Source organism: Protopterus annectens, chromosome 4.part0, assembly GCF_019279795.1.
Source record: "Protopterus annectens isolate FY-2018-M chromosome 4.part0, PAN1.0, whole genome shotgun sequence".
In the NCBI taxonomy this organism is placed as follows: domain Eukaryota; kingdom Metazoa; phylum Chordata; order Ceratodontiformes; family Protopteridae; genus Protopterus; species Protopterus annectens.
In genome coordinates, this window is record NC_056733.1 from 1,695,788,243 (window position 1) to 1,695,932,421 (window position 144,179).

The window sequence follows — 144,179 nt, forward strand, 5'->3', positions numbered from 1 at the left end:
ATTATATACTCTTATTAAACTCATTAACATAACTAATTAAGGTTTACTTTCATTTAAAAAGACAGGTTCAGATATAATAGTACATTAAACAAAGACCATCTAACGTATTGTCTTACTTTGTAAAAATCAACTATAAAACTTACACGTGAATATTCATTAATTTAACAATATATGTGTACAAAAGTAAAAAATGTATATTGTATTTATATTTTAAAAAACATCAAATAATTGCTAATTCATATAATAATTCATTGTTTTAAAGATATTAAAAATAATAATCTGCTTTTAGTTTTAAACAGCTGCTGAGGGATGCTATTTCATTAAGACCAGGAAAACACATGGCATTAACCCTCAGCTGCCAAAGCAGTTCTTTGTATTCTAAAAATAGGTCCAATGGACCATCCCTTTCATCCATCTCCACCTGTTCCAACACCGCAAACTTAAAATGGTGGTCTGGAAAATTAATAAGGTGTTTGGCCAATGCATTTTTGTTCTTTGCCTTCCCTATATCATAAATGTGATGATATACCCGCATTCTAAATGCGTTCTTGGTTTTCCCTATATGATATCCAGAACACATCTGGCAAACACCAGTATATACTACATTTTTGTACTACAGTTGTTTTTCTGATTATAATTCACCCATCCATAATTTGCAATGTGTACTTGATCCCCCTCTAAAATGTACTTGGAATGAGTGCAGTGTCCACATTTTGTCATCCTGCCCTTGTCAGTTTTATTCTTCTTATCTTTATTTTTCTCTAATATATTTTTCAAACTTGAGTCTTTTTTATACACTACAATTGGGGCATCACCCAATGTGGCACTTGTAAGCTCATCACTTGTTAATATCAATCAATTTTTTTGCCAAAATGTCTCTAATCCATGGGAATTGTGGGTTATATGTCAAAATCAAAGCATTGCTATAGTTGCTACTATTACCAGTTGCCGGTTCATATTACCAAATAGTGTGCCCCTTCTGGATGTATCAAGGCCTAATAATAGAAAGAAGTGCCCCTCAATTCTCTTGCAGGTCACTTCATCCAACAAAGGTCTCACAAAGTGCACTGGATAACCTCTCTTCAACAACATACCCAATAAAACATCCCTTTCTTTATAGAATTCATCCAAATCACTTATCATTCAGGCAAGTCTCACCAAGTCTCACCCCTTGTCCCTTCACTAGGGACATCTTTTGGTGCAAGGGGTGTCCACTTTCAAAATGAAGAAGGTTGTTTGAGTATGTTGGCTTCCTAAAAATAGTAGAGGATTTTTTTTTGTTTCTCATGTCTTTACTGGTCTGTATGTCCAGATAACTAATGCACTCTGTGTATGTGTCCATTGTAAATCTCAGGAAGGTGGTACTAGTATTCAAAAACAATGAAAATTCCGCCTTCTGGTCTGGATTACCATCCCAAAATATTAGGATGTTGCCCAGGTACCGCCCATAAAATCTATAGTGTTTCATCCCCTGTGATATAAAAACCTTTGACAATTCCCACTGAGAAAGTACTATATTTGCAAAAATTGGGGCACAAGCAGCATCCATTGCAATTCCAGAGGTTTGCTTAAACAAATGCCCTTCAAATGTCAAATTGCTATTTTCTACAACTAATTCCATCAACATTCTTAATGTGAGTATCCTAGAGTATGTAAGAAACATTTGTTGACATAGAAAATCATAAAACAGTTCAAAAGTATTTTTTCCCATGTAATACCCTTTTCTTGTCACCCACATTTTCATCACTGTTATATCAACTTATTTTTCAGATGTTTAATCTGATCAAAAAAAAAAACAGAATCACACACAACATACATAGCAGAAAATATCTCATCAAAAAGCCTTCAATTTTTGTCCAAAGCATTAGCGCGGAGGTTGGCATGACTCACCAGTGCTGACTGATGGTGAATAGTGTTTAACTTCACATGACAAAAGATGAAAATTTTAATTTCAGCCACAGTAGTCTGGTTACTTTCGCACATATGTGTTTAAATCTGCTTCTGTATGTTAATACAGAGTAAGGGTACACTAAAGGCACCATTATGACACAGTTACTGTAACATTTCTTAGTCTGCTCTATATAATTAAATAGAAGTTCCTATGTGGTGTATTGAGATAAGTCCCCTGTTTGTAGACTGATGTTTTTGCATACTGTCATGGGTTCTATGATAGCTGTAGGCCCAATTACTTCATGGCATTTTATATTTCTTTCATATGGTGAACTGAAAATGTATGTATTTATCTCCCTTTCCAACATTTCAATAACATGTGATTTGAATAGTAAGGTAAGAAAGCAAAAACATTCCATTCCCAACAGGGGGACTTAGTAAGCCACTCTTATCCTGCTTATGTTTTAATGCTGCTTGCACTCTCCTACCACTTGTTGCTCCCTATAGAAAGCACTTTATTGTACAGTGCATTACAGATTAATAATGAGGAAATAACAAACGTACAGCTGGACCTAGATGTCCCAGAATAAAGTAGTGCTGCTATTGGTCTCTCCATCTATCTCTGTATTTCTTTCTGTTTACCCTTCTGCGTCAGTAATTTGTTAATGCCCTTCAACTATGTGATTTAAAGCATGTGAAGTATGAGTTCTTTTGTGGCATGATGCGATCATCTATAGATATATTTTTGCATACTCTCAAGGGTTCTAATCCAGGCATCAGCTAAGTGATATTGACTGTTTTTGGTATACTGTTTTATGTGTAGCTGTTGCCTACATATTGTTATAAGCCACCGTTATCCTGAGTCTGTCAGAAGCTATTTGGTCTCTGCCTCCTTCTCCCCTATCTATGTATCTTCTCCCTTCTGTGTCATTTGTCTTCCTCCTCTGTATTTGTGCAATGGTTGGTGCCAAACACCAAATGCAACTGAGGAGGTACACAGCTTATGGCAACATCTTTTGAGTTTTTGCCTTCAGACACATTATTCTGTTGCCCTTCAGACTTCCTGTGCTTAGCTATGTGCAGTTAGGCTACTCTGTAGAACAAGCTGAAGAGATGAAGGTACACCATACAGTTGTCATGAGGGTAAAGAAGAGTAATACTTACATTCATTCACCTTTTCTTCAATCTGTTGTTATATTGGAACTCTGTGAAGTAGGAATTCCTATGTGGTGCGTGTTTACATAATACCCAGGCTGTATTTTTTTTGGGGGGATACTGTTAACGTTCAGATACATATTTTGCCAAAGTGTTTTTGAATGAATGTATGATTCCTGTGGTTATAAGTGCTGGCTTCACGTTTTATTAACACACCATTAACCGGCTGCTGTATTAGTGTGTTTGGTCCCTATTATGAAGGCTATCTTATACAGATCTTGCCTCAAAAACTAGGATGATAAAGCAAACATTAACACAACAGACATATGTGCAGAAATAAACCATAGAACAATCTCTTATTATATCAGTATGTGTGTTCTTTTCCCCAGTGGTCCACCTCTTCCAGCCCATTCTGTGTCATTAAATACACATTCTTGATTCAAAACCATTTCCCAATAACGTTTCCACCAACAATTATTTGTTTGATCCCTCATGTATATTCCAATACTCCTGTAGCATATATATTAGTATCGAAGAAATACAGCTATCATGACAAATGTGTAAATCATGACACCTGAAACATGACAGTAAGACTGTTCTGCATTCCAGCAGATTCAGACATGGTTGAATGTGTGTACCGCTTACTGGTGTGAAAGTTGGCACAAAGCACAATAAACTACTTATAATTCCCATTCTTAGTTCACCAACTAAAAATATGATTACACGTATTAAAACGTTGCCATCAACAGCACAGTTGAGCTTGCCAGCACTGTGCTTTAGGCAGACAGCAAAAACATATTCAAAAATTCTTTGTTTATGTTGTACAACATCTGTATGTCTTTACTGAATTTTGAAAACAAGGTTTATGGATTTCAGAGTGATGTTGACTCAGTTAAATCAGTCTGTTAATGTACTGTATGTCTGCACTCCAATGGTTACATTTGCAACTGTGTTACAGTGGTGGGTAACATGTTCACACGTAATCCATCACTGTTATTCTGCTGTGAACTGTCCTATTTATGTATTTGCTGTCTGTATTTTCAATGCCCATTGTGCAAGCTTGAGAAGACAAGTGATAGTGCACTATAAATGTTTACTATTTCCATGCAATCATCCCAGACTGAACTAGCAGAAAAGCTTGATTGATAATCCACTGTTTTACAATTGTTGTTGTCATTGACATTTAATACTGTGAAACAGGTACGTGTACAACATAACTGAATGATGTACATTACATGAGACAAATAGAATGCTGTTACATTGGCTTGTCCACATGCATGTATTTGTCCCAAAACCTGTGATGCACAGCACCAGCTGTTCCAAAGAGTGATGTTTTACTAAGTACAAATGCGCATTTTCTCACTGTTAAAGTCAAACTTTTCCTGTGGTGCTTGCAACTAATACTGTGTTCTGTAGATTGTGCAACTAAACAGTATGTGTAATTCTCACTGAGGTGAACTGTGTGTGTGTGTGGTGAGTGTGTGTCTAGTGATAGCTAGGTAATGCCTCACAGTCAAATGTGCTGTGTCCACTACCACTGAGGAGAATGCATTTATCTTTGGACACCGCTCCCTCTACAATTAATCCCACTTTTAACAGAAACATACGCGTCTATATCACATTATCAAAATCTTACTACATTGAATCACTAAAGGTCGACCTCTAGTGATCGATGTAGTAAAACATCGAATAACACTTAAAAAACAAAAAGCAAACAAAAAACTAACTAGCGTAGGCAGGGGAGCAAGCCCCCTGCACCCCCCACACCCCCCTACTTAAATATTCCAACTCAAGACCACACTACATTGAGGTAAACAGAAATCTCTCCCTGTGGAGATTTCCGTTTACCTGCACGATGTTCTGCGCTTTCAATGTTGTGGTGCCGACAATACCAGCTTTCATATTGTCGGCTTTTGACATCGTGAAGTAGACCCAAACATCATCTCTACAGCACTCTGATGAGGTCATTATGTCAAAAGTGCACTCTCTCCCCTTAAGAACCAGAATTCTCCTGTGGTGTTTGAACTACTATTGTGTTTTGTAGAGAGTGTAACTAGATAGGTAAGATGTTCTAATTTCACATTGGGGTATTTGCATGAGTTGCTGCAATATCAGGTACGTATAGCTTCCTGAAATGACATGTTGTATCAAGTTACAGTCAGGGTAAATATTAACCTGAGTGGGTATCCAACCATCCCCTTATTGTAGTTTTATCACAAACATTTTCTCTGTGACACACTGATAAGATCATCATGTCAAAAGTGCACTTTCTCTCCCCATAATAGTCTGACCTCTTCTGTGGTACTTGCAGCTAATACTGTGTTCTCTAGATTGCATAACTGATTAGGTGAATGTTTTAAATATGACAGTGATGAACTAAAGCTTCAACAACAGATTTGCGGTTTCCACTTCCACTCAGGAGAAAACTTGAACTTTGGACACAGCCCTCTCCCTGCTGTTTATCCCACTTTTTAACACAAACTACTTTTCTGCAACAGACTGATGAGATCATTCTGTCAAAAGTGCACACTCCCCCTTAAGAGTTATACTTGCCTTGTGGCATTTGTGACTAATATTGCATTCTCTAGACTATATAACTAGATAGGTAGGAGGTTCAAAACTCATAGATGGGAACTTGTGTGTAATGCCTCCAACCCCCTATCTCACTTTTACTAGAAACATCTTCTCTGCATTACACTGAAGAGGTCAGCATGTCTAAAGTTTTCATTGTACACTTACATCTCAGACTTCTCCTGTGATGCCTGTGGCTAATTCTGCATTCTATAAATTATGCAAATAAATAGGCAGAGGTTTGAATCCAACATCAGTTAAGTAATATGACTGTGAGTATTGTCATGTACAACTGTGTCCATTTCAACAGCCCTTATGTAAACCTCCATTTATGAGACATATTTTCACTGGCAGAAGATTACCCTATAGATTTGTTTTTGGAAATACAATGCTTACATTATGCTATCAAAAAAATTAACCACATCAGAGTGGTTGTATGAATTATCTTATAGCGGAGGCTTTTGATACTGTGCTTTCTAGGCTACATAAGTACAGAGAGAGGAGACTTGGACCCAGTAGTGACTGACTACTGTCCATATGTGTCTGTCTGTTGTAGTGTGTACAGAAGGCTTCTAATGCATATCATATGTGCAGCTGTGTAATATTACTGTGGACTTCATTCACGCTCATACCTTTTTACAAGAACATCAACATATGAAAGAATGGTGAGGTTATCCATTTAAATGTGCACTGTCACAGTTGTAAAACAACATCTTATGTGGCCCATGCAATTCAGGTAGTGTTATGTACCTTGTGATCATAGGTAGTCTGTTGAAATCCAGCCATTACTCATTAGAACCACTTGTGTCAGTATGGCTGTGAATGTGTACATAGGTAACAGAATGCTGTCAGCCATCTATCTGTGTGCACATGTATGGCTGAGTATTTCTATTACAACAATTTTTGCTCATTTTTTTCACAGAAATGTTTTCTTGAATAACGAGTATGCACAAGATGACATTTGACTTTCCCATGAAAACTACTAATGCTCTTCCTGTGGTGTAGGACATGAGACATCATTCTGTCTGCTGTTGCCTCAGTAAGGCATGTGTTTGAATCTATGATTATTCATATATTGTCCCTATTTGCCATTCTCCCATCATGGTGACAACTACATTATGCATCACGTGTGTTTGGGTATACCTAACAGCAGGCAATATTGTGTGAGAAAGACCCATATAGCGAGAGTCCTTTAAAGAAATGACAGCCACACATATAACTTGCAGTGACAGCATGATGTCACCTCTTCAGAGATGGAAATATCTCACAACTCTAGCACCAGTGTTATGACAGCACATTCATTTTTCCCGATATCATGTAGCTTCTGTTGTCAAGTAGTCAAGTGTTCAAAACTCACATTGCCTGACTGTAAGCATTGTGTGCCCTAATGTTGTTATGCACGAATAACATCTACAAGTGCTATAATGTGTACAACTACAGCTGGAGACACCTCCTAGATCCTTTTTATTTCATTTAAATTGCAACACAATCATATGTTGTAATGACCTCATATAGGTGGTCTCACAGCTTTGTTAAGACTTCCACTGTGACACGTGATTCATACACATGTTGGCATTTGGTGAACTTACATAACATATTATTCAGTTCCAGCAGAGGGCAACATTCTATAAATGTGCTGACATTATAAAAACAATAATGCATGAAGTTATTATTCTCAATTTTTACTTTGGAGGAAGAAATGTAAATTAACTGTGTAATATCCTGCCAGTAATCTGTGATTGTTCTGTGAATGCCATGGTGTCAATGCTCTTGCTTCACATGCATCTAGTAATGACTTGTATAGCATATCTACACAGATACAGTGTGTTTCACATCTGGGACAATACTGATGTACATAACAACAAGAACAGCTTTCTTGTCTGATAAACACTGATATTGCACTGCTCACAGTTGTGTAAACATAGTGACCGCCTTGTCATCATTCTGACAAAATCATATTGTACACATTCTCCTCAAATGTCCTTTATTACTTCACACATTCATTTCATTTATTTGTGACAAGATTCATTGTTGTGTTGTGTGTCAGAATCAGTCAATGCACAGCTCTGTAGAGTATGTAATATAATAGGCAGGGGTTTGAATCTGGTAACATCTGTCTGTCACATGACTGTGTGAGAGAGAAGTGGATTAGGCAAAACAAGTATTTATTGCACAGTCAGATGGCAATGTTTTTAAGGCACCCCCTTCCATGGTACAGGATCCAAATCAACTACAATAAGGAAGCTCTGGAAGCCATTCAAGTATGTTTGCCATGGCACACACAGTATGTCTATTTTTGAGGCACCACAGGTTGATACACATCTTTATGATATCTGTCCTGGCATGTGTTTGAGTCTGGCTGGATGCAAATGTTAATAATGTCGAGTATGTCATTGATTGTTCACAGGCAATACTATATTTCCAAATAAAAATGCACTTTATTGCATGCCTTCCTCCAAACAGTTATTTATTACTCTAATTGATTTCTTCACACTGTACAGCTTTATAGGATTTGAGTGCTTACATAACATGACTTCTTGTATGGCATGATGACAGATCATCATAAAGTGTGACTGGGCTTGTGTTCAGACACTTTCTTGTGTGTTTGTGTTGTCTACAGGCTGTTATGGTAGTGTTTTTTGTATGTCTTGTGAGCATGCCCAGTATAATCTTGTATTAGATGTGCTCTATTTACAGAGACCTAGAACTGCTGCAATGTCATCGATCTATGCTGTCATTTTTCACTTGTGTATTTTGATTGCTACTATATAACTGTTTATGATGCACATGTATATAAAACACATGTTTGTATAAGATGCGTCAAGGTAATATACCCCCCTATCTATAGTTGTCCAGTGACAACAAATGATAAAACATGTCACTTTCTGTTGTGCATGACACAGCTGCTGCATGGCTCATGCCTTGTTTATAAAGGATAGAGTAGAGGCTACAGCAGTATAGTCCATTATCACACATGCATTCTCTGTATATACAGGTCATATTAATAACTGCTCTGCATACATCCATTGTCCTTGGTAATTGTTACCTCAACTCTGCATGTTATCAGCAGTAATAACACATTTACTCCCCTTTCTCACAGTGTTTCATTGTATCCCTCTCATAATTAGAAACAGGATTATTTCTTATCACTATCAATATGGGCATCTTTCTGTTGAAAATGTTTCTTTGTGACATAATCCATTTAGATGCATTAACTAAATAAATGTTTCCATTTATTCTCCCTTTGTACTTATCTCTGCACTATTAACATTGCATTATGTGTGTATTCACCAAATGTCCTGTCTCGTACATCTATATTCTCAGAATTCACTTGCTCTTATTTCTTATTGTCCTCTTGTACTCACATACTATATCTACAGGCAAGGCATATTGTTTACATTGTCTGTTTATGGCTCCCATCACTGTTTTGTAGCCATGAAACAATGCTTGGAAATGTCTAAGCATGTTGAGCAGTATGCATACTCAATAAGTGCTGTGTTCACTGTATTAATATGCTGTAATCATGTAGGCTACATGTTTGTTAATGAATCCCAGAGAAGGTGTCACAGACACTAACCCCAAAAGCAAGATCATCATAGCTAAGAAGGTCCTACTTTCCAAACCTGAATACTGTGTACCCTTACTAACTCTGCACTCTTCTTTTAATATCCAAAGACTTCAAATTGTAGAAAAGTAGATCTTAAGATTCACTCTGCTTGCAGATCACATACTTATAATTGTCACCTCATAAAGGGTGTTAAATTCCTTTACATAACTGATACGGCCACCTTAGTTCTGAGATGCCTCCTTTTCAAAATACTAAAGCTAGGATACTGCCCATATCTTAGAAACAAACTATTACACAGCAGCCTATAGACTCTAAGAGATAAGCAGGACTGGCACCCTCCTCATCTGCCCTTGATTCAAAAATACAATGGGTGAACAGGCCTTCACATGCTTAGGGTCCACTATTTAGAATTACCTTCCCAGTGAAATCTGCAAAAGAATGAAAAAAAAACACTTAAGAAAGTACTTCACCAATGAAATCAAATGTTTAGGGATAACAGCTAATAATTCATATAACTCTTGACTGAGTACAGCAAGCTCAAAAACACTATGCATACTGTGCATAATATTTATATAATACAATTATTTATCATAAGTTCACAATGTAATTGTTTTGTTGTATGATTCAAGCGACTCATATAATGGTTGAATTTACTTTGTGACAATAATTGCTCTGGATAGTTTGTAATGTCTGTATAATCACTTGTCTCTACTTCTGTATGTTGTCCGCTCAGCGAGCTATGGTCATGACTGAAAATGGTCAGTTTGACCAGTCCAACCACTCAGTAAACAAACCGCAAATAAATAAGTTTACCAAGATCTGCGATGTGACTGGCCACAAGAAGAAAATAATGGGGCGGGACTTATACGACCAGAAAAATAGTCAGAATCATGGCAGCTAACCTCCATACAAAAACATCAAACTATAACCATAAGAAATGAATTGCCAGGGTGCACATTACAAGAGGAATGAGTAGTAAATCCAATAGCGGAAAGGGCTTGATGGTGCCATGGCTGATGACTGAGTGCTGAGGACATAAACGGGGCTGTAAGGAGAGCTTCAGAAGACTAGGACACACAGGAAGGGGAAATCACCAGTAAAAGGCAGGAATTTGTTGCATATCTTAACTCTTAATGAGGGCTCCTTTTAAAGTAGTCTTCATGGTCCTGGAGACCTCATCTCTGCAAGGCTCCTGGGCTTGGTGAAGGCATCTTAGATAATAACAGTACAAATGGTTCAATTTCTCCTTAGACACATGGAATTATAAAACAAGGACAGAAGGGATATGCAAAAATGTGTATACCTGAAAGGGATAAAAGTTACTTGTTGAGCATGCCAACATTTTTCAGAAAATATATGCAAGCATAAAATATGTATATATATATATATATATACATACATATATATGTATGTGTGTATATATATATATATATATATATATATATATATATATATATATATATATATATATATATATATTTATGTCTACTCTGACTCACTGAAATCTCATTTCACTAAGTTTCAAAACGACTAAATCGCTAAAAGCTGAAATCACTGAAAACTCATTTCACTGAATCACATTTTACTGAATGTAAGTAATGTTGAGCAAATAAAATGTATATGCCCTTTTCCCCACTGTAGTGTGATCCTGGAGTTAGTATATATAGTTCACATATGTCTGCAATCTCAGAGGCTACAACCCAACCCACCCTGTAATGGTGGTCAATCACATCACATACACACACACCATAGCTATAGCCAACCTGCTGCAGAGAGGTTTAGGGCAAATATCACCCCCCTGGCTCACCATCAGTGTAGGTGGGTATGCACAGCACCCACACACCTCCCCTCATCATCAGGGAGCAAGTGCATACTGCCTAATCAAAGTCAACAAAAGCAAGCTTCCATGGGAACTGAGAACATTCCTACATGAACTCAGGCATATGCTTCCAGCTACATTACACACCGTAAGCAAGCAAAGCTTGAGCACTATTGACATCCCATCTGCAAGGAAGATGGTCACTGTCATCCCTCTACACAAACGTGAATGATAAATGTTGGTTTATGCAATATACTGGCCCTTATTTTGGGGAACATGACACATCAGGGCCAGGAGTGCAATGCAGGTTCATACTGTGCTGATAGATGACAGGGGTATGATTTGGTTGTAAGTGGTGGCCAATGACAGGCAATATTGATGTGCTGGCTCTGTAAATAACTCTGGACAATGTCAGAGGTCCTGTGATATGTTTCCTTGTTTACATCTTCCAGGTGGCATGCAGCATCAGCCAGCATATACTGCAGAGGAGACTGCAGCTATTATGGAAGCAATAATACAGCACCCTGCTGTGCTGTTCAGATGGAGCCGATAAAATCTGTGGGAGCAGACTGCCTGTAGGATGACCTTGTCCACAGAGTGAACATCTTGGGCCACCATGGCTGCGCATATGGTCAGGTCAGGCATCGGCCAACTGAACTGAACGTGCCTGGCAAAGGGCTGCTGCCATGGCCAGAGCCATACTGCTATGAGTGGGGGACCAGCCACACAGGTCCTACTTATGGCAACAGAGGAGCTCCTTGCAAACCTTGGGGCAGCCCCAACACAACATTCAGCACAGGAAATGCCAGTCATTGAGGTGGGTGTCATCCAGGCAACAAACGAGGAGTGTCCAGGTAAGGCCAGAGTACACATCAATTTATTCATGTATCAGTTATACTGTCTTCAATAGAGTATCTAAATGCATATGTCAGTTCAAACTGCATTTGTGGATGGGGATTAGTAATGCACACAAGTGCACATCTATGGTGGGGGACAGCAAACTGTGTACTATTATAGCTTGGACTGTACCTGTGCAGACACATTGCATTCATCTTGTACCAATGCCAAATGTGAGTCTGCTGACAATACCTCTCCCCCACAACTATATAGGTACCTCTGGTCTGCATGTGGGATAGCAGCCTGAAGCCGGTTAGCATGGGATTTTCCTGTTGTGGCTCACCAGTACCCCAGGCATGTTAAGGTCATGCATGTGACCATGCACACAACTATTACTCTCAGCTGTTTTGAAGTATCTGCATGTTCACTTGTGGTTGGGTTAACTGCATTGCATCACAGTGGTCATCACAGGGGCCTATTTGCAGGAGATGTCACATATCTGTAGCATACCTCACAACCTGTCATTGCAAGAAATCTGGACAAAGACTGACAAAATGGGGGGAGGATGGCCCAAAACTAGGGACATATTTTATAAATTAGTATTATACAGTGCATATAAATGGTGTACAGTACCAAAATCCAGTAGCACCACCAAAGAATGCTCCAATACATAAATCAGAAGAAAACAAAAAAGGAACGTAACACCATAAACATAAAACTGGAACTTCAATACAATAAAAACAAGAACAGGATAAGTGCTTCCGGCATATGCCTTCCTCAGATCCCGAAAACAATTACTACACACAATTATTTAAGAACCAGCTAACCAAGCTAGTTAAAAGGCACTTAAGCAATTAAGCAATTAAAAATGAGGCAATGAAACATAGCAACACTTACTCCCCATTTGCATAGTGCACTTGTAACAAAAACATGTTTTAAAATAACTTAGATCCAAGCTTAGAACAAAACTACATTTTGTTAAAGACAATCAGCATAGAATATTAAAACTTATAGTAAGTAAATAAAACACTGCTGTCATAACCATTACACAGCTTGTAAACCTGTTAAAAACTCAGAGCTCATAATGTTAACATAGCAGGTTCACAACCATAATATTAAAGAAGCAACAGTCACAGCCTGATATACAACAAACAAATAACTATTGTCATCACATGGAAGTCTGGTGAACATTCAGAATTCATATTATGAACAAAATAGACACAAAACTCACACATTAATAGCAGAATACACTATAACTCTGAACTTAAAAGATGTCATGTTCACATCTCTGAAAAAAATTAAAGCATGCATAAACACGTATTCTATAGAAAGTATACAGAAGGAATATTACAGAGCTGACATCTGTAACAAAGATGGATAGAAAGTAAAAAATAATAATAAATGTATAATGAGCTTCCTTAATGGCAAAAAGTCAACCTCCGTTCCTTCAGGAACTGTTTAAGTGGAACAACACCATTAAGCCCTGGGAAACAATCAGCCCTTAAGTCCATTATCCATTTAGATTATTCCATTCCCATTTGATTTGTTACATCCCCTTCTCTTATAGTTGGACAAACCATTGCAAGGACCATAAATCTAAATGTATGGGTGGCATTATATCGAATATGAGCATACAACGCATTCGTAGCAACCTTAATGCATATATCATATTGGTGCTTAAATATTCTTTCTTTTAACATACTATTCATTTTGCCCACGTAGAAATATGGGCAAAAAGTACAGGTAGCAACATATACCACGTTCTTACTATTACAATTGGCATTTCCAAAAAACTGGTATGTCCTTCCAGTAACTGGATGTGTAAAAACATTACTGGTATTGTTAACAGTACAGACTTTACAACTGCCACATTTCCGTGTACCAGAACGTGTATGTTCATTCCTTTTGGCTTTGCAGCTTTTATTGCAAAGCAACCTCTTTATAGATTTTTCTTGTTCTTAAAACTAAAATGAGGTGTGGTCCCTACTATTTCTTTCAGTCTGTTTTCTGATGTTAACACAGGCCAGTATTTTTTGATTATTTCACATATTGTAGAATTATCACTACTGTAAGTAAGGCTGAATCTCATGGTCCCCTGCCCTACATTAGGACGTCTTCTATCGTCTTTCATCACTTCACTTGTCATTCTATTAATATACTGTTGAGAGTAGTAGGGTCTACCCTTATTCATTTTCGGATCTCTTACATGATCTAGTGTTATTCCTTCTCTAGCTGGCCTATAACCAAAATCCTTGAAACCTTGTAACAATTTATTGCTTTCCATGAGAAAAGTATCATCCTGAGTACAAAGTCTGGACACTCAAGTGACTTGGTTGTCAATCACATTGCAGAAAATATGTCTTGGGTGCATACCGGAAGAATGCGCCATATGATTCCTCCACATAGGTTTCTGATACAGCATAGTATTCATCCCTTCAATAGGATCCAATAGGATCTTGACATCCCGAAATTCAATATCTGTTCTGGACATCTTAACATTGAATTTTAGAAACAAAGTAGTCTGTGTTAAAAAATCCACAAAATGTTGGACTTCTTCCTCACTTCCAGCCCATATAATCATAATGTCATCCACAAATCTATTATAGAGGAGCACATTCCCTTTCCATTGGTAGTTTACATTCAGTGCCCATAGATCTTCCCACCAGGCCAACACGAGATTAGCATAGCTATTCGTACAGGGGGTACCCATAGCTAACCCCCACTTCTGCAAATAGTAGCTATCACCATAAACAAATAAATTGTTCTCTAGCACCAGTTCCAATAGGCTGCAGACAACAGAGGAGTCTAATTTCCTTTCTCTATTCAAATCTCTTATGACTTCAACACCATATGAGTTAGGAATCGATGTAAACAAACTATGAACATCCATAGTGACTAATAGCAAATGGGAGAAGTCATAGATGTTAGTAGTGATTTCCTGTAAATGCTGTAGGAACTGTGCCGTATCTTTCACTATGTTCTTGTAATCACTCAATTGCTTTTTCAGCTCATTTTCCATAAAGGCTTAGAGGGGTTCCATTGACCATCCTCGGCCTGCCACTATGGGATGCATGGGTGGTTTAGAGCTGTTTTATGGATTTTGGCAGTCCACTGATGATAGGTATGACAGGATGTTCTACTATGAAAAATTCGTATAGTTCCTTTGTTATACTCCTATTCATAAGCATCTCATAAATTACATCTTCTAGCCTCCTTTTCATCACATCAGCTTCTTTCTTCGTAATTATTAAGTATGTTGCTCAATCACTGAGCATATCCAACACACTTTCATTATAATCATCTGTACTCATCACCAGCACAGCTCCCTCCTTTGTCAGCTGGTCTAATGGTTAAATCCTCTCTAGTTTGTAGTTCTTTTAAAGCATCCAATTCTTCTTTGGTCAAATTCTGATAGTGTTTACCTTTGCCATCTGTTCTAATCTTGGCTAGTTCTTGCTCATATAAGTGCATACAAATTTCAACCGTAGGATGGCTTACTGGAACAAACATGCTAGGCTTCCTAAGTGGTCTTTCAGAGTCATGATCTGATCTGACATTGGACCCAAAAATATGTTTTAATGTCACATTACGTCTAAGACACTTTATATCAGTCACAAACTCATGCAGCGGTGAACATAAAGCTGGTATAAAACTTAATCCTTTCTCAAGCAGAGTAACAAAACTCTTTTTTCAGAATACTATTCGAGATATTAACAACTAAGGAATTCATTACAGAACTTTCCTTCTCTTCATTTCTCTGCTTGCAGGTCTGCCTACATGTGGCTCCTTCACATATATTAATAAAGTAAGTTGCTGTTCAATAGGTAGATGTATCGATCCTTTCTTGGGTACGGCTCCTGCTTGTATAGTGGGCATAGAGGATGATTCATTTGTACAAGTAGGATTAGGAGCATTTGTTGTATTGTTAACTTGCTCCATGGGAACCTCAAGGGTTCCTTCAGTCAAACATTCTATATCATCATTTTGAGCACACACACTCCCATTGATTACATTTATATCAGTATGGGCTCCATTCACTTGATGAACTTCAGCTCTAACTGCCACTTCATGACGCGTTTCATCTCACCTCTTATGCATCTGGTGTTGCAGTGACCTCATTCTCACTCCTCTTGTCACCCTGCCTAGGGGCTCTAGGCCATTCAAAAAGGTGGCCTTCTTTAATATCATTATAATCCCTTAGAAACTTCTGGCTCTTCTGTTCCTTCAGTTTCACTTCATAGGCTGCTAGTCTGTCTTGCAAGTTCTCCAACTATGCAAACTAGCTTCAGACAAATCCGCAGATTCTAGCGCCTTTCATTTACTTTCAATGACTTTATTAATCTCTTCTTCTTGTGGCCTAAAAAGTCAATAAGTAGCTTCATGTAATTGAAGCTAGTATGGATGTTGAATGCCTGCCATTTAACTAACAATTCTGGGTAGGTATTTCCATAGCTAGGCATACATTTAACTCTTAGTCCACGGGGAATCAGCTGGTGATGAAGGCACGCCTCCATGTGGAAGTGTTGCCATTGCAAACACTTTAAGCGATAGGCTGCATTCTCCACTGTTTTGAATATTTCTTCAAAACCTAAGTCATTTGTTGAATCAATGGGTATCAATAACTTCATACTGTCCAAATTAAGCATCAAAAAAGGGTTAACGTTGATTGTAGTTGTATCAGTCACTACCCTCTTAGTGACTGAATCAACAGAATACTGGTTGCTGGATAAATCCATTGTTCAGTCTATGTGCGGTGTTACTGATAAAAACAAGAAAACAGTACCAAACTCCAGTAGCACAACCAAAGAACGCTCCAATACACAAATTAGAAGAAAACAAAAAAGGAGCATAACACCATAGACATAAAACTGGAACTTTAATACAACAAAAACAAGACCAGGATAAGCACTTTCAGCATGTGCCTTCCTCAGATCCTGAAAACAATTCCTACACACAACTATTTAAGAACCAGCTAACCAATCTAGTTAAAAGACAATTAAGCAATTAAAAATTGAGGCAATGAAACATAGCAACACTTACTCTCCATTTGCATAGTGCACTTGTAACAAAAAATATGTTTTAAAATAACTTAGATCCAGGCTTAGAACAAAACTACATTTTGTTAAAGACAATCAGCGTAGAATATTAAAATTTATAGTAAACAAATAAAACACTGCTGTCATAACCATTACACAGCTAGATTGGTTGACATTACATTGACCACAACAGATTCACATGTCAGCACCTGTTGCCCCTTCCATTACTTTACCATGCACTCAGTCCTGATGCAGCCGGTGAAGGCATGCATGGTACTGTGTATGACAGGTTTGTGGTATGTATTCCTGAGTTCAAAGGGTGGAACAGGGAGGCAAAATGGTATATCCTTTGCATACACACAGTAAAGACTGACACACGGGATGTGCATACAGTAACCCAAACACAGTTGTCAAAGGACAGATTAGTAAACATACATATCCACTTCAATGTACTATAGTGCTACATTCACATGACATGCCCTACATAGATTATATGCAGGGGGCATAACCCACTACCTCTTACATGTAATATTGTGAATGCAATAGCAACTGGAGTCATCTATTGCTCCTACAAGCCAGGATATATGATAGGGTAACAGACATTGTATCAGCATGATGCTTTAATCAGGTATGATGTCCGATACTGGCATGTGTGTCAGTACACTAACTATGACCTATTTGGCAACAATATCACATACATGGCCATTCTTAGGGGACACAGACCACATATGGGTTGCAAACATCTAGATATTCCGTAGGCATCTGCACAGATGACTGGAATGGCCTGTACAATGTTTTAACATGCTGCATGTGAGGCAAATGCCATTAACATGCTATATGAAGTAATGCCATTGGGAGGTGGTAAACAGGCGTGGATGTTACACACATCAAAATGGTATAAGCCACACAGGACATGATTCTCAACCCAAATACACACACAGTTGCTAGTATTGAGATTAGACAACCTACCTATCTAGTTATTTCTACTATAGTGTTATGCAGTTATCAGACATGCCATGGAGCTTATATGAATTCACCTTGTCCCATGGTACTTCCAAGGTGAATGACATCATCAGGCCTTGCAAAGTACAGTGATGGGAAGTGTACAGGGCAGTACACACACACACACACACACACACACACACACACACACACACACACACACACACACACACACACACACACACACACACACATAAATACACACTTGAGATTAGAAACCCTTCCTATCTATTGATTTATATACTTTCTTGCCAGTATTGAGATTAGAATCCCTGCCTATCTAATGATTTGTACTATAGTGTTATGCAGTTATTGTATATGCTACAGAGCTTACTGGGCTGACAACTGACCAAAGGTGCTGATAAGGGGAATGACATCAGCAGGACTGATAAAGTAGGACACTCAAAATAGTACTCCTTACATGCACACACACTTATAGAGTCACACACACATTTGCTGGATCTGAGATTAGAACCCCTGCCTATCTAGTGATTTGCACTATAGTGTTATGCAGTTATTGCATGCACTATGGAGATTACTGGGCTAACAATTGGCCAAAGGTGCTGATAAGGGGAATGACATCAGCAGGACTGATAAAGTAGGGCACTCAAAATATTACTTCTTACAAACATACACACACACTTATACACCCACACACACATTTGCCAGATGTGAGAATAGAAGCCCTGCCTATCTAGTGATTTGTTATCGCACACACTACGGAGCTTACTGGGCTGACAACTGGCCAAATGTGCTGCTAAGGGGAATGGCATCTCCAGGACTGATAAAGTGGGGCACTGGAAAGTGTTGTGGGGTGGGAATGGCCTAAAACTGTTTCACCTACAAACAAACACACACCCATTCACTCTCACACACACAACTGTCACACACACACACGCACACACACACACACACACACACACACACACACACACACACACACACACACGCACACACACACAGTCCCCAGTATTAAGATTAGAAGTCCTACCTATCTAGTTATTTGTACTATAGTGTTACACAGTTATTGCACATGCAACAGAGCTTATAGGGGTGATAAGTGTCCAATGATACCTCTGAAGTGAATGACAGCAGCAGATCTTGTGAAGTAGAGCAATGTGAAGTGTACTGAGTGGGAACAGTCTCCTAATACTTAGACCTATGGACACACACACACACACACACACACACACACACACACACACACACACACACACACAATATGATATTATAAATCCAACTTCAGTACTATTACACAATAGGGCTCAGCTTTTATTCTGGCACATGCAACTGTTTACAACTGGTATGCCACTGTCCACAGCAGGACATCACTGTTTGCCATTCAGGGTATCTGTGTATGTGACTCACTCTGTGTGTGTCCTCTTGAGTCTCTCTCTCTCTCTCTCTATATATATATATATATATATATATATATATATCACTGTCTGTCTCTCACTTCTCCACATCTATGTATGTGTATGCTTGACATATGTTATCTGCTGCCTATATATATGTTTGTGTATCATGAAACAGATGCAGATATATCACATATGGGCCACCTACAGCTAACTGAGGGTAATCCTGTCTAGTGTGTGTGTGTGTGGGGGGGTAGTTGAGGTGTACATAGCTGTCTGTATGCACAGACATATATACATAGTGCAGTCATATATTCCGATGTGGCTTCCAACATGTCCTGTGATTCTCTAAGTGTAGGAGCATGCCCAGTGTGACTTTCTATATTTAGAGTGGGACTCCATTCCAGAGATTGGTGTACTTCAGTCCAGGATTTTGTGTGCTACAGCCATGCCTCTGAGGAGTACACATGACTTTCCTCAGGGCACTGGGTTTGTTTAGCAGACATTTTCTGACATTATCTAGTGACAGACATCCTCAGATCATCACAGTGCTTTGCCAGAGAAATACTAGTTATATGATGCATAGACCAATAGTATGAGGGCAGCTATGTATATTCTTGCCCAACAAGGCCATTTGTGAGGTTGGGCTACAGCCAGTTGAGTGATAATGCACTGTGTAAAGAGTCCAACAACCTGGTGAAAAACTAGCTGGAGATCTCCTGCATGTGTGGTATCTTTCTAACCTGAGATGTCATATCCTTGTGTGGGCATACCTCTCACCTGTACATATTTTGGCAGGTTGTCCAGGTGTTTGGATAGAGGTTTAATCTTGTCTATGTAAACTTGTGTTTTTATGGGAAGTTAGTTACATATAATTGAAGAGTGATGTTACAAAATAATGACAGACATTACTGTTTCAGACTACATAACCTTCAGACAATTCCCGCTACTGCAAACCCTTCACCCTACCAACTTTCACAGTATGTAAGAGTGATATTTACCCCACACCCCCTAACTATATATATATATATATATATATATATATATATATATGTACATATACATACATATATATATATATATATATATATATATATATATGTATATCTCTAGTTATATTATGTATACATTTCTCTCTCTCTCTCTCTCTCTCTATATATATATATATATATATATATATATATATATATATATATATATATATATATATATATATAGATATATATACATATATGAATCTCCAGACATGTATATATGTGTATATCCATATATACAAAACCTGACTGATTCTACAGAATCTTTCCCCTACTGTTGAATGACTCTACTGCATATGTTTGCAAAAGCATCAGCACTCCTTACAACTCAAATGGTATAGCTGTACATTGCTATCACTATGGTGTACAGGGCCCTGGGTTCGAGACTTGGCAGGGCTGAGTATTTTGTTGCCAGGCAGAACAGTGGCTGCTGGAAACAGAGTGATTAAAGCAGTTTTATGCAGTTGTAAGTGGGTTTGTGTGGCTTTGCTTGATGCTAAGCGATGCCAACACATGGTTAAACGTACAGATGCTTAATCTATTTTGGCTCCACTTAGCATCACGCAAACTCACTTACTACCAGTTACTCACTCTTACACCCATGCTAATTTCTTTAAAAGAAAAGAAAAAAGGGTGATAAGCCCTTCCAATCCAAAATAATGTGTTCGAAGGCAGTTCCATCCAACACATTGCAGAGCAAAAGTTGTTTGTAAACCAAAAGGTAGGACAGGAAACGCTGTTGGTTTACAATTCAAATTATCAAACATCCATTCTGAATTTTCAGTGGAAAGGCCCCATATAGTTCCAAATACCAAACTTCCCAATGCTCAGTCAAATGAAATGGTTTAGAAAGTTCTGCAATTTCCACTGGTATGTATGGTTTTCGTTCAATTGAAATACCAGAGGTGTGATGGCAATTACATATAGATGTGATTTTTTCACTTTATTATTCTTGATGGGCGTACAATTTGACATCTGGATTTGTTGTCTAAGTTAATTTCGGTAACGCGGACAATGGAACTGGTGCTTACAAATATTCTCAAGGGGCTTCAAGTTTAGCCCATGAATTTCATTTTCTAGATAGTTTTTCTGCATGGGCAGATTAAAAACTTTCTTGGATCATTATAGATGTGTTGGATCTGTTGCTAACAGGAGACTGGTTACATGAGGTAACACGCCAATATGTGACTTTATTTCTTTAGTGGAGATCAAAGGGTTAGCTATTTCAGCAACATTTGGGTAACGTGTTGGATGGAACTGCCTTCGAACACATTCTTTCAGATTGGAAGGGCTGTGTGAGTTACATGATGTTACACGTCGATATGTGACTTTATCTTTTGTGTGGAGATCAAAGGGTTTGCTATTTCAGCCACATATGTGTCGGATGGAACTGTTTTCAAATATTTTTTAGATTAGAAGGGCCATGTGAAGTACTTGGGTTTGGGCCCACGCTGACACATTAAAATTTTTTATGTATTGGTGCATTTGTTCAGATGGAAAACAACACTCACTACATTTCTCAGCTGACATTGAAATACTTCTGAACATTTGGGATTATTCTGTTCATACCCAATAGTAGATGAGATTTATGGACTAACCATTGACTTATAATTTTTGGTTTCTCTTTCTAGCTGTGGCTTTTACAATCATTTGGTAACCTTTTTGCATTATATATAACGATTCTTGAATGTTATTGCAGGTGAAAGATGCACTATGTGTTTAACATTCTAATTATTTGTTTTCATTTTTTGCTGCATGTTATTATTGGATGTTTTGTCCAACTAGAACCCACACATAAGTCTTTTGTGGCCAGTGTGTATTTGTGATTTGAAGTTGACAAAAGGGTCGATATACATTTCGCACATATATACTTTAGGTTCTTGGCTAGCCCTGGTTCCTGTATACTTTTGAAGGGTGTCAACATTGGAGAGTTTGCCTGACTTTATTGCATATCCATCTAGCCTTCATTATAAAAGTGGTTACTTTATTAAAATTGCCCTCGGGGACAGTCAAACCAGGATATATTAAAACTGTTAAGTTTATTGGAGGTTTCTACAAGAAGGTTTGACCTTCTCACGATATAGAATATTTCTGTGAATTTGGCTGACAGTGCCTCCTATATGAATTTACACTCGGACGACCTTGCAACCTATTTGGATGTGAAGCAACATTGCTTGATATAAATAAAAGCTTTTTAAGGCTGGATTTCTGTCCTTAGGGAATGGCTATTATGGTTCCTTGATGTTAGTGGTTTGAACAAGGTGGATTTTGGAACCAGAACACAAGGAACGCAGCAAGACTTATTGAGATACAAGCAAGGGTTGCTCCATTACATTCTTTTGAAAGGTGATTAGAGGATTGTCCCGTAAGTATTCTAAAATTTTGAGCGGTTAATACGTTTTGCACTCTTAAGATTTTTTGGCACGCTAACTAGTATTTACAGCTATATTTCTATATACTTTTTTGTCATATTGACATCAGAAACCTCCACACTTTATGCTGGTTATTGACTGTTCCTGAGTGGTCATTTTTTATCATGGAGTTAACTAAATTGTTAAAGGGGTTATCTGCGGATAAAGATGGCCTGGGTGTCTTTGGTCTGGGTAATGATGAACAACATTGTCAGGGATCCTCCTTAAATGCTGGGGCTCTGGGTTGTGAAAATCATTTCCAACAGTTAACCAAATCTATGTGTACCTTAAGGACCAATGTTTGGCATGCCAAACTTTTTAAGGCTTATAGAGCCAAGAATTTGGTTCCTAGAGGTTTGAGGGTTTATTTACAACCCATGGTAGCCAAAATAGATGCGGTATTAATGGAGGAATGGGCTAAAACCCAACAACAGGCCTCCATGGGTTTTGTTAAGGTTTTACTGGATTGTTATGAAAGGACAATTGAGTCTGAAATGATAGAAGTTGTGAAGTTGTGTGAAACAGCTCAATCATTTCAGGGAGAACCGGTATATCAGACATGTATGGATAAATTATCCAAGGACCTGATGAATCTGGAACAATACCTGAAAGCAAAAAAGGTTAAAAAATACCAAAGGGACATCACAGATTATGAGAGGGGAACCCAGTTTTCTAAGATGTACAAACAGGTTAGGTTCAATGATACCACTAGAATGGGAGGCAAATGTAAGAGACACAGATCCATTTTAAAACGGTCAAGTTCCCTTAGCACCAATAATAAAACATCAGGGGATGAATCATCATCCAACACTGATCTTGATACACAGCACCAGGGGGATTCCCCCCTATCTAAGAGGGCCCAACCTTTAGATCAGTGCAGGTTAGGGGGGTAGAAAACATAAGAAAAACAAGCCAGATGGAGACATTAATGGAACTCATGACCCGGACATAACTATATTGAACAATGTTTTAAATATTTCCAATGTACAGTTGACAGATGTTGAAATAAAGGTACTAAACAAAGGATTACATTTTATCTCTGTTTTTTGTGCTGGAAGATCATTTGCCAGAAAATGTGATAGCATTCTGCAGGTTGCTAAACTTAAAACGTTTCTTTAAGGATTCAGATGGTGATGGTAAGCAGGAATAATTTATGTATCACAAATCCAAGTTCAATCCGCCCATGCATTCTCATGTGCATATGTTTCAGACATCAGTTCTCAAGGACCTGCATTACAACTATAAGGAAACCATACCGAAACCCAATAATCTCTCAAAGATGGAACTAAAGGCTCTTATGGGTTTGGTTAACAGCAAAGATCTGGTTATATTGGCTGCAGACAAGGGTGGAGCAGTGGTGGTAATGAATTGGGAACAATACAATAATGAGGCTCTGAGGCAGTTGGGAGATGTGAGGTATTATATGAAGATGCCTTTGGATCCCTCCCATAAATGTAGGGAAGAAATTAAGTCCTTTCTGATGGAGGCTGTGGAAGAAAGCATTATTTTTGAACAAGAATATAAACATCTTACTATACAAGACCCCTCTAGCCAATACATTTATTTTCTCCCAAAAATTCATAAGAATGCACTGCATCCCCCTGGAAGACCCATTGTTTCAAGAAGGGGATCAATTACTGAACCCCTATCACAATATTTAACTTTAAAGCTTAAACCCCTATTACAATGGATAAGATCTAGACTTCGTGACACCACTGAATTCCTCCAGTTATTGCTGACAACCAATTAGAACCAGGCTGGTTACTACGTACCCTAGATGTATCCACCCTTTATACAAATATACCTCATTGAGCGGGTCTGGAAGCCCTTGATTATTGGCTTAGGAAGTCTGAATTATATAGACCGGGTATGAATACACTTATTATCAGGCTCGCCGAATATATCCTGACTAAGAATGTTTTCTTTTATGGGGACCAGTGTTTCTGGCAAATAAAGGGGATGGTGATGGGGGCATCATTTGCCCCCATCTATGCCAATCTATTCATGGCATATGTGGAGGAATTCATAGGTTCATACTAAGCTATCTGCCCTGGGGCAATTATAAGCCTAGCCCGATTCTGTATGGCTTACGCCACCCCTTGATTTGAGTATACTGTGCCCTTTTTAAGGTTTAGTTTACTGTGCTTCTGTCTAATAGTGACACGGGAGTAATCCCTGGGACAAACCTACGATCCCCCATCCACCTATCAAGATTCTTCTTGAAGATATTCAGTGAGGTGCTCTGCCTCACATGAACTGGAATTCTATTCCAGAGCGAAGGGAGCCTCTGGGTTATGAACCTGTCCCTCCAGCAAGTTCTATTTATTTCTGTGCTGAGGTTCAAGTCCCTCAAGTGTGTGGCTCTAAGGGATTTAGATTTACTAAGGTGGAGCATGTCCATTAATTCTGGATTTGACATAGCTTTGTATGTCAGGCATAGATCGCCTCGAAGTAGGCGGTATGCAACTGAGTAGAGCTGGAGTTTTTTAACCGAGCAGCATATGGCATCTGTTTGAGACCCTTGATCCTCTTGGTGAGATACTTTTGGGGTCTTTCTAATTGCTGCAGGTGTTGGGTAAGGTACATCCCAAAAGGGGCATTGAATTCTATGATGGGCCTGATGAGGGATGAATAAAGGGGCACGATTACCTCTCTTGATCTAGATGTGAAACCCTTCGTGATGAGGTGGGCTATGTAGAAGGTCTTTCTAACCACTTTGGCAATATGGTTTTCAAAGGAGAGATTGCTATCAACTTGGGTCCCCAGGTCCCTAATAACTTTCTCTGTACTTAATGGGTTTCCGCCTATGTGGTAATTTGTGGGCACATTGTTTTTGCCAAGGGGTATGACTGTACATTTTTTGGCATTTAGCTTTAAACCATGGCGCTGGCACCAGTTATCTGTCTCTGTGAGACCTTTTTGAAGGATGTTTGTGTCAGCTGGAGAGTTGATTATGGCGCCCAGTTTGCAGTCGTCTGTGAACTTGGTGAGCCATAGTCCTCCCACGTTTGCTTGTACCTCGGAAAAGTATATACCGAACAAGAGTGGTTCCAGGACAGAACCCTGTGGGATGCCACTTGTGACCGGTTTCGAGTCTGACATGGCTCCAGCAACTCTCACTCTGTGGGTTCTGTCTTTGAGCCAGTTTGTGACCCATCTTGTGACATAGGGGTTTATATTTAAGCTGGATAGCTTATCTATGTTGCCCGAGTGGGGTATTGTGTCAAATGCCTTTGCAAGGTCCAGATAGGCTGTGTGGACTACCTTTCCTTCATCTATGGCTTTGGTGACTGATTCGAAGAAGTCAACCAGGTTCAAAAGGCAGGATCTGCCCTTGACAAAGCCGAACTGGGTAGGATCTAGTGTCTGTAGGTCCCCAATGTCTTTGTTTATGAGCTCCATGATGATTCTCTCCGTAGCCTTGCAGACTAAGCTAGTCAGGCTTATGGGGCGATAGTTTCCAGGGTCCGTAGAGGCTCCACCTTTGTGGAGTGGGACCCCTGTTGCTGTACGCCATTCTGTGGGCAGATATCCTGTAGTGAGGCTGAGCTTGTATAGCTGTTATATATCATTATATATGACCCTCTTCATAACATACACATAAGTGAAATTGATATTTCGAGAAGATTCTTGGACGATTGCTGGATGGTATGGAGAAGTGATGAGTTGTATTTGAAGTGATTTGTCAACTATCTAAATGAAAATAAATGGGGCTTGGAGTTCACAGCTACCTTTTATTCACAGCACATCACTTTTTTGGATGTGCTAGTTAGTAGGAATGCTGACCACACCTTAGCTACCCATGTATATAGGAAATACCCCCAGTACAACTCCCTTCTCCATGCCTCCAGCTTTCATCCTCCACACACATATGCAAGAATATACCTAGGTCCCAATTTTTACTTATGAAGAGGATATGTTCCGAGCCTGGGGATTTTTTACATTACAGGGATGACCTCACCATCAGATTCCACAATAGAAGATATACTATGGGCCATGTCTTAAGTGCAAGCAACTGGGCATCAAAAATGGATAGACAGGATACTCTCAAGTATAAAGTCAAACCAACTAACAGGAATCCCAGCCTTTGGCTCTTGACTACTTATGGCCGTAATACAGACATCTTATTAAATATAGTTCAGAGACATTGGAACATCTTGAGGGCAGATGACTTTTTAGTATCTATATTAAAAGAGAGATGTCAGTTCTCCTTTAGGAGAGGTAGGAATATGAGTTCTCAGTTGTGCCATTATAAATATAGTCATCAGCTAAATAGGGATGGGGCCCAAATTACCATGATTGGGGATCTATTGACTGGATGTGTGCCATGTGGGCATTGCACACATTGTAAGTCAGTCAGTAAAACAAAGGAGTTTACAAGTACTAATACCGAACAGGTTTATGATATAACCTTTTTTGCCAGTTGTGGGTCTGATTGTCTCATATATTTAGCAACCTGCACATGCCATGCCTTTTACATGGGACAGACATCCAGACCCTTGCGTATATGCATTTCAGAACACCTAAGTGGCATTAAGAATAGGAAACCTACATGTGCCCTATATAAACATACCACTAATCATTCCAAAGCTATTTTTAGATTCACTATTATAGATAAAATATTAGGAAATAGGACAAATAAAAGAGGTTGCCATAGTCTTTTGAACTCTAAAGAAAAAAAAAGTGGATTATAAAACTAGGTGCTTTGTTCTCACCTGGATTAAATGAATATTTATAATTGACTATCCAATGACATGGCTTATTGGTATAGCCATCAGGTATTTAAGCACGGAGATTTATGGTCTAAACTAAACACTGAGGAAAGCTGTTAAATTCTGTTAAGCGGTTTGTTTGCCTATGTGCTTTTACAATAAATAATTTTTACAGCTTGTCACAGTCTGCTGGCTCGTCATTTGGATGCAGTGTTCTCTTTACCTAGAAAGAATGTGCAAGATCATAATACCAGTAATGGTGAGGGGTCTAGTAGCTTGGGAAATAAGCAAGATGGTAATGTTAAGAGAACTAATAGAACTGGTGACCTGAGAGAAGGGCCGGCTTGTGAACTGAATATCATACCTATTCTGATGTCAGCACCAGTGATGAGTGCTAGTTCACGAAATATGACCTCCGATGCTGTTATTTCTTCACAGTTAGATGTGCTTCCCAGAGAGACCTTGGTTACTGACAACAACGAAAAGTTTTTTTTTCAAAATTGCCCCTCCCCATTTGAGACAGAAGTAAACAGGAGAGAGGTTGCTCAGTCAATAGGGGGTGGAAACGTCGTATGGAACAGTAAGACACTCTACTAACGCCGTCGCTGAAGAGGATGTGGGCCAAAAGTCACAATGGATTAATTTTTAATTTACCTACTAGGACATTAGACACGGATGAGTATAATGTCCTGCAAAGAGGTTTATCCTTTATTCCAGCAGCGTGTTAATCTTTAGGTGAAGTTTCAATGGACATCTGTTTATTAGCTCAAAATGTTATGCTGAAACCATTATTCCCTATTGAACAAACTTTAAGTACTTTTAAAAAACCAAGTACTTTTAATCCACCATTAAATGCCACATTAGAAGTATTTTGCAACTTATGTGAGCATGACTTGAGTCTAAAATTGAACACTGAACAGTCTGAGAATACAAAACGTTTTTTTTAATTTAACCATCCAAACAGATGCAAGCTTTAAATAGGCTTTGCAATGATAACTCAATCTATATTCGGCCAGCAGATAAAGGAGGTGGATTAGTGATCATGGACTTTGAAAAATATGTGAGTTCAGTGTTACAGTTTTTAAATGATGAAGTGACTTATGCGAAACTTGTTATTTCTGATGTACATGATGTTATTCATAGGGTACATTCTGTATTGAATGACTGCCTACTTTTGAACATTATTGATGTTAATATTTTTAAGTTCTGCTGTGTTGACTCTCCCTTAATACCATGCTTCTATACATTACCTAAAGTACATAAAAAAGCTTATCTAATCTGCCCCAGAGACCAATTGTCTCAGGATGGGGGTGGGCGACTGAAATGATTTCTGTTTACGTGGAATGACATTTAAGACCAATACTAGAGAATTATTTGGTGATTCTTAATGATTCTGGACAATTTCTATCTCAGTTATTTGATTATTGTTCTAAGATGGGTTATTGTGCCAATTTTCTGTTTGTAACATTAGACATATGTTCTTTATTTACAGTGATACCAAATGGTTTGGAATTTGTTAAGAATTTTTTATTAGATGATGGAACATATGACCTAAAACAGATAGATTTAATATGTCTATTTATAGAAACCATCCTGGATAATAATGTCTTCATCTTTGATAACTGTTATTATAGGCAGAAGATCGGAGTGGCCATGGGCACCCCCTGTGCCAACAGCTATGCTAATATGGTGTTGGCACAGTGGGAAAAGACATGTGTCCTGGCCAACAATAGGTTTCTGGATCATATTAGGTTCTACAAACATTTTGTAGATGATGTTTTTATGTTGTGGGAGGGAACTGTAGAAGACGTTATGTGCTCCCTACAGTATTTACATGGTACTACCAGTTTTCTTAAGTTTATCAGTAGCTATTCTATACAATGGATAAATTATTTGGATATACAGCTAGAAAAAGATCCCTTTGGTAATATTATTACTAGTTGCTATAGGGAAGACTGTCATAAAAATCATATGTTCCATAGAAATAGTCTTCACCCTCCACATATTTTTAAAAACATCATTAAGGGTCAAGCAATGAGACATTCTCGCCTAAATAACAGGGAAGACAGATTTATGACAGATTTGGAAGTACTAGGTAATGAATTATCAGCAAGGGGCTATAGGGATGGAGAAACAGAAAAAGGTATTAATGAGGCAGAAGCACTTAGGGGTAGTAGAGCTTCTCCTTATTTTTCAGATCCGAATTATAGGAATGAAGTATCTGGATCAGCTGCCAGCTATAAAGCTCAAAGGGTGAATTTGACATACTCTATTAATATTAAGGTTGTTTGCGATACAATAAAAAAGAACTGGCATGTTCTGACATCAGATAGCACAATTGATGATGCAACAGGAACAGAACCAACTTTCTCATTTAGGAATAAAAAGTCCTTGAAAAGGTTACTATGTTACAAGAGCCCTACAACCAGTAGTGATAGTAATGTACAAGGGACATTTCCTTGTGGTTCTTGTAATTTTTGTCATCTAATTGATACACATAACAGTTTTGTACACCTTGATACTGGTGCTATTTATAATTTTAAAGTTCATGCGACTTTTAGGACAAGAAATTTAGTTTATCTGGCACAGTGTAATGTCTGCAAAAAATTTACATAGGCAAAACAAATAGAATGCTGTTTGAAAGAATGAGGGAGTATCAGAGGGATATCAGGAATTTGAATGTTAACAACTCTCTGGCTAGGCACATTAAAGACACTGACATTACACATAACTTTAATTTTAAAGTTATTGAGATGGTAAATGAAAATGGTAGACTCGGTGATATTATTAATCACACTGAAAGCCGTAAGTTGTTTTGGATATTACATTTGCAAGCTGATAAAGTTTTTGGACTAAATGACAAGAGGCCGGATTCACGAAGGCTTGCACAGAGTGTAAGAGTAGTGTAAGATGGCAGACAGGCAATATGTCTGCCGAGCAATTCAGCAATAGCCAGCAGGGTCGTGCATGAGAGCCTCTAAAGCTACTCTTGCATGGACAGTGTTATGGTATGCAAATTACCTCATTTGCTGCTGAAAGCTATGCATGCAAATAAGGTAAATTTGTGATCCAGGAAACACTAACCTGTCTGTGTAAGAGTAGTGTTATTTGCAGAAATGTACTCCGTTGGTAACGGAGTACCATTTTCCAAATAGCTAAACGGAGCCATGACAGCTACAAATAAAGGATGCATCTAGTTGAGGAAGCATGCCAATGGCCAAATATAAGGCCATTGGCATTTGCAAATGTTGTAAATCCTTAAAATCCATTTTTTTTCCCCTGACCACCGATGTTTAAGCGTAGCGCAGTGGCGCGCAAACGTGCTGCACTTTAAATAAAATGAAAAAAAGGGAAAAATAGCCACAAATGTACATTTTCACTAAAAAGCTTGTTCTGCCATGCAGGTGAATGGCAGGCTGAAAACAACATGGCCACTGAGTAGAGGTTGCTAAGGTGGGTGGGGGGGGAGCTCAGTGTGAGAGATGTAACCAAGCATTAGTAGGCAATCCTATGCAAATGAGGATAAGGATAGTGAATCCCAATTTTCCCCGGCATGTGAGCCATGTCCCCAGAGTGTAAGTGTAGGAGTAGGATAGTAGTAGAGTAGAAAATAGGCGACATCATGAGGAGGTATGTCTAAAAGACTGTAAGGTGATTGGAGCACAGTGGCTTGTGTTTGCCCTGAGTTGCTCAGGATTGCAAGAGGTGTGTTTACAGTGGTACTATCTGAAAACAAGAAACCAAAGGTGTACGCCGTGGATATATCTGAAATCTCTTGCAATCGGGCACACAGCGTGTGCATGCATGTGCACGTGTGTGCACTTGTTTATGCGGTGCTGCCCCTTGTGGAAGCAGAAAGGGAAAAAGGAAGGAAAAGAAGTAGTAGGAAGTTAACCAAGGAGAACTAGCGGAGCTGCCAGGTGAAATATATCAGAATCAGCCAATTACACAGACAGTAGACTAGCCCAGCCCAGTACTTTAAACTCTGCAAATAGCAGTCTACCCTGTTTTTATTCCCAAGAACACTGCAACACTGCAATATACAAAGAGTAAAAACTTAAAAAGCTTAAGTCAGATAAAATGTTAGGGGCTGCTATTGCTATCATAAACCAACATGTGCAAGGTGCTGAGGGTGGTGATGTTGTGGATGCTGCTGAGCAACCCACAGTGAAGAGAAAGAGAAGAGTCTACAGACCCAGGGTAACCTACCAGGGGCTACATGAGCTGGAGATAGTGGGTGCTATAGCGTGGACAGAGACCTCCTGCAGCAAATTGTTGAGCTGTGCTGGCCACGCCTCACACACAGAACCAACAGAGGGGAACCCATCCCAGTGGATACCAAGGTATGTGTTGGCCTATGAATACTAGCTACAGGTACCTTCCAGAGACCAACTGGTGATATGATGGGGGTTTCACAGGCATCAGCATCCAGGGTACTGCACCAGTTCCTGGATGCCATGTCAGCACATGTTGATGAGCACGCATATTTCCCCAATTCCAGTGAGGCATTGGCCAGCAATATGCATCTTTTTCCACCAAATAGCAGAATACCCTGAGGTGGTGGGTGCAATAGACTGCACTCAATATACACATCAAAGCACCACCCGGTGAGTAGTAGTAGTCTACATCATGTAGTGTCTACATCAACCGCAAGGGCTTCCCCTCCATCAACTGCCAGGTCGTGTGCAATGCTCAGGGCATAATAAAGAATGTGTGTGTTGGCTGCCCTGGAAGCTATCACGATTCCCACATCTGGCATCTGATGCAGCTGTACCAGAGATTTGCCAATGGGGACATCCCTGATGGTCACCTAGTGGGGGATGCTGGATACGCAATGGAGCCCTGGCTGATCACACCCATCAGAAATGCACACACACCCGAACAAGAACTCCATAATGAGTCACACGCACAAACAAGAAACATTATTGAGCGTATGTTTGGGATGCTCAAGTCACGGTTCTGGTGCCTGGACACATCTGGTGGAGCCTTGCAGTACTCACCAACTACATCTTCCCAAATTGTCATGGTATGTGCCATGCTACACAATATGATCCTGTGAAAACAGCTGCAGAAGGAACAGCATGGGGCAGGGCCAAACAGCTCCCCACCATTGCCAAGGCCTGCACAGGCACAGCATGACTCAGAGGAGGAACAACCTGAGCCTGCCCCAGTAGGCAGAAGGAGGCATGCCCAGTATGCCCTGGCCTTGGCAAAGAGGCAATGCATAGCACATACACTGACTCAGTAGGAACCCTGGAAATGACACCTCTCTCTGACTCACACATACAATAAAAGGGATGCCTAACTTGACACCACCTGTTTTCAAACATGTATAGGGAGTGTAATATGTGCATCTGACATAGGCAGCCCTGCAGCACCACCTGAGGCATGATTGCCCTATTTTAAGCAATATAAATCAGTGCTAAGCACATTTTACCACTATTTAGCATATTTAAACACAATTGCGCGGAGCTGTTTACCGCGCTAAATAGGGCAACGTCGGGTGACGTTGGGCAATGTTGGGCAACGTTGGGCAAAGTCAGGCAAAGTCGAGCAAAGTCAGGTAAACACGCTCACACCTGCTTTACTGTTCCTTAACCAGACAGGTCTGCCCAGCAGGAAAATAAAAAGCAGTGCCAAGTCTTGAACTCAGGATACTGTGCACTTTAGTCACAGTACTGAACCACTAAGCCATGACAGCATTTCACTGGCACAGACACAGCAGGACAATTGTAGACTAACGCAAACACAAACAAATGCTCTATCATGCCCTCTGAACTACTCCCCAGGCCTATGCAGACAGATAACAGCAGGCCAGGCAGTGTGATGTGGGTTGGGTAGGCTATGAAGTCACAAACTAATATACGTGAAATTGGAAGCTAAGTTCTGTAGTACAGTAGTATGCCTCAAGGCAGTACGATAGGCAACAGTACAGACTGAAATGGAGTACGTGACATAGCAGTGCAGGCCTAGCAAATGTGTATAAGTGTCAGGTGAACCCCTCATCCTATGTACACCCACAGTCACAATCAGGTGTGCCCCCTGGGTAGAAATGTACAAATAATAGATGTCCTCCCTGTATGTAGAAATGTTGATAAGTCTATGCAAAGTGACTCATGGAAGCCCTGCAGGCACAGTGTGCTTCCTGTTGATGTACAACACAAAGATGAGCCCTGAAGTAAAAAACAACTTGATTTTTCACACATGTATAGTATATATGTCCATACTGGGCATGTTCACACACTTCAACAAATTTAGCAAATTTCAGTCAGCAACATACTGAAAAGTCATACTGGGCATGTTCACACACTTAGGCCATGTCTGAGTACAGCAGTGGGCCACACATATCTGGCAGTTGCAGTTCTTACCCCAGAAACTTGTCACTATTCACCAATCCTGCCTTGCGGACACAGTTATATGAAAACAGACCCATATAACATATTGGACTCCTGTCATAATCAAACTATGTACTACTAGTACTTAAGTTGTTCAAAGAAAGTGAAAATTCAAAGAAGATCAATAAATCTCCGATCAGTATCATCAATAAACAATGAGCACTCCTAACATTATCCAATCCATGTTTTGGCAAAAATATTGTCAAAGAGTCCATAGAGAACCATGAAGCTTTCTTTCGCAATGTCATATATATCAATGTAAACTCATACATGTTCTGAGTCAGTGCAAACTGTAAATGAATACATGTACATGACTGACATTGCCAACATCTTGTCAGACAGGTTCATACATATTTACCCCCCTCTCACTGACAAAAGGGCCCATTATCATACCTGGAGATTGGGAAAACCCAGAAATCACATATACAATGGTTAAACAGGACTTTCCAAACCTAAAAACATGGCGTCTATGGGATGACGTGGTTTTCCTAGCTGTGTCATATGTGAACTCCAAAACAAACAGACCCTGCACCTGAACAGTCTTTTGAGACTCACCCTCTGTACAGGATATGAAACTGTTGAATGCGTTACAGCAACATTTGGCACACTCCACAAGTGTTGGTGCACAACAGACCATAGGAACTATCATCTTATAAGCCTATTAATTCTGATCTGCAAGGTCATGGAGTCCATCATGATGGAACTCATAAACAGAGCTATTGTGAGCCTACAAACACCCAACCCTACCAACTCCGTTTTGGTCAGGGGCAGATCATGGTTCCCAAACCTAGCTGTTTTCAAGGCAGTCACTCAGGGCATACATCAATGAAATGAGCTATGCAGGTCCCACATAGACCTTGGAAAGCCCTCTTCCAACATCCTAGACACATGTTGTATCCACAAAATCAACAACCAGTGCATAAATATGTATGTCATCTGATGGATTGCCAACTGGGGCACAGAGAGATCCCACAAGGTAAGAATTGTGGTCTCCTGTTCAAGCTGGTAACAACTGATGTCCCCCATGGCTCAATCCTGGGACCCCTCCTGTCTGATGTATACTTTTCAGAAATACAGTCAAACACACAAGGGCTATGTTTAGCAAAGTTTGTGGATGACTGCAAAAAAGTTGTCATAATCGATGTTTGGGACAACAGAGACATCCTTAAAAAGGGTCTCAGTCATACATATGTGGTGTAAAAATGATGGCCTCGAACTACAGTCATACAATACCACATAGGTGCCAACATCCTAAATATGGAGGTGATAATAAGGGATCTATGGACACATGTGGATAGTCATCTCTACTTCCAGAAACACATTCACAAAGTGGTTAGAAAATCATGCTATGTGTTCCCGCAAACTGCCAAGGTCTTTGCATGTAGGTCAAAGGAGGTTCCCTCTACTCATCAGTCATCAGACCCATCAGAGAGTACCACAACACACTTGTGATGAATCTGACTAGGCAACTTCAGCAGCTGGAAAGACCACTGAAGTACCTCAACAAGAGGATTACTGGCCTCAAACAGTTGCCCCATGCAGCAAGACTGAATTTAACTTAACCTGTACTCTGTTGCATACTGTCTACTCAGGAGATCTCTGCCCAACCGACAGGTCCATGTCCAATGCAGAACTGATGTACATGCACTATCTGAAGTAAACCCAAGCTCACTGTACCACATGCTCTAGGGATATCATCATCACAACATTAAATAGAACATGTTGGAGGGATACATTACTAACTCACAGACTTCCCTTGCTTTGGAACAGGCTCCCAACTGACATTAAGCTGAGACCCTCACTGACACTCTTCCAGAGGAGCCTTGATGAGTGTATGTGAAACTGAACTGTCACACCATTGATCACTTCATCAGCTCTACTACACAGAGGCCTAGGGAACTAACTCCATGGGTGGCGATAGCTGCATACTCTGGTCATACTAATATATGCCTTCAGGCAGATAGCATATTACCTACTTATGTACCTATATATATATATATATATATATATATATATATATATATATATATGTAGGGGGAACACAGTATAATAAGCCAAAGATGGATGGGCAGGGATGTGTGTAAGAGGGTGACCATGACAGGGAGCCATCCAGGACTGTCCTACCAAGCACACATCCCAATGGCATGAAAGACATGAGGTGCACATCTCTCCCACTGTACATAACAGCCACCAGTATCTGTAAGCATTACAGTGTATGTAGTCCATGTGCCTGCTGTACAACATGACTGTACAATGAAGTACACATCTACTATCTGTAGACATGTACCTGTCACATAGGTTCATAGGTATGTACTAGACTATCTCCACAAAGGCATATATCAGCCTACGCAAGTTGTGCAGCTTTCACCACACCATTGGGTAGTCTCCCAAGGCCTAGTTCTAATAGTTAGTACCCTAAGCCCCTTTCTAGTGGGGCTGCTGATGTGATGCCTGGCATTAATTGTCTGTTTCCCATCCACTCATCAAGGTTCCAATTGAAGATTGTCAGCGAGGGGTTCTGTCTGATGTACATTGGGACTCTGTTCCACAGTAAGGCAAGTGTCTGGGATGGTACTCTATCCCATCAGCATGTTGTATTCATCATTCTGATGAGGTTCATATCCCTGGAATGTGTAGGGTGACTCAATGTTGTTATGTGTAGATGGAGCATGTTCAACAGTTATGTGTTGGACATGGCTCTGTATGTTAGGCAGAGTGTGCCTCTGAGTAGGCGGTACGCAACAAAGAACAGATTTAGTTTTACCAGTTGTGTTGCATAACACAACTGTTGAGGCCAGTAATACTCTTGGTGAGGTACCTATGTGGTCTCTACAGCTGCTGGATACGCTAAGTCGAGTACATCCAAAATGGTGTACTGTACTCAATGATGGGTCTGATGATGTAAGAGTAGAGTGCCAACACTACCTCTTTGGATCCTGATGCAAACCCTTTGTTGATTAGGTGGGCCACATAGGATCTCCCAATCACTTTGGCAACATGGTTGTCAAAGGAAAGATGACTATCTACTTGTGTCCCCGGATCCATTATCACCTTGTCATTTTTAAGGGGGTAACACCCACCTGATAGTTTGTGGGTATTTTGTTTTTAACAAAGAAGATCACTATGCATTCCTCCACAGTGAGCTTGAGGCCATGATTCTGACACCACACATCTGTCTCATAGAGTCCCTTCTGGAGAATATGTCTGTATTCCGTGGAATCTGTTATGGCAAACACTTTACAGTTCCCAGCAAACTTAGTCAACCACAACTCTCCTGTGTTGGCATGTACATTTGAGAAGTCTATACCAAACAGGAGGGACCCCAGCACTGAACCCTGGGGGACACCAGTCATTACCGGTGTAGAATCTGACATGTAGCCAGCAACTCGTAATGTGTGGGATCTATCTGTGAGCCAGTTTGCAATCCATCTTGTGATGTATGGATTCATGGCCAGGTTGGTGAGTTCATCTATGATACCTGACTGGGGAATGGTGTCAAAGGCCTTAGTGAGGTATAGGTAGGCTGTGTGGAGCTCATTTCAATCATCTGTAGCCTGGGTAACTGTCAAAGAAATCATCCCAGTTCAGGAGGCGTGGTCTGCATTTGACAAAACCAAACTGGGTGTGCTCAACTGTGTGAAGGTTCCCAATCTCTGTATTGTTGACTTCCATTATGATTGGCTCCATTGCCTTGCAGAACACACTTATCAGGCTCATAGAGCATGAATGCCAAGGGGTTTTTGTGGCCCCACCCCTGTGGAGTGTGAAGAATGTTGCTGTGCAACATTCTATGGGTACATATCCTGTACAGAGCATGTAGAGAGAGGTGTAGATATCCTTGATGAATATGGATACATCTTCACCCTATGTGCTATGATTCAGGTCCTGATGCTGAAAGGTATGGAATGAGTAGTATCCTGGTAGTGCTGGTGTGCTGTCTGGAGCCTTGAACTAGGTTACTGATACTGCACAGATATCAATATTCTCCATAATGAGAAGTGCCTCGAGTGTGTGCATCTGGAGGCTGAGACTTCTGGCAATGGGTTGCATTTAACTCACTTTGTGGTTATTTGTGTTGGTTATGGGGTTTGGTTTGTCCTGCGTGACCGGTGTTCCACACCTGACATCAGCACCTCATTGATCCCATCTGACCATAAGCTAATTACCCTACATATCCACATTCTGGACCCACACCCCCATTAAGGAAACCATGTTAAAAATGTCTCCAAAGCCAACTTCATGCTTCTTAAGACAGAAGTGCTGAACTGCAGGATACCCATGCAGATGGACAATACAGTTACGACTACTGAATCCTTCACAATTGCACTTTATAAGCACTTACATGACTGCATGCATCATGCTATCCCAAACAGAACCAAGATGCTAACCTCCAAGAAAAGGAAGCAAATCTGGTGTTCGCCTGCAATAAACAATATGCACAACAGAAGGAAGAAACTGTTGCAAAAGAGGGTAAAATCCCATGAGGGAGGAGCTCCATGGTCAACATCAGTAAGAGCTGTGATCCCTGATAAAATCCTCCAAAGCTAGTTATGAAAACAAAATCGACACTGATTCTAAAGACAACCACAAAGCATTCTATTGCTACGTCAAGAATCTCAATGGCAACACTCAGATCTACTCTGAGTTACAGCACAATGGCACTAAATATACAGACCCAACTGATATTGCCAACATCCTGGCAGATAGGATCAGTGCTAACGTTACCCCCCTCTCACCCATGAAAGAGCACATCTCTATAACGGAAGACTGCAAAGTTGCTGTCATCACGGCTGCACAGATAAAAAACACTCTCCAAAGCCAGGAACACAGCATCCATGGGGCCAGATAACATCCCAGGCTGTGTTCTACACAAACTACAGAACGAACAGGCACCACACCTACATACCAGGTTCAGTCATAGCCTCACCTCAGGCTTTGTGACTGCTGAATGGCGCACAGTGACGGTTATCCCACTACACAAGGAGGGAGCCACCATGGACCCCAGAAACTAGCACACCATTAGTCTGATGAGCCTGCTCTGCAAGGCCATGGAATGTATCATTATATAACTTATAAAAAAAGATATTGGTAATCTCCAAACTCTGGACCACAACCATGTTGGGTTTGTAAAAGGCAGATCATGTCTCCTAAACCTGATAGACGTCATTGAAGCAGTCACCAGAACTGTAGACAAGGGGTAAGGTGGTTCACACAGCCTATGTAAATCTTGCCACTGCTTTCAACACCATCCAATTATAGATAAACCCACTAAACTAGGTATAAATCGCTATGTCACAAGATGGGTTGCCAACTGGCTAACTGGCAGAATACACACTGTGAAAGTAGCAGACTCCAAGTACGACTTTGGACCAGTGACAAGTGCAGTACCACAGGGTTCAGTCCTGGGTCCTGTCCTGTTTGGTATCCACTTCCCTGAAGTAAACTTTAACATGGAAGGTCTGTGGATAATGAAGTTTCCAGATGACTGCAAACTAGGAGCCATAATTGAAACTACTGAAGATGTGGACATCCTACAAAAGGGCCTCATTGAGACAGATGCCTAGTGTCAAAGCCATGGCCTCAAGCTCAATGCCAAAAAGTGCATTGTCATCCCCTTTGGTAAAAACTCTGTAGCCATGAACTACAACATAGGCGGTAGTATACTTAACACTGAAAGTGTAATAAGAGACCTTGGGTCACAGGTGGACAGTGGACACACCTGTGATAATCACATCCCTGCAGTAGTCAGGAAATCCTTCTACATGGCACACCTCATCACATAGGTGTCTCATGCAGAATAGAAGAGGACATTGTTCCCCTCTACTCATCACTCACTAGATCCATAAAAGAGTACAACGCCCCTTTTGCTATGTACCTCACAAGACATCTACAACAACTGGAAAGCCTGCAGAAATACCACACAAATAGCATTAGTGGCCTGAAATACATGCCATGCACAGACCGTCATAAAATGTTCCAGCTGTACTCTCTCACATATCGCCTACTCAGAGGTGATCTCTGTCTAACATACAAAGCTATGTCAAACACAGAGCTGTTGGGCATGCTCCACGTAAAACAACTCACAATCCCTCTGATCTTTGACCCCAAAACCAGAGTGAAATACAAAAGGAAGGGTTGTATCCATTTACCTTATGGATACCCACACCTTCAAGTTAGTGACACAGCATGAGACCTTGGAGAAAATGCAAGTGCAACTAACATTGGGAAAAGCTGCTTATCAGATTGTAGCCTGCTACAGATCACCTACCTTCTCTCAGGAACCTCACTCAGTATTCCTGAGAACAGTGGAAAATATAAAGGTCCTACCAAACACCATTATATGAGGAGATTACAACTACCAAAACGCTGACTGTGAGAATTACTCGTGTACAATGTCCTTTGCCCATTGCTTCCTAGAGTTTAAAAACTCAAATGCCCTGGAACAGTTGGTCACCACACCCACTAGAGGTGACAACATACTGGACCTGATCATCACCAACATGGGGAACCAGTGTTCCACAACAGAGATAAACCCCTCGCTGGTAATATCAGATCATAAAGTAATCACACTGGACATCCACACACCCCCCCCCCAGTCAAGGAAACCACTGTGAAGAAAGTTTCAAAAGCAAACAGCACACTTCTCAAGACCAAAGTGGAAAGTTCCAAAGCCCCCATGCTATAGGATAATGCTATACAATCTGCAGAATCATTTACAAGTGCATTCTATGACCATCTACAGGGATGCATGGATTGAGACATCCCAAATAAAACCAAGACACACTCCTCCAAATATAAGAAACCACTCTGGTGGTCGTTGCCCATAAATAAGCTATACAACAGAAGGAGGAAATGAACACATGATAGAGCAAACTTCACAAAAGGAAAGGCATCAGTGATCATTATTAGGAAGAAACAATGATCGCTCATAAAATAATACAAGGCCAGTTTCTAAAGACAAATTGCCAAGGAATGTAAGAATAACAACCACAAAGCCTTCGTTAGCTATACCAAACATTTAGGTGGCAACTCTCAAATATGCTGTCAGCTACTGCAAAATGGAAAAAAAAAATGAACCAACTGACATTGCCCACATCCTGGTGGACCAGTTCAGTGCAAACCCCCCCCCCCATCACCCACAAAATGGCCTGTGTCCATCCCAGAAGACTGCAGAGCCCCAGACTTCATGGACATGCAGGTAAAAACAGCCCTCTCCAAAGCTAAGAACACAACATCAGTGGGACTGGATGGTGTCCCAGGCTGCGTCTTACACCAGCTCCAAAAGGAACTACACCCTCACCTACATTCACTGTCTAGACTCAACCTTACCACTGGCTATGTACCCAAAGAATGGCATACAGCAACAGTCATCCAGCTCCACAAAGGTGGTGCCACAACAGAACCTGGAAACTATTGCCCTATAGGCCTACTCAGCCTGGTCTGCAAAGCTATGGAGCAAATTATCATGGAACCCATAAACAGAGACATTGGGAACCTCCAGACACTGGACTCTACCCAGCTTGGCTTTGTTAAAGGCAGATCCTGCCTCCTAAACCTAGTCGACTTCTTTGAAACAGTATCCAAGGACAGAGATGGAGGTGAAAGTAGTCCACACATCCCACCTTTACCTCACTAAGGCCTTTGACACCATTCCCCACTCTGGCATCATGGACAAGCTTACCAGCTTGAACATTAACACCTATGTCACAGGATGGGTGGCCAACTGGCTCACAGATCAAACACACATGTTCAGAGTTGCGGGTGCCATGTCTGACTCTAAACCAGTCACAAATGGCATCCCACAGGTCTTGGTCCTAGGACCCCACCTGTTCAGTAGATACTGCTCAGAGGTACAGGCAAGCACGGGAGTAGTATGGCTGAACAAGTTTGCAGATGACTGCTAACTGTGGTCCATAATTGACTCTACGGCTGACACAGACATCCTCCAGAAGGGTCTTATAGAGACAGATACCTGGTGTCAAAACAATGCCCTCAAGCAGACTGCCAAAAAATGCATAGTCATCCCCTTTGGATAAAACAAAGTGCACACAAATTACCACATAGGTGGTAATCCAGTATGTACGGAGAATGTAATTATGGCCCTGGGGACCCAGGTAGATAATAAACTCTCCTTTGATGATCACATTGCCAAACTGTTTAGAAATTCCTTCCATGTAGCCCACCTAATGTCACCTAATGTAACCCACTTTGTCAAGTCTGATGATGTCACCATCCTACAAATATACCTGTAGAAAGAAGAACTCCTAGTAATGTGTGTAGTGCATCGTGTTAATGTGTACGGCTCTAGTATCATAGAGTAGTTAAGTAGGGGTTTGAATCCTGCATCTGACAATTGTATGCGAGTGTGTATGTGTCGCCTTGGAGAGGAGCAACTTTTTTGGAGACTACTAAAACACCCTAAAAGTGGTATAGTTATCTTTGTCAAGTCTGATGATGTCACCATCCTACAAATATACCTGTGGAAAAGAGAGCTCCTAGTAATGTGTGTAGCACATCATGTTAATGCGTACTGCTCTAGTATCCTTAAGTAGAGGTTTGAATTTTCTACTTGCCAACCGTATGAGAGTGTGTGTGTGTGTGTGTGTGTGTCTCCTTTGAGAGGAGCAACCTATTTGAAGACTACTGAAACACCTTAAATGTGGTATACTCATCTTTGTCAAGTCTGATGATGTCACTATCCTACAAATATACCTGAGGAAAAGAGAACACCCAATAATGTATATAGCACATGGTGTTAATGTGTACTGCGCTAATATCATAAAAAAAATAGGTAGGGGTTTGAATCATGCACTTGGTAATTGCGTGCCAATGTAATGTGGCTTTTGCTTTTAGTACTGTATGACATATCACAATGACAACAGTATGTGCATTAAACGTCAGGTAGCTGTGTGGCAAATACATATACATACATGTGACCTCAATTATTTCATAGGTGGAAAGCCTGCTTTCTACATGAACACATCTGTTATCTTTGCCAGAGTGTGCTGCCGCTTTCCAGACCCTAGGTGACATCTGTATGCTTGTGACAAGCCTAGCCACTGCAGTGATCCCTGGCGTATGTCATCTGTTTCACACTCATTATGGTTTCTATTGAATAGTGTGAGTGAGGGTTTATGCCTGAGGTATATTTGAAACCTGTTCAAAAGCAGCAACGTCTGTCAAAGATGGCTATTTATTATAGCTGTGCAACAACCTTTGTGGATATGCATGCAGACCTGTTATTGCTTATGTGATCCACAGAGGGATTTCCAGAACCCTTTGGAAATGTGATTATCAAAGGAGAGATGACGTAACACATGGCTCTATGTATACATCGGTACCTGTTCAACATTTTTGGGGCTACTACCTATGTGTTACTCTGGGGATACTATGTTTTGTAAGGGTGGATGACTATGCTTTATTTGGCTTATAGCTTTACAGCATGGGTTTGACACCAGGTATCTCTCTGTATGATACCCATTTGGAGGATGTGTGTGTCATCTGGAGAATGCATTGTAGCCCACAGTATGCATTGCCAAACATGGCCAGACATATCCCTACTGTGTTTGCTTGTACCTAAGAAAGCTATATGCCAAACAGGAGTGGTCCCAGGATTGAGTGCAGGTGAATACCACTGGTTACTGGCATAGAATAGTACTTGAAGGCTGCAAATGTTACTGTGTGTCCTATATCTGTGTGTCAGTTGTCAAGACGTCATCTAACAATTGTTTATGGTCAGGCTGTTGAGGTTATGTATACTACCAGAATGCAAACCAATGACAGATAGTAAGAGTATCACACACAGGACAGTGTCAAACTGTGTCATACACACACGTGTACTCAAGTTCCAAAATGTGTGTAGTACAATGCATACTGGCCACCAACAGAAACTATGGAGTGTTAACACTGTCTAATACAGGACATGTCACCCTGCCCATGTGTCGAATATGCACGTACATGCAGAAAGTGCACCTCAACCATGTTCATATATATGTCAACCCTTCACAAACAGTTGCAATATGTCCCTTGCTCTATGCACATATACAGATGTTAATATATATGGCAAATATATATCTCTCCATATGTGTGTGCCATACACACACACACACACACACACACACACACACACACACACACACACAAGGTCCACACTGATGTAAGTCCCTGGACCTCACAGCTGAACTGTTGGGCCTTGCTGCAACATGAACAGGTGTCACGTGTGAAAACACAGTAACATTAGAGGGGGTATATAGCTACAAATGCTAGATTAGCATACTAGCTTGGTACAGCAGTTGCAAATGCTAAACTAAACTTTAATATGACTATCATGCATATGTTACTCTGTCACAACCATGTTTATATGAATGTTTGCGCTAATCCCCCAAACAGCCATTGTCCACACTACTGTACAGAACACAGATAACATGGATCAGATGTTTGACATTTAATGCTGAGCTACATATTTCACAGTTATGTAACACTGCACACAGCTACACACTGAATTTTCCATGGCAGTAGTTAAGCAGGACATCTGTGCATAGATACGTACTGCTGCCACATACGAATGGTTCACATTATGTAGAGTACTCTTCAAAAACATCTACTACATGCCAGTAAATACATATCTGTTACATACCTTTCCTTTGTATGAGTTGGTATTATTTATTTTCCATTTTCTTTTTGCTTTTCACTGTCTCTCTCTCTCTCTGTCTCTCTCTCTCTCTCTCAGTCTCTGCAATAGAGTGATTGAGTTTGTGGGCAGCAATTACAGCCTGCTTTTATAGGCATTTGCACATGTGCATGTGATGGCCTCTGCACCAATTGGTGGCCACCATTTGTTAATTGCATGCAGCCTGCTGTGTGGTAATTGTAGTAATCACTGTCATAGCAACCTAATGCTATAAATTGCTAACTCAGGTAGGCGTAGCCCTTTCAACTTTCTTAAATAGGGATCATGCTTGTTTGCTGTGGACATCTTTGTTTAAGTCAGAAGGTTGGTATAGTTCTTATATCTGAAGCCAGGGGTGTAGCCAGTGATTTGAATGTTGTACTCAGACATGAATGTTGCTGCTTCCAGTACACACTTGTCAGTGTAGAATTGTACTCACCCCTCCAAATGCTAACAGAAGATACATGGGAGTATGTACTTTCTTTTCTAATTATACAATTAACTGCCATACAAAAGTAGTTATTGAGATGTATTCTTTTGGCACATGAACTGTTTGTGAACTGCTATACTGTGAATATTAATGTACTCACTTCTTAACAATTTGTGCTTTTTTAGTGTTGACATTAGCACAGGCTGCTCAAGAAAATTGGACAAATTTCAGTACTGAGTATGCCTACCTACATCCTTGGTAGACCCTGAACACACAGGTATATTGTACATTTGGGTAGGGGTGCAGAAATACAGAGAGCATTATGCATTATTGTGTGAATTTTATCTTGCTAGACTTAAAGGGTTGTTAGTTTATCAAGGCAAGTAGTCTGTCTGCGTAGCTCCCAACTCTGGACCATTCCAGATGGTAGCCAGAAGTTAGCCTGTTATTCTTTGTCTGTGCACCACACCGGTCTTTTCAGCACTGGAACAATGACATTGTCACAGTTGGTTGCTACCAGTACATGGCTACATCCCTTGGTATTTCAGTGTTGTACTCCTACATAAGGGTATGCTGCTGGAACTCCTTCCAAAGCTATTTGCACAGTGTGTAACAGCAGAAAAGCTAATATGCCTGTGTGTGTCTGCCTCTGCCAGGCCTTTCAAACACTCAGGTACATATTTGAACAGACTCAGGGAAAAGTAGGTAAAAATGAGGTACACCTTTAAAATATTAGAGACATTAAGTTGAGACTTTGAGAGAACCAGAGAATATGGATTAATACACCTTTTCTGAAGTACAAGCAGTGTCAAACTCTTACTTATTGCCATTATTCTTAAGTGTAATTCCCCACCTTTCTGCCTAACTCAGTACTTTTCAGAGAGATTCACAGGGACACAGCTAAAACTTGTCTCAAAATCAGGGACATGCCTGAAAATTAGTCACAGTTGGGAAGTACGGCCTCTGCCCTAATCAGATATGCTAGTGTTTGTCCTGCTATGATACTGTGTGGGGGTTGTAAAGTGCTGCTGTAACATTATTCCCTGCTAGAATGGCTGGTTCTCTTTTCACAGTCATGTAATGCAATTCCACAAGAACTGCTGGTAAAGATCCACAGAACAAGATTTGTGTTATGGCATTTCTATTTTTTCTTTACATTCACTCATTCTGATGCATGATATATTTATTTCAGCACCAATTTGTTGTATGGCTTAGTGGTACTTCATGCAGTCTAGTGTGTACAAGGTCCGGGCTTTGAGACTAACAGCGGTGTTTTATTTTGCTGCTGAGCAGAACAAGGGCCCTGGCATACAGAGTGACTAAGGCACGTTTAATCAGTTGTAAGTGGATTTGCGCGGGTTTGCACGATGCTTAGCAAAGCTTAGCTAAGCGCACACAGGTGCACACTTGCGCAAACCAGCTAACTACTGCTTAAAAGTGCTTACTCATGGTAACCCCCGCGCTCATTTATTTGAAAGAAATGAAAATGGGGAGATAGGAACGTGGTGAAAAAGGGGCACAAAGAGGGAAAGACAGTAGGAAAAACAGCTTGGGATGTGTAGAACAGGTGTAGAGAAGGCAGATAGCTGCCCATTTCTTTAACAGCAACAGCTGTGCATATGCAATCAATTTGAAGGGGAATATGAAACCTTCAACCCCTGTGAGAGGGGTGAGGACAACAAAGTATGTTGTACTGGAAATTAAATATCAGTTTATGTGTCCAGTGGACATGTGTGCAAAATGGGCAGCTATGTATGGGGCGTAATTTGTTTTTGGGAGCAGATTGCCCTTTTTTCTTTTTTTTTCAGGTGGGAGTGGAATGTGGGGTAGGGGGAAGTAGGTATATTTGGGGAGGTAGGTTGGGGAGGTAAACAGACAAGACAAACAAGACACATACAGGGGCAGAATATGACACATGTGGTGGGTGAACACCATTGACGGAGAAGGATGTTTGGAAATCGCAAGCCCATGAGCCCACAGATGGCAACAGTGGAACTGAGATACCCACCCATGGGCAGTCACCACTGCACCTTCACAGCCCAGAGGGTGGCTGTACTGGGAGTTGCATAGGAGGGGCAGGCTCACCCGTGAGTCACGCCACTCGTGCCTCAAGCTGGAGTAGAGGATCAGCGACAGAACACTCGATCTCCCTACACACCAGAGCCGGACCGTTTGGAGGGTGATAGGTGGCCCTCCTCTGCCCATGCTTGCATGGGGGGGATGAGCCCCATCCCCTGCAGTGCTTCCACCTGAAGGTGGCACAGGGCCAATGGAGGAGGAGGTCCCAGGCAGGGCACCGGACCTGCTGCTGCCAGGTGCCATCACCAGCTGAGGTGGGACAGGTGGGTCTGCTGGGACCGGCCTTCCCATACGTTCTATGTTTAGGAGGATTTAATGAAAATATGGGTTAGTAACAGTCAACAGCATTCCCAATTAGTTATAACAGCATGCAGAAGTATTCCCATTCACCCAACACACCAGAGTTCCAACAGTTGAACAGCAAGCATGACACATGCATATATAGAACAACAGTGGACATTACAACAGCATGCAGGTTTAATTGATGGCAACAGGCCACCAATATTGTGGTATATGAACATGGCACATGCATCAAAATAAATGCAGATATTTATAAACCAATAGGACATATGCCCCAACAAATGTTTTGAGATTAGACATACCCTTTGAGGTGTGGAATTGCATTTCTTATGCATATACAGTAGGGTGGAAAATGATAGCTCCATTAACAACTTATATATCCTTCTAGTTTACACTACATTCCTATTAACTGCAGTTATATGTCCCTTGCATGTATTGTTACACTACCCAATTGTCCTTAAATCATGAAATGGGTTTTACTAGATCTTTATATACATGGGCTGTATCTGACATACAAACTGTCTGGGATGCAGATGTTACTGCTACATATTTTGTGAGTTGCTCAGACACACTACTGCTGAGATGGTACACTGACAGCTCTACTTTCCTATACTTATCTAGATATGTTTAGGTGAAATTATCAGTTATATGTTAACAGCTCCCTACAGTTCTGCCAGCACAATGACATTTCTGGGGAACACAATACCAAGCTACTCATGTGCCAGATTAATCTGTAAATGTTGGGCATGAACCAACAGTTGAGGACTGTGAATATGCTTAAAAGCTACTGGCAATTCCTTCATCCACTTTATATGGGCCTACACCAACTGTGTGTTAACAGCGCTTAATACAACAGTGCTATTTCTATAATACAAGAGTACAACAACATGTCAAAGAAAATGACACAGACACACTCCAGGAATTATACTTTTATTAAAGACTTAAAACACTTTTCTAGAGGCTCTCTCATTTATTTTATATAACAGTACATGCAGAATAATTATTAGAGAATTATTGTACCTTTATTTATTGTGTTAAAACACTTTTTTCAGGCTCTCTCATTTATTTTACATAACAGTACAAGCAAAATAATTACTAACCTGCCTGGTGGCGCAGCCTTAGCAGCCTATCTGCATAGGCTTGCTGATTCGCAGCACGGACACCTGCAGCTGTGAAGTAAATGAAGTGATATTAAGACATACCTATCCATAGTATACACTAGAATAGCAATTCTTACATACTTAATTCCATGGCTACTTACTTAGCAGTGGGGCATTTTCCATCTCACGGGCCTCCTGGATCCACTGGCCCAGTTGATCTGCCTTGCGTCTCTTCAGGTCTGTGTGGTGGTGTCTGACCTGCTCACCAGTCCAAGGGACACCTGTGGCACTGGTGAGTTCATGAGCTAGACAGTCCCAGGCTTTCGCTTTGTATTGGATGCCCTGGTACTGGCCGCACAGGAGTCTATCCTCATGATTATGGACAAGGAGCCAAACCATTACTTTTGACTCCTCCATGCCCCAATATTGCACTTGAAAATGAGAGCCCTCTACAGCACCGGCCATTGCTGCCTGCAGATCAGAGCTACAACCAGTTATGGCAAGTATTCCTGCCTATGGAGCTTAAATATGCATCATTTCCCGCACTTATTTCTGATTGGCCAGTTTTGAAAAAATGCAGCTGAAGGTACACCTGCTTAGCAACGGGTAAACTTCCATTGATATGTATGTGTGTGTTGAAAGTGCAGTTTTAATGAAAGCTATCATGGCTTATTGGTTCAGTACTGTGATTATGGTGCACAGTATCCCAGGTTCGAGGCCTGCCATTGCTTTTTATTTTACTACTCGCCAGACCAGCTAGGAGGTGTGGTTATGGTTTACTGACTTTGCTCAACTTAGCCCGATGTTGCTCTACATTGCCCGACGTTGCGCTGGTTCTGTTTGCGCTAGTTGGCATGATGCGCAGCTCCGCGCAAAGCTATTGCGCTAGTTAAAGCAGTGCTAAGCTATGAGTAATTATACTGAAATGTGCTTAATACTGGTAAACTTTGCTTAGCAGTGCTTCACATTGCTTAAGATACATTACTCATGCGTTCATCAGTATGCATAACCATTTCACTTTCTTATATATATATATATATATATATATATATATATATATATATATATATATAAAATTTGTTCACTACTACATAGGCCATTTCAATGCTTTTTACTAAAATTTCAATGATAAATGTCAGGAATTCTTTTCATATACAGATTTCCAACAGAAAATAAAAAAGTGGTGTGGTGGGACTTGAACCGGGAATGCCTCCTCTTTGTGCGAAGGTTCTACGACTATGCTAATGACATTTTTGCTTAATTTGCATATAAGTTTCTTATTATCCTCCTCGATGTCTTGACTGCTAACTGTAGCTAAGCAATGGGCAAAGCCGTGCAAATACGGGCAGCTATATCAGGAATAATTTTAAAAAAATTAAAAGTTTTACATTTTATAATTGTACTGGGGTTTAGAATGTGGGGGAGTGTAGTGTTGGATATGTACACATTTGAGTGGACTTGCTCATGTCAGTTGACATGTCCCAATTGAGAGACTTGCAGGGGCGTGGATTTTTGGACTGCTCGGCAGTCCGACACCCCCCCTGCACTCGTGCATGCTCTGTGTTAGCCTTTTAGTTGAGGCAGCGCCCTCATTAATATGCATGGCATGCTGCCGTCTTACTCTTAGACTGACGTTTCCGTGTAAGACTACTTTAGTCTTACACAGAGGATTCATGAATCCTGGGGAAGGGTTCTTTAAAACCTAAATTGAAGACTAGGAGGTTTTAATTACTTTTTCATCATGTGTATGAGAACTGCATATTCATTGGTTGTTTCTTTTTTAAATCTTTATTTAGTGAATGAATTGTATAACTTGATATGGTCTGAAGACGTTTTTACGAAAGCGCTTACCAGTTTTATCCATTAAAGTGTTTATAAACACCTTCTAGCCTTTGGCACAGTTTTTTATTACTAATTATAAATACCAGGCAAGTTGCTTTCTTCAGGTCTCGTTGAATTCAAAGTAACAAAACTTCATACCTGTTTACCAAATTATGTGAGGTAAGAATTAAAAATCACCAAATTTATGAGGAAACTTCAGTATAAAAGGGAATTCAAGCTGCTATAATCAAAAATGAATGACTCCAATAGAATGTTAAATAATCAAATGCTAGCACAGCACTTTTTGACAAATCCCAAAACATCTCAGTCTTTGATTTTATAGTAGAAGTTAAATTGGACTCTGTTGGTCTCAGTTTTTGAAATCTGATATGGTGCAATATTATGTAAAGGAGAAAGTTAAACTAATCAATGTAAAAAAGAACCTACAAAGATATTTGAAGAGAAATACAGACAAATGTACCCAAATATGTAAAATTTTACAATGCAAAAAATAAGCTCACAAAGGGGGAGCACAGAACATGGATTAGTAAAGACGATGTTAAGCAAATGGAAGCTGAAGTTAAGGAAAACCTGCAAAGTAAAAGATTTAGTGTAAAAAGTCTAACACAAGTTGTGTCACAGCATGCTGGAACAATGAGTCCCCAAATTAAGGAGAAATAGCTGGAGTGGGAGACATCTGAACAAGAAATATGGACATGGGAAAGAAAAAGAGATCTAACATGGTGCAATATTTACACAAAGGAGAAAGTAAAATTAATCAATACAAAAAAGCAACACCAAAGATATTAGAAGAGAAATAGAGGCAAAGGCATCCTGATATGGAAAATTTCACAACACAAAAAATAAGAAAACAAAGGAAGAAAGTAGAAAAAAGGATTAGTAATGGAGAAGTTCAAAAAATAGGTACTGAAGTTATGGATTACCTGTGAAATGAAGCACTTGGTGCAGAAAATCCAACTCAGGAAATACCACAGCATGATAGGATGAGTCCCCAAATTAAGGAGAAACAGGTGGAACAGGAAGCATCTGATCAGTTGCCAAGTGAAGATGCTGTGGAGCCTTCAGTAGCAAACCGGTACAAAAGTTCAGTTGCAGTTGTGCAGTACGGGAAGGAACAGGAAACACTGAGAACTCTGACACATCAGTGCTGTGGAATTATGGGGCCAATGAGTTCCTATGCGAAAGAGCCACAGATGATGTAGGATGTAGCTGAAGAGAACATGTTATAGGAAGACATTCTGGAACTTTCTGTAGAATGTCTGCAGGAAACATAGAACAAAGAATGTGCCCTCAGTTTAGAAGAAAAATTATCAAAGGAAAGAATTGTTTGATTTAATAGAGATGGATATACATGTTAAGATCAATGAAAGAAAGATTACAGAAAGTAAATAAGACTCAAAGTGCTAGAAGTCTGATAAAACAGATGAAGACAACAATCAAGACTATTAACAAAATCTGTGTTATATAACAGACGTAATAGGTTATATTACTGTGCAGCTAAATTAATAACAGATAAAGACTTAGCACAAAAACACAGAGCAATAAGGGAAAGGAAGGGAAGAAATCAAATGCCATCATGAAAGCATCGACTAAAGAAAATTATAAACCAATTGAGACAACTGTCACTGTTAGAACAGTGTAGGATGTATAGAAGAGGAAAACAATCAACAAAAATGCATAAATAGATGTGATAAATGCAACATGCAACATCAGAACAGGCTAGGATCTATTGCACACTATTGCAGATAATAAATTAAAGATATCAGCAAAGGCAGAAATACTTAAAAAACATGAAGATAAATATAAAGGAAAAGTGCAAAATAAGCAATTCATTGATGACCCAAAAAAGTTTTATAAAGAATTGGGAAACAAAGTAAAAAGAAATAGAAACACAACCCAAAACAAACACAAAAAAAAAAAATACAAGACAAAATGCTGAATGAATAGAAGTAAAAGAAACAGTAAGAAGTTTAAATGTATAGGATATGAAATGGTATGAATTAATGGGCAGAGAAACTGAAACAAAGTTAAGAAAAGTTCCTAAATGGAAAATACCAGGCCTAGAAGCACTTCTGGCTAAAAGTGTTAACATCTTTACATGAATATTTAGCAATGAGTAAGATCTACTTATATGCTCATCCCGAAGATACATCAACCTGGTTAACAGGAAAAATGATACTCCTCAAGTGTGAACCTACAAGCTTTCTTAAAAGCTATAGACCAATATATTTCCCTCCAAAGATGTATAAATTATATACTGGAAATGATGCTTCTAGAGTTTATAGTCAACCAGCAGAAAACTCAGTCATGGCAATATAACATACGGGTGAAAAAAGAAAGATATATGAAATAAAGGATGGTTTATAACTAAATAAAGTCATAAAAGAGAATTGTGAAAATGGGGAAGAATCTAATTGTGGCATGGATAGATTACAAAAACATTTGACAGCATCACATATTCATGGATAAAGTAGTGCATACAGATGTACAAGATACACCTGACATTGATCAATTACATTACAGTGATGATGAAACAGTTGTAAACCACTTTGCAGGTAAACTATGATAAAGGACAAATTATTATTCCAGGGATACAAATTCAAAGTAGGATATTCCAGGGTAACTCATTGTCACCGCTGCTCTTTTGTCTTGGCCTTAACCCATTAAACTGTCTACTTAACAAATTAGGCCATGGCTACAATTTGACTCCCAGAAAACAGCCAGGTGTAAAGACTTCTCATCTTCTTTCTTTGGATGACTTAAAACTTAAAACATCAGATGAGGAGATGAAAGCACAACAGCTACAAGTAGTTAAAACTTTCTCAGATGATATAAGAATATCATTTGGTCTTAATAAATGTGCAAAAGCAACATTTAAATCAGGAAAGTTGCAGCACCAAAAAAAAAAAAAAAAAATCTGTCTGGGACAGGAATGTGATATAAAGGAATTTGAGCATGTGGGAGTGTATAAATATTTGGGAATTGATGAAGGATTCACAATAAAACATGAAAAAATGTGAACAAAACTCAGTAAAGAATATTTTAGAACACTAAAACTAATACTGAAAATACCCCTGACAGCTAGTAAAAAAAGTCTAAGCTATAAACTGATTTGCTCTTCTTCTTATAACTTACAGTTTTGGAGTGGCTGATTGGCCCCAAAAGTTATTGGATTAGCTGGACAGGAAATCAAGAAAAATGCTTCATGCTTATCAAATAATATATAAAGATCACTGTATACCAAAATTGTATGTTCCTCATTCTGAAAGAGGTGTGGGCCTCCTTGAAACATGTATAGATCTGCAATTATGGAACTGCATATGTATCTGCTAATCTCACCAGCTCAAAATATAGTGAAAAGTTGAAAACATCAGTTCAAGTCTAAGTTGACTTCCCTGCTGAGATTAGCAGAAGCATATTAGTGTCACGTGGAAATGGAAATCAAACCAGAAGTAGACACATTAGGCAGCAACTGAATGTGCCAAAAAACAAAAGAAAAAATATAAGGAGAAAGATTAGATGAAAAGGCAAGAGATTTGGAAAAGCTACAAATATTGTGGCAAGTGCAGAAAACTCCTGGAACAACCTCATGTTGATCAAAATCTGCTCCATGAATAGTTAAAGAGAGGTAAATTTAAACTAAAAGATGAAAAGTTAATATTGGTGGCCTGGATAGTGGACTAAGTACACATTGGTATACAAAATCTATTGAACATGTTGGGGGAACCAGACTTTCTGAACTTAACAAAGAATGGTTACAGAAGACATAGCCTAAGAAAGTTGTTGCTTGCATCCACAAAAACATCATCATTAATTGTATGAAATTTTGACAACAAATACCAAAATACTAGACATGGATCATACAGGAAGATGGAGATAATATATAATGGAATAAAGTTTGGGACAACACATACAAATATTCTACCTTTTCAAATTCAAGTGTATGCGGTTTATGTTTAATTAGAACTGTTACAACTCTCCAGCCAAACTGGCCTCACCTGGGTAATAATTCCAGCTCTTGCTTTCATTGTGAAATCTGCTCAAGTGGATATCAAAACACATGTTAAGGGATTACCATATAATTAATGGTATTTGGCTTGGAGTATTACAAATAGTCAATCTGCTAAAATGTGAAATTTAGTCCCACCATGATGTTTACTATTTGAACATCAAACAAAGGAATACACCCAGAACTACTTTTGTGCTGCTACAAACCACATTATTTATAATTAATTATTACTGGTTTAAGAATGGGAATAATATAGACATATTGTCATTCAAAGATTGCTATTTTAATTTGCTAACTTTCTTGAATTCCAGTGGACAGCCAGTTAGGTTTAGGAAGCAGACCCCAGTTTATGAAATATCACTGTACACATTTTTATGAGGGTTGTAATCACACCTTCTAGCTGTTCACTAGTCTGATAATGTTGTTACATTTGTAAACTGTTACAAGGCATGTTACATTTTGTGTGGTAGATCTGGTAACATCTACCTAACCACTATACTCTGCACTGCATTTGGTATTGCTCATGAATTGTGCAAAGGTTGTAATATTTATAAGTTGCGAACTGATTATTTTCCACTTTATGTGAAAACTCTAAGAACTTGCTATTGTTTAAAAAAGTGCATATCAGCAGCTTTTCATCATATTTATGGTTGCTGTCTGTAGACACAGTTGTTGCATTCTGTTCATTCAAACTAGTGCACCAGGGTGAGCTTGCAGTGGGAAGATAAACACTAGTCAGTGGGTGATGTTTCTTTCATACATAATCTATCTGTCTATGGAACTCGCATGTAGACATTTCAGGTACTTGTCTCAGAACAATGAGGTTTTTTTTTCAAAGAAAAAATGAAAAATTAATGTTTCTGGATGAGGTCAGTCTACAGTCTTATGCAATTCAAGTCATCTGCTAATCATAACTGATTGGATGGGGGATAACAAGGTCAAAAATCTTACCTTACAAGCTACTGGTTGCCCATTACCCATTTAAATGGTGTGCAAAACTCAAAACTGTGATGTTGCAAATTTTATGACTTTCAATTTGTCTTTTTAAGAGAGTTAACTTTGGACTTTATTCATTTTAACCAGTTCAGGTTTCCACATTTAGCATTGCATTTAGAGATTTTCTATGCAGACTTTGGAGTAATTGCTACTGTGGGTACATATTAGCTGCAATATCACGTATGAGAAGAGGGATGAGGTTAGCTAGGCACTGGGAAGTTCCTTGGCATTGTATGTTGAACAAAATACTGAGGGGGAGGGGAAGGGAATCACCGCACTGACAAGCACAGCACCACTGTGCAATCTGCCATTCTTGTCCAATAGCTTAATACCAGGATAGACTAGAAATGCAGTGATGCTTGCATAACTGAAGAAGAAAAATTGAACAGCCGTGCCCCATTGCATTTTGTGAAGCAGACAAGATTTTGTATGGAACAGAAAACTCTTACAGACAGGAGCCCTTGAGTCTATAGTCAGACTACCAGAAATATTATGCTAGGAAAAAGATGTTGACATTTTCACTAGAGACATCATATTTCACTTTTGTAATTGGCAGAAGTAGAGAAAATTGCACTTTTGATGACTGACATTTTTAATTAAAAAAATAGTTGTGATCAATTATGATATAGTTCCAGGTGCATCAGTCACACATCACTTAGCAACCAGCCCACATGGTTGAGATTATGATTCACATTGTGCTCTGTGAAAAATCATATGGAAGAATTATCTTACCATAATAAGATGCAAATTCAAGACATTTAGTTATGGTGGCATTGTGAATAACACTTGAATGAATTCTTGACGAGCCCCCTTTCAGCTGACCAGATGCCATGAGAAAAGAAAAGTTTTTGTCATGCAGAACTTAAAGTTTTCAGGAAGCACAGGATTGGAGGTGATCAGCAGACTAGGCCATAACAGGATGTACTCATTCTGCATTCCTTTCAGATGTTTCTGCACTGTATGAATACGTGTGAATAAGTAAAGTAAAAGACACTAGAAAGTTCACAGTTTTATAAAACTGTAAGTATAAATAGAACATTCTAGTTGGCAAGAGCTACTGCCATATTTTTTCTACTGATTCCTAATTGTCTACTTCTTCACATCTCCACCATTTCTTGACATCATAATTCAATAGAAAATGTGTGTGTGTGTGCATGTGCGTGTGCATGTGCGCGTGTGTGTGTGTGTGTGTGTGTGTGCGTGTGTGTGTGTGTCTATCTATCTATCTTTCTGTCTATCTATATATGAAATACAAACACATATAGATAGATAGATAGAGATAAATATATATATATATATATATATATATATATATATATATATATATATATATATATATATATATATATATATATATATATCTGTGTGTGTGTGTGTGTGTGTGTGTATTCTTCAGCAATTACCAGAAAGTTTGCTCTTAGCTTCTGTTCTGTTATGTGCCCAGGGGTCCAGCTAAGTGGATCACTTCAGTTACAAACATACTGTGACTCAAACAGAAGACTGCCAGCAATATTTTACTATCTCAAGTATTTGCCTCTGGCTATGTCATTATGACAAATCATGTCAGAGATGACAAAGATAGCTGACAGTTCAGAGATGATCAATAATCATATATTTTTTTCAGTGCAGTAATGCTTTCCAGTCAAAATACTGACTCAGTCTTGTACATTTGTAATCATATGTTATGACAGAATAGCTTCAGATAAAAATAACTGTGGATAACCGAGTGCTTACACTGTAACTATGCTAATGAGTTTCTGCTACTTTAAACACAGGTTTCACTTGGGATAAGTAAATTGTGCCATCTTACAGGTAAAAACTTTAGCTCTCTACCCAGAATTCTTATTTAGATTAACTTAGTTCACAATTAACCTGTGTTGTTTTCATTACAAAATTAATGGGATATTATTTCTCAGAATATTTAGCTAAAGAGAAAATGTTCATATTTTCTTTCAGTTTTCCTCTTAATGTTAAGAAAAGCAAAATAAAGCCTATAATAACACAGCTAAAAGCAAACCTCTTGTCATCAGCTAAACATAAAATGAATATGTGCGTGTGTGTGTGTGTGTGTGTGTGTGTGTGTGTGTGTGTGTGTGTGTGTGTGTGTGTGTGTGAGTGTGTGCATGTGTGTGTGTGTGAGTGTGCGTGCGCGTGCGTGTGTGTGTGTGTGTGTGTGTGTGTGTGTGAGTGTGTGTGTGTGTGTGTGTGTGTGTGTGAGTGTGTGTGTGTGTGTGTGTGTGTGTGTGTGTGTGTGTGTGTGTGTGTGTGTGTGTGTGTGTGCGTGTGTGTGTGTGTGTGTGTGTGTGTGTGTGTGTGTGTGTGTGTGTGTGTGTGTGTGTGTGTCTGTAACATAACTCATCATGTATGAATGATAAGTTATAAGTTATTGTTTAGGACTCAGTATTACCAACATTTTGATAATCAAGCGTTCAGTATCCATGTAAGATGCATGTATTTTCAGTGGAAACCATATAAGCATGGTAATGGAGATGTAGTGCCATTCTTTTCACTGACAGCGTTAGCCTGATGTGTGAAAACAGTTACCTTCTTGGCAAGAACTAGTCCAGTCAAAAATGAGTCAACTTTTCTTTGCAATGCCTCAACAATTCTGCCTCTTGAGTACTGCTAACATCCACACAATTATCTCTTTAAGCATTAATTAGCTGAATATTTTGCATTCTGCTATCTGTCATTGCCATAGAAGCTCATTAGCACATTTTCCCTTTTTCTTATCTGTGGCTGTTCTCCAGTCTGTTACACTTAGTCATGAAATGAAATGCCAAAAGCTGCGATCCAACTTAAACTGTAAGATTTCTTTAAAGTTTCGTAAAGCCAAAATATATGCTGTAGAACACCACACCAATGAGTATAGTAGAGCTAGCAGTACATTTGTGAGGACATTTAGAACTGTAATGTCACATGACTTGCAATCTCTGGCTGCTGATAGATGTCACTTGCACACACCACACCTTGTGTAAATATATTGTATAAATGATACTCTATCCCTACTTCTGCAGTAGGATTGTTTCACTTTAACCTGCATTCTCCTCACATGCACTGTTTAGTTTCTTCATTATTCATTACAGAGACATTTATTAGGAAAATAGCTATGTCCTTGTGAATTAATTATTATTACTGCTTTCTTTTTCAGAACATAGGTACACTAATGTAACATCACAAGAAGAATGCTACTCAAGTAGAAAAACTCCGAATCTAAGAAATAATCCAAGCCATGTTCATTTCCTTACAAAAAAATGAAGGACAGCAAAAAAAAAAATGCAAGCACACCTAATTATCATATGTCAACATTGTTTTTGAAATATCAGTGGGTTTTCCAGTTTTATACATTCAGAATTGTCTAACTAATAAGCCCTTTACTGCAAAATCACTGTTTGTGTTTTCTTAAGGTATGCAATTAAATGCATTAATTTTCACGTTTATATTAGTTACAGATAACCTTCATCTATAAGGTAGAAAATGTTCTTTAGTAGTTAGAACTTCATTTTTGAGTCTTAAGAAAACATTGAAATAAAGTTCCTTTGCAAACTAACATTCAGATGTAGCTTAAACTGCTAAGAAATCAGCAATAACAAAAACAAAAATGAGTCACCACAAAAGTCTAACTAATGGTCGTGACAGAAATAAATAAAAGAGGATGAATTCAAAGTACTCTTATTATAATTGGTGAACTTCTTTCACAGGAATGCATATTCTTTTCACCACAGCATTGTGAGTGAAAAAATTCACTGTAAAACAAACCATACCAGCCCCATTTGACCATGATGGGATATAATAAATGTAAAAATAGGTTTTCTATCAGGAGTTTGACATTATCTGTACCAAATCAGGCAACACCTACTTCACACCACCAAAGCATGCAGCACTAAAAACACAGTTCCAGGGATTCATTAGCAAGTGTTTCCACATTATGCTTGCATATTCATTCATCTACGCTAAATGAGAACCAGTGCTCATTAAATATGCAAGCTGCTAAGCAACCATGCATGTTGAACAGTACCTGTTCATATTCAGAACTCCCACTTTGAGGTGCAGATAGGCTCAGGCACACATTATAAACAACAGGTTGTAAATAAGCACAACCTCAGTAACTAAGCATGCACAGACACTGCAATACAAGGCAAGGGCAAACTGAATTACTTAACTGAGAAACAGGGTGAGATTAACGATAAACATAGCTATATATAAATAAATTACTTTACAAACGCCACTAATTTTAATTATTTATAACTATTGAAGTAATCCAATCCACTTAATGTTTAATGTTCAATGTTATGGAATCAATCTCAATACCTAATAAGGTATTTAAAGAGATTGCCACCATCACCATAAAACCAGGTTAAATGTCCTAGTAACTATCCATAGGTCTAAATATATTTTTTAAAAGAATAAGTAGATTCCGATTTTTTTTCTCACCCATAATGGAATATTATTCCATCACAAATTTGTCCTCCAATGAAAACCTTTTTTCTACCCATAAGATATACCAATGAATCCCTCAACAAAATAAATATTGCTCCAGGTATTCAGTATGTGTGTTCTACTTTGAATATCAAAGACATTCTCAATAGTACTTTCATTAACACATTTATAAATAATACTTAGGTTACCCCTAACTAATATTAATTATAAACAAAAACAACAGTTAAAATCCATTATGATTATTTTCACCCAACATTCCTTGTATATCTCTATTAAAATACCTTTGTGTTCTTTCCACTCTATAAAACTCTATAATGGGTCTAATTATAGATTTAGAGACTGGAAGTAAAAATACTTTGTTCTACTACCTATACTTCTAAAATATTATTCATTTCACAATAACACCTTCTAATAATGTCAGCTAAACAAGAGCCAAAACTTAAGGAGTTGTCAGTTTTAATATTAAGTCTTTTACAACATTAAGCTCTTAAATACTAACATTATAAAAGTATAGGGATATTTACAGTTCCTTCCCCAAAATGCATAACAAAGGTTTTATTGATATTAAATTTCACATCATTCTCTGAGACCCACCTAAATAAATTATCCAGATAAAAATGAAAAGAGAGTATTTACTCAGCCACAATTTTGTATCTACTGGAAAAGTGGCCATAAAGATCCCAAAATAAAATTGGACTCAAAACTGAGCCCTAAGATTCCATTGCATCTCAAAAAGTGCATGACCGATCATTACCCTACAATTCCTCCTTGTCAGCCAATCACTAATTCCTCAAACTACAAATGCACTAATAATATCGCTTTCTTTCAACAAAGAAATAATCTTAAAATGTGGCATTCTATCAAAGGCCTTTGACATGTACAAATATATGTAAGCTACATCCTTTCATCCAGTAATGCCCATTAGCAGAAAGGAAATTAAAACCACAGCACCTTCTAGCTATACAACCATGCTGAGTAATAATGCTTTTATTTAACATTTGCTTACCGGGAAAGTCTGACTTGGAACAAAGCCAATTTTCAGTGGAGGCCTGGGGAGAAATGCTCCAGATGCATGTCTCTGAAACAAATCTCCCAACCAAAGTATCAATGATATATTAGAAATTACTTATTCATAACATTTTCCCACAATATTTGTGAGTCTACAGTTTTCAACCATACAGTGATTGCCATCCTTAAACACTGTTAAAATGTGTACCAATTACCATATTATAGGGACATAACCTGTTTCAACTGACCTTTGAAAAAGAAAACTTAAACAAGGAGAAATTCCATCTGAGCCAAAGCTGAACTATTTTTAATCATCTTAAATAAATTGTCAAAGCATAACAAAACTAGGGAAGGGCATACACTAAAAACATCAACTGAAACATTTCCTTTAAATAGTTTCTTTCTCAATCTACAAAATTATTCAAAATGTGCATTAGGAAAAAAAAAAACTTTTATCAGTAATCAACTCACACCCAATTTTAACAGCCACCGCTGATGCACATCCTTCTTATATTTATTCAGGTATCCATACAAAAGTTTTTTTTTTTATTCAACACAACGTTACTTGCCAATTTCTTTTCATAATTATTCCTTGTTAACCTAATCAGTCTCTTTAAGATATTCATTACTACTTTAAATTTATTTAGGTTTTTCCTCCCAGTACCAGGCATTTTTTTCAATTTATTCTGCAAATTCTGAACCCTTTTATATAGTTTTTCCCGTGAAGCATTCCACCAAGGAAATTTATATCCCTTAGGCTTCATAGGGACATCTGGAACAAAATCATCAATCAATTCATATAAAAAGCCATAACATTTCTCCCAGTCTTACTTAACATCAACAAGAATTATTGAGTTATGCCAGTTCCGGTCAGATAGCTCACCTGTTATCTTGTCATAGTCTGCTTTATAAAAAGCATACCATTCATAAACTTAATAGGTATAAAAAAACTCATATGTCCAGCAAATACTAAATTGATTAGAAACTGTAAGTTCTTCACAAATGTCACAATTTTCTATTAACACCTGATATTTAACCCAAACTAAGTCCAAAATAGTAACATCTCTACTTCAAAATGATGCCTGAAAATACCCCATCCCCATACTCATACCAGGTAACCTGCCTAACAATCCTTTATTTAAATTCAGTTCAGTCCAGTTTATACTAGGGACATTTAAACCCCAACAATAACATCCCAGCCTTCATAAAAAGAGCTATTAATGATTTGCTAATAAATATCTGTTTTTCATTAGTTTGATGTGGCAGGCTATAAAAGAGCACCATTTTAAAAGCTTTGGAGCCAGTACCCATCTTAACAGACATAATCTCATAATTGCAAGCCTTATTAAGTAAGTTTGACACCAGACTATCTTGAACATAAACAGAAACACCCCCCACCATATCCCCTTTTATGTGATAGGATTTTTATCAGGGATGCATCTACATTATAAAAAAGAAATGTTGACAAAAGGAGGTGAGAAGTACAGAGTTACAGTATCAAAAAGGAAGTAAAATGTGATATATGTAAAATGATGTTAAAGTAGAGAGGTGAGATTACAGCCGGCAAGGAAAGCAGATATATTAGGGGATATTACATATACAGCATGGCATGAACATCAAGAGTATATCAATAAATGTATTATTTTTACACAAGATTTTGATGTTGCCCCTCCCCCACCCAACTATCACTTAAAAACACACTCCACCGTCAAACTGATGTACTATGTATTTCAGAAAGGTACTTTTATTTTCAGCTGTTGCCACATGTAACCATAAAAAAGTTATTGTATAGATAACTTTATGTTAGGAAAGCATGCTTTGCATAGGAATATACATTATACAAATGTTCAGACAGTTACAAGAAATATAAACTGTTTCTACTATAGATTTCCGGAGACATGCTCAGACAGAAATCTACTGGTGTACATTGAATATACTTAGCCACACCCATGGAGAAGATATACTGAACTACACTGCCATTGTCAGGTATACTGTTACAGTAATTAAAGGAAATAATTTACTTGCACATGATTAATGCTGTAACAAGCATTCATAAAGGTTACAGAATTTTAACCATTCCAGTGCCTTATATGTCTGAAGAAAACAATAATGATATTGTAATGGCAATGCGCCCCCATGTAAAAATGGGGGCATTCTGCAATGAATCACAGACGGCTGTGAAATCATTACAATAGTACTATTAATTCAGGAAACAAGCATTTGAGGCAACAGCATCCATGTTGTGAATGGCAGAAAGTGTGACTGGTCATATACATGCTATGCACTAATGTGCTTCAGTCCAGAAGGAATAACACCTATACAGAACTGTCACTTTGATCAGCATGTCAACAGAATATTGTGTTGCTTTCCATACTTACAGTTGTCTAACTATAACAGATGTGGCATATACAGACATGCACATAAATCAAGGCAAAACTCATATGTAGACATTACCTTGACAACTCGGTTGTGAATGTAGGAATATCAGTTTATCTCGGTGCATACAATACATGTACATATGTGTGACAGAAAGACCGCAAATGGATAGGTAGTCCATATAAGACATAGCCCAAACAAAATTATATGCCAGCAGTACTGTATAATAACATCATCTACAGGGAAAATGTATTACTTGTTATGTAATAATTATTTGACTGTGATGCATTTGTGTGAGTGTAATCAGTCATATTATGTCCTTCCTGCTGCAATTGTAACATCACACACGTTGAAAAACAAAAGTCTATCAAAGTGCCTTTGAATGCAGTATAGCATCATATTGTATACCACATATAGCCCTGAAGACAGCCTTGTTAAACACATCAGTAATACCTATATGACAGTACATGAACATGAAACACAATCAGGTAAAACATTAACACATATTATTAAGTGAAGTGTTGGAAATTTATATTTTTACATACAACAACTGTGCAATGTCTTGTAACAAAAGTTATCCTTCATGAGTAGGGCAATAACTCCATTGCATGTGTTGGCAAACCCAATATTTCAGAGGCTAATTCTATTAAGTTTTGACAAAGCAGAGCAAATGATAGCAACAATATAATAACATTGATTACTTAGCAATGTGTTTGCTAAATGACATGCAACTCACATATCATTATACTAGACATGCTCATAAGAAACTACAGCAAAGAGTGCAAGGATATGAAATGCCCACCACAAAACACAAGAAAGTATCAGAACATATGTCTGCACACATTTTGTGACAACTTTGCTGCACGGTACAAAAGAACTGATGAACAAGCCATTATTGGCTTTAAAGCCCTATATTGTGAACAAAATAATAAAAGTTATATGTAAATATTTCCATCGAGTCACAGAATGCACAACATTATTTTGGGGAACTAAATAATGCATGAATGTACTGTCTGTCAAAGGTCAGACATTAGAGAGATGGCACAGAATGATGCATATTTTATGTGTCATAAAGAACACACTTGAAGGGATTACATCAGCATTGTTTTGGAATGGTTATGTCTCCCTTATCATGGAGTCTGAGACCTCAAAAATATGTCCCTATTGTAATATATTAACATTCTTTGTGCTAAGCTGCCCTGTCAGTCACAGTTGTCTGACACATATACCTAACCAGATTCAAACTCCTGCTGATCATACTCCGCACTCTACACCCCTGTGCTACAGGTGATAGCAAGGTTTAGGTGTCAGAAAGGACACACTTCAAAGTGTGAACTAAGAAAGGCTTTTGACTGTTATGTATCCACTAACAAATTATAAGGAAGGATCAAAAGCATTTAGCCGTGATACCATTCACACAAGTGTGAGTTAGTCATGTCACTGTGTGTTGGGTAAGCCACTCGTACTTGTCAATATTGTTTTGCACATACACATTACCAGGTTTGAACCAATGTCTATCTGACTGCACATGTTATAGAAGGAAGTACTAATTGTATGCACCACAGGAGAACTCTCATCACAAGGGCCTCACAGAACACTTATTTGAATGTCATTAAATCATGAATGTGTTAAAAGGGTTTTGTTACACCTAAAAGAGATAGAAAGATTTTGCTGCAATGTTGTATGTGCCATTGTTTCATGTCATTACACTCACATTATGCTGTCCTTTGCTGGATTTGAACAGCTGCCTATGTGCCCACAGAATAGAGAAATGTGCATTAACTACACACACACCACAGATGAGATCATGCCACAAATGTGAGACATGCCAAATTAGAAGGGATGACATCAACATCATGGTGCAAAACAGTTGTTTGGGCTAGGATTGACTGAAATGAATGGAGAGGACCATTCCGACTATAATTGTATGAATTACAGCTGTTGCACACACCATTCATCCCTAGCACTAGAGGCCCACATACTCGCTCATAGCTTGTTTCAAACATCTACCTAAGTGCACATACTACAAGATATTGTCTCAACTGAACTCACTACAGGAGAAGACTAACTACAACTGTAAAACAGAGTATATCTGAAGGCATGAAATCATTGATGTATTGCAAGTCATACGTGTGACTTACAATTGATTGAAAAGGTGATGTGAGTTGGCTCTCCATCCCAATATCTTGCATGACAGTAGGAGTACACAACCAAATATGTTGGGTAATCTATTCATCAATGTGACTGTAGAAGCACACACACAAGCGTGTCTTCACACAAAGACACACACGCGCGCACACACACACACACACACACACACACACACACACACACACACACACACACACACACACACACAAAAACACAATTCTGCTAAGGGGTTGAGAGGTGTGCATGTACTCACAGCTCTGATTAGGCGTGGTTGCTGTTCTATATCTGTGCACTCTTGGGTCCATTTGCTCCAAATCCATTACTGCATGTATATAATACTAAAATCTCCCTCAATTTTTTAATGAGACTTGCATTACAGAAGTCATCCTAATGCCGAGGTTTATGGGGATTGCTCTGTTGTGTTAAGTCTTCTGCAAAGTTCTAAAGCTGGTGACAAAAGTTGGGTTTGACTTTTTTACTTACAGGAGATTTTTTTTTAGGAAAATCAGGACCTCTCCCCAACAGCTAACAGTGCCCCCCCCCCCCCATGAGCACATGCCCTAGGCAATGGCCTAAGTTGCCTAGTGTTGGATCCGGCTCTGGCAGGAAGAATTTTTATAAGTAGTTGTTGCTGTCATGAGCGCATAAAGGGAGTCATATTTTTTCCAATATTGTCATATCAGCATGAAAGGAACAAAATATTTTTAACCACAATGTTTTCTAAGGTCTTTGTTTATTGTTTCATTGAAGATCTTTTCCATGGATTCTACTACAAATTAACTCAAACATTTTCTGATTATATGTATTCATGGTCTTCCTTATTATGGTTTGCAATAAAGTTTGATTTCAAAACTGTTAATTATTTAGGTGGGACACTATATAAGAAAAAGGCTGGCACCAAATTATTGATGAAGCAAGTGTGTATGTATTGCTCACAAAGAAAAATATAGTGTAGCAGCAATTTACTAGATCATCTAGACTAACATTAGAAGCTCATGAATTTGGACATAAAAGCACTGAAACAGTAACATTTTTAGGGAGACAGCTATTCATGTAACTTCACAGAAAAGACCAAAGAGGAAGTTGGTGGCCCAAAGGGCTGGTAGTTTTGACTTGATCAAACATGTAGGGTATCCTGCTCTGATATGAGGTGGTAATATGGAAAATATTGCAAAATTAACATATATGGCATTTATGTATACAATACATTTTCCCAAAATTAAAAAAAAAATAAATGTTTTCAATCATTCGAATAGATTATGGGCAATAACATTTTTTCTGCAGATTACAGGCTTAGGATCACATTTTGTTAAAATAGAGCCAAAAGTCTTAGTATTATTTTTTAGAAGTACACTAGAAGTCATTTAGTTGACACACTGACAAGCAAAACTGACCTATTTGTGTTTTTACTTTAGGTAATGCAAGTAAATGGCAAATATTATGTGACTAATGCACAGACATAACAACAGATGCATGTGATCCATAATGCACAGTGTCTTTCTTGTAAGTGATTTTTTTATTGGGAAGGCAATTAGATGTTGAAAAGTTAGAGCAGCAAAGATCATAAAGGCCATCAGGAACAAATACTACAGTAAAGCAATTCTCTACTGACATGAACAAAGCATTGGGTTCAACAGATTGACATTTTCTGTTTTAGAGAAATTAAAGGATTATTGGAGAGGAAGGGCCATTAATTCAGCTCACTGCTGCAGTTCTGAGACATGTAACAGTGTGTCCTGGCAATGTGAAAGAAATAGCTAAACCAATAGATGACACTGATGTAAAAAATTATTGTGGTCCATTAATGTTATTTTTCAGGGGAAAATCCTCTGCATCCTAAGTGCTGGGGGGATGGGCTGCACTCCCCATACTTAGCTATTTATATATACTAACTTAAAAATCATCATACCTTGCAGCAAGGGGAACCTCAGACTTAGCATATTTAAGCCTCCATTTTTAGATATTCAGTCATACTTTTATAGGACTCACGCTTTATCACTCTTTTATAACTGATCCCTGTTAATTTGATGTTAGAAAGGCATGAATAGAATTTACAACTTATGTTCAACATGTTTTGTTCATTCTGGTTACAACAATTTTAACGGTGCAAGTTCTGCAAAATTGCCTTTAGAATATAAGTTTATTTAAAAGTTTTTGATTAAGAATAAAATCTAGCAATATTTTCAGACATTCGTCTTATGTCTTAGCAGTTGCATATATTTAAGCTGATGAGCATTAAAGTTTTTAATGTCCAATGAAATTCATAGGTTCTGAATTAAAACACAGTATTGTTTTTAATAAAATGCAGTTATTTGAAAATGGTTGTCCATATTTCTTTTGTTTAATTTCCAAAAATGAACTGAACAAGTGGAAAAATTAGGTCAGCTTTAGCATTAATTGTGAATATTAAGAAAATTCTGTCCATTATGGATGTTTTACCAAACTAGAGATTCGAGGAGGATTAGAGAATATTCTTTGCATTACTGAAGCAGTATTTAATGAGGGTGATGTTTGTTGTGCTTGAAATATTAAACTGGTACAAACATTAATATCTACTAGGGCATCATCCTTAATATCAAATTAACATGCCTCGTGTACAGCAGCAGTAGTCAATATGTTCTGGAACACTTCATAAAATGGATACCACATCAATAATATATATAATGTGAAAAGATGCTCAGAAGTGTTACATTATATCAACATACTGGTAGAGTGTTTGCTTTGTAAAGCAATGATGTTAGAGGAGACCGAAGAGGTAACTGATGTAGAAAATTGAACAATTCTGCATTTTATATAACTGAAAATGGAAATACATAAATGCTCAGATTTGCCTGTTAAAAATGATACCACAGTACTTGCTAGCATCAATAGTTCATTGAAAGTTTGTATATTTTATCAGTCAGTAGACACAGCCTGTAATCTTCATTTGTTTTGTATGAGTATTAGAGATTTGTTTTGTTTAGCATCTACTTCTCTGAAGTACAGGCTAACACAGAGGGCCTCTGGCTGACAAAGTTTGCAGATGACTGCAAATTAGGTGCCATAGTCGAGTCCCCAAATGACATGGACATCCTACAGAAGGGCCTCACTGAGACTGATGCCTGGTGCCAGAGCCAGTCCTTCAAGCTCAATGCCAAAAAGTGCATTATCATCCCCTTTGGTAAAAACTCGGTACCCATGAACTACCACATAAGCGGCAGTCCACTAAGCATCAAAGGTATGATAAGAGACCTTGGGACTCAGGTGGACAGTAGTCTCTCCTTTGACAATCACATCGGCACAATAGTCAGGAAATCCTTCTACATGGCACACTTCATCAAGAAAGGGTTCTCATTAAGGAAAAAGGAGGCCATTGTTCCCCTCTACTTGGCTCTCATTAGACCCATTATTGAGTGCAGCACCCCTTTTGGAATGTACCTCACAAGTCATCTGCAACAGCTGGAAAGACCACAAAAATACCTCACAAAGAGGATTACGGGACTCAAGCAGATGCCCTTATGCTGACCGTCTCAAAAAACTCTAGCTTACTATGTAGCATATTGCCTACTCCAAAGTGATCTCTGCCTAACATACAAAGCTATGTCAAACCCAGAGCTGTTGGACATGCTACACCTAAAGAAATCCCAATCCCTCTGAGCTACACACTCCAGGGACCTAAACCTTGTCACTACAATAAACAGAACATACTGGAGGGAGAGATTCCTATCGCAAAGACTTCCCATACTCTGGAACAAGCTACCTATCTATGTCAAGCAGAGTTCCTCATTAGCACTCTTCAAGAAAAATCTTGATGAGTGGATGGGAAATAGGAAATTCACCCCAGGGATCACTTCTGTGTCTCTGCTTGACAGGGGCACAGGAAAATAACCTTCTTGGGTGGCGAAAGCCAGGAAACCATGTTGGCTAGTCTTACATAGGCCCCTGGGCTGATAGCCTAGTACCTGCCTATGAACCTATGAGCCTATGAATGTGTTTCAAGGAATGGCATGCATACCTGAGTCTGTGCTAATAACTGTTTCTTATGTTAACAAATACAAATAGACTTGAATTGGTGTTGTGCAAGTCTTGGATGTAATGAACCTGAATGTTGAAAGTCTCTACTGATAGTTACAATGCAAAAAAAGTTCAGAACATCTATTTGTCTTAAGTGAGTAATATTCTAGACCTCAAGTGGCGAAACTTGTATATTCAACATCTACAGACTGTCTTTCCATTACTGGACAAAATATTTGCTGCATTTGGGATTCCACAGGATATTAAAATTGGCTAAAGCTTTCTGTTCAATATTTTGTTGGCACACACATTTATGTTTAACATTACAAAACTAGTGAAGATAGCATCCTTCAAATGTAAACAAGTGTTTGCAGTATTGAGGGATGTATGTATGCAGTATACCCAGTGACTTACAGTACGTGCTGCAAGACTGAGTGATGACACTGCTTCAAGAATAAAAGTTCTTTTGTGTCTACAGACAAAAGTAAAACCTAAAATATTTGCATTGGAGTGGCAATGGCTAAAATTCCTAACAGGGTGTCACCAGCAGTGCACCCTAACACTCACAGAAAGCCTCTGGCAGTAGCCCTTTCTGACTGAGAAACAAGATAATCACAGTGATTCTACACAGCTGGATGAATCACTGTGTTGGGCTGCTTCTATGGTTATACTAAAAGCTAATTAGATATTCCAGGTGAGTGGCTTAATCTAATTAACCATGTGCTTTCCCCAGAAATGCCACTGTTAAGGGTAGATGCACAGAGTAAATCAGCAAAGCCATCCATGTTGTAATCAATGTGTGTGTGTGCGTGTGTGTGTGTGTGTGTGTGTGTGTGTGTGTGTGTGTGTGTGTGTGTGTGTGTGTGTGTGTGTGTCTATTTACTGTGTCCATGAGTGCAATCAAGTGAAGGGTGTCTTAATGTGTCTTATGTATGGCGGGTGTGTGTTTGTGAGTTTGTGTTTGCATGCATGCACGTGTGTGAATGTCTGAATGTGTGCATGTGTTTGTGTGTATAAATCCAAGAAACATTTGAGTCCAAATAGGCTGTGCAAACTTTTATTCCATAAAAACAGGTAAAATGGTGATAAAACTGTGAGCGCAGGGTTATCCCGAAAGCGCTCACAGTTTTATCACCATTTTAACTGTTTTTATAGAATAAAAGTTTGCACAGCCTGTTTGGACTCGACTGTTTTCTTGGATTTATATATTTTTTTGGCAAGTGAGTCCTTAAGGAGAGGAAGAGAGAATTTTTATTTACTGATGTGTTCGTGTGTGTGTGTGTGTGTGTGTGTGTGTGTGTGTGTGTGTGTGTGTGTGTGTGTGTGTGTGTGTGTGTGTGTGTGTGTGTGTGTGTGTGTGCGTACGCATGTGTGTGTCTGCATGTTTGTATGAGTGGAGGTATGACTGCCATACTTGTCAATTTCCCAAAAAGAAAGAGCAAAGCCGCTAATACTGAGGAGAACATTAGATACCAGGGACACTTTTTAAATATTTCTCCAATTCACTTAAAAGGTAATAGAACAACAGGTTTTGCATCACAAAGCATTTTTTGAACAATAATACGTATGATATTCTAATGTCTGGCACTACTGACTTACTTTGTCCATGATTTACAAGAGAGATGACATAAATAAGAAGCAACACCAGAGATGTTTTGTAAGCTAGGAAAGAGAGAAAGGGTGTGAGTGAGGGGGCAAGACAGTCGGCATTTGGACAAGGCTAACTTAATGGATGAATGAAGATGCAAATCAGGAACAGGAATCTTGGAAGGGACAGCCTTTACTGGAGCCATGTTCCTCATATCTGTGGTTTGGTGCTGTTTGTGGTTGTCGTGTTTTTGGATTATGAGGGAAAAGCCAAAACTATGAGGCAACATCATGTGCGGTCTGTAAAATCAGGGACAGTTGCAAGGAATGGGGATGTGTCTGCATTTGTGTGTGTGTGTGTGCGTGTGTGCGTGTTTGTGTGTGTGTGTGTGTGTGTGTGTGTGTGTGTGTGTGTGTGTGTGTGTGTGTGTGTGTGTGTATGTGTGTGTGTGTGTGTGTGTGCATGTGTGCGTGTGTGTGTGTGTGTGTGTGTACACATGTGCCTGAATGTGTGCCATGTGTGTGGGAGAAGGAATGAGTGAGAGTGTCTGTTCCAAAGTGATGCCACGACTGTCCATGGTAAGTAACAACAAATGCTTTTTAGCACTGTGGGTACTTAATATTCAGAGATATGCGGATTAGCTAATAAGGTGGTATTGTTCATTGCAGTAAACAAGTTTCTTTATTTCATTTCCTGTAGTCGTTGAAACTGATACTTTTGGCACAGCAGCCTTGAGTGCAGAGAAATGCTCTAAATCCCATCTATTGTATACAGAAGAGCAAAATGAACTCATAGATAAATATGAAACAACTCAGATTGCGTAAATTTAATGTGGGCTAAATTCTTTTGATAAGAAATCATATCCAGAGTTAACAGTTTCCTACTTATAATCTAAAGACTTGTGTGATTATAGTAATAAAATGTCCTATGCCTGCCATTACTAATGGAAGGCATAAACATACCAGAGTGTGCTCAATTCTGAAACAATTTCATAGAAAGCAAAATGTGCAGTATACGACAATGCAGATAGTCACTAGTGACGTTTTTACCAGACTGTGACATAAAATCAAAGAAAGGGCTTTCATAAAACAAGGCAAGATTATTGTAACACACAAGCAATCTGCAATGTTATTTTGCTAGTGTAGCTGTTGTGCCTAATTTCAGAATACTCTAGCAAGGTGCTTATATATGTTTTCAACTTGTAAACCCTTTGTTTTTATTGGCTGCTCAATTTTTTCTTAAATATAATCAACTACAATATGCAAATTGTTATTCCTTGTTGTTGATAATTGTTTTGCAATGCAGTTTACTAACTTGATTTGGTTGTAATTACTAGGATTTGTAATAAATTTGGTTTTAAGAAACTGAAGTAAAATATGCTAAAGAGCATTTCAAAATGGATCTCATGATGACCTGCGTGTTTAATGATTGTGCATCCTGTACTTTTATTTGAGTGCATATAAAATGTAAATTCATAACTGATTATTACTAAAAGAACAGCACTTACTTATTTTCCATTTTATAAAACATCTTGTTGGCCATTTAAAACAATGAATGCTGAAAAGAATTTCAAATAAAAACAAATATTTTAAACAATGCTAAATAAAGACACTAACAGCTGTGCATAGAAGCATTTGGAAAAACATGCATTTCTTGAACTTAAAATGTACTGAAATAGAATAAAATGCATAAACATGTACTTTACGTGAATTTACCCTCACACTGATGAAACAAGAACATCCAAAGCAGTACATTTATGAATTTATGATGAATAAAAAAAACATGCAGTAAATCCAAGATCAGTGCTTTATATTGTAAAGTGTCTGAAAACACTCTGAGGAGAGGTAAGAAGATGAAAAATGTACTTTTGACTTGGTGTTGCCAGTGCTTTAAATGGAATCTGAAGCAAATGATTGATACACTGCAAGCCATACCTCTCAGCTGTCCCTGGTTTTGTAGAACATTTGTGATTTTGCATCATATTTCTGCCCTGTCTATCACAACATTTTTAATTTTGAAGGTTAATCAGTAAGAATTACAGTCAGTCAGCGATGCCAGACATTAGAGATTGCTATTTCTCATTGTTTTGAAAATGCATGTTGATACAAACCCTGTTGTTCTATTAACTTTTCAAGTGAATATGAGTGACATTTTAAAATGTTTCCAGTTTTGGGCCGTTATCCCCCTAATCTTTGGCTTTTTCTTAGGATTCATAAACAAAGAAGTTGAGAGGTATGGCACAAGCAAGGAGTACAAAATAGAGGCATATCTTCTCTTTAGCTGTAGTCTCCAGCCCTCGGGCCCCTGGGTTGCTCTTGTCCTTTACTTACTCAGATAGTTTAACCTGCACTCTATTGCACAAACCAGAATTAACATACGTAGTCCCTACAAATAATTTAGGTTGTGGATCTATCCAAAATTTAAATTCAGTGAATTTACTTACTCATATTTACTTTACTGCTGCAATTCTCCATCTAATACAGAAAGCATTTGAGACGATGGAAGGTCAGCCAGTTTGTTGTTGCCAGCTTCATAACACTTGTGTTTAGACAGTGTAAGAGCTGTATTATGGTCAGTCTTACTGAGTCTTATTTATTACAAACAGCTCTGTGAGGTGTGAACATATTTAACTAATTTGGAGGTATCCCTCTCAACTAAATCCATATCTAGTCATCATGACATGCTCACACCATCATCCTCACCTTTACCATATATTCAACAAAACCACATCTGTAATACACTGGGACCATTAAAAATTTCCACTGAAGCCTCCTAGAACTGGTAAGAATAGGTGTCACAGGAGATTCTCCAGCCCTCATTTCTTCCATGCACTCCTATAGCATTAAGTCAGTAAGTGACAGAGTGCTCAAAATCTTGTAATGCTAAGCACTCTACTAAGAAAAATGTCTTTGTGATTGGTGACAGATGTTAGCCATACAGATTCTACACTTACAAGACTGAACAAGGATAGGGTTAAACTCAGTTAGGTTTTAGGTGCCAGGGTCTCTGACATTGTAAGGGCCCATAATACCCTACCCCAGGGAAAATGTGACTATGACATTGTGGTTGTCCATGTTTGACTGCATGGCATGTGATACAAAATGCTGAGGGGCATGCAGCCTGCCATGTCAGAATGTTCCATGTGTCTGACAAATGCAGGTAAGACTTTGACCCTGAATGGAATCCTTCCCTCATCAAGACTGCTGCCTAAGTATAAAGAAAAGATAATTGGATGACTAGCTGGTTTCATTCTAGAAAGATCCAGAATATGTCAGCATGGGATGAGATAATCGATAGTCCAACTAGTTTCACAAAGGATAACATCCACCTTTCACTCAAAGGCTTCTACATACTAGCTAAAGCCTTTCAGGCAAAAATAATCCCTTTTTGGGCAGAGTCCATTTAATGGACATTCCAACACAGCAACCTCATCAAGCTCCAATATGGACAGCATTAAGGTGGCTTTTCTCAATTCCAGAAGTCTCAATAACAAATTACTTGATCTTGAGGCTCTCCTACATCTGCAACACATTTATACTTGTGTAAATTACTGTATTGTGATTTAATTGTAAAAAAAAAAAACTACCCCTATTCCTGGGTTTTGCAACTATCATGCCCATTAAATATGATTGTGTTGCCATAGTTGCCACAGATCATATCACTTCCAGACAGATTGCAGAGGGATTTGTCTAGCTGTTTGATGTGTCAAATGAGGTACATTCTGAAGGGGTATTATACTCTATAATTGCTCTAATCAGTCCCCAATATAGGAGAATGATGTCACCTTCAGATCTGGATAATATATCCTGTGTTAATAGTTCTGATAAATAGAAGGATTTATTGAATACAGATACCACATGATGACTGAATGAGAGGGAACTGTCCTAGGTCCCTGAATGCATTTTTGGTTAGAACTGGACTAGCTTAAATATTGTATGTTGAGAAAATAGGACATTTGACAAATTAAATGGCACTAGACTTTGTCACATGTAATTCAAGATAATTTTCAATATACTATTTATTAACCAAGGTAAATGTTTTGTCTCTTTCTAAAGGGTAAATATACCACAAGGGGTCTTAAAAATAATATCTAGTTTGAAGTCTTAGGTAACAAGAGGTCCTGGTTTTCAGTTTATTGTTCCAAGAAGTGAATAAAAAAAGAATCCCAATGCACAGCCCCAGGGTCACTGCTTGTTACTCCATGCATTCAGATGAAGCACTTGTTAAATGAATTATGTGTCTTGTCACTTAGCCAGGTTGCTATTCATATTACCAAATAAGAGATTATATTTAATGTAGTTAGTTTACGTTCAATGCCTACATAAAGTTTATTGTCAAAACTCTTGGCTAGGTCAAAATATGCTTTGTGAACTGCATGAGCACTGTTAACAACCTGTGTGACCCTCTCAAGGAAGTTAACTTTATTTAATAGGAAGGATCTTGCTATGATGAGGCTAAACTGTTCAGGATCTAACATAAGTGTACTGATGTTGTATTTGGTGAGGCTAGCTTTGATATGCTTTACAGCTTTGCAGATCATGCTTATAAGGCTAGTGATTCTGTAATTACTTGGTTCCTTGGTAGGGATGTCTTTACAAAGGGGCATCACCCCTCTGGTGAACCATAATTTAGGAACAAATGCTGTATCTAAACTTAGGTTAAACAATTCAAGGATACATCTGATAATGATATGCTTTGTTGTCTTTATTAAGGTCCAGGTGCCAGGTCCCATGGAAGAATCATTTCTGGTCTTTGACAGCATGCTCAGAAAATTTTCTAGATGATAATAGGTGGTCAAAAGCATTCTGGGATATATGAAATTTGGACAGATGTTTCATGGATGAAGTGTGCCCTAAACTTATTATTTAGCACATTGGTGATGTCTAATGGGCTGTTGTGGTCGGTCTCATTTATGATAAGGTTTGAGCATTTTTAGTATTGTTCCTTACTTTTCAGATGTATTGTCTTTAACTTCAGAAGCTAGCCTAACTTTATATGCTGCTTTACTAATCCTAATGATATTTCTCAGTTCCCTGATAATATTTTATACTATCCTTGGTATGATGTTTTTTCTTGATATAATGTTTACTTATATTACTGGACTACAAGGCATTGAGACGTCCCAGACTAAATTACATTGAAACTCTTATGAATCCTAAGATGATTCTTCAAGAATGTCATAACACTCCTCTTGCTTGCATATTCCAAGAAAAAAAATGCAGACTGGCATTTAGAAACAAATATTTTGACTGTAAAACAATAATTATATGTTGAACCCTGAAGACATATGACATCTAGTGCAATTTGTCCATTAATTGCTGATTCTACTTGCTACTTCTAACCATATTGTATCATTTACTTGTTTCTAGAAGAAGCATTTTTTGTAACATCACTCAGCAAGCGTTGTCGCCTCACAGTAAGACGCTGTCCGGTTAGATTCTTAGCTAGAGCGTCTTCTGCGTGGAGACATGCGTGAATGGGCGTACCTTCGTTGAAGTTTATGCGTCAGGGCTGGTAACTCGGTATGTAAAAATAAACTACCAATCATTAGCGGACCGGAGTTCCGCTGTGGCGACCCCTAACCGGGAAAAGACGAAAGATGCAACAACTCAACAAAAGTTATGCCATGTGCATAACCTTCTAGGCATTATTCAGTTGAAGTTTGCATTTTAGTTCAACCTTCTTCCTTTCATTGCATAGAGATCCTACTACAGACAATAAATAATGACTGACACAATGATTAGTTGAATATCTATTTTGAAAAAAACACATGCTTTTCTTCCTTTTCAAATGACATGCTAAGTAAATAGTCCAACATTTAATAAATCTGTTTACATGGACTTCTCCCTGACTATTTTCAGTTTTATCCCTTATTTCTGAAACAAGAGATTCAGAGTTGTGGAACACCTCATGGCTATGTTTTAGGGTAAGAGTACCTTGAAGTTTTATTAAAATAAAATTGTGAAGACTTGAATTAATGGTCCATGCTTTTCCACAAAGAACTTTATAGAGTGGTTTACAAATATGGAAAGAAGGAAAATGTCAGATGGTTGACTTAGGTGCTATATGTATGGCTGCTTAAATATAAGAAGATTAAAAGCAGAATAATGCACATAAACTCAAACATCTCAGAGATGAAGAATACATAATGATGGGAAAGTGGCAGACTCTGTTGTCTAAAGTGTCATGAGAGTTAAAATATCAGATATCCTTAAAGGTGTCAAGCAATGTAAGAAACAAGTTGGGAAAATGGGTCAGCAAGATGCTAGTCTGGGTGTAGAAATACTATACTAGAAAAAAATATATTCAAATTTGCATAAATTACAACAGGAGCAAAAAAAGCATTTTAAACAATATTTAGATAACAGAATAAAAGAAAATCAAAAACAGTACCACCTCCCATGCTGCCAAATTGACTCTGTGAAAAGGGAAAAATGAAAAGTGAGAGAAAAACAATATTTTAGCCAACATAATGCAACTTAAAAGTTTTCAAGTAACTATGTTTCTGAAAAAATATAATCATCTTTCTAAACTAAGAGGTTCTTTTATAGGTATGGAATATTCTTCCTTGAAAGTTTTACTGTTTTAGAGAAAATGGAAATTAAATGAGAAATTCTAAATTATACAATGACCCTCCCATTAATATTCCAAAATGTGCACACTGATTGGTCAGTGTGCCCATTGTAAATCCAACTTATACTAATGGAAAAAGGTCCGGTCACCCGGACTTTTTCCATTAGTATAAGTCTTTACTTTTGTTTGTGTTAGGCAGCAATGGAGAATGGAAGAGTACCGTTGCTTTAATCTCGCTATGTTAAACGAGTTTAACATATCAAGATATCTTAAAAAAAGGCAACGGAGATCTTTCTTTCTCCATTCCTTTTTTTAAAGCTGTCTCGCTATGTTAAACTCGTTTAGCATAGCGAGACAGCTTTAAAAAAGGGAATGGAGATCTTCCTGTCTCCTTTGCTTTCTTTAAAGATATCTTGCTGCATTAAACTTATTTAACATAGTGAGACAACTTTAAAAAAGCAATGGAGATCTTCCTTTCTCCATTGCTTCCTCTACACACAGCTCTGAAGTACTGTGTAAGCATACGCATGCGCAGTACATCAGAACTGCTCCAGGATACCAGACAGCTATGGAAGGGCAGCACGGAGGCATTATACAATGCTATTATTTAAGAAAAGTAAGTATTTTTTTTCTTAAATAATGTCATTGTATAATAGCAATAACCCACTTCTGGGTGTGGGTAATGCTAGATTTACCCATGTTTGTCTTTGTTTGGCCATTCGGGCTTCACCCTCGTGACCAAACCACACCAACCATGGGTAAATCCAGCATTACCCACACCCAGGCGTGGGTTATTGTTTAACTAATATCTTTGCGTAAGAGTCATGGAAAGTAATATTCATCATTCGTATAGCAAAGGCATCTAAAAAAACAAGTGGTGGCTTTGATGGGACTATGTCACTTGAATGAAGGTAGTTTCAGTGAATGCAGAAATAGCGAGTGCTGTTCACCAAAATTATTTTGTCTGACAGTGGCGTTTGCTTTTTCTCCACTGTTGTGTCACCACAGAGTAGGAATATATGAGTCTTGGGGGTTGTGGGGGTGTCCATCTACATGGGAGTGCAGAGGAGCTTCCCCTTGCAATAATAATAATAATAATAATAATAATAATAATAAAATAAAATGTAATGTTTGCTAAAAGTACTTTACATGAGCAGTTTCTAATTTGTTTCCATTTGCTGAAATTATCTTCAGCAAATCAACATGATCTGTTTTAATTCAAAAATGTATTTTATTTTATTAATTTATTTATTTTACATTTGTTAACCGGGAAAGTCCGACTGGATACATATCCATTTTCAGCGGAGGCCCGAGTTAAAAGCTCCACACTGAAATTAATATATATGACAAATTATGGTAACAGTGAAGTCTGTAAATATTTAACAACATCAGTGACAGGTAATAGTCAAAATTGCGGATACATAAAGTTTGCAAACATTTAATAACAATAGTGACAGATAATAGTCAAGGTTACATGTAGATATAAATAATCATTTAGAGAAAAACTGTCATTGTTGGTAGCTGGATTAGGTATACAGAAGTAATAATTACATGTCTGAGCAGTGTGCAATAAAGCAAATGAATTACAGATAGAAGGTAAGGATGCTAGTTAATCAAATGGAGGTAGGTAGGAAGGAAGTAATTTAGTGTGGGCAGAAATGTTAGTTCTCTTCCTGATGATGGGATAAAAGAGATGAATGGTTGAGGGAATTGTGTGTTAAGAGGGTGGGGAGAGAAGATATTAGGGTGTATACCTCTGTGAGCTATGTTTGTGTTACCTTTGTCCTGGTATTAAATAGGTTAGTCAGGGTATAGACTGGTTATGGCTGAGTTTTACTTATTCTAAATTGTGACTGGGTTAGTCAGGGTTGGGACATGGGCAGAGCCAGTCAGTGTTCATGAACATTTTTAGGGATATTTGAATTGGGGCAAGGAGCATATGTTGGTTAGTTCAGCTGGAAGTGAGTCCCATTTTTTTCCAGCAGAGTTAGAAAACAATGAATCTCCAGCTGAGTTGTTGGCTTTGGTGGTTTGTACTAGCAGTTTGTTGGATGAACGGAGGGATGATATGTTGCTGTAGGGGGTAATAATATTAGTCAGAATGGGGTACTGGTAGGTTGATTTAGGATTTTATGAATCATTATGAGTTGGTTATAATAAATCTGATTGGATAGTTCAAGCCAGCCTAATTTGTGAAGATTTTTACAGTGGTGGGTTCTGTAGGCTGAGCCTGTGGCAAATCTAGCTGTATTGTTATAGCAGCTAGTAATTTTGTTAAGGTTTGTTTTGGTTAGATTTGTGAAGATGGGTGAGGCATAGAGAAGGGTTGAAAGAAGGTGCATGCAAGCTATTGTGGTTCTGGCAGATGGGGTTAAGAATTTCTTAATCCTTTACATGGAGCCTATTTTTTGTTTACTGTTTTTATGGTTTTATCTACATGGGCATCGGACTTCAGTTTATTATCAATGATTACCCGTAGTAGTTTAGTGCAAGGTTCAGGAGTGATTATGGTGCCATTGTTGGAAAAGACTGTGATTAATGGTAATGTTAGCTTATGGGAGGGGGAGAAAAGTAGTAGTTTGGTTTTCTTAGGATTCAGTAGGAGATGACGATTATTGAGCCAGTTTTCTACTTTGTAAAAGTTGTTTGGGATAGGGATTGTAAATCTGTGGGAGTTGAGGCAGTGCAGATGAGTGTAGAGTCATCTGCATACTGTACACAAGTTGAATCTCGGATAACTTTGGGTAGGTCATTAATGAATATGGAGAAAAGGAAGGGACCCAGGATAGAACCTTGGGGTACTCCAAGGGTGATAAGTAGAAGGGGGGATAGGTTGTCTTTCCACAGGATGGCTTGTTGTCTGCCATGCAGGTAAGAGTGGAATCAGCCGAGTGCTGGGTTATCTAAGGAGAGTGATTTTAAAGAGTCTAGGAGTAGGTGGCGATTTACAATATCGAACGCATTAGATAAATCAAGAGAGACGGCAGAGGAGAGCATATTCTGATTGCAGTTTTGATTTATACTGTGAGAAAAGGAGAGGAGGGCAGTGGTAGTACTATGGGCTGGTCTGAAGCCATGCTGGGCTGGAGCTAGGAGAGTATTCTGAGTAAGGTGGGTTAGGAGTTGTTTCTGTATGCATTTCTCCATTATTTTTGCTAAAGGAGATAGTATGGCTATGGGTCTTTAATTAGAGAGTTCAGTTGAGTATCCCCCTTTATGAAGTGGAATAATATGATATATTTTCCAGATGGAGGGAATGTAGGATTTGTGGATAGTTCGACTGATTAAGATAGAGATAAGGTAAGCTATGACATTAGCAGCCTTTTGTAGAAACTCTGCAGGAAGTTTGTCGGCTGCCAGGCTGATAGTTTTAGTTTTTTAAGTAGAGATTTTATATAGTCTGTGGGGATGGGATCAAATTTGACTGGGGGGGGGTATTTTCTTGAGTAGATGAGATTGTAGTCGAGGAGGTGAGAGATAGATTATTAGCAAGGGACTGGACTGTTTCAGTGAAGAAAGTGTTAAAGGTTTTAGCAACACATTTAGAAGGTTGTTGTAGGGTAGCTGAGGGGGTGGGGGTAGAGGTTTTACCTGGGTGGAACAGTTTATTCAGACCTGACCAGAATTTATGAGGCTGATTATGGTATTTTTGCTGTAAATTTGTATAGTAGTTTTGTTTGTCTAACAGAATAGATCTTTTTGCATCATTTCTCATTTGTTTGAATGTAATGTGGGCTTGTGGGGATTTGGTGGCTCTCCAGGAAGTCCATGCTGAGTTTCTAGCAGTAAGTTTTTGTCTAGTAGTATTGGTTAGTCAAGGAGCAATTTTAGTTTTGGTTCTTATTGTACGTGTGGGAGCATGCCTGTCTAAGATGGCCAGGAATCTAGTGTTGAATTCTGAGACTGCTTCATCAAGTGGGAGTGTTTTTAGATTGACCCATTTACATGTGCTAAGATCATCCTGGAAACTTATTAGGTTAAAGTTCTTTGTATACCTAAGGGTTTTAAAGGTGGTTTGGTGAGACATGTCATCCCTTTTCCTGATTATATAGGTTAAGAGGTGGTCGCTCATGTCTTCAGGTAGGATGCCTGATTTGTATAGCTGTGGATTGTTATTTATTAAGATCCAGTCAAGGATGCTTTCCTTTTTGTTGGGCTTGTTGATTCTGGTGGGGGTGGTAATAGTCTGGGAGAAATCATGTAAGTTAATGTGGGTGGTGGGGAAGTTTGTTGAACAAGTTATCCAGTCGATGTTGAAGTCACCGAGAAAGATTGTTTCTTGGGGGTGGGTTGTGGATAACCATTGAAGGGTGCTTTCTAAGATGGCTATGTTGTTACCTGGGGGAATATAGCTACATATTATGTTTATGATTTGTGTTTGTTAAGTTGTACTTTTGAGATGATTATTTCGGAGTTGGAAGTTGTCAGGTGTTGCAGGGTGCTAATTGTAGATATCTCGAGAGTGGATTTATATAGGATGGCTACTCCACCTCCTTTGCTACCTTTACAGTCAAGTCTTATTATGTTATAGTTGGGGGTAATATTTCATTGTTGGGGATAGTGGGTTTTAGCCACTTTTCTGTGAGGCAGAGTAGATCAGGGGACTGCATGTCTAGGAGGACGTGCAGAAAGTGTATTTTTGTATTTAAACTTCTGATATTTAGGTGGCAGACTAGGAATGATTTGGGGGTATTATGTGAGCTTCTTAGGTTGGTAGGAGTACTATTTATGGGGTTAAAGGTAGCTGGTGACTTTGGGCCCGGGTTAGGGTGGATGTCACCGCTGGTTATGAGGTTAGGTAATATACTCCATATGAGTTTGGTGAACTTCAGTAGGAGTTGGTAATAGTTATTTGTCCTTGGTCTTAAGTGAGTAGGATAGATGGGATGGAGACAAGTTGGGGTAGTGCAATTAGTGAGGAGGTAGGGTAGTATTGGTGGTGGGGTGTGTGTTTGGATGCTAATGGTTGTGATAGATGTAGGGTACTGAGAGTTAGGTAGGTAGTGGAATTCGTATGCGGTGAAGACATAAAATATTATAAGTGGGGGTATGAGGTAGGTATATGTTCTAGGGTAGTGGGATGAGGTGGGAGTAAGGGAAGACGTAGATGAGGTAGTAGAAGGGTTTGTGAAAAAAGGGGTGGGGTGATAGAGAAGTGAAAATTAATCAAGGTGGGAGTGGGGGTGGCTATGTGGAAAGGATAAGTTCTGATAGGATGGTTGTAATAAATGGGAAGGGCTGATTAAGTGGGAGGTGTGTTAAGGGAAGTATAAGAGTAGGAGTAGTGGGGGCGGGTGGGAAATGGGGGCAGGGTAGGGGAGCGGAGTGAGCCCATATAGCAAACAGAGCAGGTACAGCTAGAGAAGGACTGAATTCAGGGAAAACAATCAGTGGAGTGCTGACTGTAAGGTAAGTTTAAGGGGAGATAGTAATATGTGCAGGTAAGAAAAGTAAGGTAAACAGTAATGTAAATTGGGTCTAGCTGATATATAGATAAATATGGTGGAAAGTGGAAGTCTGAGAGTTAAAATTATCAGAATGGAGAAAGTTATGTAGGGAGAATAGACTAAGGGAATAGGGTGCCACCTAGTGGGCAATGATTGTAAGACAACAAGGCTATTCTGAAGGGGGGGGTAGCAGCTCCCATGTGATAAGGCAGAGTTACATGGGAGTAGTATAAGGAGGCTATAGGAGTGGAAACTATGGTGGTTGGGAGGAGAAAAAGGTTTGGCTGCTGGCTGTCCTGGCTAGTGAGTTTATAAAATACACCTGGGCTGATAAACAAAAAGTGTATCTTTAATCTACAAATAGTGGGCATACAACATACTTTTTTGTGTCCTTGAGGGGAATGATGTCCAGAGAGGTTTGGCTCTGTTCCTTAGCGTGGGGAGGAAGCAGCAATCTTAGACAAAAAAAAAAAACAAGACCCAGTACAGGTCAGGCAGGTTGGAGTGCTGGGTAGATGAAGGAAAAGAAAACAGTGGTGAAGTATATAGTAGGTCAGACACAGTTTTAAAATAAAATACTAGAAAAGACAGTCCTTAGTATTCTGTTTAACCAGGAATATGCATGTTAGTATTCCAGATATTCAAATAGGTTAGTGCAGTTGAATGCAAGGCAGAAGCAGGTTCTATTGCAACATAATACAACACAGTTTTAGACTAATAATTCAACAGCAACTCTAAGGTTTGTTAAAATAAAGCAGTAAAGAATGCATTAGGCATCCAAACATTACATGGTACAGAGTGCAGTGGCCCAGAGATTGAGAGCAGGGTAGTAGATGCTTATGTATTTGATCACTCAGTATTACCTGAATTCTATTATAGAGGAATAAACCTCTATGTAACTAGGTAACATAAAATGAATTAGCCGGGGCCAGCAGAACAAGAATGTTAAGCCTAATACAGCTTTTTAACCTAGAGGGTATTCCACAGTTATAATGCCCTCCTGTATTTCATACACTTGTAACCCAAACTGCAGAGCGAGGCTCACACTCGGTGATATGTTCTTAGAGAGAGTACAGCCTTCTCATAGAATGCAGTCGGCTTTATTTAAGTGTAATATGGAATGTAATTTATTAAGTATCTATCAGCATTTTAGCCTAACGAGCCGCAGTATGGCATAAGAGTCCTCATTTAAGTAAGATAAACCCTAGTATCTATATTCTAATGTATGAATGGTAAAACAATCAAATGGGTTTAAGCACTGGAGCGCTACTCTAGTCTGGTGTTCTTATATTAAGAAAGCACCAGGTCTACTCTAATCCGGTGTTGTTATATAAAAAACAGCCTTGAGTGCAAACTCAGCTTATAGAACCATTTACCTTTTGTATATCACCTAAGCCAGCAAACTTTAGTGTTTTGTACAGCTAAGCCATAATAGTCATGACCCCATACATTCTATGAGGTATTTTCTATGTAATAGTTCTATTTCTATATGCCATAATCAGAATTTTGAATGATAATTCTTTCTGTAACAGCCTGTGAATGTATGAGCTAGATGAGGTTTTAAGCCAACAGAAATAAGCATATTTATTAAGATAGGTCTTAAGACATTAGAATTAATTTTGTTTTTTTTGCAAAGGCTTGGAATAAGAAGCTAATCCTTGTCTTTGCCTTTTTAAATACAAAGGTGTAAAGTTTTCAATTTGATCACATCTCTTTATCTTTTTATAAAGTGGTTAGGTTCTTTTGACAACAGCCTTGAACCTGGTTACCTTAATTTTCAATTTAAAGAGAAAAATAGCCATGAAACGAATGAATATATGTACTAAGAAAAATGTATAAGCTTTGTTTCTGGAGAATCTTTATAAACAGGTATTCTATATTGTTAATTACTGAATCCTTAAAGCTTACCAAATGAAGGATATCTTATAGAGGAGGCAATCTGAAATATCTCATATAATCTTCATAGGATCAACGGCTCATAGGATCATAGCAGGTTACTAGGCTAACAGCCACAGGCCCCTTACAAGCCTAGCCAAGTTCAACCCATATTCCCAATGGTGTCTGGTTCAAGCAGACACTAAAATCAGCACATAATTGCCCCTGTCCAAGAGGGATACTGGTGGAACTACGGAGTCAATTTTTGATTACCCATCCAATCATCCAAATTGCACATAAATAGGGTCAATGAGGGGCTTTGTTTAACATGAATAGGAAACTTGTTCCAAAGGAGGGGCAACCTTTTTGAGACAATGTGTCTCTCCAGCAAGTTTTGTTGATGCCACATAGCAGGTTAAGGTCCTTTGAGTGAGTGACCCATATCCCATTTTACTTGCGAATGTGCAGAATTTCCATTAAAGCTGGGTCAGAGATTGCTCTGCATGCAAGGCACAAGTTGTCTATAAGTAGTCTGTATGACATAGACTAAAGTGAAGATGATTTCAGTCTGCCCATATAAGACAGATCTTGAAGACCGTGAATTTTCTTTGTAAGGAACCTTTGTGGTCTCTCTAATTGCTACAGGAGTTTGGAAAAGAAAGACCAAAGGGATCATTGTACTCTGTTATTGGCTTGATGAGGGAAGAGTACAGGGGGGTTATAACCTTTTTATTTCTAGAGGCAATGCCCTTACTTATGAGATGAGCAATAACAAAACACCCTTCTTACCACTGTGGAGACATGGTGATCAAAATTAAAGTTGCTGTCAACCTGTGTGCCCAAATCTCTCACCACAGACTGTATACTTAGGGTATTGCTATTGATGTGGTAGTTTGGCGGAACATCACCCTTGCTAATGGGGATGATAATGCATTTTTTTAATTAAGTTTAGGACCATGATTTTGGCACCAGACATTAGTCTCTCTAAGAGTGTCTTGCAGGATGTTGACATCACTAGGGGTTTGAATGATTGCTCCCAGTTTACAGTCATCAGCAAACTTTGTTAGCCACAGTCCTTTACTTTTAGGCTATACTTCGGAGAAGTAGATTCTGAACAGTAGGTGTCCCCTATTTGACAGTATGAGTTCTATCAGTGATTCAGTTTGATTTACTTATTTATTTGCACAATTATTTATTTATGTATTTTTTGTTTGTTTATGTGTTGATTTAATTAGACTTGATAATCAGTTTATATCACTGATCCATATGAGCCAATTTCAGACTCAGCCCAGTAAAAAAAAATAATGATAAAACAGAAGTATGAATAGAAATAACATAATGCTAGTATAAATTAATATTTTAATTGGGTATCATGGAAACACTTTTTTTTGCTTAATGTAAAAAATGAATAGATAATAATAGTAATAGTATTAATAGCAATAATAATAACACTAATAATAATAGCAATGGAAAACTGAAAAATAAGTATGATGCTTTAATGTAAAAAGTAAAGTTAGGAACAAAGCACATGACTAAAAAGAGGAAAACAATATAAGGAATAAATAAGCAGCATAGTAAAAAAAGCAAAGCAGGATAAGGAATTAAATAAAAGAACAAAATAAGAAAGGAAAATGTGAATACAGAAAAGTAATGAAAAGAAAAAAGGAAGTGCAAAATAATAAAGAGCTAAGAAGAGAAAGCCAACTAAGAACAGAAAAGGAGTTGAGAAAGAAGAAGGAGAGGGACTAAGACTGGTAAAATAAGAAAGGGTTGTAGAAAGAAAAAATGAAAATGCCATGTTAAAAATTAACTAGGTAAAGAGAAAATTTCATGAATGAATTAATACTGAGAAAGGAAGTAAAAAAAGGTAGAGATACAGTTGAAAACCCAAGTGATTTGACAAAAATATTGCCATTTTGCTTTTTTAAGATATGTTCTTTGTGGGCTCTTCGGATATTGTACAAAATGATAGTATCTGCAATATTAGTTGAAATAGATTGCCAGATTTTAGGGCATAAACTGGAGAAGCTATGCTCACTACACTTCTTTGAGGAAAGAGTGTAATTATGTGAGTGAACAAGGCTTGATTGAGATCTCAGCTTATACTTTTTTCTTATAGTGATGCATCAGCCAGATCATTAACAGCCCAGGTTCAGTATTATCATTTGGCAATTTCATTTCATGAACAACGTTGTGACACCCATGGCGTGGCCCAGCAATCAAGGAGCCTCAGTCCTCACCACTAACACCAGTGAGGGGCGTCTCATATAGGAGGAAAGGATAGCAAATACACACAGTAAAGTGCAATTTCCCTTAAGACCAAACAGAGATCACAGTCAGTCCGGGGCTGGTCACTCCCTTGCTCTCCAGGTCTCCAATAAGACTCCCCACTGGCACAGCTATGGGGTCCAGATCTCAGCGAGCTAGGCAAACTAAAACCTCCAGCACCCTCTCTATCCAACCAGTGCTTGATGTCCCTGCCCAAGTAGCTGACACACACACTTTGAGATAAGAGTTTTATACAACCACACAGACACTCTTGGGGAAGGCTGGCACAGGTTTTCCAGCTGTGCCCCTTTTACCCAGACTATACGGTAGAAATCACTACCACCACTCAGCTAATATTTATCAGCTACTCAAAGGTCCTAAAAATGGGTGTCCAATTATTACTATGCAATATTATTATCTAAATGGTAAGTGTGGCTAAACAGTAAAGGCTTATTAGAATAACTTGGTACAGGATCACTATATACATGCAAGGTGGATTGGACACCCTAAATTGGCCCTAGGTGTGAGTGCGTGCGTGTGTGTGCCTTCTGTGGAAGGTTGGGCGCTGGGCTGGCAACTCAACACCGTAAGATTTCACTGCCAATCATGAGCAGGCAAGTGATCCGCTGTGGCGACCCCTAACCGGGAAAAGCTGAAAGAAGAAGAAGCACTCTAGAGCTTAAATTATCTCTACACAAAACATCCATAGTTAAAAGGATTTAAAATATTTAATAATAAATAATCAAAAAACACAAGACAATACATTTTACTACACAGTGCTAGTCAAGAGTTCAGAGATCACAGAAAACCACTTAGTATAATCTTTCTAGTTTCTAGCTATTTCTAAGAGAAAACACAAGTCTAAGATAAACGTACATATAGAGCAAAGGCAGAGTGCTGATGAGTTGGATGGTCAAGACAAAATGGTTAATGCTCTCTGATTCTCTGTTTTTAAAATCACATTCATGGTTCACCTTACATCATTCATCACACTTCTCTCGGTTCCCAGGCTAACAGAAACTACATTTGCATTCTTAACATCTCATTTGTTATCTTGCAGCTGGTGAGGAAGCAGAGCAATAAAAATACATTTGCATGTTTAAATCTAGCAATTTAACTCTTGGTTAAAACAATAGAAAGAATGTCTTCATTTACACATTTTGGCACCATGTTTAGATCAAAGGGTCACAACATGCTTTACTTGGTCAGCTTTCTGCCAGCAGAGTGCACTGTTGTTACATTTTTGCAGTTTCACATATAACACTATTTTTACCATTTAAGACAACAAGCCTGTGGTTTACATTAATATTTACAGATGACAGAATTATCTCCAAAATTCTATCTGGCTAGGCTGGCAACCTTCATCTATCTTCACCCAATCTTCACATATCCCCTCCCCCCCACAGAACTCAAACTAGCTTTTCAAGTGACTCTTGAGAAATGCTGCTTGAGGGAGTTCGGTATATCTGAGTATACCTTACCCTATTCCATTTCTTGAGAGCCCATCTGCATTGGCATTGTTAATCCCACTGTGGTGCTGCATGGTTATACCATATGCTTGCAACCCCAGGCTCCATCTTAGCAACTTGGCATTTTGCTGGCTAGCTCTGTCTAACCATGTTAGGGAGTTGTGATCTGTCATAACAGTGAATGTCCTTCCATACAGATAAGGCTGAAGTTTCAGCAGTGCCCACACTATGGCTAGACACTCCTTTTCTACAGCTGCATAGCATTCCTCCCTGGGTTGGAGCCTAAGGGTGAGATAAACCACTGGGTGCTCTTCCCCCTCTGAAGAAATCTGGCTAAGTACAGCCCCCACCCCAGGGTTTGAAACATCCACCTGAACAACAAATTATTTGCTGTAATCTGGACTGGCTAACACAGGGGGTCCTCCCAAAATTTCTTTAAGCTTCTGGAATGCCTGCTCACATGCTGGGGTCCATACTACCTTATCTGGCCTGTTCTTCCTTGTTAGGTCTGTGAGGGGAGCAGCTACGGTACTATAACTGGGGACAAACTTTCTGTAGTACCCTGCTGTCCCTAGAAATGCCCTTACCTGCTTTTAAGTAACAGGTGCAGGCCATGCCTGAATGGTTTCCACTTTGGCAGGTTCTGGCCTTATCTTACCACTCCCCACTCTATGTCCTAGGCAGGAGACCTCTGCCATACCCACCTGACATTTGCTCGGCTTAATGGTCAACCCTGCCTTCTGTAGTCTGCCCAGCACCTCCCAGACATGATGAAGGTGTTCTGGCCAGGAATTGCTGTAGATGGCAAAATCATCCAGGTAAGCAAGGGCAAACCCTCCTGCTCATGCTAGGATATTATATACCAGCCTCTGGAAAGTTGCTGGGGCATTCATCATCCCAAAGGGCATCTTTGTGAACTCATACAAACCAAAAGGAGTCACAAAGTCTGACTTCTCTCTAGCACTGGGAGTCAGGGGCACCTGCCAGTAAGCCTTGGTAAGATCAATGGTTGTAAGATACCTAGCCCCACCCAGCTGCTCTAGGGTCTCATCTGTCCTAGGCATGGGGTAAGCATCTGACTCTGTGTGAGTATTTAATTTCCTGTAGTCCACACAGAACATGGTGCTGCCACCCTTGTTTGGTACCCGCACCGCTGAGGAGGCCCAGAGAATGTTGGAGTCTTGAATCACCCCTAGTTCCAACATCCCCTGTACCTCCTCCCTCAGAGTCTGTTTGACTCTCTCAGGCACTCTATAAGGGGCCTGCCTAATAGGCCTTTGGGGACTTGTATCCACCTAGTGCACCCTGGTTTCCCAGTGAACATGTCCCCAAATTTCTGCAACACTGCTTGGATTTCTCGAACCTGGATAGGAAATAGCTGCTGAGACATTGCTACCCCTCCCACTGAGGTGTCAGCCCGAGCCTCACTGAGGAGATCAGTCCCCAGATCTCCCTCAGACTCCTCCTGCAATCCACTACAGATGCTCAGCAAAGGGCCTCCCTATCATGGTAAGGTTTCATCATGTTAACATGGTACAATTTGTGACCTTGCCTTCTGCCTAGCAGTTTCACCATGTAGTTAACGTCACTTACCTTTCTTACCACCTTGTAGGGTCCCTCCCAAGCTGCTTGCAGCTTGTTGTGTTTGACAGGAATGAGAACCATTGCCTGCTGCCCCACAGCATACTCTCTAGCTCCTGCATTCCTGTCATATCACACATATTTCTGTAGTTGGGATTCTGCCAGGTTCTCCTCGGCCAAACCCAGGAGTTCCCTGAGCCTAGTCCTGAGGTTTAGGACGTATGCCACAACAGACTCCTTGTGAGACTCACACTCACCTTCCAAATCATCTCAAATTAAATCTAGAGGTCCCCTCACCCTATGACCATACAGCAACTCAAAGGGTGAAAAAACTGTGGATTCTTGGGGAACCTCTCTGTAAGCAAACAACAGATGGGTCAAATATTTGTCCCACTCCCTCTTAAACTGATCTGCAAATGCCCGTAGCATGGACTTGATTGTAGAGTTTAACCTCTCAAAAAGACCATTAGTCTGGGGATGGTAGGGGGTGGTCTTCATGTGCTTCACCCTACAGGACTTACACAGACAAGCCAGCAGGTCTGACATGAAATTGACACCTCTGTCAGTCAGTATTTCTGTTGGGAAATCTAGCCTGCTGAAAATCTCTAACAAAGTGTTTGCCACCTTCTCTGCCTCAATGGAGGACAAAGCCACTGCCTCGGGGTATCATGTAGCATAATCCACTACTACTACGATATACGTTTTCCCTGTGGAACTTGGGGTACTCAGAGGACCCACAATATCCATTGCTACCCCTTGAAATGGCTCCTCAATCACAGGCAAAGGCATCAAAGGAGCTCTTGCCTTGTCTCGTGCCTTGCCTGCCTTTTGGCACTGCTCACAGGTCCTGCAGTACCCTGTTACATCTCTGGAAATTCCAGGCCAATAGAAGTTCTGCATGATATGCCTCTTTGTATGTTTTATGCCCATATGACCTGCAAAGGGAATATCATGGGCTATGGCTAGAAGTTCCAGATGGTAGGCTCTAGGCATGACCAACTGCTGTACTCTCTCACTTTCTAGCCCAACCTCAGGGGTCCACTCTCTGTATAGTAACCCTTTGTTCCAGTATACAGATTCCCCCTTTCCTTAAGAATCAGGTGCCTCCCTAGCTACCTGCCTCAGGACTTACAATGTAGGCTCTGAGAGCTGAGCCTGTCACAACTATCTCCTTGTAATCCTTTCCAGCTCCCCTTCCAGAGAAAGCCTGGCATCCTCTGAAATTGGTGCCTCATTGTCAGCCTAGGTTCTACTAATCACCTCTACCTTTGCAGTGACTCTGTCCCAGGGAACATCACTACATACAAGCAGCTGTGGCTCACCTTCAGTCTCACTACTACTGGGTAGCTCCCTCCCTGAAGTAACCACCTCACAAGTTCTGGCTGCAAGTATGCGGTCTGCCTGGGTCTCCCCTAGGCTACCAGACCCACAAGCTTTCTCCTAGACTGACTGTCAGTAACTGCACAAACACAAGGTACTGCCTCATCCAAATCCTTCCCTATCAGGACATCTGCAGGATGGTAGTTTGGTACCCTTGTTGCCTCAAGACAACCTACTATTGGAATTTTGTCTTTCCCACTTACTGGCTCCCTCACCTTTTGTTCCCCATCTTGCCTCCATGGACACCAGTATGCCACATGGCCCCACTGGTCGCATTCAAAACATTTAACCCTAGCTCCTGGATGTGTACCTGGACTAGTGGCTTCCCCTGCTACTGGCAGATTATGTTGGGGGCAGTCTGTGCTGCCCACCATGGGTTCCTTTAGACCCATGAGCATTACTGGGGGGTCCCCTTCTTGTGCAGGGATGCCCTGTTTGCCAGGTATAGGTCTCCCTTCTTCCCCAACTCATCTGAAGTAGTACATTGTCTATCAGCTAACCAGATCCTTATGTCCTCAGGCAAAGTGCTAAGGGTTTGTTCCCTCACCAAAAGGTCTGCCAGCCCTTCAAAAGTGGTGCCCTGACATCCACTCACCCACCTATGGAAATAAGTGCTCAGTTCAGCAACATATTCACACACACTTTCATCTGCCTTGCTTCTATGCTCACAAAACTTTTTCCTATACGTTTGAGCTGTTAGCTTAAACAAATCTAACAAGTGATTTCTAACAGAAGTATAATCAAAACATGCAACGTCAGACATTTTTGACAAAACAGTTACAGTTTTACCATGGAGTAAGGGGGCCAGGAATCATTCCCAGACACTTTGATCAACACTAATCTGTTTGTATACCCTCTCAAACATATGAATGAATCAAAATTGTCCCCCTCTTTAAACTGCGGAAGAAATTTACTGACCTTTTGTGCTTCTGGGGTCCAGTTACTCCCTTCCCCATTACCTCCATGACTCTGGCAAAGAGTCAGCATTTCCCTCTCATGCCTCCTCTGCCGCTTCTTTACCTTGGCTTCTATCTCCAAACACCTGGCATCCAACTCAAGTCTCTTAAGCTCCAGATGGTTTTTTAAGTCCTCTGCAGAAAGGTTGAGCTGTCCATTCTTTGAGGGTATTATATCTCCACTGCCAGTCTGATTGTCCTCCTGGTTGCTGCTTTTTGATGCAGCAGTAACCAAGGCTACAGTCAGGTCTGCCTTAGTCAGGTTTCCATGCACCAGTCCCCTAGCCTGGCACATCTCCACCAGCTGGCTCCTTGTTAGCTTTCCATACTCCTCTGCTGACATGCTACCTGCTCACCCTGACTAACTAAGCTAACAAAAGAAATAAAACAATTGTGATCTGAACTCTGAGTATTCACTGTGTGGCTGATTTAGAGTACAAAACACCTTCAAAGCTCACTGTACACAAGCTACAGGAATTCACTCTACCCACACCACTACAAGCCAATCAATTAATATGTGGTGTGGATATCCCACCACTGCCAAATAATTAATATGTGATGCCCGTACCCTGGCCCAGCAATCAAGGAGCCTCAGTCCTCACCACTAACACCAGTAAGGGGCATCTTATATAGCAGGAAAGGATAACAAATATACACACAGTAAAGTGCAATTTCCCTTAAGAGCACATAGAGATCACAGTCAGTCCGGGGCTGGTCACTCCCTTGCTCTCCAGATCCTCAATAAGACTCCACACTGGCACAGCTATAGGGTCCAGATCTCAGCCAGCTGGCAAGCTAAAACCTCCAGCACCCTCTCTGTCCAACCAGTGCTTCATGTCCCTGCCCAAGTAGCTGACACACACACTTTGAGATAAGAGTTTTATACAACCACACAGACACTCCTGGGGAAGGCTGGCACAGGTTCTCCAGCTGTGCTACTTTTACAAAGACTATATGGTAGACATCACTGCTACCACCCAGCTAATATTTATCAGCTACTCAAATGCCCTTAAAAGGGTGTCCAATTATTACTGTGCAATATTATTATCCAAATGGTAGGTGTGACTAAACAGTCAAGGCTTATTAGAGTGACTTGGTACAGGATCACTATATACATGCAATGTACTCTAGATCTTAAATTATCTCTACACAAAACAGCCACAGTTAAAAGGTTTTAAAATATTTAAATAATTAATCAAAAACACAAGACAGTACTTTTTACTACACAGTGCTAGTCAAGAGTTCAGAGATCACAGAGAAATACTTAAAATAATTCAGTAGTACAGTTCTGACATCACAGAAAACCACTTTGTCTAATCTTTCTAGCTTCTAGTTATTTCTAAGAGAAAAACACAAGTCTAAGATAAACCTACATATAGAGCAAAGGCAGAGTGCTGATGAGTTGGATGGTCAAGACAAAAATGCTTAATGCTCTCTGATTCTCTCTGTTTTTTAAATCATATTCCTGGTTCACATTACATCATTCTTCACACTTCCCTGGGTTCCCAGGCTAACAGAAACTACATTTACATTCTTAACATCTCCTTTTGTTATCTTGCAGCTGTTAAGGAAGCAGAGCAATAAAAATACATTTGCAAGTTTAAGTCTAGCAATTTAACTCTTGGTTAAAACAATAGAAATAATGTCTTCATTTAGACATTTTGGCACCATGTTTAGATCAAAGGGTCACAACATGCTTTACTTGGTCAGCTTTCTGCCAGCAGAGTGTACTGTTGTTACATTTTTGCAGTTCCACGTGTAACACTATTTTTACTATTTAAGACAACAAACCTGTGGTTTATATTAATATTTAGAGATGACAGAATTATCTCCAAAATTCTATCTGGCTAGGCTGGCAGCCTTCATCTATCTTCACCCAATCTTCACAAATGTTCTCTCCTGCAGTATTTATTCATATTTGTGCAAAATGAGAACAATTTGGATCTGTTGTCTTAAACCCTTCATATCTGAATGGACCAATGATACATCCCATGGAAACCTGGGATGCATACCCCTCCAATGAAATATCAACCACAGTGTAGCAAATCTTCTACAGCAAATATATGAGCTGGAAAATATGCTTTTTTAAGAAAAAAAATCCAGAATAGATATATTTTTAGTTTGAAAAAAATGCATTGTGCCCATAAACATAATTGAGCTGTGAAGCATTTTTTTTCAGAAAAGTCTTCTATTACAACATAAACTTTGTTTTCTTGTCTTTGTAAAGTTCATGTAAAACAGATGAATAGTTCCAACTTAGAAATTTTGGAGTATCTACTGCCTTTACCTGTGACTTACAATTTAGGGTTCCATAGAAGAATAATGCCATTGACTTAATTTGATACACCTTACATCATCAAAATGCATCAAAATATTAAGGAAGGCTAAACCAATCATGAGTGGAACTTGTACTAAATTGACCACTAATATTAGACTGTCTGCCTGAGTAATAAAGTAATGGTGAAATCTTTGGATCTTAATGGAATATTTTTTCTTATGTCATGAATTACATTCATTAGTAAATTTAAAGCAATAAATAAAATGAGGGAGAGGGGAGCTTGATACAATCCCAACTTTTGATATAGAAGATGAAATCCCTATTTATACCTAAGAAATATTGTGGATTTTTAAATAAGGCATTAAGTTAAGACTAGCTTGAGACAAGTTCAGAAGCTAAGTGGCAAATCCATGTATACCATAGCAAATGCCATAAAAATTAGTCAGACAAAAAAAACAGCATCATACATCAAACTTGTTTTGAAAATGGGCAAACTGTACATCAGCACCCTGACTGGAGAATAAACATTCTTCAGCAGGGTATTAATGTACAAGTAATGCCCATTGAAAACAAGTTTGCCACCTCATGGCAGAATATCAAGCTGCCATGGAGCTCGGACTGAAAAAAAACTAATGACCACCATTATTTTACCCTCACTAAGCAGCGCTTCTGCTGTTTAGTGAATATTGCTAAATATTATTACTAAACATTATTAAAAAAAGAAAACTGAAAAACAAAATATGTGTGTATTTACGCCTGTGTGTGTGTGTGTTTGTGTACATGTGAGTGAAAGTGAGAGCCATTATTTTACACTTGCTATGCAGTGCTTTTAATGTTTAGCAAGGGTAAAATCTAAATATAACAGAAAAAAGTGTGTGTGTGTGTGTGTGTGTGTGTGTGTGTGTGTGTGTGTGTGTGTGTGTGTGTGTGTGTGTGTGTATGTTTCTGTGTGTGTGTTTCTATTTCCTTCTGTGTGTGTGAATGCATGCATGAAAGAGGTGTGTATGACTGAGTGTGAGAGAGAGAGTGAAGAGTGAAAGTGATCCAACACTGGCAGTAGCAGCAGTCAAGAGGTTTATGTACCTCTCGCTTCTTAGATAAGTTAACCAAACAAAATGTAAAATAAAGGGGTAACAAAGGCTCAAAACAGGACCATATTCCTGTTTAAAAAATCACAAAGTTGCTGCAATAATAGGACTTGTGTTAGCATGCATTTTAAGAAGTACAGGTGCGTGTGTGTGTGTGGGGGGGTGTCTGTGTGACAGAAGGAGAGTCAGTGAGCTCGATGGAACACTGGCAGTAGCAGATAAGAGGTTTGTGTACCTCCTTTTAGCTCAAGAAATGTGGATAAAGCCTGAAATAAAGTGGGAACAAAGACACCAAAATAGGAATAAATTTTAAATGTTATACTTATAAAAAAGTAAAAAGTAAGTTAAATAACAGGATTTGTGTAAACATGAATTTTCTGATGTAAATAAAATCTAAAAGTCAAACTGATGTCATTATTTAGTGACTTCACTACCCAATGACTGTCAAAAAACCATTTTAGCAGTAATGGACCAAAAAATAAAGCAAATATCTAGATATTTTTAAAATGATATATTTTGGATCTAAAATGCTTCCTCAAACATCCTTTACATATACTGCAGCAACTTTGAAACATTAGGCGGAGGAACTATTTTACATCCAAAATATATAGAAAAATAATATGGTAATCAAAAAATATAAATAAGTAAGCAAAACACAAAAATTGTACAGAGACCCCATTCTCTAAGCACATATAATGCCCTACAGGCCCCCAGATTCTCTATACCTTGCACGGCGTGCAAGATCAGTGCAGGAGCTCTAGCAGGCAATATGTCTGCCGTGCGATCCAAGAACAGCCTGCAGGGGTGTGCACGAGGGCTCCTGCACTAATCCTGCATGGACTAAGCCCCTGTATGCAAATCTTCCCATTTGCAGGAGAAATCTATGTAAATGAGGTGATTTTGCAATCAAGGAAGCTTGCAATCGGCCGTGCAGAATTAGTACAATCTGCAGAAATGTTAGTAACTGAGTTCATTTCTGCAAATTCCAAAATGGAGCTGTGACAGTTACAAATAAAGGCTGCATATCATGTAGTAAGCATTCCAGTGGCCAAGTATAAGGCCATTGGCATTGTAAAAAGTGAAAAAAATACAAAAATCAAGTTTTATTTATTTATTTTTTTAGCCAATCTCGGCTGTTTAAGCATAGGGCAGCAGCGCGCAAATGGTATCGGGGGGAAAATAACAAAATAAACCTAAATTAAGCATTCTAACTAAAATCAGTATTCTGCCATGCAAATCAATGGCAGGCAGAAGACAAAATGGCTAGTGAGTAGTGGCTGCTAAGAGGAGACACTCAGTGTGAGACGTAACTATGCATTAGCAGGCAATCCTATGCAAATGAGGGGAATGATAGTGAATTCCAGTTTTCCCCAGCATGTGAGTCAGGTCCCAACAGTGTAAGAGTAGGAATAGCTTGGTGCAAGCCTAGGAGTTAGCTGAAATCATGGGGTGTGTGTGTCAGGTATACTGTAAGTGGATTGGAGTCCTGTGGCTCGGGTTTGCTCCTAGCTTAGCACAGCTAAGCTAGGGGTTATGTCTGAATCTGCCTAGTACTCTTTCCATTGCCTTAGCGGGTGTATGCGCCGCGCACAGGGTTTTAAAGGAAGAAAAAAAAAAGTTAAACCAGGAAATAGGAGCACTGTGCACATTTGAGAACTTTGTTTGCACGGTGTGCCCCCGGGCTTAAACAGGAAGGTAATGGGAAGGGAAAACAGCAGTAGGAAGGTAATCAAGGAGAACTAGCATAGCTGCCAGGTGAAATGTATCAGAATCAGCAGATTACACAGGCAGCAGACCAGCCTAGCCCAGAACACTACTATAAACTATGCAAACACCTTCCCCTCTGGTTTTTCCCACACTCTACACCACCGGTGTATACCAACAGGGAAATTTTAACAAACAAACCTACAAAATGAGAAGGGCTGCAGCAGGCAACATAGAACAACATGTGCAAGAGGCTGAGGGTGGTGAGGATGTGAATGCTGCTGATCAACCCACAGTGAGGCGATGGAGAAGAGTGTACAGACCCAGGGTAACCTAACAGAGGCTACATGAGCTAGAGATAGTGGATCACTATAGGGTGGACAGAGACCTCCTACAGCAAATTGTTGAGCTGTGCCAGCCACACCTGACACACCAAACTGACCTAGGGGAACCCATCCAGGTGGATATAAGGTATGTGTAGGCCTAGGAATACTAGCCACAGGTACCTCCCAGAGCTCAACTGGGGATATCATGGGGATCTCACAGACATCACCATCCAGAGTATTCCACCAGTTCCTGGATGCCATGTCAGCACATGCTGGTGAGCACGTATATTTTCTCAACACCTGTGAGGTAGTGGGCGCTATAGACTGCACACACATACACATCAAAACACCACCCGGTGATCAGGGTAAGGCCTACATAAACCAAAGGGGCATCCCCTCCATCAATTGCCAGGTCATCTGTGATATCCAGGGCATTATAATGAATGTGTATACTGGCTGCCCTGGAGGCTATCACAATTCCCACATACAGCATCTGATGCAGCTTTACCAGAGATTTGCTAATGGGGACATCCCGTACGGTCACCTAGTGTGGGATGTTGATAACACACTGGAACCATGGCTGATGATACCCATCAGAAATGTACACACACCTGAACAAGAACACCATAATGAGGCACATGCACAGACCAGACTTATAATAGAGCATGTGTTTAGGATGCTCAGGTCACGGTTCCGGTGTGTGGACACATCTGGTGGAACCTTGCACTACTCACCAGCTACATGTACCCAAATTGTTATGGTATGTGCCATGCTACACAACATGATCCTGCAAAAACAGCTGCAGCAGGAATAGCATGGGACAGGGCCACACAGCCCCCACCAATGCCAAGGCCTGCAGAGGCACAGAGTGACTTGGAGGAGGAACAACCTGAGCCTGCCCCAGTAGCCAGATGGTGGCGTGCCCAGTATACCAAGGCTGCGGCAAAGAGACAAGGCATAGCACATACACTGACACAGTAGGGACCCAGGGAATGACACCTCTCTCTGACTCGCACATACAGTAAAAGGGATGCCAAACATGACACTACCTGTGTTCAACCATGTATAGGGAGTGTACTATGTGCTTCCGAAATAGGCAGCCCTCCAGCACCATCTGCAATTCTGGCACACCCTCAAGGTAAGTCAATCATCCTATCAACTGCCAAATGGAGTAGAATGTGTTGTTACCTGTATCTATGGTACGGATATAAGCATGCAAGGGAATTGGGTGGCTGAATGTTACGGCAGCAGAAAGTAGACACCCATAGTGGCACCATGACATCTGTAACACATACTGGAGTCACCATAGTAGCCAGTACTACACAGGGTGACAAAACCCACTGCAGGAAATGGGCTGGGTGACATGTGTGTCCATATGACTCACACATGCCAGTCAGGGTGGTTCACATACCCAACAACAGTCTCAGCCAGCAGGATAGGTGTAGACAAACCCAAACAGAACCTGTGTTATGGCCCCTGAATGATGGCTATGATTAACCTCCTCCCCTGGCCTACACAGACAGACTACAGCAGGTCAGGCAGTGGGATGTTAGTTCTGAAGGGTAGGAAGTCAGACACTAATATGTAGGCCAACCAAAGATACAATCTGTAGTACACTGCTATGCATCTAGTCAGCATTATAGGTAAGAATACAGAATGAAATGGAGTACCTGACATACCAGTACAGTCATAGCAAATGTGTACAAGTGTCAGGTGAGCCCCCATCCTAAGTATTAACCTAATAACAGTCAGGTGTCCCCCCAATCCTGTATATAAATGTAGAAATAGAGTGTGCCCCCACCCTACATAGTAATGTAATAACTGTCAGGTGTGCCCTCCCAATCCTGTGTAGAAATGTAGAAATAGGTGTGCCCCCATCCTACGTAGTAATGTAATAACAATCAGGTGTGCCCCCCAATCCTGTGTAGAAATGCAGAAATAGACAGGTGTGCCCCACATCCTAAGTAGTAATGTAATAACAGTCAGGTGTGCCCCCCCATCCTGTGTAGAAATGCAGAAATAGACAGGTGTATCCCCCATCCCATGTAGTAATGTAATAACAGTCAGGTGTGCCCCCCAATTCTGTTTAGAAATGCAGAAATAGACAGGTGTGCCCCATCCTACGTAGTGATCTAATAGCAGTCAGGCATGCCCCCCAATCCTGTGTAGAAATGTAGAAATAGACATGTGTGCCCCTCCTATGTAGTGATGTAATAACAGTCAGGTGTGCCCCCCCAATCCTGTGTAGAAATTTAGAATTAGGCAGGTGTGCCCCTCCATCCCATGTAGTGATGTAATAACAGTCAGGTGGGCCCCCAATCCTGTGTAGCAATGTAGAAATAGTCAGGTGTGCCCCTCAATCCTACATAGAAATGTAGTAACAGTCAGGTGTGCCCAACCCAATCCTGTGTAGAAATGTAGAAATAGTCAGGTGAGCCCCCCATCCTATGCAGAAATGTAGTAACAGTCAATGCCAGATGGTCGATGGATACCCTGCAAAAACAGCGTGCTACCTGTTGGTGTACAACACAAAGGTCAGCACTGCAGTACAAACTACCAGGACTCAATCTACACATTAAATACAGATTGGCATACTGGGCATGCTCACACACTTAGAGAAATGAAGACAATGTCAGTCAACAACATACTGAAAGGTCATACTGGGCATGCTCACACACTTAAACACATGAAGGCCATGTCTGCAAACACCAGTGGACCAGACATATCTGGCAGTCACAGTTATTAATGCAGACACTTGTCAGTATGAACCACTCATGCTTTGCACACAGCAGATAGGAATACAGACATATATGTAAGGACAACACACTATAATAAGCCAAAGGTAGATGCACATAGATGTGTAGAAGAGGGTGACTGTGACAAGGAGCCATCCAGGCCTGTCTCACCCACCACACAGCCAAAGGGCCCCAACCACATGAGGTTCAGATTCACTCACTGCAGATACTAGCCACCAGTATCTGTCAGCATTACAGACTATGTGGTGCACGTGCTAGCTGTGCAACATGACTGTACAAGGAAGTAGTCATCTAGCAGCTGTATACACGTACCTGTGAAATATGACCCTGTGTGTGCCTGCATGTGGTGTTTCAACCTCTAGATGAATGGGTTATGGCCCATGCACACACACTGCCCTCCCCATAGCCCTACTACTACAAGCCTGCTGAGGTCATCCACTGTGAAATACACCTTTGGGAGAGTTGTAGCCCAGTAATCTCCATGGCATGTTCCAAAACTGCGTACTGCTGTACTGTGATAAGCTAGGTAGGTAGGAGTTTAAAATCCCAGACATGGCACCTGTGTGCATTTGTGTGTGTCTCTGTCTGTATAGAGAGCAATGCTTTTTGGGATAGTCACACTCCCTACAATTGAAATGCTCTACTTTTATAAGGTTGTTGATGTCATCCACCTAGAAATACATCTCTGGGAAGGTTGTATCCCAGTAAGCTCCATAGCACGTGCCACTGCTTACTGCTGTAGTGTGATAAAATAGGTAGGAGTTCTAATCCCAGCCTTGGCAACTGTGTGTGTGTACACGCGTGTGTGTGTGTGTGTGTCTGTGTGTGTGCGTGTGTGTGCATGTGTGTGTGTGTGTGTGTGTGCGTGTGTGTGTGTGTACACGCGTGTGTGTGTGTGTGTGTCTGTGTGTGTGCGTGTGTGTGCATGTGTGTGTGTGTGTGTGCATGTGTGTTTGTGTAGTCAGCAATGCTTTTTAGGGTAGTCACACTCCATACAATTCGTATGCTCTACTTTAGCAAGGCTGCTGATGTCATCCACCTAGAAATACATGTCTGGGAAGGTTGTAGCCCAGTAATCTCCATAACACATGGCATAACTGCGTACTGCTGTAAAGAGATACATTAATTAGGTAGGAGTTCTAATCCCAGACTTGGCAAGTGTTTGTGTCTGTCTGTGTAGAGAGAAATGTTTTTTAGGGTAGTCACACTCCGTACAATTCTTATGCTCTACTTTGGCAAGGCTGCTGATGTCATCAACCTAGAAATACACCTCTGGGAAAGCTGTAGTCAAGTAATCTCTGTAGCGCCTGCCATAACTGCATACTGCTGTAGTGTGATATATTAGTTAGGTAGGTGTTCTAATCCCACACTTGGCAAGTGTGTGTGTGTGTGTGTGTGTGTGTGTGTGTGTGTGTGTGTGTGTGTGTGTGTGTGTGTGTGTGTGCGCATGTTTGAGTGTCTGTCTGTCTGTGTAGAGAGCAATGCTTTTTAGAGTATTCACACTCCATACAATTTGTATGCTCTACTTTGGGAAGGCTGCTGATGTCATCCTCCCAGAAATACACCTCTGGGAAAGTTGGAGCCCAGTAATCTCCATAGCACATGCTAGAACTGTGTATTGTTATAGTATGATAAATTAGTTAGATAGGAGTTCTAATCTCAGAAATGGCAAGTGTGTGTGTGTTTATGTGTGTGTCTGTCTGATTCTGTCTGTGTAGAGAACAATGCTTTTTAGGTAGTCACACTACATACAATTCGAATGCTACACTTTGGTAAGGCTGCAGATGTCATCCACCTAGAAATACACATCTGGGAAGAATGTAGCCCAGTAATCTCCATAGCAGATGCCATAACTGTGTACTGCTGTAGTGTGATATAGAACTCTGGTAGGGGTCTATTCTCACCCATGACAGTTCTGGATGTTATGTGTGTGTTTCGTGTCAGTGTAGGGAGCAATGCATTTTCAGCTAGTCACACTCAGTGCATTTCAAATGTCCTACTCTGTCAATACTGCTGATGTCATTCACTGTGAAATACACCTTTGGGGAAGGAGTTCTCCAGTAATCCCCGTGGTGCATTCAATGACAGCTTCATGCTGTAGTGTGATATAGACTTCTGTTAGGGGTTCTATTCCCACACGTCAGTTGTGGATGTTTTCTGTCTGTTTCAATGTCTGTGTAGGGAACGGTGCATTTTAGCCTAGCCACACTCACTACAATTCAAATGGCCTACTTTGGCAATCCTGCTGATATCATCCAATGTGAAATACACCTTTGGGGAAGGAGTACTCCAGTAATATCCGTGGTGTGTACTATAACTGTGTACTGCTGTAGTGTAATAAAATAAGTAGGAGTTCTAATCCCAGGCATGATATGTGTGTGTGTGTGTGTGTGTGTGTGTGTGTGTGTGTGTGTGTGTGTGTGTGTGTGTGTGTGTGTGCGTGTGTGCGTGTGTGTGTGTGAGAGTGTGTTTGTAAAGGTGGTTGTGAGTGTGTAACAACTAGGCCCAATGTGGAGTGGGTGTTGCAAATTTCTTATATGGTGGCCCTAGTATATATCAAAATGTCCACCGTACAGGGATAACAGATGGGAAATAGCTGAGAGGTCGGGGTGCAGATCCATACCCATACATGTGACATCAAGGCCAGGCAAACAAAGTTAGCAACTGTAGTACTAGCCAGGGAACACTCTCAACCCATGCCTCACACACACACACACACACACACACACACACACACACACACACACACACACACACACACACACACACACACACTTGCCTAGCCAACAGCTGCTATGTTAATAGTACACTGCATATTGCCCACTAATAGTAACTATGGAGTGATTGCAGTGGTCTACAGAGGGCATGGCACCCTGTCCATCTGCCCAATAGGCACATACATGCAGACAGTGCACCTTCCCCATGTTCCCCACTAGACAACTGCAACACCAGTGGTGCCATCAAATGTGACGCACAAAGGACATACCATGCCTGAAAACATGACCTGTATGGACAGATGCCACTGACACCAGGGAATGCCATTAGCATGCTATCACTGTAGATGCAGGGTAAACCTGCTGCCCATTACCAGTTCCCACCACATGAGGCCAGGAATGGCACATCTGATGATAATCTGTGTACATAACAAGGACCAATAACCCTAAGTAGAGTTCCACATGTCACTGTACATGCATGTGGGAGGTGTGCACATCACAGACACTGTCCATGTCATGGAGTAAGGAACACATACATGGCAAGCAATGTGCAGCATTGCCAATGCACAATAATCACTCAGGTGACTGGATGCAGAATACAATACCCACCTGTGTGGGCAAATCCAGAATCTACACCCCTGAGCCACAATGCAGTCCATTGTCATGTGGCCTGATGCCAAGGTGTACCCATCACCTAGCCTTGTATAGCTGTCTGGCACAGTTGACCACTACACACCCATGAATCAATGCACCCATGCATATTAGTACTGACACCGTGTGTGTGTGTGTGTGTGTGTGTGTGTGTGTGTGTGTGTGTGTGTGTGTGTGTGTGTGTGTGTGTGTGTTGTATGATGTGTATGTTCACATTCACACTCACTACAACCCCCAGTGGCATACTGAAACATGCTGTCTGTTGTCAGATACCTCCCCATACCCTTTGCCCATATAACCTCTGTATGACCCCTGTGGTGCATGTGATACCTGCACAGTAATGTGTTGTGGCAATCTCACTAGTGATGAGTTGTTTTCCTGGCCCTGCCAAGTGTGTCAATGTGTGTGCATCCCTGTGAGAATGTGGCTGTGTTGACACTGGCACCTGTTGAAAGGGAAAGGCACGTGTACTACATCTACCGTATAGCTACCACATCCCTGTTGCAGATGTCACTCACCATCACATATACATTCTGTGGGCTCCACAACATGTAACCTGTGTGGCACATCCAATAACTGCATAGAAACATGATAGTACTACATAGTCAGCAGGGATTTGATACCCTGTGCTGGCAGGTGTGTGATATAAACATGCTTATGCTTTACTCTCCCACCACTACCTGACTTGCCTTTGCCTCTGTCTGCCTCTCTCACTCCCTCTCTCATGGATGTGGAGACCTACACCTGCTTTGCTTAGGCAGCAGTATGTGTATTTTAAGTGATGCTCATGATCAGCTGATGGCCTCTGCAAGAATTGCAGCCCTCTTCTAGCTGATTGCATGTGGAACAGCTGTGGTAACATTCCCATAGCCAATTGCATGGAAACACACTCCAATATCTAGGAACATCATGTTGGTGTTGTGCCTTTTCATTCACTGTGAGCAGTAACTAGATCTGTTGTTTGACAAACAGCATCTCAGATGGATTGGTGATTTACCTCTAACAACATACACTGTGGAAACAGGGCAACACACAGGAGGGGGAATGTGCCTGACCTGACTACAGACTGTAAGTGCTGCTATACTGCATTTGGAGTAATGTTGGTTTAACAGTGTGTGTGTATGTGTGTGTGTGTGTGTGTGTGTGTGTGTGTGTGTGTGTGTGTGTGTGTGTGTGTGTGTGTGTGTGTGTGTGTGGATATGGCTGTCCTACATGTTTTAATATCTGCCATTCTGCCATGTCAGTTCTATGTTTATGATGAATCCCCATCTGTAGGGTCATCTGCAGACTGGGCAGAGTGTGGTGCCTTTGGTTTCATGTGTTACCCACAGAGCATCTGTCTGTGAACTGCAGAAGGTAGTGTGAGAATTGCAGTGTGTAGATGGTGAAAGCCGTGACAGTTACTGACTTTATATCTCTCATAGGTCATATGTTGCAACAGTAAATGTATGAGGTTATCACAGCAGCATGTCAATAGTGGCCTTGTGTATGTGCTTCCAGACACAACTCTGTCAACCTTTGTACATATGTCATGCATTAAGAAGTGCATATGTGCTGTACACCATAATTAGTGCCATCATATCTGATAATAAGCCAGTGAGATATCAGACTGCTACACATGTTATATACAGTAGGGGTTATATTTGATGACATAACTTGGACATTCTGTGGTTGTTTGTATACTTGTCTGTGTACTTATGGTGATTGTCAACAGTGTGTGTATTGTTAATATGTACTTTGGCCTGTGTACAAACTGTTGTAGATGTCATTGTTCTAGGTCCCATCCTATCTGATGTTACATGCTGTTCCACTGTATATTACCATGTTGGCTTACATGTTTGTAGGACCATACACACACGTCCCATACCACAGAGAGGTATTAGACCACATGTGGCCCAGTATTTGTAGGGTTCATCTGTGAGTGGCACATATGAGGATGGTGTTGAACAGATAGTCCATATATTCTAATTTTATGCTAGCTTACCATATGTGGCAGTGACTGTGTTCACATTGGTTGTGGTTATGCACTTTCACACAGGTGTATCTTACCCTGTGCTGTGACATGCCTGTAGAGCCTGCTATATATGAAGGTACATGTGCATTCCCCCATAGGAGATGTAGGCCAGTGTTAAACCAGTCTGCCTGTAGCCTAGACAGTGCATTGTTACATGCCCAGCAGCTTAGTGTACTTACCCAGTGAGTTGTCATGTCCAGATACTTGCCAGATGTACTGCTGCCAGGCCTCCCTTAACAGTCATGTATGTCAGACAGAGCAATGGGATGTTGTACAGATGTATGTCAATATCTAGTGGGTAGTCTGTGGCCATGCCACCCCTGTACCAGTGGTTATTATATGTCTGTAAAGACAGGGGTGTGTGAATGTATAACACATGGGGCAAATGTATACTAGTTGTTTTGTGTTAAACCCATCTACATGGCTGTTAACATCCATATTGTCAGGCTTGTCCACATGCTTTGCACTAAGGGGTTCTGTGTATACCTCTGGACTGTACAGAGTGTGTCAGAATGTCCACATATATTGGCCAATATCTCTGCTGCAGTCCACAGGGGCATTATGTGCTAGCAGTGGTACTGTACTATGATGTCCTTAGGATGTCTGTCAGTAGCCAATGGCGCACATGTGAAAAGCAGATGTGACCTCCCACACACACCATGCCTGTGAAGACAATCCCTATTATAGTAGCAATAGTCTACTAATATACTTGCTATACATACCTGACATCCTTTTGCACTATGAAGCTTGGACTATAGGGGCTGAGGTAGGGCTACACTCCATGTTCAGAACATATGGTAAAAATATATGTACATATAAATATCCAGATATCTATATATATATAATTACACATATACATATTGACATATATAGATGGGTATGTATATGTACATAGATATACATATACATACCCAGATATATACATATACAGAGCAATATATGTATACACATATACAGATAATGATACATATGCACATATACGTATGGATATCTACAGATATATTGACAGTAGAAGGTATATCAAAAAAGATATGTATGCACATATAGTTATAGATATCTACATATATACTAACATAACTAGACATATCTGTACACATAGGATGTGGATATATATATATATATATATATATATATATATATATATATATATATATATATACATACATACATTAAGTATAGATATATGTCTGTATAGCTATATACACATAAATCTACACATACATTTACCTATATATACACATATGTATATATATATATATATATATATATATATATATATATATATATATATATATATATATATATATATACATATGTACATACAAAGAGATGTACATATGGCCATATATATGTAGCACTATCCAGATGTGCATACAGACATATGTATAACTATACATGTATATGTACATATAGACTTATATAGACCTATGATATGTATACAGCCATATTCCTGTCATGAGTAAACATCATGATTGTGTATACCCTCTCACATTTATCTCACTGTATGTATCTGCTATGTGCACATTATGATAAAACAACATATGTGATGCAACAGTCATATTAATAACAAGGACTACACAAAGTAGGAACTACAGGCAAATGTTCAATGCTACTTAATATGTTTATTGACAGCTATATATTGGTAAAACAACAGAAGTCTTCACAGTGGTCATGGCATAGTGGTTAAGTGTTGTGACTTCAGTGTAATGGGTCCTGGGTTCAAGACCTGCAAGGGTTGTTCATTTTGTTGCTGGGCAGGACAAGGGCTGTCGGATACAGAGTGGTTAAGGCAGTTTTGAGCAGCTTTAAGTGTGTTTGCATGGGTTTCCATGAAGCTAAGCAGTGCTAAGCTATGGGTAAATATACACGCACTTACACAGTGTAGGCAGCACATACCAGTGCACAAATCAGCTTAGCTGTTATATTGCAGCAATGTTGATACTTGCTAAGCATAGCTTAGCCCTGGTAGCCAGGACACACAACCCAGTCTGTTAACCTGTAATAAGTGTCTGTAATGTCATGTACAATGCATGCACCTATGTGCTGTCATTATAGTAGCAAGGGGTATGAGTATCGTGTGTGGGACACAGACATATATGAGGCCTGTACAGCACTGTTATCCATGTGAATGTGTTACATACAGGTGTAGTAGCCCAGGGTACATGCTGTCACACTGGCATGTAGTGTATCATGGCAGTACTACTGTTGACAGGGCTAACCCAGGCAAGAGCAAAGTGCTTAATGTAGTACTGACAACAGGCACACCTGCTAGCATTGCTGGACACTGAGTCCTCCCTGTTGTGTCCCTGGTGTGTGAGCTGTGTCACAGTATATACCCCTTACTAGTCTGTCAACACACTCATTCTACTGCATAGCTACCTGCCAAGCTGATGATTGTCAGTCTCTGTACAGATGTGCAGATGGCAGGTATCCAGCTGGGATATGTACAGGCAACCTACACTTGATTGATGCCCTACTATGCATGTGGCATGTGCATGAGATGCATATCCCTGTAGTACCAATGTTGGGGTATACTATTGGTTGTATCGCAGTCATGGCCCATGTTTGATGGTGGGTATGGCAGAGTGTTATCATGGGTTTTAGGGAGCATAATATCTAGTGGGGGATGTGGGTGCTGTGTGCACTGTTATTACACCAAGGTACACCAGGTATATGTCCCATGTACCACATTATGGTTACCACTGTCATCATCAATCATACAGGTAACTGTTACCACAATCCAAGCCAGTTATGCATGTGATGTGTGCAGCCTACCTGTAACACATTGGAGACACTGTCAAGTTAGTTAGCAGCGATAGGCCCTGGTATCTCAGATGTGTGTCTGGCTGTTATGTGTCTGTAAATGTGTATATGACGATATGTCACACTATGTATCATCCAAATATACCCATTACATCCCCCATTAGCATACTGTACATGCTGGGGGATGTTCTGCATGTACCATGTAACCTGGGACACACCTCACCCTAAACGCTGTGTGGTGTGTGCAATGTAAGTCACACATGTCAGTATCACAACATAGATAGGTAGGTGTCTAGTCCCAGTGTTGGCAAGTAACAGTGTATGTGGATGGGTGTACATCAGGTTGCAGGGTATACATGCCTCAGTGGGCCACCTGTCCATGTGGCACAGATAATAACCAGTTTCGTAACCTGTGAAATGTGTTTGACTGTACCCCAGACATGTCACAGCCATGGTGCCAGTACAGTGACATACTCAGTTGTGCAATATGATGGCAGACCATCCTCGTGCTGACACATGTACACCTACAACACACATGGATAGCATTATAGGGACTGCAATCAACCAGTGTACTAACAACTATAATGCATCATTGTTGTCCTGACTGGGAAACATGAAGAATGGAGCTCCCAGAAGTCTATGCAGTTTTAAACTACATAGACTGTCCTGGAACTCGCTGGGAAAACACATCGGGGGTCGGACTGCGACGTCAGCAGTCTGGAGTTTGCTGCAGTCTCATCGGGGAAGATCTCACGATGGGCAGGGGTCTCATCAGGGGAAGATCTTGTGATGGGTGGGGTCTGTATTTGCATGGGTTTTCATAGCTTAGGGATTTGGATTTATGGTGGTTTGCTACAAGATCTACTACAGGTAAGTGTGTGGACAGAGATTTGGTGTATGGTTTGCTACAAGGTGTGTGTGTGTGTGTGTGTGTGTGTGTGTGTGTAAATGCCCCAGGTGCAATATACTGGTGGTTAGACTTATGGTGGTGTGGTAGGGAATACCTCAGGCTTGAACCCTGTACCTTGTATGTAAGTGTTAAAGACCTGAATTCCCTACCCACCACCATTTGTAAAAAAATTGCAGATTTTTGCCTCATATTTGATCTGATCTGTTCCTCATAATATCTGTGGTTTGTAAATGTTACAATGCTTGATATTTGATGGTGCAGTGGTAGCATTGTTGCCTCACAGCTGCAGGTTCGCAGGTTTGATTCTTGGCTGGGGTGCCTTCTTTGTGGGGTCTGTATCTTCTCTCTGTGTTGGTGTGGGTTTGCTTTTGTGTCCTCCCATGTTACAAAGACATGTCTGCATTATTTCTTCCTGGGCCTCTGCTAAAAATTGTTGTTTTTGTTCCAAGTCAGACTGTCCTGATTAACAAATGTTAAATAAAATTGACAGGCATTTGAATTTCAGACTTCAGGTTTCTGAATGTTTAATTCCTTACATATTTGATGGTGCAGTCATGCAGTGGAAGTATTGTTGCCTCACAGCTATAGGTTTTCTGGTTTGATTATTGGCTGGGGTGCCTTCTGTGTGGAGTCTGCATCTTATCCCTGTGTTTGTGTGCATTTGCTCTGGTGTCCTGCCATTTTACAAAGCCATGTGTCTACAGTATTTCTCCCTGGGCCTCTGCTGAAAATTGTTTTTGTTCTGTCAGAAGTAAAATTGACAGGCATTTGAATTTCAGACTTCATATTCTTCAGAAAATACATAATAAAACAACTTTTTATTCTAGCAATAAATATATAGTAACACAACCTTTTATTATAGCAATTTTCTAAGTTTATAAGATGACTATTTGAAATTTGTCCTTATTTTTGGGACTGTATTACCCTGTTATTGGCTTTGTCCAGGTTTTTTGTGCTAAGGTTGACAGCTATGGCAAGAACTGAATTCACTGAATATGTTTGAGGGCTGTATTCCCTCATTACTGGGTTTGTCCAGGTGTTTTGTGCTAAGAGGTTGACAGCTATGGTGAGAACTGAATTCATTAAATGATAGCCATTTATGTTTCAGTCTTCCTCTCTTTCACAAAGCAGCTGATTTGGCGTAGTGGTATGTTGCTTTGATTGTTTTGCACAGGGACCTTGGCAGTAAAATGTATGGTGGTAACACAGCATTTTTCTTTCACAAAGCAGGTGATTTGGCATAGTGGTATTTTGTTCTGACTCTTTTGCACAGGGACCTTGGCAGTAAAATGTATGGTGGTAACACAGCATTTTATTCTAGCAGCTTTCCAGGATTATACAAGCAATGTTTAATGTGTCCCTGGTTTTTGCCCTTTTGACTCACCCCAATAAATTTGGCTTTTTCCAGATTTCTTGTGCTGCGAAGTTGAGATGCAGTTGATTATTGAATAGATTTTACAAGGAGCTGAGAGCTGCAGGGGAAGAGAAGTTTAGTGCTGATTATGCCAAGTCAGCTCACGTTGCTAATAGCACAACAGGTTGTGTACTTGCTTTTGATGCAGAAGGTTGTTGTTTCTACTCCCATAAGGGGTGAATGCTGCCGTACTGAAAGTTAAGATACTAACTATGAGCCTGTTATCAGTTTGCCATCCATTTTCAATTGCAATATTACTAGCTTATTTTTAATGTCATTTAGGCAATTTATTCCTCAGGGGCATCAGACACTTTATTTTTCGATGAAAGCATGAAATATAAAGGTGATTGCTAGCAGCAACCTCTTCATTACAGATTTATTTAACATGGAATTATGTAGATGATTTTTTTACTTCAGAGATTGTGTATATTTACTGATAATGGTGGACTGTAGAATTGTGCATATTTACTGATAATAGTGGACTGTAGACGTTTGAGTAGACTTTTATGATGGAAATGTTCTGAATTGGGCAGTTTTGTCATTGGTGCATGCGTTTTGTTTCATTGTTTACTGGAAAAATGTTCAAAGCAATAGGAAGGTGTATCAAAGAGCACATGTATGTTTCATATGCAAGGGGTCAATGATTTGAAAACAGCCCAGAATTAATCTTTATCTGCCACGGGTAAAATGTATTTTCTTTGAATGTGGGTTTCAATGTTGTTTCAATGAATGTGAGTTTCAATGGCATAGACGTTTTAATGCCAAGTTTGTTTAGCAGATGTCTTAGTGTTTGTGCTGTAAAATGCAAAATACAACTTTCAAATGAAGTTCAAATCATCCTAGAAATAAATCAGTATGCACATTAGTGTTTATGGTAAATGGAGTGAAATAGCCAAGTAATGGATCATTGGAATGGATGCAGGGGGTGGCTCCATTCGACCATGGTTTTGTGAGGGGGAAGGGCGGCAAACTTAAGCAGTCCCAGCTGAACCATACCTCCCAACTGTCCAGATTTTCAAAGAATGAATAGATTTTTTGCTTCTTATTTTTGGTTTGTTCCTCATAAAATTTGTGGTTTTCTGGCAAATCATTTAGGAATTAAGTCACTAAATAATGACACACTGAGTTTCAGACTTCATAACCTTCAGAAAAATGCATGCTAAAGTAAGACCTGTTCTATCAACTGTCTCAGTTTATACAAGACCAATTTTTAGTACTGTTTATATGTTCCCCCAATATATTTGGCCTTGTCCAGATTTATTGCATTAACAGGTTGAGAGGTACATGCAAATAAATTGCTTTATAGAATTAGGCATAGCCAAACCTCTCAACTGTCCCTGATTTTGGCTCAAAATGTTGCTCTTCCCCTAATGATCCCTCTGCAAAATAGCAATTTTGGAAGAAAACATGGAGGGTTTATAATTAAGAAATAACTGTAATAATCAGATTACTTTTATTTCAGAAATGCATGTAAATTATTTTATTTTGTCAGCTGCTCAAGTTAGCAGTACTAATATTAAAGTGTCCCTTCTTTGACAGGTTCCCAGCTGTATTGTGTTGCTATTTTATATTTTTACATCACATTTATGGTCCATTTTTCATAAAATTGTGTTTTTTGGCAAATTAGTGACATATCATTAAAGACTGAAGTTAGAAAATAATGACAGACATTTGAGTTTCAGATTTCATACCATTCAGAAAATTCATACTAATGCAAGACCTCTATTATCTTTCTAAGTTTATAAGAGCAATATTTTAAAATTTTTCCTTATTTTGGGGCCTTTGCCCCATTTCTTTGTATGGCTTTGTTCAGATTTCTTGCTCTGAGGTTGAGAGGTATGACAAATGTGTCAGGGCCATCACAAGTCAGCCAGAGACATTTCAAACTGTGACATACTTGTTACACCCCACTCCCCCATGTAGTGACTCTGGATGTGTCGAAGCAAGGCAAGGAGTAGTTATGCAGTGTAAATGTGCAGAGTATCCCCCCCCATCCAAGGTAGACACAAGTACTAGAGTGGCTTTTCATCTGTCCTTGATTTTTACAGAATGGTCTGGTTTCTGTCATATTTTTTGTACTGTTGATTTATGCTTATTACTCAAAGTGCCTGTTACTCTGTGTTTAAGTAGCAATACTTTAATGACCATCAGGTAAGCTTGGCTGAGATTGCAAGATGCAAGTAAGCTTTAATAAGCATACTGTTAAAGAATTGCCAACATTGAAAGCCTTTCTGTTGCCATGTAGAGAATACTTAACTAGATAATGTATAAGCCTTGTGTATTGAAATGCATATGCCAGTATTTGTAATAAAGGACAGGATTACATTATTTTAAGAGTCTCATTACACTTGAAGACTTCCAGTCATCTCTGCAGGTTTTACCCGTAAACAGAATGCCAATCGTGTGGTCCATAACCTGTACAGTAATCCTTTTAAGCAATGCATCTTGAGCTTATTTCTTGTTTGCTTTTCATTTTTTACTTTGATCATGTTTTCCCCACGAAACAAGTAGATGTCAGACAGCAGGTCTTTTTTTGGATAAGGAACATTTTTACAAGTGGGGGCATCAGAGATTTCTACTTTCAGCATGTTACTTGGTACTTTAATAAAGCTGAATATAAATTATAATTAGAACTGCAGTGCAAGAAGTGGTTTGAGTTGAGTGCTGCTTGTTTTTCTTATACTTGATTTTGACTGGCATTCCATTAATGTATTTAAAAAAAAGTAATTTATTTTTTCATGCCTCACAACCTTTTTTGTTTCCATCTAGATATTAAGCTGTCATGCAGTCAATGCATTGAAATAGTTTTATTCTTCTACACTTCATTTTGTCTTGATTGGACTCTCATAATGACAGTTTGGCACCCAGGGCAGTATATTTAGTTTTTGTGGTTTAAAGCATAGCTCAACCCCTTTCTAGTTGGCCACACCCCTTCCCACTGACCCCACCCATTCAGCTGTCTCCTGCAGCCCCCTTTTGATTTGAAGTCACCAGCCGCCACTGGAGTGGTCCACTCCTACTGCTCATGTGTGTGCCTGCCAAACAGCAGTGGATAGTGCTGGATCATGTGTGCTATCAACATATCATTCTCAGCACTGGAATAGGTGGGCAACCGTGCATGTGCCATCTTGGCTGAAAGACATAAAGATGGAAACAGGTCTGCACAACTCATATGGAAAGGTTACCACAGTTTGCAATACACATCTCTGTCAACCCCCCCCCACCACCATATCAGCTTCAACAGACTGTACACACAACTCATTAGGTATGGCTACAGCTTAACTACTGTTTGGACAGATATTGTAATTGTACCACACCTTCTGCTATGTGAATGTAGCCATGTCCCCTGTGTGGATACTATCATTGCTGGCCTGTTACAGACTATTCACCTGTATGCCATTGTCAGGGCCACTATGGTTACATATATGTCAGTGGTATGGCTGATGTGAGATTGCTGCACATCTGACAGTCTGTGTTATTGGGGATATCTATGCATGCTGTTGGGCATGTACCAGGATTGTGTAGACTAATACTAGCAACAAATGTTCTATAACAGTGACACAGTAACATGTATATGTTCTATTGGCCAGCAGATCCACTTCTCCACACCCATCTGCCCATGATATCTGGCCACATCACATGTGTGTCCCAACCTGGGGCCTCCTCATGTACTTTTACAGCAATACCATCAGGTGGAACCACCCAGGGGATCTTGACCCCCCTCAGGGCACACACAGACATGTCCCTGTCCCCTGAACTCAGGTCTAGGGTCTGTTCCATACCAGGCTCCAAAGACACATGAGGGATGTGCTACATCAGTCTGAGGCACCCAGTACACATTCACAGGGCCAACATGCTCCTCCTGCTCAGCCTCCAGACCAGGCACCTTCAGGACATGGACTGCTGTTGTGAGTAACAGTGGGTGGAAGGCTTGTTCCCATTGTGCCCATATTGGGGATCACGGGGCATCCACATCGCAGACCACACACACACCATCCACGGTGTTTACCCACCACATGTGTCACATACCACCCCTGTAGACTGTCCTCTATAGCTACCAATCCTGACCACCTCCACATGTGTAGCTGTCATACTTCCCCATATTCCCATTGCATACTTCACAGATGGGGCAATGTGGTGCCAACAAGGGACTAACATGTGACATGCCCATCCATGGTGCACACACTGACAGCTGTAGATATCTGTGTGTATTGCTATGTGTGCTGCTGCCTTGCACATAGAACACATCACTGTGGTAGTGATATAGGGGACATGTCTTTACATACATATATGTTTGTGTGTGTGTTTGTATATATGTAGACATGTGCATGTAGGTATATATCTATATATGTGTAGATATATGTGATGTATATATGTGCACATATATATGTCTACACATGGGTATATGTATATTTCTGGACATACACGCTGATATACATATATATCTTTGTATATTATACATGTGACATATGTACACATATGCATACCTATATGTGGGGTACATTCAGACATCAGTTCCATAATCTCACAACACCTTCCTGCACAGCTGCACTGTTCTGCCTTGCTACAACACAGGCAGGTGCCACATATGGACACTGACTGACATTAGGGGGGTATATGTGGGACCTGATTGCATGTAACCCTATTACACACCTATGGCATTCTGGCATGCTACATTACAGATTCACCTGAGTATCCTGACAGTGGTGGGCCATGGCTCCCACAAGTCCATCATAATGGAATTACTTCCACCACCAGCTATTGGCCATGTAATGGGCCTTTGTTCCAGAATGTGTCCTCCACCTCCATATCAAGCTTTGCACATATGACATGCTGTCAGGTGTTGTTTTGTAGTGGGCTGTGAGTATATCACACTGCCATTGCTGCCATCAGTTCATTGCTGTTGTATCCCCCACAAATACGGTGGGGCTGGGGCCATATATGTTTGGACTTCACCTACACAATACATGTGTGCCCTTATGCACTCCAGAGGCCAGTGTATGTAACAGTGGTATATAGTCTAGTATTACTTAGTCTGGGGGGATGCACCATAAATGACCTAGGCTGTTACAAAATATGGGGGTATCAAGGGTGAGCTGCCTTAAGGTATCTGGATGTACAGTACCATATACTTCACCTATATTTACATTACTTACATAAATTGGGTTAATGCAGGCCTAATGCCTCCTGCCATACAGACTGTTCTGTTTGTCAGTGTGCTTGTGATGGTGTTAGTTATGCCTTGTTATGTAACAGTTACATCCCATTTGGTCAACTGAAGTCTTTACCACTTAGTGATTTTGTACAGAGTGTAGATAGAGGCTGCTGAACTGTACAGCTGCATTACTTACTGTTGATTGTTTGGTATCTTGTGGCCCAGCCTATCTTTGCTATTGTACAATTTGAAGGGTTTGTCCTGGACAGCAACAGTTGTGAACCTTTCCAGACTACTGTATTAGTATAACTCTTTCACAGTTGCATTACTCTGTTTATATGGATGTCAGTGTCTGAACAGCTATATGACATGGCATATAGAACTGTAATAGTACACAAATAAAGGTTTTCCATTTCTGCAAACCTGTGTGTGGTATTATTTCCTATGATCTCTCTGTGGGTATATGTTGCAGGCAACAATTGTCATTTGTATGGGTGGCCCATACAGTGTCCAGTTGTTAAGGTGTTAACTGTAGGCATAGTGGCTGTTCCATATTGTGTGCACCTTCTACATATGTATCTTACTGTACATATCTCTGCGTGTGTATGTGTACTCACATGTATATATATATATATATATATATATATATATATATATATATATATGTGTATGTCTGTATCTGCATATATGTGTCTATGTATATGTATCCTGGGGATGTTGATAGCTTCCACATTTTACATTTCCTATGGGAGCCAGACTGCACTGCATGATATGTTACCAATACCAGCCTGACATCATACAGGTGGGATGTAGTACTGTTAACATCTTGTGCCCATGTCATGTGAGGTCCTGGTTATGGGATCTGCAACACTTGGTAGTGTATTGCAGGGCGGACGTGTTTAGCTGTGGGGGGGGTATGCCTATTCGTCCAAGACTTATATTGCTTGGGGCCTCTCAACCCCATTAACAGTGCATGTGGACATATATGTTTTAGTTAATCTACCATTGCTATCTACAGATGTATGGCCATATATACCTATTTAGATTTATATATCTGCATACATATATGTAACTTGTGGTGTATATGTAGAAATATAGGTGTAGACATATATATGTGTTGATGTAGGCATTTACATGTATATATGTTCATGTATATTTATATACATGTATATATTTCTAAATATATATATATATATATATATATATATATATATATATATACATCTATATATATATATATACATATATGGATATGTTGTATTTGTTTAGATATTAATATATTTACACACACACGATACAGCTAAGTGTTGGAATACATTCTCTGTACTGTTGCATGACTAGACTGGATGATATGTTTCTGAAAACATTAGATTTATGCATATCTGGCATGGGTTAGTGGTAAATCACTTTGTCTATGGTGTGCAGGTTCCTGGGCTCAATCCTTGCATAGGCTGTTTATTTTGGTGCTGGGCAGAACACAGGCCATTGGATACAGAGTGATTAAAGCACTTTAAAGCCATTGTAAGCGGGTTTGCGTGGGTTTGCACAGAGCTAAGCACTTATAACTTCCGATTACAGTTTCTTATACTCAGCTGCTAAATTGCTTAACCTGTGTAGGCATTGCTTACCCCCGCGCAAACAGGGTTAAACCTGCTTACTGCTACTTAAAAGTGCTTATTGCCACTTACCCCCACACTAATTTCTTTAAAAGAAAAGAAAAAGGGGTTGATAGGAAAGTGCTGAAAAATGGGGTACAAAGAGGGAAAGACAGTAGGGAAAATAGCCAGGTTTGTGCAGGAAGGGTGTAGGGAAGGTCCACAGCTGCCCATTTCTTCTACAGCAGCAGCTGTGCATATACATTACATTTGGAGGTAGATTTGGACACTCAAACCCCTGGGAGAGGTGTGAGGACAACAATAATAAGTTGTAGAGCCAATTAGACCAGATTACATGTGTCCAGTGGACATGTGTGTGAAATGGAAAGCTATGTATGGGGTGAGATTTTTTTGTGGGAACAGATTGCCCCTTTTTTTTTAGGTGAGAGTGGGATATTGGGGAGGGGTAGTAGGTATATTTGGGGAAGTAGGTTCGGTAGGCTAACAGACAAGACAAACAAGATGGATACAGGAGCAGTATATGACACATGTGGGGGGTAAACACCTTGATGGGGAGGGGTGTTGCAATATCGGAAGCCCTCAAGCCCCCTGGCGGTAACAGTGGGACTGAGATCCCCAACCATGGGCAGTCACCACTGCACCTTCGTAGCCCCGAAGGTGGCTGTACTGCGGGCTGAGCTGCAGAGCCAGGCTGACTTTCTAATCGTGGCGTGCAGCCCTCAAGCTTGCGTAGAACATCACCAAACTGCTCACTGATTGCTCTACACACCACAACCCCAACCTGGCGACAGGTGACAGGTGTCTGTCTGGGCCCACTCCCCATGGGGGGATAAGCACCATCGCCTAAGGCAGTTCCACCCAAAGGTGGTGCAGGACCAATTTACAGGGAGGTTCCGGGTTGGGCCCCAGACATGCTGGTGCCCGGAGCCACGGCCAGCTGAGGTGGGACAGGTGGATCCGCTGGGACCAGCCTCCCCAAGCATGCTATAGTGTTTAGATTACATCATCATTTGTGGGTTAGTAATAGTCAACACATTCCAGGGTTAGGTATAACAGCATGCACAGATATTCCCATTAACCCAGACACCAGATACGGAACAGTTGCATAGCAAACAGAACACATGCATATATGGGACCACAGTGGTAATAAGAACAGCATGCAGGTACATTGATGGCACCATGCCACCAATGTTGGAATTATTCAATATAGCACATGCATGGGAACCATGAAAATATTTATCAAACAAATGGACATTATCAGAGTCATTACATACCAGTTGGGGTGGGTATGTTGATAATTGTTGGAGATATGGTGGGGGGGTGTCAATTAACAACTAGTATATTCCTGTAGTCCACATTACTTTTCTAATCTGTGCTGTTATCTGTACCTTACATGTCTTACTACACTACCCTATAGCCTTAGTTTGGTCAGTGATATGGCTATTGTCATCATTACACATGAACCAGATTTACCTGCAGTATACACCTCTTACCTGGTATACCTGTGGAGGGAATGTTTGTTAACACTAACTAACTGTGTCTTCACATACTCCCAGATTCCAGGTTGTTTTGCACATATCTATCCATCTCTTTTTCCACAGACTCTGGCCATGCGTTTACCACATGCTGGTGTCCCAGGGCATATCTAGAATATTGGCCTCTTCCACCTTTAGTGACCTGACACACACATATACATGCTTTCTACACTGTTATATTATGTAGCACAGTATGGGTGACAGTGACCAGTGATACTTTATTAGTCAGATAAACTGAAACACTCACAGTTCCCTACAATACCAGAGTGAACAGTACCAGTACAGGTTATAATGGGCTGTATTTCTCAGCACAGTGTTCGTATCCAATGTACCTGTGGAAGCAATGTTTGTTAGCACTACCTGACTGTTGCCACACAAAGTTCTGGATTGCACATTAGTATTATGCACATACATCTCACTCGGTTACTGTATACACTCTGGTCACAGCTTGACAACATGGGAGTATAGATAGGACATACTTGAAATATTACTCTCCTATCAGTTTTGGGGTTGCTACAGTGACAGGTGTGTTCTCATGATGTTTGCCAATCACTTGTATTCCCTGTTTGCTGGCTACACATCTGGGATCATCCCTCAGACTTACCAGGGGGAGAGGCAGCATATATGAGCATATATACTGGACATTCTGGCCTCATCTGTACAACTGTGGGGTATGAATCTGTATGCAGTCTAATTCCACTCCCAGGATTCAGACTATGGCTATGTCTGTTACAACTTAAACACTGTCCATCACAGTTATGTCTGCTATATAGATATTGCTGTATATCTCCAATCTGCTTTCTGTCTTATTAATCCCCTGTGCTTATGCATTCTGACCTTGTATTACAACACTCATATACAGATTTCCTAGGCCATTATATGTTGTAGGACATTGCGGGAGACAGTGATGTGTAATACCTCATTATTTAGAGCAAATGTATATCATTCTTGTATTTCTGGCCACAGTGTTGGTATCTGACAGACCTGTGGGAGGAATGTTTATTAGCACTACCTGAATGTTCCCCACACAGTAACAGTTACCACATTACTATTATGCACATACATCTCACTCTGTTACTGTACACACTCTGACCACAGCTTGACAAGTTGGGGTGTAAATGGGACATACATGTCTTGTTAGTCACATAAGGTATTGGGGAGTTGCTTGTGTGCCAGCTTTGTTCTCATAGCCGTGTGTCAATCAGTTGCATTTTCTGTTAGCTGCCTATACATCTGGGATCATCCCACTGATTTCCCAGGGGGACAGTTTGATAGGCAATAGATATGAGCCACATTAATAGACATTCTGGACATATCTGTACAGTTGCGGGGTATGATTCTGTATGCAGACTACTACCACTGTCAGGATTTGAACCATGGCTGTGTGTGATAAAAGAACAACAGTTCACATCTCAGTTGCATGTGCTATTCGTTTTTTGTTGTCTGCATTTTTCCTGTTTACTGTCTATGTGTCTTTCAGTTGTACTAAATGGCCTCTGGGGATTACACCTGTCATATACAAGCATTTCTACACATTCAATTTATAGTGCACAGTGTGGGTAACAGCGCTTAATACAACAGTATTATTACATGATTGCAAATCTACGTTACCATATGATACCAGAATATACAAATGCAGTCCTGCAGTTAGACCTGTTTTGTCAGGATATTACACTTTTATTGGCATAGAAACAATATGAAACTCTTCCTGCCATGTTCTCTAGTGTATGCAGTACTTTCCTTGAACAATACAGGTTTTATACAGGCAATTAATTTACTACTACTTTTAGTTTTATTTCCTATGACAGTAAATGCATGAGTCTTACTGACCTGCCTCACTTCACAACCTTGCCAGGCAACAGATGTGGGTCTCCTGGTTCGCGGCCAACTCCATTGCAGCTGTGGGGGACATAAGAGGAATATTTAGCCATACCTATCCATGATATACCTGAGCTGGCAATTATTACACACATTCTGGGGTGATACATACACATGGCTGGAACATCCCCTGCCGCTCTATCCTCTTGGATCCACTCCTCCAAGAGGTCCCCCTTACACCGCTTCAGGTCGGCATAGTGGTGCCTGACCTGCTCACCAGTATGCGGTATGCCAGTGGCACTGGTGAGGTCACGGGTGAGATGTTCCCAGGCCTCTGCCTTATATTTGGAGCCCTGATACTGGCCCTGCAGCAGTCTCTGAGTGTGGTCTTTGACAAGGAGTCCTGCCATGACTTTGGAGTCCTGGATGCACCAGGGCTGCACCCGAAAGCACACACCTTCTCCCCTTACTGTCTTAGTGCCTGCAAGGGGAAGCTACAACCAGTTTTGAAGTGTATTCCCACCCCTTGGGTTTAAGTAGGGCCAATTTCCTACACTTTTCTGTGATTGGCCGGTTTTGAAATGGCTAAGCTATGGGCAAACCTGCTTACCTAAGGTTGGCATTGTTTAAAGGGGTATACCACTGGCCACAATGAGTTAGCTGGTCTCCATATTGCTTACACCTCCTATGCTGGCCTGTGCAATGCTCAGTGTTGCTTACATTACACTTTGCATGTTATTTCCTTTTTGGCATTGATTTCTTATTCATTGCATCTTATATATCTGCCTGGTATCCATGATTAATGTGTACATACACTCGATGGGGTCCTTGTGTTTTACTGGGGACTTCAACACTCTATTACAATTACACCTCACTTCTGGGCTTACTGCTATACTCCAGTTCACATATTTATGATATATAGTGGGTTAAGGTACATATGACTGTATACTAATTACTTTCACAGGTTCAGTTTGGTTATACTATGGTGAGAACTTGTTTGCTACTACCTCATTCTTCTGTACTTCTGTGATGGCTTGGTGGATAACTACTGGGACTATTGTGTATAGGGTCTTGGGTTCAAGACCACCATTGCTGTTTATTTTGTTGATGGGCAGAACAAGGGCTGTTGGATACAGAATGATTAAGGCACTGTTGAGCAGTTATAAGTGAGTTTGTGCGATGGTAAGCACTGCTAACCTGCAGTTACATCTGCTTACACAGTGTTAGCTTCAGAATTGCTTAACCAGTGTGGGCATTGCTTACCACCATGCAAACAGGCTTAAGCCCACTTACTAGTGCTTAAATTTGCTTACTACTGCTTATTTGTGCTTACACCTGCTTACTAGTGCCTTATTCATTATGACACTGACACCTCACATGAGCATTTACTGCAGTACTCCAGTTCATAAAAATATTTTATTTAGTGAGTTATGCAACATAAATATTACTCATAATGTGCTTTGCCATGTAAAATGGAATATGCTGTAGTGGGACTCAAACTGGGACTGCCTCCTCATAAGGCGAATGCTCTGCCCACTACACTATTGCTATGCTGTGTCATTTGTGTATATCTTCCTTGTCATACTCTTCAGCCATTTAAGCTGCATTAACCATATTTAAGCGATGGGCACACTGGTGCACCTACGATTAGCTTTAACTGGATTTTTAAAAAAAAAATAATGGGTTTCTTCATTTTATTTATATATGTTGTTGCTATTGTACACAAGGGAGACTGTGGGAATATGCGGTCACCTGTGAGTGGCCTCGCTCATTGCATACCCCTTTCTGCTGTTCTACATTGCGAGGGCGTGTTTATTCTGAGAGATCTGCTCTCAGACGCACCCCCTGCACTCTTACACGCTAAGTCTAAGCCTAGGAGCTCGGGCAGCGCACCTCATTAATATGCATGGTGCGCTGCTATCCTGCTCCTAAATGGTCACTTCCATGCAGGACTAAGCTAGTCCTGCATGGAAGATTAGTAAATCCGGGAGATGTGTGTCAATGTATAATTAATGCCCTTCCGGGGGTGTAGACGTCCTCCAGCTGTAGTGTCAGGCCTCACATGTCTGGGCGGGCATTAATAACACATTAATTAACACCATGTATGGCACTATTGCTTGCCTAAATATGCAAAAGTAATGATCATGAAGTGTGGTTAGCTGTATATATTTTCCTCCGAGGAACAAATTCAAATAGGTTTGAAAATATTATCTATGATAGTACCTATAATCTGCAATGGTTTGCATGTTTTGCACACTTTTTTTGTAATCAATATTTAAAAGGGCAGTAGGTCAAGAGCTGACTATTAGTAGAGTCTTTCTTAGGTTTAGAAATCAGAATAAGCTTTCCTAAATGTAATGAACATGTCAATTTAGATGGATCATAAAATTAAAGAATGCATAAGGCCCACTGTAGAAGGAACTCATTTCTTCCAAAATATTTGTTAAATTCAGTGAGGTACGTACTATTTGGAAAATAAAATATAATATCTCAGATGGTTTCTGTGTTAAGTAATGTTAAATTAAAAGTGTGTTGATATCTTCCATATTTATATAAAAAAGGATGATTCGTCCAGATTTAAATCCTCATGGGAATAATCATTGTCTTGATCATAGTAACTGCAAAAGGCTTGAATGAGTCCATCATTGTTTGTAAAAGTGCAACCATCAGATAGAATGGCTAGGAATCAGAAATGCCTACTACTATGTCCATTTTTCCCTAGTGGGTAGCCCTTTCTGATTTAGAGACATGGCCTCTGCTGTAATTCTGCATGGTCTATAGAATTACCACAGTCGGCTGGCTTTACAGCCATACTCTATGCTAATAAGGCAGTCTGGAGGAAAACCTATGCTAATTAGCCACGTGTTCTCCACTACAAATGCCTACAATGCATTACTTATACAAATAATTGAGTTAGTGAATCACTGAACTACATAAATCATCACCACTGGCTGAGTTAATTAACTGGGCCAAATATTCATGTTCATCCATTACATTCAATGAGTGAGATTACATTAGAGGCAAGTTCTAGAAAGTTTATCACACGGGTAGTATTGTGGATTATGTGCATTGTGCATGTGTGTTCCTGCAAGGTGTATGCAGAGAGATGATTGGCCATAGGTGAGTGTGAGTGTGTGTGCGTGTGCGTGTGTGTGTGGGGGGGGGTTAATAGGTGAATATTTCTCTGAGTCTGACAGGTGGAGGGGAGTTGATTTAAAGTATGTCTGCATGTTTGCACCAGTATGCATATGAAGTCTTGTAACTAATAAAAACAGGATGTTAATATCCTTTTGTGCAGATTTTTAGAAAAGATCCATCCATACTATATGTAGTTTAAGGAGGTTGAGCTTTTGCAGACATACACCTGCTGCCTCCATCATGTATATGTATGCAAAAAGCCTTCTCAAGAAGTGTGAGGTCTATACCACAAAATACAAGAAAAGTGACTAAAGGAACTTAACATTTGGATCTCATGCTTAAGTATACAGGGATGATGAAAAGTGTTCTGGAACCTCATGAGATCCATAAACTTCTTGAAAGTACCTTTTTTGGTAAAAGAGATGTGTGCTTGTTATTTAATCTACAGTACTATTACTCAGTGCTGAAGAGCTGAAAAAAGTGAGTGAAATAACTTTCACTGACAAGTGGAGTTTTCTTTTCTTCTGCACTGGTATATGAACTCAGAGGAAGTATATTTAAGTTCAGAGGGTGGCCTCCCACATGAGAAGTGTAGGATGGCTTGCCTCCTTTGGAAAAAAGTAAATAAATAAGCAAACCAACAATAAAAAAAAACATTACCTCCAAAGTATGGAGAAAGTTGTCTCACTCGTTATTTTTCAATCATTCAAGACTCGATAGCAGTGTTGTTGAGCAAATGATATGTATGCAAGAAAGATATATAGAAATAAGACACAGTCCAAAGATAAACTGATGATAGCTTACAAACTATATCGGTAAGTATTATTAACAGAGAAAGTGGTAGACACATGGTGATCACATGGACCAGCCTTCAGAAAGGTTGTGTTGCAGAAAGAATCAAAAAATGAAAGAGTGCATTAAAACACTGTAATGCAGTTTTCTTAGTTAGGTTTATTTATTTTATTTATTTAACATTTGTTTATCTGAAAAGTTTAACTTGGAACAAAGCCAATTTTCAGCAGAGGCCCAGGGAGAAACACTCCAGATGCATGTCTTTGTGATGTGGAAGGAAAATGGAGCACCCGAAGGAAATGCACACAAATGCTGGGAGGACATACAGACTCCACACAGAAGGCACCCCTGCCGAGAATTGAACCGGGGTTTTATCTCAGGTTTATCTCAGTTCCTCAGCTGAGATCATGTCAGCCTCTTTGCTAATTACCCCATTCACTCCTATTGCTCTCATAGTACATGACATCTGAGTGTGGGGATAAGAGATTCTTTCTTTTGTGGATGTTCCTTAGAAGACCAAAAGGGATATGAGCTAGCAGCAAATAAGTGACAATCACATTTGGTCCATAATATTTTATGCAACATATATTCCATGACCTGGAAGATATATACAACATGTAATGTATGCAATACAGAGTTTTTATGCATTTAGTTAAATGCTTCCATACAACTATGGTGCTGAGAGCATGCAGCTGGTGCATTACTTCTCATTTTACACTTAATTGACAACTTGATCTAGCCCTTTATGCCCTCCAGCAGATATCATAGGTAGCTGAATTCTATACTCTGTCTCTCTCCCACCCTGGAGTAAGGGGAGTTGATCAGTAGCCTCTCAGTCCTGCATTCCATCCTGTAGGCATGTGGCAATCCAATCTATTTCCTTCATTGCAATCTGGTACTTTGACACTGCACAAGGCATCTGTTAGTTTTAGTTAGGTGTATAAAAATGTAAGCTATTGATTTGCTATAAGTTCATAGATTCATACTAAGCTATTGACCACCAGGGTTATTATAAGTCTAGCTGTGCAATCCAACTCACTTTTGTCCCAGAGTTTCTTGAACTCCTATATGGTAGGTTATGCTAGTAAAGAGTAATAAGGGCTATGTGCATGTGGGTGGTATGCTAGTTGGCGATTCATTTACTTTCTGTTGACTTCTGTCCATCAGAGACATGGGGGCCAGACTGGGAGTGAATCTATGATTTCCCATCCAATGATCAAGGTTTCTTTTGAATAGGGTCAGGGATGAAATCTGTTTCATATAGATGGGGAGCTTGTTATATATTGCAGAGATCTTTTGTGACACATATCAGTCCCTCCAGCAGGTTCTATTTATGTCACAGACAAAGTTCAGGTCCCTGGATCTAGTATTTTTAGTGCTGTTAGTGTTGTAGATGTGTAAGTGATCCATCACAGCTGGATCTGAAGATGCCTTATATGCTAGGCATAGATCATCTCGGTTGCAAGTGCCTGGTTGGGTACATGCCAAAAGGGGCACTTTACTCAGTGATGGGTCTGATAAGGGCTGATAAGGGTGGTACTATTACCTCCATGGACCTGGATTTACTCTTGCTTATTAATTGGGTGACATAGAATGATATTCTTATTATCTTGGCTAAGTGTTGGTCAAATGCCAGATTACTGTCAACATATGTTCCCAGATCCCTAACTATCGGGTCAACTCTTCCTAGCTAACAGTTTTTTCACATGTAAGTGATAGACAGGTTTGTTATTCAGCATCAACCTAACCATATTTTGCAGTCTTTAGTCATCTCCCACTAACATATTAACAACTTAATGCATCTTTCATCCTCCCACCATTCACATGTGGAAATACCTGTAGTTTAGAGGCTTGTCATATGCATTTTGTATTCACAGTATCATAGTAGTATACTAGGCTAATGACCACAGGGGCCATTTTAAATCTAGCAAAGTTCCCCAAAATAAAATGCAATAGGTACTGGTTCCTAAATGTTTTGTGGAAGGTGTATATCTCTAGATAGATAAACAATTATAACCTTTCTTTGTCTAGTAGAGACATGAATGGCAGACGGAGCTAAATATGCATTTCCCCATTCATAGGGCTAGGTATATGCTGCTGTCCCTGCCAGTCATGATATCTTTATTTAAAGGAATGACTGTAAATCTGATGTCAGTAGTGCAAGACATATATGATCCTTTAAATGTATGCCTCACCTTGAATTAAATTAATACAATTTATGAAGATTTTTAAACTGATGTATATTTTACTTATGTCAAAAAAATCAGTTAAGTAATTATCAGCTGCATGACAACAAGACACATTGCTCTTCAACTTGAACTGAAGTGTGATAAGTGCAGAAAACTTATTATCCTATAGTTCATGTTATTTCAGAAATACAAAATAAAAAAATAATTATCAAATACTATTGCATAAGGGTCCTTTGCCAGTCTGCTCCTAGGCTTCTCCTGTTTGGAGGTGTTCATATGAAAACATTTGTTGAGCATGGGCACAGTTATGCTTTTTTTACCAGTTTCAGTGGACATATGTGATTGAATTTTTTGCACGCAAAAATGTAATTGGCTAACAACTGTTCTTCATTTATAATAAATCAATGCTTGACTTCCATTTAATGTTACATATATTTGAAGTCTGCTAAAATAAAATGTAATGAATCCAGTGTATTTATTTTAATAATGGTCAGCTACCTGTCTGTAAACCATGTGCTCCAGCAGTTTTAATCATACAGTGTGATATCTGGTGGAGGTAGTTTCGGACTGCAAGATTATGTGCTAATAATACTGACAACATCACTTTTAGTACTTAAACATATTAATATGCACAATCTGCTTATTTTTGCTCTAGAGTTATTCACAACTGATACAATTTATTTCATGTAAATGTTTTATCACTTTTTAATCCTACAATGAACTCATTAACATAACAAATAGGTTGAAGGACATCTGATGTATGCAAAATGGAAAGAGGTGATTTTTCTCTTAAAAAGTTATTGCTGTTATTGTGCCAGATACTAATGCAAAGGTCATTGCAAAGCTGTAAGTGGTAATTTTACACCAGGTGATGTACTATTTCTTTTACATTAAAAATTAATTGCATATTGCACTAACAGAAGAAAGTCATTTATGACTTTTTAGTAAAAATAGAAAGCCTTGAAAACTGACTTCATGCAAAATATGTTGAGTATGGCTGGAAACTGAAGATCAAGCAAACAAGTACTTGTCAATGTCAAATCATAGAATTTTAGCAAGACTGTATAAAGTTTAGCAAAGCCTCAAAGGTTGATAAACTTTATGCAGGTTGTACATTTCAGGCTAATCTTGTTAGTAACCTATATCAGGATATATGATTTTATCTCTCTCTCTTCTTCCACATGAGCAATCCACAAAATATATTTTAAAACTGAGTTGACAGAAACAAAACTGATAAAAACAATTGTTAGAATGGCAGAACAAGGAGATATATTGGTGAAGGAGAAAACAAATATTGAAGCTGCAATGTTTTAGATGGCTATGGTATCCCAGCACACATGAGCCTAGCATCCGTGTAGATTTTTTATATTGGCCTACTCATTGTCACACCCCCACAACCAAGGTGAAATTACATAAGATCATCATAATAGTGACCAACTGCCCTTTTGTGGTCCAGTAAATTAAGCCAGGACTGGTACCCACAGTCTCACCGTCGATAGCTGTCGTTCTGTGCTAAAACCCCTCCACTCCCACTCATCAAGAGTAAGGTTAACATGGGTTGCACCCCACTCATCAAGAGTAAGGTTAACATGGGTTGCACTTAGGGCTGCATTACCTTCAAAATGTCTGACAGAAGAAGTATTTCCAGTGTCATACATCATGCATGCCTGAAGTCTCTCATATCCAAGCATACTTAGTAAGGATTGATTCTGAGCATCTTACTAACATATAATTATGAAGAAAAAAATACTTTTTACATGTCGGCAGAAATTTGTAGAAAATGACTGCCATACTAGAACATTCTAAAAAAAAACTATTGATTTGGAATGCACATCTATAAACTTGTAAGTGACAGGTTTCACGAGAACTGGACTTTGAGACAGAAGTGAAAAAAAAAAACTTAATGTTCAAGAAATTTGGCAATAGTAATCAAACTGACAAACTTTTCAGTAGTTAATTAACTGAAATTAAGTAGGAGGCATAAGATGTATTTGAATGTTATTCTTAGTTCTTCTCTGAAGCCGTTCTATTCATACACAAGGATAAGATATTCTTCTAGGTTAACCTGAAAATGAAAAGTTCTAGAGTATGAATTTCTGGTGGGAAGTTGTAGCAAATTAGACAGATTTTGGAGAAAGCTTTCTTTCCAGCAGAGCTGCGAGTTTAAAAGCAGACCTCAAGACAGAAAGAACCCATTAATTCTGAGATCTGAGTAAGTGTGTGAGGTCTTTGCTAATAACTTTTTTGGGGATGTAGGGTGCCAGCAATCCAAACTGCATAAATTAAAAGACAGGGAGGCTATGAGGAAAAACTGTCCTTATAACTTACAGGGTAAGAAAAAGTAGTGGTGTTCATTGATGTCTGCAAAAAGAGTGAAACTATATCTTTCAGCAAAGTAAGATATATGAAGAGTCAAATATCACAGCTGGTAGTGCACTCTCAAGCACAGGGATGAGGATTTTCATCTGTAGGTCTTTTCTGACTTCAGATTTGAGTTGATTAGATAGCTGATTGTACAACTTAAAGGAGGGGAATGGGTTAAGGCAAATACTAGGATAAGCATGGAACTTATGCAATACAGATATTAAGAAAGTAATATATGCGGCCACTATTGGGATCTTCCGGTCTGAGAAAAAGGTGACAGATGTTAAAGCAGATTTCTTTGAATTGGTGATTAATTTGTTAAGTAATAATCAGTGCCAAAGACAGGTGAAGCCATGCTGCTACTTGTTCTATATAGGGGATACTGAACTCACAGGTTTAGGTTTCAACTTCTCTAAGTCTTGCATTGTAGAAGGTGAGGTTAAGTCTGGGTAGGTCCACAGGAACACCAATAAGAAAAGGAGAAAAAAAGAATAGGCCCAGGGCTCACCTTAAGCAACACTAGCTCTAAAAGTGCTGGTATCGGAAGTGGGAGACTCCAAGACAACCTAAACCGACAATGTCATGACCTGGAATGTATGACTAATTAGTTAGTTATGTGAGCATTTCACAACACGTCTACCAAAAACTATCCTTGCAAGTTCAAATAGAATCAGAGTAAATAGCTTTCGGTGAAGGCATCACTAATCAAAAGTCCCTTGTCCATGTTGATAGAAATAAAGAGAGTCTTGTCCATGGATCTAAGATCTTCAAAAGACTGCAGAGTTATGTAAACTGGATTTACAAAAATATCCAAACTAGTCTAAGATTTGAACATTAGATTTAATGCAAAATAATCTCCTTGCAATGAAAAATTGAAACAAATATTGTGCATATGATGGGGTAAAATGCTTTGAAGCATAAAATAAGAAAGAAACTTTGAAGTTTATTCTGGATTACTTTGATATGATAGAGCAGTGAGAAATGCCTGCATTATTGGAGAATGCATGGAAACAGATATTACAGTGGATAGTGAAAAGTTATTATCTACATTTGCAGAGAACTGTTGAGAGCTAACTTCCATGTACTCAGCTGAAGTTCAGTTAATACAGTGGCATAAAAAGGGTACAACAGTTTCGGAATGCAGCTCCCAAAATAGCGAGGTCTGTACCAAAAGCTGTTTGACGAGGGGTAATGGAGATTAAAGTGTACAGATTTAAGGAAAGAATGAGAGGCAAAAGGCATGTTAGACACTTTCAGGCATGTTATACAAATCATTTAAATACAAAATGCCAATATATTATGAAAAAGATTGCCAGGCAAAGTGGCAGAATTTGTAAAGTGTGAGTATAACTCCAGAGTATTATGTAGAATCATTTTAATACAAAGGATTGTTGATGAGCCTTCCACAGAAGGTGACAGATTGAACAAAGCTGTGTGATATTAAGAGAGTGGAGGAAAAGAGGACAAAAATGAATACAAGGTGCAGAAGTGAAATGGGGATTCATGGGAATCAGGTTTTAGATGAAAAATTCACTACCTGCTGAGGCATTTACACAAAATGTTTAAAATCAGGTTTTTGTGGTGTGCTAAACTCTCACATCTTCAGTGCAAATGGAGTCTCCTTCCTCTATCCTGTTTTTGCTAGATTTAATGTTGAGATCATTGCAGTTTGGGAACAGGATATTACCTCATGCAGCCACTATATTTGATCAATACAAAATTTAGACAATTGTGCATCATATTACATGTGCTTCTCATAGGTTCGTAGGTTCATAGGTTCATAGGTAGGTACTAGGCTATCTGCCCTAGGGCCTATACAAGCCCAGCCAAAAAGGTACCCTGGCTTTTGCCACCCAAGAAAATTATTTTCCTGTGCCACTGTCGAGCAGAGCCACAGAAGTGATCCCCAGGGTGAATATCCTATTTCTCATCCAATCATCAAGATTTTTCTTGAAGAGTACTAATGAGGAGCTTTGTTTGATATAGATAGGTAGTTTATTCCAGAGTATGGGAAGTCTCTGGGACAGGAATCTATCCCTCCGGCATGTTCTGTTTATTGTGGTGACAAGGTTTAGGTTCCTAGTACGTGTAGCTCGGAGTGATTGGGACTTCTTTAAGTGGAGCATGTCCAACAGCTCTGGGTTTGACATAGCTTTGTATGTTAGGCAGAGATCACCTCTGAGTAGGCAACATGCGACGGAGTAAAGCTGGAGTTTTTTGAGACAGTTGCGTAGGGCATCTGTTTGAGGCCAGTAATCCTCTTTGTGTGGTATTTCTGCAGCCTTTCCAGTTGTTGTAGATGTCTTGTGAGGTACATACCAAAAGGGGCGTTGTACTCTATAATGGGTCTAATGAGTAATGAGTAGAGGGGAACAATGACCTCTTTGTTTCTGGGTGAGAAACCTTTTGTGATGAGGTGTGCCACATAGAAGGATTTCCTGACTACTGTGGTGATTTGATTATCAAAGGAGAGACTACTGTCCACCTGTGTCCCAAGGTCTCTTATCACACTTTTGGTGTTAAGTATACTACCACCTATGTTGTAGTTCATGGGTACAGAGTTTTTACCAAAGGGGATGACAATGCACTTTTTGGCATCGAGCTTAAGGCCATGGCTTTCACACCAGGCATCTGTCTCAGTGAGGCCCTTTTGTAGGATGTCCACACATCTTTAGGAGTTTTGATTATGGCTCCTAGTTTGCAGCCATCTGCAGACTTTGTTAGTCAAAGACCTTCTGTGTTAGCCTGTACTTCAGAGAAGTAGATACCAAACAGGAGAGGACCCAGGACTGAACCCTGTGGTACTCCACTTGTCAATGGTCTGAAGTCGGATTTGGAGTCTGTTACTTTCACAGTGCGGGTTCTGTCAGTGAGCCAGTTGGCAACCCATCTTATGACATAGGGATTTATACCTAGTTTAGTGAGTATATCTATAAGGGGGATGGTGTCAAAAGCCTTGGCAAGATCTAGATAGGCTGCGTGAACCACCTTACTCTCGTCTACGGCTTTGATGACTGCTTCAAAGAAGTCTATCAGGTTTAGGAAACATGATCTGCCTTTTACAAACCCGAACTGAGTGGGATCCAGAGTTTGGAGATTACCAATGTCTTTGTTTATAAGTTCCATGATGATACATTCCATGGCCTTGCAGACCAGGCCTGTCAGTCTAATGGGGCGGTAGTTCCCAGGGTCCATAGTGGCTCCCCACTTGTGGAATGGGATAACCGTCGCTGTGCACCATTCAGCGGGCACAAAGCCTGAGGTGAGGCTGTGCTTGAACATGGTACTTAGGTGGGGTGCCAGTTCATTCTGTAGTTCATGTAGAACGCAGCCTGGGATGTTGTCTGGTCCCATGGATGCTGTGTTCTTGGCTTTGGAGAGTGTGATTTTTACCTGTGCAGCCATGATTGCAGGAACTTTGCATTCTTCTGGTATAGAGATGGGTTCTTTAGGGGGTGAAGGGGGATAAAGTTAGCACTGAACCTATCTGTCAGGATGTTGGCAATATCAATTGGGTCTGTATATTTAGTGCAATTGTGCTGTAACTCAGAGCAGATCTGAGTGTTGCCATTGAGATTCTTGACATAGTTATAGAATGCTTTGTGGTTGTCTTTAGAATCAGTTGTGATTTTGTTTTCGTAACTAGCTTTCAAGGATTTTATTAGGGATCGCAGCTTCTTACTGAGGCTGACCAGGGAGCTCCTCCACTCATGGGATTTTACTCTCTTTTGCAACAGTTTCTTCCTTCTGTTGTACAGTTTGTTTATGGCAGGGGATCACCAGATTGGCTTCCTTTTTTTTGGAGGATAGTGTCTTGGTTCTGTTTGGGATAGCACGATCCATGCACTGGTGTAAGTGCTTATAAAGTGCAATTGTGTAGGATTCAGTAGTCATAACTGTATTGTCCATCTGCATGGGTGTCATGAAGTTCACCACTTCTGTCTTAAGAAGCATGAAGTTAGCTTTGGAGAATTTTTTTTACCATGGTTTCCTTAATGGGGAGTGGGGGCAGGATGTGGATATCTAGGGTGATTAGCTTATGGTTGGATCAGACCAATGAGGCGTTGACTTCAGGTGTGGAACACCGGTCACTCATGTTGGTAATAACTAGATCTAGGATATTGTTGCCCCTGGTGGGGGTGTGGATAAGTTGATCCAGGGCATTGGAGTTTATGAATTCCAGAAAGCGCTGAGCGAAGGAGCTGGTACATGAGTAGTTTTCCCAGTTAATGGTGGGGTAGTTGAAATCTCCCATTATTAGGGTGTTTGGTTGAACCCTAATATTTTCCAGTACATCAAGAAAAGAGGAGTGGGAATCCTGGGGCATGGTGGGGGATCTGTAGCAAGCTACAATTTGGACTGCAGTTTTGCCCAGTTAGTTGCAGTTAGATAACCTCGGCTACATTATGCTGAGCAACTAGCCTGGAGGTGTGGATATCCTTAATGAATATGGACACACCTCTGCCTTTGGTGTTCTGGTCCAGGTTACATGGCCGAAAAGTGTGGTATATGTTATAGCCTTGTAGTGCAGGGGTGCTCTCTGGAGCCTTGAATCAGTTCTCAGTCACTCCTCAAGTATCGATGTTCTCCATTTTAAGGAGTGCCTCGAGTGAGTGCATTTTGAGATTTAGACTTCTAGCATTGAGTAGCATCACCCTCAGTTTTTGCTTGCCTGTTCCTATTACGGTGGTGAATTTATAATATGAACCTTGCCTAAAAAAAACACTATAGGGGCGGCAAGAACCTTAGCCAGTATCCAGAATCCCAGGGGTGACAGGTGCAGGCCATCTCTGGCAAAGCATCGTGGTCTGTCATCCATGTCATCCCATGCAGACAGATACTGGATCCCTTTAGAATGACACCAGAAGCTTAGCCAATTGTTGAAGTCAGTAATTTTGTCCTTGTACTGCGGTATCATTCTGGGTGATGACAGAATGCTACTCAGGGTTAGGATCATACCTGCCTGGGCTATAAGATCGGAGAGCTCTTCCACGTCTCTTTTCATGTAGTCCAGGGAGGTATGTCTCAGGTCATTCACACCAACATGGACAATGACAGAGTCATATTTGTACTTGTTGTGGAGTGACCTGAGTGCATGGGTTATGTGGTGAATCCTGGCACCCGACAGGCAGCTGACAGTAACATTCTCCTTGTTTAGCCTGGTGAGTGGGACATCAGTTTGCCTGACTATAAAGTCACCTATGACTAGTGTGTTGGGTATGTTGTTTTGCCTTATTGGCTGTGGTTGAGTGGCACACTGAGTCTGCGGACTATGTGTCATTTAGGTTGTGTTGGAGGGTGGAGGTTGCTTGCATTTCTGCTTTGGAGGTCTCTGTTGCTTGATCAGATTATTATTGAGAGCCTCCGTGAATGTTTTTGTGTTTCTAGGTGTGGATTTTGGTGGTGTAGATTTAGTGGGACTATGTGATGAGTGTGGTGTGGTGCAAGTGTTTACCTTCTTCTCTTGACTGCCAAGTTCAGTCTTGGTTGGAGAGAGCTTTACCTCCAATTTGGCTAGATAAGTGCATCCCTCACAGGTTGTAGTGTTGGGTGGTAAGAGACGAGGGTTGTCTGTGTACATGAGGCAATTTCTACATTGCCCCAAGATGCTCAGATTCATCAGATAGACAGGAGAGAACACTGGGAGCTGATCCTGGGACATGCCTGAATAAAAAACTATTTCCCTTTAGATAAGTGAGGAAAGTGAGTACAAGAGCTGTTTTTCTCTAAGCAAGTGAGGAAAGTAAGTACCAAAACTGTTTTCCTCTAGGTAACGAGGAAGGTTGAGTGCTGTAGTAATTAGTAGGTTATTTAGTGCTTACAAGTTCTGAACAAGTGCTGATCATAAATAAGCAAATTCAAGTGCTAAAACTAAGAATCTGTAACTGGACTAAATTAGTTACAGGAAAGGGGGAAAACAAGTGTGAATGCGGGCTTTTAAATCAGAAAGTTGAAGCAGATGGAAAAACTGCCCAAACGGCCAATAACTATAATTTCTGGGCCAGAACCAGTCCTTATGTGGTAGATAGGTTACCTAGTGCTTACCACTCCCATTGATAAACTAGAAGGCTTCCCTCCAACACAGAAAGCTTGGGGGGCTCAGAAGCTTACATACAATCCTGGATACAGCAAATCTGAATCTGGACTACACTAGTTACAGGAAAGGTAGGAAACAGGCTTAGATTTCTTTTTTTATACAGAAAAGTAGCTAAAACAGCAGTAAAAACAATTCAAATGCAGTGCAAGCTAGCACACTTGAGTATATAGCAATGTTAGACCAAACAGTTTAAAAAATGCAATTAAATTAAAATGACTCAAAACCAGTGCAGAAGGAGTCTATTAGGTAGAATGAGGTAAAGAGATGGGACTGGGGGGAGTGTCCCAGATCAAATCTACAGTGGTGGCAGGAAACTGCAAAAGCCTCCAAATTTAAACAACAAGACAGGAATAGGAAGAGTGGTTAGGGAAAAAAAACAACACCTTCAGCAGAGATCTGAAAAACTATACAGTGAAGCAAAACTAACAGTGCACAACTCTGACATTTCAAATCTCAAACTGACATTTCATGATGCAGTCTAATGAACAGAATTCGGCTTAATTGGTCATTATTATAGGTTCATAGTTTCATAGGAGGTTACTAGGCCTCTATAAGCCTAGTCATGTAAAAACCCACAGGAGACTCCCTGGCATGTGGAATTTTGACAAGGTGGACAAACTTTTTGAATACTCCTGTCTGTCTCCGTATCAGCAGTTTTCTCCTTGGTCCTTTTATGTTTTCTTTTCGAGTACTAAACAACCCAAATGCTATCATATTTACTTTGTTCTATGGCAACTTCAAGCCTTTCTTCAACTATTCTGCTTAAGCATGCTTATATTTTGTGTTTTTGTTCTCCCATTAGGCCCACAATTGCTTTTTTTTCACATGAATGCTTTGGATGGATCTGCATTACTACTTAAAAAGGTAATGAGACATGAAATACCTAGTGTTCATGAAAAAATAGATAAATATCAGAGAAAGGATGCCATAAGAGTAAAGTAAGATATCCATTCATATGCCTTACTGGTCTGTAAGACTTATTTGAACACAGGAGTGTTTTTATTTTTATTTTTCATCAGTTTTTATTTTTATGCACAGCTAAAATAGAAAAAAAGCAAGTGGAGTGGTAGGAGAAAGCTGGAAAAAGCTAATACAAGTCACGTATTGCTACTGCAACAAATCCTTTTATTTGGTAAGCGCTTTCGGTGGTACAAATATTCCACCTTCATCAGACCAAGAACAACGTGTAACAAATACATAAAATAAAGCATACCCTGCCCCCCCCCCTCCAGTTACACACATGAATGCAATCCAAGACAGCATGGGTTTTAGGTCTGAAAATGTCCCTATTTTTAACAATAACAATGGTACCAATGATGTTACTTATTCTAATTCCCATCTTGAAGAACCATTGCGTAGAAGTGAAAGAATTAGAAACAACCAACCACAATCTAATATTCAGCGGGTGAATGATGGTAATGGTCCTAGTCCATCACATAATAACCAGGTTTTTCAAGTGGACAGGGAAATGAATCACAACAATTTGAACAATCAACTGAACCCAAGACAGCAGGGGAACTGGAGGAACAATCGGAGGAACAAGAGGAAAATACACCAACTGCATCTAATGAACCGAATATTTTATTGAGCACACATAGTGACTTTAAAATTTTCAACTATACTGCCTTAACGGTTGATCAAAATATGGTTGATTTTTTTGCAAAGGGTCTTTCTTTTGTCCCATACCAACAAACTAATTTTGTTAAAATGATTGTCGATCTCAAAATGTACGTTCGCAAATTGAATTTAGCGGTTCTTATGGGAACTAACTCTACACTTGTGAATTCGTTAAGGGTTTCTAGTGTGTTTAACCCCCCCTTGTTCCCACATTAATGTTATTTGAAAAAATGTGTGAGATAGATTTAAGAAGATTATCAGATCAAAATGCCCATGTAAAAACATGGCACACTAATATCACCATTGAGGAGAAACAATATATTGATTTGATAAATAATTGCGGCATTAGAGTGATGAAACTGGACAAGGGAGGGGGTATGGTGTTCATGAATCAGTCTACTTACATCAGTAAGATGTGTGAACATATGGATTCTGAAGTATACACTCCTGTTAGTTTAAATCAGTTCCACACTGCATACCGTTATATCAGAAGTTCCCTCGATGATTTATTTCTAGAAGGGTCTATTGACATAGACACCTTTCAGTACCTCTCAATGTCGGCACCTAGAATCCCCAGTATCTTTGGGGCCCCTAAACTACATAAAGATATTAAGGACCCCCCTTTTAGACCTATTGTTGATGGTAGGGGTTTGATTACATTTGCCTGTGCAAAGTTGGTTGATAGCATTCTTAAACCACTTATCAACCAGGAAACACAAATAATTCGTGACTCATGGAGTTTCTTGGATAATATTAATAACTTGGAGTATAAGGACAACAACATCTTTGTTACGATTGATGTAAAAGATTTATACACGGTAATCCCTCACCAACTGGGCATAGAATGGGTGAGAGAATTCATGTTGTTTAAGAACGCAGATCATGATAAAATATGTTTGACCGAAACTCTTTTAGATCTGATTTTGTCTAACAATTATATCATGTTTGACAAAAACATTTTCTTGCAAAACAAGGGGGTGGCCATGGGATCTCCCTGTGGCGTTAGTTTCGTTAATAGTGTCATGGCATATTGGGAACATAATTTCCTGTTTTCTGATAGTGAATTTCAAGAAAATGTGTTATGGTACACCAGATACCAGGACGACATGTGCTTGGTATGGCAGGGTGACATTAATTTGATTGAAGGATTTATACAGCACATCACAAATAAAACTGAATTTCTTGAATTTACTTATGAAGTAGGGGTTGATAGTATAACATATTTGGATGTGCAACTGAGTAATGATAGGTATAACAAGCAGTATAAAGCTTCCATTTATAGGAAAACTACCTACTCTAATGCTTTCTTGTATTACACTAGTGAACATCCTCACCATCAGAAGAAAGCAGTTGTTAAAGGTCAGATGGTGAGGGCTGCAAGGATGGTCACTGAAGATGCAGATTTTGACTTGGAATGTGAAAAGTTAAAGTCCATGTTCCTGAGTAGGGGGTACCCTATTAAATTACTTCTCGAGATACTAACAGAAGTAAAGAATAAGAGATCAATGGGTTTGTTTAAACCTATTTTGTCCAGTAGAGCTCGTATGGATGATGTTGCTATCAATATTAGTCAAGTTGCATGACAGAATGATACAATTGTTGATGTAGACATACCATTACATCTCAGTTTCTTGTCTACTTTTTCATCTGCTACTACAAGAGTCAAGGAGATTTTTATTAAAAACTGGGCAGCAATTTTGGAAGAACCATCTATCTGTACTAAGTTAGGCATTAGACCCCACTTTACTTTTAGGAGGGGTCTGAATCTTAAGAATATGTTGGAAAAGTATAAGAAAAATAATCTAGGACAGAACCAACAGACATATAAAGGTATGCGTAAATGTGGGCATTAATATTAACTATAAAGAGTACACAATTAATTGCTCTTTTAATTGTGAGTCCAAAGCTGTTGTGTATGCAGCTTGCTGTCAAGTTTGTCCCTCATTTTATATAGGGAAGACCGAGCGGAAACTAAGACAGAGAATATACGAGCATTATTATGCAGTTAGTAAAGGGGATGTCAATAATGCTCTTGCAAGACATATTTTGCAATTTTCAACTCATGAGTTTTTATTTTTAGTTGTACATCAGACATCTTTAGACCCGAGAGGGGGGCCCTGGCAACTTTTATTAGAACAGAATGAGTTGTATTGGCAAATTAAAACAGCTGCATATATTTTCCCCGGTCTTAATGATTATGTGTCCATTAAAAGTGTTTTAAAATTGAAAGCATTAAACAGATAAAATATTAATTTTATACATAAGGTTATTAACATAATAGAATATAAATATGATGTTCCAATTATGGTATGCACTGTCAATTGGTTTTCATAAATATAGTAATTTTTATTTAGATACTGATCCTTATTATATAGTATTGTAATAACATTTAGTTAGTTGTTCCTGACCAGCATGCATTTATCATATATATTTTAATTCATTTTATTTGACTACATAAATTCATATGACATAATTTTTACATTCTTATTTATATAATATATGTATAAAACATAAACATAGGTTTTGTATTTTATAAGAAATCATTCATCATTTAATTATTTATTCATCTTTGTGTGCTACTTCTATTAAGGTTATTAAATGTAATATTTATCATTGTAGAATTTTTTAAGTAATCCCTAGTAGCATTCATTATGTAATTTATATTGAGATATATTTTTTAAAAAAAGGTTTTGTGAGTTTAGTATGGTTTATAGTATTGTAATAGTGTGTGTTCCTTGAGAGAAGAGTTTTTAATACTATTTATTTAAATACTGTATTTTAATTTATTCATTGGTTAATTGATTGATTTATAGGGTAATTTGATAACTAACGGAGTAACAGGAGTATATATATGTATTTGTTACACGTTGTTCTTGGTCTGATGAAGGTGGAATATTTGTACCACCGAAAGCGCTTACCAAATAAAAGGATTTGTTGCAGTAGCAATACATGACTTGTATTAGCTTTTTCCAGCTTTCTCCTACCACTCCACTTGCTTTTTTTCTATTTTAGTAGTTTTTTTGTTCTTTGGTTATTTTGTTTTATGCACAGCTACTTGGCCATATTTTGTTACTTGAACTGTAGTTGCAAACCACATGGGTGGGACAGAACTAAAAAAAATATATATTATGATTGATGTAGAGTGACTGAAGTAGATGAATACACAGAAGATGAAGCATGTATCATAAATGCAATTTTGTTTTTAGTTTCTATTTTTCTTTTTATGCAAATGCTCCTTAAAAGTAAATTGCATATAGTATTTTGTTTTGTAGTCCACGCATTGTTAGTTATCAGCTGTTTCATACTTCACTTTAAGCTAAGTTAGTTTAAAACTGAGCCTGCAGTTTCACTGAGTGTAAATCTTGTAGGACGTATTTCTGCTTCTACAGCTAGCAGAAGAAAGCCAGCAAAACGTATAGCTTGTGCCTAGCTGTTTTAAGAAGGAAAATGGTATAGACATTCTTTTGGATTCATTAACAGACAAAGGCCTTGCTCCCATGATGCAGCTTTCTGTGATTCAGAGACATTTTTTGCTGCAATGAGGAAATACCTCATTATAGTTGATTTGCATGAACCTGAATCATAAGTACTGGGAAGTGCACATCAGCATTTCCCACGGTAGTATAATAAAACAGCTGCATCCTGCAAGCAATGGCATCCCTCCTTCCTTAGTTACTTCCCCCTCACACACAAGTGCACATTTATATAAACACACACACACACACACACACACACACACACACACACACACACACACACACACACACACACACACACACACACACGCTATGGTCCCCCAAACTGTCCCTGAGCTGTCTTCATGTCCCTGATATCTCTTTTCCCTGCCCTATGCCATCACTCTGAACATCATATCTCTGGGGTTGGGAGGGTGGCCTACTGGTTAAGGTGTTTGCCTTGCAAGCACAAGGTGCAGGGTTTGAGTCTCACAAGGGATAATTGGCTAGGCTGAAAATGGCTCACAAGGGCAGTTAGCTTAGTACTAATCTATGAACCTATGGTGTCTGGTGTTCCTCCCAGCCCTCAGTCCCTGTGGTGGTTTAAGTGCTGCTATAGCACAAAAGGAGTATTCTCAGTGTCTAATATTCATCCTACCCTGATCCTTGTAGTGGTTTAAGTGATATTATGGCACAAGGGCAGTATACCTGGTATCCAGTGTTCCTCCCAACCCTGTTCCTTGTATTGGTTTAAGTGATGTTGTGGTATAATATTAGTATCCCTGGAGTCCAGTGTTACCCCCACCCCACACCCTGATCTCTGTACTGATTCAAGTGCCATTATGACACAAAATAAGTATGTCTCCTCTCCAGTGTTTCCCACTCCCTGATGTCCATGTTGATTTTAGTGCTGTTAATGCTGAGATCTTTTGATGTAATCCCTGGTGGCTAGTGGTCCCCCACTGAATGTTGTCAATTAGATCTTACGTCTAAGGATGAATGGAGGCATGACAGCCACCCCAACCCATGCTCACATAAACATACACATGAAACACACAAACGCATAGACACACACACACACACACACACACACACACACACACACACACACACACACACACACACACACACACACACACACACACACACACACACACACACACACACACACACACACTACATTTATGTTATCTCCTAGACAGACACAGATGCACACACATGCACACAACGTACACATACAAGCGCGCGCGAGCTCTCACACACACACACACACACACACACACACACACACACACACACACACACACACACACACACACACAGCTAATCACATCCACTCCATCCACTCCATACCTCTTAACCTATTACTGCAAGAAATCTAGACAAAGCCAAACATAATGGAGGAACAAAGGCCCCAAAATAGGGACAGATTTTAAATATTGCTCTGATAAACTTAGAAAGTCATTAGAATAAGAGGATTTGTGTTAGCATGTACTTTCTGAAGGATATGAGGTTTGAAGTTCAAATGTATGTCATTATTTAGTGACTTCAGTACTCGGTTCATCTCAGTGAAATGCCAGAAAAAACACAAAATGTATGAGGAAAAGACAAAAGATATGAGGCAAAAACCTGGATATTCTGTGAAAATCTGGACAGTTGAGTGCTATGAATACACCCTGGAGCCTACCCCACCATGAAAATCATCAGTACTTACTTCTTCTACAGTGGCTGAACATGATTTTTTGGTAGCGTTAACTACCACAATGTGGCAGGAGTGGCCATGCTAATTTCTACATGCCTGAATGAGTCTACTAATTGCTCAGGACATCGATGTCTTCCTAGAAGCAGTTCCATGTGTGAGAGCACATGGCTGATCAGCATATATCTGTCCCCAGTCTCTTCATTTGCACATAGCATGGGTCAACGTAGTGTTGCACTTCTTTATGCTATTGCACCCTGTTAGTGTTGTCTCTGAATTCCAAAAGTTTACACCTCACTGTAACCTTTCTGAATTTGACTCTCCCCTACGCAGTTCCCCTTTATTTAGCATGCATGCTAACATTCCTGTTTTCCTATGAATGTAAAACAAAAATTAGGAGAGTGTCTGATGTGCAACTGTTTTTATGTACATATACTGATTCCTTCAGTACACTCTTAACTGGTCTTTCACCACGTCTAATGGCACCCAATAACTCAAAAACATCTGTTTCTATTTTCAATAATTCTGAAAATATTTTTTTCATAGTTTTCTAATCTTTCCCATAGTGCCGTATCTTTGCATCACACTAAGTGCTTACTACTTAAATATGTAAAACCTCAAAATGCCTAAAAGAAGCTGACAAGCTAATATGATTTAAATTCACTGCAAAGGCGTTCACAGCCCTATTGCAATTTTAAGAGAGCACAAAGAACAATGTGGCAATATCTCTCCATTAACAATAACTGCATTTTGATTTATTGCTTATTTGTCTCTGACAACTGCCAGTTTGGCATTTGAAAAGACATATTTTAATAATTGTTTTGTTTCGTTGCCATCTGTTATATAATAAGTTTCATTGGATTATGTGGCTTAAATAGTTGGATTTTTCGTCTTTCGTTTCATCTCAGAAGTGTAGTTCTAAGCCATGATGTGCAGCTATGTTGGGAAATTAATTGGCCAGCACACAAAAAAGCATACTGCAGTCAATAAATAGGTCTAAAACGTTTTAGTGATCCTGTACATAGAATCCTTGGGCTAACTAATTACTTTGTTATGTGAAGGTAATAAAATTCTTTGATGCAGTTATCGTCCCATTTTAAATGATGTCAGAGATAATGTGACACACAAATAAATAAAGTGATATTAACAAAAATCCCAGACTGAGGTGAAGTGAAAATGCAGAATCTGTTTCAGTGAGACTTAGTTACAGTACTGGCAAAAATAAAGGGAAAGCAAATCACTTTTGCAACAAGAAGCAATTACATTTAGCTATAGTAACTTTTTAATATCAAAGCCATTAAAGAGGAAAGCATGCTATTTTATACATAAACAGTAAACTGAACAGTTGTATTTGTCTGTCATAAGAACAGACGTGCACTTGTGAGCATTCACTAAAGATCAGAGCTGAATCAGCCCGTGAATAAGATTTCAGAAAAGCAACATTTTCACAAGCTTAGGAACATTAAACATTTTCCAATATGGTAAAGCAACATTAATTTCCATCAGGTATGCTCAAAGATTCTTGTTTTGAAAGGGCATAGAAGTGAGGATGTATTTCTAGTCCACACTGCTTCATTAATTATAACATGCTTTTTAACACATTAGTCAGAAAAATCCATTTCTGTCCTCTTATCTGCACTCTCATAGAAATCCATAAAAACATCTTCTTGATGATACAAAAGTAAACAGTACAGTGTGGTAAAGCAGCCTGATGTGTTATGATACAAAACTGTAGGAGGTGTAACATTCACACTGAGAAACTGAAATAATG